At 40.3% G+C, this 144179-nt stretch overlaps 4 protein-coding genes and 1 pseudogene across 8 annotated transcripts; 1 reads left to right on the top strand and 4 right to left on the bottom strand.

Annotated features, from left to right (window-relative positions):
• Positions 1-22312: 22312 nt before the first annotated feature.
• Positions 22313-24358, bottom strand: NHLRC1 (NHL repeat containing E3 ubiquitin protein ligase 1). Its single transcript, XM_081143554.1, has one exon. It carries the CDS (start codon positions 24334-24336, stop codon positions 23167-23169), a length of 1170 nt encoding a protein of 389 aa, XP_080999680.1. The 5' UTR covers positions 24337-24358; the 3' UTR covers positions 22313-23166.
• A 7339-nt stretch (positions 24359-31697) lies between these two features.
• Positions 31698-53877, bottom strand: TPMT (thiopurine S-methyltransferase). Its single transcript, XM_081143892.1, has 9 exons — positions 53765-53877; positions 51909-52092; positions 50664-50756; positions 46195-46327; positions 43192-43244; positions 42685-42759; positions 38966-39051; positions 33062-33106; positions 31698-32416 (listed from the first exon to the last, which is right to left on the bottom strand). The coding sequence occupies exons 2-9, from the start codon at positions 52046-52048 to the stop codon at positions 32304-32306; spliced, it is 738 nt and encodes a 245-aa protein (XP_081000018.1). The 5' UTR covers positions 52049-52092; positions 53765-53877; the 3' UTR covers positions 31698-32303.
• On the bottom strand, positions 34638-35302 carry LOC308560381 (homeobox protein OTX2 pseudogene; annotated as a pseudogene). The gene has a single exon. The product of its transcript is annotated as a homeobox protein OTX2 pseudogene (transcript).
• Positions 53878-54262: 385 nt separating the features above from the next.
• On the top strand, positions 54263-111072 carry KDM1B (lysine demethylase 1B). Of its 4 annotated transcripts, none has more exons than XM_081144428.1 (22): positions 54263-54417; positions 54733-54776; positions 61192-61291; positions 62119-62246; positions 63374-63463; positions 64029-64140; positions 66478-66594; positions 76202-76240; positions 79446-79650; positions 81269-81453; positions 83923-84099; positions 84454-84528; positions 86797-86934; positions 87846-88017; positions 90512-90639; positions 91673-91804; positions 92713-92787; positions 96166-96282; positions 96971-97096; positions 97976-98098; positions 99682-99834; positions 109148-111072. In XM_081144428.1, the coding sequence occupies exons 3-22, from the start codon at positions 61205-61207 to the stop codon at positions 109229-109231; spliced, it is 2463 nt and encodes an 820-aa protein (XP_081000554.1). In that variant the 5' UTR covers positions 54263-54417; positions 54733-54776; positions 61192-61204; the 3' UTR covers positions 109232-111072. The 4 variants fall into 4 exon arrangements, with proteins under 4 accessions (XP_081000554.1, XP_081000557.1, XP_081000555.1 ...); XM_081144431.1 differs by having other exon boundaries at positions 54275-54417; positions 99682-99829; positions 109148-111065; XM_081144429.1 differs by having other exon boundaries at positions 54294-54417; positions 54733-54948.
• A 1218-nt stretch (positions 111073-112290) lies between these two features.
• Positions 112291-143903, bottom strand: DEK (DEK proto-oncogene). The gene is made up of 11 exons (XM_081144434.1): positions 143719-143903; positions 143227-143386; positions 139769-139870; positions 139416-139525; positions 136679-136773; positions 135195-135315; positions 130450-130638; positions 118199-118343; positions 117727-117875; positions 113854-113922; positions 112291-113393 (listed from the first exon to the last, which is right to left on the bottom strand). The coding sequence occupies exons 2-11, from the start codon at positions 143375-143377 to the stop codon at positions 113382-113384; spliced, it is 1143 nt and encodes a 380-aa protein (XP_081000560.1). The 5' UTR covers positions 143378-143386; positions 143719-143903; the 3' UTR covers positions 112291-113381.
• Positions 143904-144179: the final 276 nt, after the last annotated feature.

Raw genomic sequence — 144179 nt, 5'->3', positions numbered from 1 at the left:
ATTAATTATCTGTTGCTGCATAACAAATGACTCCAAACTTAGTAGCTTAAAGACTATAAACATTTGCCCTGGCAGGCGTGGCTCAATTGGTTGGGCGTTGTCCCATGCACCGAAAGGTTGCCAGTTCAATTCCCAGTCAGGACACATGCCAGGGTTTTGGGCTCGATCCCTGGTAGGAGGCATGCAGGAGGCAGCCGATTGATGTTTGGCTCCCACAACAATGTTCTTTCTCTCTCTCCCTCTCTCTTCCTCTCTCTCTAAAAATCAATAAAAATATGTTTTAAACAAACAAACAAATATATATATATGTATATATATATATATACATATATATATATATTTATTATCTCACATGGGTGCTGTTTAACTGATTGGTTATGACACAGGGTCTCTTATGAGTTAAATGTTGGTATGGATCATAGTCATCTGAAGGCTAGACTGGGGCTAGAGGGTGAACTTCTAAGATGGTTTCCTCACACTCCTGGCAAGTCAGTTCTAGTTTTGGCAGAAGGTCTTAGTTCCTCACCGCTTGGACCTCTTTATATGGTTGTTTCCCCCAGAGTGAGGGATCCAAGAGAAAAGATAAAGAAGAAGCCATAGCGTCTTTTATAACCTGGTCTTGAAAGGCACACACCATCGCTTAAATTGGTCACTGTCTTTATCAGATCAAGCTTTGTCATAACAAAATACCGTAGACTAGATGGCTTAAACAACAGAAATTTATTTCTCACAGCTTTGGATGCTGGAAAGTCCAAGATCAGGTGCCAGCATGGTCAGTTTCTGGCGAGAGCTCTCTCTCTGGATTGCAGATGGTTGCCTTCTCCCTCGTGGCAGAGAGAGTGTCGTCTCTTAGCAGAGAGACAGCAAGCTCTCTGTTATCTTCTCTTATAAGGGCATTAATCCCATCATGAGGGTCCCATCCACATGACTTCACCTAAACCTAATTACCTCCCACAGGCCCCTCTCCAGATGCCATCGCATTGAGTTAGGACTTCAGCATACGAATTGGGGGGAGATGCAATCAGTCCATAGAAGTCACATAAACCAAGCCTGATACAATATGGGAGGGGACTACATGGGAGTAAAAACATCGGGGGGTGGAGATCATTGGGGGATATCTGGAGGACTGGCTACCACACAGGCAACTCCTCCCCTCCAGCTGGCCCTGGTGGCTCCCAATTCAGCCTCTGGGCTTCCCCCTGCCCTGACCCCTGACCCCTGGCCCCAATCTCTAGTGGAGGCTCTCTGCCTTTTCAAGTGACCTCTTTGGGAGATTCATTACTGCAAGCTGTCTCCCTTCTACAGGATTACAGGTTTCTCCATATAGTCCCAGGGGAAAAAGCATCTTTGCCCTGTAGTGTTTAGAAGTGCAACTCATTCCCAGTGCAGTGCTCTCCTCCTGGTCCTGTCAGCATCAGTCAAACTCTTGCCTTTAGCTTTCTCAGCTGTGTTTTAGAAACCAGTCTCTGCAATCACTAACTCCAAAGAAAGTTGTCAAGTTCTTTGAGTATTCCTCTTGGACTCCCATTCTCACTTAGTCTAAGGTAAGTCTTCCAGTTTGGAGAGGATATTAGAAATTTGCTGTACACTGAAAATGTCTCCAAAATATCAGCAGGAAGAACTTATCGTGATGGGTGTGTGACCTGTAAAGGGCCTTATTTCTGGCTTAATTCTTTGCTGCTGCCATCTTTAAATTATTAATAATTTTTTAAATAGGAACCTCACATTTTCATTATTGACTGGACCCTGCAAATTATGTAGTCAATCCTGAACCCAACCTAAGACAGTGGTCTGGCACCTCCATTTTGGATTGGGGTACTTGATACCTGTGGTATTATTTCTGGCCTTTAGGGAAAAGTTCACTATTCTATTACAAATACATGATTGAGAATTCAGAGACTAACTGGGTTTTACTCTTTTGTAAGGAATTACATTTGATTTTGTTCTATGTGATTTTCACTGGTTATCACATTGCTTGGATTGTGATTATTTTTTGAAGTTCAAAAGAAAGCTTATTATTATTATTATTTTCAGAGAGAGGAAGGGAGAGGGAGAGAGAGATAGAAACATCAATGATGAGAGTCATTGATCTGCTGCATCCTGCACGCCCCCTACTGAGTATCAAGCCCAAAACCCGGGCATGTGCCCTGAAAGGGAACCGAACCGTGACCTCTTGGTTCATGGGTTGACTCTCAACCACTGCGCCATGCTGGCCGGGCAAGACAGCTTATTATATTTGTAATGTGCTATCATTAGTACTCCACCAGGCCTTTGTTTATTATTGCAATTCCACAGACTTTTTTTTATTCCACAGACTTTTATTTCCATGACTTCTTATCACTTTCCTCAGACTTTTCAATTAGTTCCTAAATGTGGGAATAGTCAGTTGACTCAGAGTTCTCTGTTTCTCATAATATTTGAATTAATATAGGCTCTAAATCCTCAAAAATCTGTTCTCATGAGGAAGTGATTAAAAGGAATATGGAGAATGTTCCCAAGGAGCTGGGTATGCTCTGAAAGACAAATTCTGTAGCTTAAAATTCAGAGGGGATCCTTCTCATTTGTTATTGATTGGCCACATCGTGACATTTCATACCTCAACTGGGCTGTGCTTTGAATTAAAGGGAATCTCCTCCATCAGGAAGCAAATACACCTATTCAAGAAATCTTTCTACTTTCCAGATATTGCATCAACATATAGCTTTACTCTTTTTCTCTCACCCTATAGTAATAAAAAGAAATAGTTTCAGCTTTTTCAACTAAAAATATCCTCCCAACAGAATGGCTAAATATCAAGAAATTAATGAATGCATGTGGAAAGTGGAATTTTAACTCTCTAAACTTGAAATGGAAAAGACAAGATTTCTGCATGGGAAGGAAGGTGGACCAGATGACCCTTAGATCCCTTTTAACTCAGAAATTCCAGTTTTTGTTCTAGGCAGTGAATCATTTTATTCACACTTGACCTTGTTGTGTAATGATGATTTATTGGCAAAGCATATGGGTAAGTACAAGAATAATAATTATCATTCATTGAGTGTTTAATATGTGCCAGTCTTCTGCCACAAGCATTCTCTCATTAATTTAAAGTGGATAGTAATGTATTCATGCTACATTTGAGGAAAGTCAGGCTCAGAAAGTTTAAATAACTTACCACTGGTGTCTAGACCCAACTGGCCATGCTCATATCCTCTAGGTTATATTACTTGCTTGTAGAAGAAGAAATAATTTTAATGGCTGAGGTATTACTTAAAAAGCCTGTTACAATAATCTTCCTACATCTTGATTTCTCAGGAGTCCAGTCTAGTTTCCATTGAATCTTAAGTTTCTACTAATTTTAGAGTTAATATTCTGGTCAGGAAAAGTACAAATAGCAACAGCCAAAAAAAAAAAAAAAATTTCTTTGGAAAAAATCTGCTGAAAAACAACATGCTGTTTTAGCCATATGGAAATGGTTGATGGAGGTCTCTGTGGTAGATACAGCTTCACTCTTTTGGTCTGAATACTATGTTATTTCTTCCCTCCTTGCCTTGGCTCATGCTCTCTCCTCTACTAGCCCCCTTTATCTGGTCACTCCTACTGACCCCTCTAAGCCTCTCTGTAGACATAATTTCTTCCAGGAAGCCAACCCTGCCCTTTCCCCACTGCCCAGTCCTGGGTTGAACCACTATGGTTAATCATTGCTCCACAGTGCTCCCCAACCTTATTGTCCATATCTATGAGTAGTAATCTGCTTCCCCCACTAGGTTGTAAGTTCCTTGGGTGCAGGTGTGATACCTTATTTATCTTTACCCTTTGCATGTAGTTGTAGCTTCTTACTAAACCTTTGTGGAATTGACTGTACAACTGGCTCACTTACCTGACAGAACACAAGACCTCCCAAGAACCTTGACCACCAGACCTTCGTGGGGAGGTGGAGTATGTAAGGGAAGAAGCGTTGACTTTACAAAGAGCTCAGAAAGTAGAACGCTTCCTGGTGAATGAAAACAGCAGCTGGTCCAAGACCAACTGTGATCTGAAAGGGAACATTTGGTATCAGGCCACACCCTTGGACTTGGCAAATTCTTCCTTATTTGAGGGCGTGTAGCTCCCCTTTGTCAGGTGTCACACCCTATAAAGGGGAGTTGTTTGCTTCTATTTTAAATGAGGAAAGAAGTAGATGCCCTGTGGGTGTCTTGAAAGGCCTTCATTACAGATATAATGGTATCTTGGAATAATAGGCTTAAATGAATACAGGGGCTGAAGGTAGATATGAGACAGCCCCTGGACTCTCATCAGTTCCTCATTGCTTGGGCTTTAGTGACAGTGCCGAAGTGGATAGATTCTGGGAGCTGACATAGCAATGGGCTTTCAGTTAGAACTGGATTCAAGTTCCAGTTCTTGGGGTTGTTAAACAAGTTGCTTAACCTGGCTCAGTCCCCCAATGAGCAATTCACTTGGCAGCTTATCTCCAGCAACCTACCTTTGAAGACTGCTTTCCAGTCCTCGGTGGTTTAAGAATAACCTGAGATCCTTGTAAAAAGGAAGCCTCCTGGTCCCCCCCCCCCCAGATATTCTTGTGCTCTGGGTCTGGGTTACTGCCCAGGAAGTTTCATTTTTTAACAGTTGTCCCAGGTAATTCAGTCAGTTCCCGAAACATGATTTGAAAACGCCAAGGTCTTTCTTTATCTTAGACTAAGACTACTTTCCTTTCATCAGCAACGGGCCAAGAAAAATATCTTTAAGCCAAAATATTTAATTGCATACTCTGACCTGGGAGATGTTTAGAAAAACAGACTCTAAACTGAGGAGGTGGTGGAGGTGGTGGTAGAGAATGGGGAAAGCTGGAGCTTTTCATCTGCCTGCAGAGCATACTCCTTGGGGAGTGGCGAAGGGAAAAAAATAGCAGGTGGCCTATATTGGAAGTGGGGATGCAGGAGCGCAAACTGATGGGGCTGGAGAGCTTCCAGTTTACACCAAGTCAGCACTTTGAAGTACAGATTTATTACCTTACTTTAAGGGCTCTAAATTCCCTCTCCATCAGACCCATTCAAATTTGAGCATCAGTACTCGTAAATACCCTAAGCCAAATATGAAACTTTGCAATTACCAATGGTTTGGGGTTGCCCAGTCCCTGCAGCTTCATTAGAAGGGAAATGTGAGAGGTGAGTGGCCATCTGCCTGACCTGCCTCTTGCAAAACCCCCACAAAGCCTTAGTCTGCCTCACCTTCCCAGGCCCTCTGCAGGGCATTTTGCCAAAGAACATCTGGCAGAGGCTCCCCCAAAATGCTGATTACTAGCTAGGTGTGGGCTATTCCTGAAACTCCTCTCCTAATTCTTATTTTCCACCCTTCCCTCTCTCTTTAAACATCATTGGAATTTGGAATTCATTGCTCTTTAAAGAAACGCAATATGTTGCCTTTAGGGTCCTCCTGCCCTATATAACACCCTTACTTCTGTTCTGCCACCACCCAGTCACTGGTATAGAAGGCAAGCTGTTTTCTCAGCTCTACATCTATTCAACAAATATTTTTTAAATGGTACATGCTCAGTGAAAGAAAAGAAGCCATTTCCTTCCACACATAATATGCACATAATATCAAATTTACTATCTTAACCATTTTTAAGTGTACAATTCAGAAGTATTAATTTATTCATTGTTGTGCAATCAATCTCCAGAACTCTTTTCATCTGTCGCCACTAAATAACAATTCCTCATTCCCTGCCCCCTCCAGCCCCTGACAACCAAACCCCATTCTACTTCTTGTCTATGGATCTGACTGCTCTCGGTACTTGATGGTCGAGTGGAATGGTACAGTATTTGTCTTTTTGTGTCTGTCCTATTTCACTTAGTATAATGTCCTCAAGGTTCATCCATGTTGTAGCATGTGTCAGGATTTCCTTTCTTGAGACTGAATGAATCAGCCCCGGCCAGTGTCACAGTGGTTAGAGCATCAGCCCGCACACCCAAAGGTCTCAGGTTCAATTCCTTGTCAAGGGCATGTACCTGGGTTGCAGGTTCCACCACCAGCCCTGGTTGGGGCTCAGGCAGGAGGCAACCAATCCATGTGTCTCTTTCACATCGATGTTTCTCCCTCTGTCTCCCCATCTCTCCCTTCTACTCTCTTTAGGAATCAAAGGAAAACATATTCTTGGGTGAGAATTAACAACAACAAAATTTTTTTAATTAATAAAAATTTTTTTAAAGACTGAATCATGTTCCATTGTATGTATACCACATTGTGTTTATCCGTGCATCTGTCAGTGGACACCGGAGTTGCTTCCACCTCTTGATTATTGTAAATAATGCTGCTGTGAACATCGGGGGACAAATACCTGCTTTCAGTCCTTTAAGGTATCTACCCAGAAGTGGAATTACTGAATCATATGGCATATTACTTCTAGTTTTTTGAGGAAGCTCCATACTGTTTTCCACAGTGACTGTGCTGTTTTGCATTCCAACCAGCAGTGTATAAGTGTTCCAATTTCTCCCCGTTCTGAAAACATTTCATTATTTTCTGATTTTTTTACTGTAGCCATCCTAATGGGTATGAGGTGGTTTTAATTTGCATTTTTCTAATTATTAGTGATGCTGAGCATCTTTCCTGTGTTTGTTGGCCATTTGTATATCTTCTTTGGAGAAATTCAACATTTTTTGGTTGCCTATCCAATAACCATTTTCCCTATCTCCTGGCTGACCTCTGATATCATTTCCCCTTGATGTGCTTTAAAGACAAGTCCTGATTAATCTAAGTCAGTGGTTCCTAATCCTGGCTGCACATCAGAGTTACTGGGGGTAGCTTTTAAAAATACCCATACCAGGCCCCCTCCTCCCCAGACCAATTAAAAATCAGAATGTGTAGAGGTGGTCCTAGGCATTGGTATTTTTGGAAGTCTCCTGCTTAACCCCAGATAGTCAAATGTGCTGCCATGAGCATGAATCACAGCTCATAACCAACCATGCTGGTCCCATTCCTCTGGCCAGTGATAGGGTCAGGAGTCATTGCATATCTTTGTTCTAGCCAATGTGCTATGATAGCTTCAAGGAAAGAGTTGTATTTTCCGTCAGATTTTCTCATTTCCATAGAATGAGACATGAGACAGAGTGGGAGGTAGGAAGAAATTATTTCTTTTCTTTCAATGAGTATGACTCTTAAAACAGGACAGTTCTCTTGCTACTGGGAGAAGCACTAGCCTGAGGATGCCAGAACAGGAAGATGTAACAGAACATGGTCACTGATGTTGTTGAGCTGACCTGACCACCTTGGAGCTAGCCTACTTCTGGAATTCTGATAATGAATGTCCTTCTCATTTAAGCTATGTTGGGTTGGGTTTTCTGTTTCTTGCAGCTAAAAGTATCCAAACATTACACTTGCTATGTGCTGGGGATTTCAGGAAGACAGAGGGCTATCCTTATGGAATATCTGTTATGATAGAAGAAAGGAACAGAGACATTGTCTTGAACAGACTTAAATCCTGGATCCTTACATTGAAAGTCTGAAGCTCAACTGTAGAAGGATTTTTAAGAATTTACTTGGAACCTGGGTAAGACAGGAAGCCAGGGAAGCTGTGCAGGCTGTGCAATCAAAAGCAAGACCCAAACTGGAGGCATTCTGAGCTTAAATGCTGTCTCTGCCTCAACTTGCCCTGTGGCTCAAGCCAAGTCCTTAAATCTGCATCAGTTATAGAGTTTGGATGCAACATGAAAAGGGAAAGAAGTTGTGTACTCATGAACATCCTGAGTCCAAATCACATAAGTCTTTAGAGATTACATTTAACACCCTGGTGTGATACCTGAACCCAAACAAGGACCTTATTTAAATTAATGGATTAATGGCCAGCCAAGTTGTACTTACTAGGTTACATGGTTCTCGGGTTTATAGCAGGAGTAACCTTCCTTAGCATCTTCTTTCCTGGATGTAGGTATTATCAGATCAGGCCTCCTTTCTGTTAGTTTCCTTCCATTTTTACCTGTGAAAGTGATGAGGCTGGGTAAGGGAGTACATGACATATTTTACTGGCTGGTCACAGTTTTCTGCCTATGTGCCAAATCCCAGGATACACCAAAATGTTAAAAAATGACAAATGATGGTGGGAATGCAGACTGGGTCAGCCACTATGGAAAACAGTATGGAGGTTCCTCAAAAAATTAAAAATGGAGCTGCCATTCGACCCAGTCATCCCACTTCTAGGAATATAGCCTAAGAATCCTGAAACACTAATCAGAAAGAATATATGCACCCCTATGTTCACAGCAGCACAGTTTACAATAGCTAAGACCTGGGAACAGCCCAAGTGCCCATCAGTAAATGAGTGGATAAAAACGTTGTGGGACATTCACACCATGGAATACTACGCAGCTGTAAAGAAGAAGGATCTCGTACCCTTTGGGACAGTATGGATGGACCTGGAGAAAATTATGCTAAGTGAACTAAGCCAGGCAGAGAAAGACAAACATCACATGATCTTACTTATATGCAGAATCTAAAGAACTTAATAAACTGATGAACAGAATAGATTCAGTGACATGGAAGCATGGATCAGACTGACGAATGTCAGAGGGATGGAGGAGGGCAGGTGGGTGGAGGGGGAGAGAATAACCAAAGAATTTATATGCAGATATGCACAACCCAGGGACACGGACAATGGTGAGGAGGGGGGATGGGGAGGGGGACGGGAGGGGTGGAACGGGTCATTGGGGAGAAAAAGGGACATCTGTAATATTTTAAACAAAAATACAAATAATAATAATTTTTAAAAATGACAAATCATTAGCTGCTAACGAACAGCACTATGTGACAAGAATCGGCCATAAGAAGTTTGGTTCAGTATAAAATAGTGAACGGAGCCTTGCAGGTTTGACTCACTGGTTAGAGCATCGGCCTGCGCACTGAAGGGTCCCAGGTTCAGTCCCGGCCAAGGGCACGTACCTCGGGTGCAGGCTTGCTATCCAGCCCTGGTCAGGGCTCATGCAGGAGGCAATCAATTGATGTGTCTCTCTCTCATCGATGTCTCTCTCTCTCCCCCGCCCTTCCAATCTCTCTGAAAAGTAATGGAAAAAATATCCTCGAGAATTAAAAAAAAAATAGTGAAAAGATATGTTACATGTCTCCAAGAAAGCCATTGAAGGGCAAAATACTAAAAGCATACTTACCATCAGCTTTCTTTGTAGATAGTGTCCAAATGTGCAACGAACATTGATGAGTGTAAAGTGTGTCCAGATCTCAACCTGTCCATTAATCACAACCGGCCTTTGAACTTGCTCGTTTGGCTTTGTGGTCTCTGTGGCCAAGGCAAAGGCCTGATTAGAATCCCTGAAACTCCTCAGATGAGAGATTTGCATAAAAGGCATCTCAGTTTCAGAATGAATGTGAAAGATGTTGTGGGGGAAAGTGTGAGAAGGAGAAAAGTCAGGGGTGTTCATGTAGTTGGATCAGCATTAATGTTGCTTCAAGCACGGTTTCACCTGCGGAGGAAGCCCAGTGATACTCCCAACTCTACCATCAGTCTGTGAAAATAAGGGGATTTTGAGTGTGAAAACTAAAAATGAAAATAAATCCTTCCCATGTGTAAAATGGATTCAAAAATAGGAATCTGAGGACACAACAAGGAAAATGTGGAAAACACGGAAGAACACTTTAGAAAGATAAAAGGCATTGCTATACTCAGTGACCATTGCTGCAAATCTTAATAGAGGAGGCTGATTCTCCCAGTCAAAAAACAAACGCCATCCTGGACAGACTCCGTCTAGGCCGGAGAGAAAAGGCACGTGCTGAGCTGGGAGGGCCTTGCTGGGAAGTTGGGCGAGGCTCCTGAAGCCTGGGTAGATCGCAGAGGTGTTCTGCTGCCTGGCTTGTGCCAGAAAGATGAGTAGATTCAACAGGAGGGGCTGTGGCTCTCGTGGCACATCTGGGCAAGTTCTCTAAGGCACCTACCTGTAAGTGTTGCTCTTCCCCAAAGCCCACGCTGGGGTGTGGGAATATTGAGAAACAACTAAGTCAAGGCTGATCCTGCCCTTCTGAGTGAGCCTGAGCTGGCCAGTCTTCCTTAAATCTGCCAGAGACATTGTCCCACCTTCTCTTTAAAAAAGAGACTGAGAAAGAGCACCACAGCGAGAAAAGCAACAACATATAGCAACTTGGAGAAATAGAAGGATGGGGAGGAGTAAGGGAATTGAAGGTAAAAATTTGAAAATGAAGGTCAGAATTTAAAAATGAAGACCCAAAGGACACCCAAGAAAAAGGCAGAACTAAATCATGGGGAAAAGTGGCTTGTGAAAATTCAGGCTTCTAATACAGCGTTCCCCAGAACACTAGACCTGGGGGGAAGTAAGTGTGGAAAACACTGTATCCTATATCTAACCACCATAGTTTGCAATTTATAACGCAAAATGTTCTGGCTTTCCCCAAACACTAGACCTGGAGTGAAATAAGTTATAAAAACATTGTATTCTATATCTAGCAATTTATAATGCAAAATAGCTCATTAATGGCTCTGAGAAATACTGCAATAAAGAAACCCATTTAACTCATAAATTTATTTAAATATAGAACCTCTTTTTCTCACATCACCACATTCTAGTAACATCCTGCAGGGCTGGAGTTCTACACATTTGCTATATGCTGCTATAGCATATTAAGTAAATGTAGCAGCCACAGTAAGTTGTTTACTTACAGGAAGAAGCATGATACAATGGGAAAACCAAACTAGGTATGAGTCAGGAGAGCTGACATCAGCTGCTGACTCTCTTCACTTTTGCATTTTTATGTAGAAAAAAAATGCTATGTGCAGCTTGTATTGCTGAAAATCCCCAAATCAGAGAGAATTCAAATGGCAGCAAGGTTTAGAATTCTGGTTTTTTTCCTCAGATTAATCACTTGTCCAACTTACTTAACCTCTCCAGGCTTCAATGTACTGTTATAAAGGAGTTAGACATCAAGATCTCTATGATCCACCCAGCCGGGTGTGGCTCAGCAGTTGAGCATCGACCTAGGATCCAGGAGACTGCGGTTCGATCCCCAGTCAGGGCACATGCCAGGGGTTGTGGGTTCAACTCCTTGTGGGAGGCAACCAATCGATATTTCTCTCTCACATCAATGTCTCTCCCTCTCTACCTCTCCCTTCCTCTCTCACTAAAAATCAATAAAAACATTTCTAAAAAAAATAAAGTCAAACAACTTATTAGCAGTTTGACGTCCCACTCAAAACTCAAGGGAACCAAAAGATTTTCTTCTACTATGAAACTCTGAGCACAGACTGAAAAAACAATTTTGTGCTGCCTTGACATAAGGTGTAAAGCAGAGTCCTTATAATGTGTGATGTTTTCTAGAAGTTTCTGCCTTGGATTCTCTTAAGGCTCCTTTAGGTGAAAGTCACAGACACCCAACTCAAACTTATTTCAGGACAACAGGGAATTTATCAGCTCAGATAAGTAGGACATCCAGGGTTGCATCCCGCCTCAAGGACAGAAAAACTGGGGGACCCACACAACATTAAATGGATGTTGTCTTCCCAGTGTTTCAGTTCTGCTTTCTTTTCTGTGGGCTCTGCTGTCAGGCAGGCCGTCTCCATGTGGGAACGAAGATATGGCTTCCCATATGTCTCAGCTTCATGGTCCTCACCTTCTTGCTTATAGAGATATTGCCTTATCTCCAAGTCATTCAAGCAAATCGGTGATAGCTAAGAATTATTGAGCATTTACCAGGTACGGGTCTAATGCACACGTGTAAACTTACTTAGGCCTCGCAACTGTAGAAAGTGGGTACTGCTGAAGTTCCATTCTACAGACAAGAAAACCAAGGCTCAGAGGGATCAAACAGTTTGCCTGCTTTCTGTACGTGTGGCCTTGGGCAAATGACTTAAGCTCTTTGTGCCTCAGCTTCCTCATCTGTAAAAATGCCAATTGCAACTATCTCCCAGGCTGCAGTGAGAACTGGATAAGAATATGTGAGAACTGAAGGATGGGACCCAACACAGAGCACTGCATTCAACGAGAAGCCAATAATTCTTCGTACCACTTCCACTTGCTGTTCTCTCATCCCTTTGTTGATTCACAAACTGGCTCCTGCACACAGAGGACAAGGAGGGACTGAAGACAGAGGCAAACCTCTCCAGATGGGTAGGTGGCAGGTTTAACAAGCAAGGGAACTTACATATGAGGCTTGCCTTGGGCAGTCCCAGGAGATATAATTATCCAAATCTGCCCACTAAAATCATAGGAGTTTACAGAGGGTGCCCCCCCCAATGTATACACGCTGTAATAGCTGATAGCTCAATTTTGAAAATGAAAGGTATTTTAATAACTACTGCCTTTATAATTATTCAAACTGTGTGTATACATTTTTTGGGACCCCCTATATCGAGGCCTTAACTGGGTTTAGTCACGTGTTAGTCCAGATGGTCTCAATGACACATTGCTCTCTCAAGGCTGCGTCCTTAAAAACAGCTCCCGCTGTGGGAACAATGGGCAGAATGTACATTCCAAGGACAGGGGAGGGAGGGAGGGGCCTTCGATTGTCCAGGTCCAGCTCACAGGTCAACCTGAGGCCATGTCCTCTTGATGACCTCCTCCAACACCCTTGCCTCTTTCCCTGGGATGGTGCAAAGAAATTCAACTTCATATATTCTACGGTCTCTAAGAGCATTAGATAAGATAGAAAGTGTCACAGCTACGGATAGAGGAAAGGGAGCCCAAAATAGCAGACCTAAGGCAAAGCTGGGACCTAAACGTTGAATCTATGTTGGGACAATGGAGCGGAGGGTAAGGGCAAGGGCAAGGGCAAGGCTGCCAATCTAGCCTAGATGGGAGTAACAAGGCCTATGTCTTGGGTGGCAGACCCCAGGCACCAGATAGGCAAACCTTTAACTGGAAGCCTCTTATACTGCTCCTGCTGGGCAGGAGCCAGCTTCAGAGTGTGCCAGCAGGAGAGCTGCAGGCAGGAGCCCATTCTCCCCAGAGGGAGATGCTAATGAGGTGATTTAGCTGGAAGAGGGAGTATAGAACCCAAGGGAAGGTCATATCCTGACAGGTAGCCTTTCATTGATGGTCATTACATGAAGAGATGCTGCTAAATATTACTTATGAATTATTTGGCAAGTTTCACAACAGAGACAAAATCTTATAGACAAAATCTTAATTTAATGCACATCCTGGCAAAAAAACAACAACAAAAAACCCCCACAAAACTTCTTAACTAAGCTGTAAAATATCCTGTGAAATCAACACATTATTGAGGGTAGTTTCCATTGAAACTAGAGAAGTTCTTCAGGATTTCCTGACCAAGTGATGGGTGCCGGAGTCAACACTATCCTAAGGCTCCACGTGTATTCTACATTGTTCTTTGAAATTAGCTAATGTTTCTGACCTCTTTAAACATTCACTTTCCAATAATTAAACAGAGCTACCAGGTGAAATCTTGCAATCTCTTTAACTTGAATATTGGGTCTCTCCTTGGTCCCTTGGTTAGTGTGCAGGAGCTATGCCACCTGAGTTGCTGAAGTTGGATAAGGGGAGAACTCAATTAACACCATCAGTGCCAAGGTGTCTAGCAAGGTATTTTTATTTTATTTTATTTGTTGATTTTTTGAGAGGGGAGAGAGAGAGAGAGAGAGATCAATTTGTTGTTTCACTTATTGATGCATCATTGGTTGATTCTTATATGTGCCCTGACTGGGGATCAAATCTGCAACCTTGACCTATGGGGACAACACTCTAACCAACTGAGCTACCTGGCCAAGGCCAAGGTCTTGATCCCTCAGTGCCTGTTGACAGGTACTAAGCATCAAGAGATCTCAGAGCACAGAAGACAGGAGGACACCTCCAAGGACACACCCCTGAATTAGGGAGGTATTCGATATATCAATTTTACTACTCCTCCCACAAAATTTGTGGTCACCGTGATGATGGAACAGAGGAGCACATGGGAGAAGATTATAAAATATTTCACTGTGGGAAGTATTTATTGTAACATCAATAAGCTTTATTCGAAAAGGGCAAATTTGACCTGGGCAGATACTAATAAATTTACTATGGTGGCCCAGTCGGTGTGGCTCAGTGGTTGAGCATCGACCTATGATCCAGGAGATAGAGATTCGATTCCCGGTCAGGGCACATGCCAGGGTTGGGTTGTGGGCTTGATCCCGAGCAGGGGGCGTGCAGGAGGCAGCCGATCAATGACTCTCTCTCATCATTAATGTTTCTATCTCTCTCTCCCTCTCCCTTCCTCTCTCTCTGAAATCAATAAATTTTTTTTTTTTTTTTAAATTGCTACGGTGGTGTTTAGCTAAATGTAAAAATATCAGTAAAATGCCCTTGAATATTCTGGAACACAGCTGTCATTTTGTCTTCCTTACATGGTCCCAGAGTCCTGACCAGATACAGCTGCAGAAAAATAGATAGTGATATTGGTAACACAAAAAATCAATGCAGGCTTAAATAAAACTCTTTACTTTTAGCTTGCTTTGGATGAAGCAACCAGTATTTATGACATGCATCAGTCTGGAAATCTAGGGTGACATCATCTCTTCCAATAATATGCCTTCTCTGTTGTGGCCATTTGGGGTTACCTCTCCCGCTTCGTAGTGCCTGGAGCAACCTGTGCAGAGCATTTACCATTCCGTATTGCCTCCTTCTGGTTGTCTTGCCCATCTCCACACCAGACCATCAGTGCCTTGAGAGCATCTTTATCTCCACTGCTTAGCAAACTGCTTAACATAGAGTGAGCACATAAGAAATGCTACTGGATAAGTGCTTGTCAAAAAAGCAAGGAAATATAAGTTATTTTTTAAATTGATAAACTTCCTTTTGCAGTACAGTAGAGTAAGTTCCAACTGGCCAATCTTTCTACAGAAAACAACTGTAAACTCTAGACACACACACACAGAAATCTCCTGGGCCACAAGATTCCCCTGTGAATTCTATCAAACATTTACGAAGAAATACCATCAATGTTACACAAATTATTTCAGAACATAAAGGAGGAAGGAACAATTTCCAACTCGCAACACAATCGTACTGCCCAAACCTGACAAAGACATTACCAAAAAACAGTAGTAAACTAGTAAATTTCCTACATGAACAAAATACATTTGAAGCCTGGCCCGCTGCTCAGTGGTTGAGCATCAACCTATGAACCAGGAGGTCATAGTTCAATTTCTGGTCAGGGCACATCCCGGTGTGGGCTCATCCCCAGTATGGGACATGCAGGAGGCAGCCGATCCATGATTATCTCTCATCATTAATGTTTCTATCTCTCTCTCCCCATCTCCCTTTCTCTCTCTGAAATCAATAAAAACATATTTAAAAAAAAATACATTTGGATATCCTCCTATACTTCACTCGTACAGAGAATGCTTCTAGCAAATTTAGCAAATTCATATCAAGCATTTCTTATTGACTTGGCAGAAAAGAAAAATAACTAATTTTAAGATTTGTTTTTCAGTGTTCATTGGGGGGACTGGAAATTAACTCCAAATGTAATGGAACTGGCCTCCTGTATCAACAGTTTCACAGTCAGTCCAGATATTTCAGTCAGTGGTTTGAAAATGAAAATAGACTGGTAAGAAAGGTCATTAGACTGAAGTCTATTTTGGGACACCTTGCTCATCAGAAAGCAGACTGGGCAGAGGGCAGAAAGGGCTGATGTGAAGAAACTGGAGCAGAAGGTTCCTCTGATTCTACCACATGTCACCGCCATGCAACTGACGACAAGGTGCCCCACGCGGCTCACAGCCCTGCTGCTGACCTTTGATTTCACGTATATATAGGAACTCTTTTCCCTTTGTATAGAAGCAGGGGCGAGTTGCCCTCATGATTGGTGGGGGAAAAATACTCTGAAAACATACATAAAACTGAACTTTCCTGGTTGTAATGCTAACTTTGGTATGATTGAGAAGACTAGGAGCTAAGTTAGACTCCACTTAAATTTCACGTTATAAAGTCTCAGTACAGTATTTTATCTCCATAAATAATGATACTTTCACTATGGAACTTGAGACTTCTGTTTCACCTCAGAAAAGCCTGTACCTTCACTTTTCCTTTTTAAAAAATTATTATTTTAATATATTTTTATTGATTTCAGAGAGAGAGAGGGAGAAACATCAGTGATGAGAGTCATTGATGGGCAGCCTCCTGCACACCCCACACTGGGGATGGAGCCCGCAACCCGGGCATGTGCCCTGACCAGGAATACGAACCTCCATCTCCTGGATCCTAGGTCGGTGCTCAACCGCTGAGCCACGCCGGCTGGGCTGTATCTCCACTTTTTCATGCTTCTCCTCTCACACAAATTGTACTGCTTCATCTTGGGCTCTGTTCACAGCTGGAGCCTGTCACGGGGCTGTGCTGAACGGGAGGGGGCTGGGGAACGTGGGGGGAGATGGAATATTCGGTGAATACCTCTCTCTGCCACTGAGCTTTTGCTTCTTAGATTTTGGAATCTCCATAATTGAACTTCGGCTGAAGGCCACTGAAATTTACTTTGCAGAAGAGCTACCAATGTATGTGGTCCATTCACTGTTTTACAAAATTTGTATCGATAAGTGATTTCTAGGAATACTAATTCCACAGTGATGAGTCCACTCAATTCAAAATGATAACAGTCATTTTCTCTAATTAAAGGTGATTAAATATCTTTATGCTTGTTTCTGTTTTTCAATTCTGCTATGAACGTATGTTTCTTCTACAATTCAGGGGGTTGTGGAGAATGACAAAGAAACAACCAAGGAAAGGGCACACGGCAGGAGAGAGGAATGGAGGAGAACACTGGGGCCTTGGCTTTGGAGCGTGTGGCCTCTCACAGGCAGGCGCCTGCCACTCCCCGCTTGGCTCCTGAAGTCTCTCCCTGCCTTCCTTGTGAAGCCCTCACAACACTGGACATCAGAGGGCAGAGCTGCAGAGCACGGTGAGCCAGGCAGCTAAAGAGTTACATTCTCTGATTTCTGAAAGTAAAGAGTACATTACTTTTTTTTTAACAAAAGCATTTGGTTTAAGGGTAATAACAGAACTTGACTCCCGTCGCTCAGAGCCCTCCTAAGACCTGGTCCCAGGGCTTGCTCCTGCCATGGAAACACCCCATAGCACGCCAAAGAAGGCACCATGTGTGGAGCGTCTGGTGCTCAGAAATTGATAGCATCAGTCTACGTTGTATGCAGAAGCTCTGAAACCTGGGCAGGGCAGCAACGCTTCTTCCCAGAGAACATCACCTAGTGCTGAGACAAATTGCTGTTGAGGGTAGATGTGGGGAAGATACCATCACACTGGGAGGGCTGGCACTTGTTTGTTCCCTGGAGCAGTGGGACCCAACCCTGCTGCACATGTTGTCTCCTGGGGGAGATTTTTTTTTTACCTGCTCTCTCTCAACCCAAAACACAGCTGGATTTGGTCACGTAATCTTCCACATCACTCCCTTTCTGTCTGTCTCAGCTTCTTCACCTGTAGAGTCACCCTAATAAAACCTGCCTGTCTAACTCAAATACTTATTTGAGGATCAAATAAATAAACAGCTCTGTGAAACAATTTTCAAGTATTGTGCAAATGTTAGTTATGTTTAAGTTCTTTAATCACACTCCCTTGCAACCAGAGGTTCCTTTGTATAACACGAACAGGTGCTACTAGAGTGCATTTGATGATCATGATATAGAATGAAGTGATCTGGCCCCTGCAGGGACAGAGCCTCATGACTTTGGATTCAGTAGGGCTTACTTATGTCTAAAGAGACTGGCCTCATGGTTATGGTCTAATCCGTCAATTTAAAACACTATGGTGTTCTCTTGGGCCAGCGTGCATACAAACCTTGACATTATTTGAGAAAGAAATAGTAAGACATCCCAGTAGATTCTGTGAAACAATTAAAGTTGACTTAGGAAAGTTGGGGCAAAAGGTCTATTTGTAAAGAACATGAGAACTTTACCAGTAAAAGATCTAGTACCAGCACACGTGTGCACATGTACGTGTGTGTGTGTGTATGTGTGTGTATCCCCCAGCCTTTGACCTTCAGATCCTTTCCCACTACAGGAGTCAGTGTGGAATATGGAAAAGTACAGTTTCTAGATCTGGTTCCACCCCTAACTACCTGTCAAACCTAAACTTGTCCTTTTACAACTCTGCAGGCCTCAGTTGTCATTTGAGTGCACGGTAATTAAAAATTTCGAAGTTTCCTTCCAGTCCTAAAATCTATGGCTTGAAGTGTAGTTTCATATTATCATTCTTCGTGGTCTGACAAAGACGTGACTCATGAAAACTCAGGCAACGCTCATACCTCAAGGTCCCATGTGCTTGGTGAATTGGAAATGTGGTGACTAAGAACATGAAGTTCTTCACCCAACCCTAACCCAGGCTACCACAAAGTCACCATAATGCTTTTGTGCTCTCTCCAAGTCACTCAGCAAGCCCACCACAAATTGTTTTCATTCTAGACCAGCTTCCCCAAACTACCCAGCTGCCAACAGCACTTCCCTTCTAGTGAAAGGCGTGCATCATCTAGAAAAAGTCTTTGGGAAAAACATAGAGTAACTCAGCAAATATTTCTGAATGCCTATGATGTGTCAGGCAGTGTTGTAGGCACTAGGGATATGGCTGTAAATAGCACAAACACCTTGGCCTTCATAGTGGTTATCTTTTCTCGGCCACAAAGCTGCTTCTCATTCGTGACTCTGGCTGGCTCACAGCTGCTCTGTGCCCCTCTAAAGGAGCATGCTTTCAGCATTCTAGTTATTAGAGGCTGACAAAAAACATGCATTTTAGGCTCTTCTTCAGACTTTTTAAACATACCCCAGCCCATCATAATCTTTCTTAAAACGTTGGCACCCCAAAGTTGGGCAAAACTTCACCCTAGTATTCTAAACGGAGCCTGGCCTTCCAGATCACAATGAAAGGATACTTTTAACTTTTACATTTACAGTCATCAGGGTGGAAGGACTGAATATATTTTGTTTAACAGCTCGATGGCTTGAATGATAACTCAGATATTTAGACCTTTGGTACCTGGGCCTCTGCTTAGATCCTGGTATCAGGCCCCACCAGGATGAGGGGTGAATGTGCTGATGGGAGTGTGCTGAATCTCTCAGAATGAGTTTCTTACTCATGGCATCAAAATCTACAGGTTTAAGTTTAATTTTCTCCAAACAAATCAACAACACTGTCGTTTTTGTTACGCTCTTTCTGTTGCAAAAAAACAAACTTGTACAGATTAGCTTCTCGGGGTGCATTTTCTCCTTCCAGTCTTACCTGGATCCTTCATAGTGGTTCCCCTTCCTCTGCCGCACAGCTTCTTCTCACTTGGTGACTTTGGCTTGCTCAGAGCTGCTCTGTGCCCTTCTGAGCCTGCTTTCAGCGCTCCCCCCAGGCTGCCATCTGCCTGATTTGCTCCATATTTCTCAATTCAGAATTTCAGGGACAAGAACCTACAGTCATGCTCCGCATAACATTTTGGTCACAGATGGACTGCATATATGCGGCGGTCCCATAAGATTATAAGGAAGCGAAAACATTCCTATCGCCTGGTGATGTCGTAACTGTCATACATCATAGCGCAACACATTTTTCACTTGTTTGTGTTGGTGCTGGTGTAAACAGACATACTGCACTGTCTGTCGTGTGAAAGTATCGCACGTACAATTCCAGTAGGGGGCCACACCATCTGGGTTTGTGTAAGTGCGCTCTGCGACGGTCACACCCCAACGGAACAGCCTACCAACGCCTTTCTTAGGATGGACATCCGTCAGTAGGTGGCACATGACTGTGATTCGATCTCTTTGCCCCTTTCTGGGGAAACCTGTTTATCCCAGGCCAATTCATAGGCCAGTCCTGGTCTAATTGATGTATTTGATGGGACATTGATTCGTAGGCTGTTACTTAGTTAGGTGGGCACTCCTATCCAATCAGCTGTTGCTGGAGGGGATCATGCAATAGAAAATATGTTGCTGAGGACAGGCTGGTCCGCAGGCCTGTGGGAGGGGCAGTTTTCCGCAGAAGCAGCTGTGGGCTCAGCAGACTCCGTGATTGTTTAGTGTGGTGGTTGTGGTGAGTGTTGGAAGCCTTCCTGTCATATTTTCTACATAGTCGTCAAGAAAATAGACCATCTCCTCGTTAGCCATGATAGACCACCACAGTGTATCACCATTAGTGAAGCACTAACCACCAATATACGTATCTTCTTTCTGTGGCAGGTGTAAAGATGATTTAATCCGTGATCATTAGTGGTTCTTGTTCATTTTTCTGCGATGCATGGAATATTCTGCTTGTTCCTCCAAAGGTGTATTATTCACTTTGGGTGGGGTCTGCATCCCATTTAATGAGGGGCCAGGAAAGGTCTAGATAAGGCCCCAGCAAAATGGTAATCCTTCGGTCCTGAGTGAGACTTGCTAGAGGGGAGATCTATGAATCTGAACCAAAGTCCTTAAAAAATGTTGAGGAAAGAAATTGAGAAAACCAAGTTCAGGTGGCAAATTCAGAGGGCAGAACAAGGGTGAAAAAAGGAGACAATCCAAGGATCGGGAACTGGGCAACACTGGAACAGATGGAAGGTGAAGTGAGGACTCCTGAGACGGGACAGCACTTGCTTTTATGGACGCAGCAGGTGGCACATGGTGAGTAGCGTTGGCCTAAGGCACGTGATTGAGGGAGACATTCAGGAAGAGGCTTTCTTCCACATTTACTGTTGGTCATAACTTTTTGTCTCCTGTCTCTGGGAGTCACTCCAACTCTCCTCCATCACCTTGGAACCTTTTACTTTCTGCTGCAATGATCTCTTCCTGCTATCTCAGGAGATGGTGAACAGCCAGCCAGCTTTGCATCTTCCCCAGGGAAACCCTGTCTGCCCCCCCCCCCATGCCATTCCTGGGAAGAGCTGCTATCTCTTAATGTTGCAAATCCTGCCTCGCCCACTCCCAAGGACGGTTGGCAGTTAACAAGGTCCCTCGTTGTCACCTCTCCGATTTGCTCTCACACCATCCCAGGGGCTCTGGTGGGGCAATCCCCAGGAATCGGGCAATACCTTGGCCACATACCTCCACTTGTGCTGCATGTTCACACCTTCCTTCCGAGTGCTGTCTGAAAAAGACATGAGCACAGCCCTAGAGCCAAAGATGATGGCACTGACGATTCCAAACTGGAGAAAGTCCCTTGAATTGGCTCAACGGACCCTGAGGCCATTAAAATGTCATTATTCCTAAGGAAAACTTTTAAAGGATCAATCAATCCACAGTGGCCCTACTTGCAAATGACCAAGTTTGAACCTATATCTCCACCTGAGACTTTTCTTGGTACACAGCGCAGAATAGCTGTGAAGTCACCACCTAAGGGTGACTTCTATGGGTGGGGTGAGCGTAGGGGAAGGGGGTTGTCCCCAGAATCCCTACTTGGAATGCACTGACAAAGGCGAGCCAGGGTGCTGGAAATCTTACTGTGAGTGTTACATAGTAAGAACACGGATGCGAAATGGGCTTTTTGGCTTTTTGGCAGGGGAAGCAAGCTCTCTCTTTTAGCTCCAAAGGACAAACTTATAATCTTTTGGAACATATTTTACTCATAATTTTGGGACTGTCTCTAGTGTGTACAGTATGTCTATTAAAACTCTTTGTATAACAGAATCCCATAGTTGGTAAAGCATCAGCTATTACCCAAAGCAAACACTTGCCTTTCAAAAACAGTATTTTCTCCCTGAGAAAAAATTTTTGCTGCTTCTCAGGTGCCAGTTATTTGGTACTATTCCAACAGCCCTAAACTCTGAGATGTTTACACTGGCTAAAAATGCACAACTTACAAAGAACTGGCCACTTCACCTGAAATTTCCATTCATTGAGTCAATCTCAACGTTAAGCAAGTGTTATCTTGGTCAAGGCTATATATACTTCAACTCATGAAGTGTTTCAGTGTTTACCAATGGATTAAACGCTGACTTAGGATCAAGGGAAGTATTTCTTGAGTAAACAGTGTTTGTAACACATGGGGCAAATTTTGTTGTTGTTAATTCTCACCTGAGGATATTTTTTCCATTGCTTTTCAGAGAGAGTGGGAGGAAGGGAGGGGGAGAGAGAGAGAGAGAAAGAGAGAGAGTGAAAGAGAAATATCGATGTAAGAGAGGCACATTGACTGGTTGCCTCACACACGAGCCCTGACTGGGAGGAGGGATCGAACCCAGAACCCAGGAACGTGCCCTTGATCAGGAGAATGGAACCCATGACCCTTCGGTGCGTGGCTGACACTCTAACCACTGAGCAGCACCAACCAGGGCATATGGGGCAAATTTAAATTGCACAGAGTAAAACGCCATCACAAAAGTGCTTCAGGTTACCACTGATTATAAAAAGGCAGGCAAAATCATTTTTACCACGAACTGATTGTGGTGACTTAATCTCTGTATTAACATAAATATGTAACAGGAATACGATCCAGCCCCCTAACGGTTGTGGAAATGTAGTGTGTTCTACAGTCGTTTAGAACATACAGCAACACAGGCCTTTCTCGGCCAACCAAACGTATTTCCTGAGTGCCTATACAGCAGGGGGCCTACAGGTACTAAAAATCACATTTACCTTCTGAATAAGCAGTTCTATTGCTTTTCTCAGTCAAGTAACTCAGGATCCACAGTGACTCCACACAGTGTGCCATCAGAGGAGTTGCAAGTTGAACTAACTGACACATACAAAACATTTTTCCTCTTGAACTCTCTGTAAAGTCTCCTAATTCTGTGCATCCAACAAAAATAAATGGCTACTTGTAAATAGTGTACATATAGCAACAACATGCATTCACATATTTCCCCCCCCCCACACATCTATTATCTTATTTAAGAGAAAGGGGCTTGGGAGTCAGAATTGAGTTCCAGTGGTGACTGTCACAGTAAGTAAGGGTGACTTTGGGTAAGTCACTTCAGCTCTCTGGGTCTCAGTTTTCTCCTATCGAAAATGGGATTAATAATAGAAATCACCTTATTGGGTAGTTGTTAAGGGTTAAATGAGCCAATATTCACAAATTTCTTAGCGCAGGGAGTACATACTCAATAAATGGTAGGTTTCATTACTATTCTTTAATAATTGCCTCAACCTTTGTAAGTCTGCCAGGCAGTTATAATGATCCCTGTTGCGCAGATGCAATGAAGTAATTTATCTGGGGCTAAAATAATTCACTCGTGCCAGCTTCAGGGCTTCTGATGCCAAGCCCCAGGCCTCTCTCATCCCCACGCCCATCATCCCCAGTCAACCTTATAGACTTTTACAGAATGGGCTGCGCTGTCCAGCACAAGAAGAGATTTCTCCTTGGTGAAGGTCAGCGCCACAGGGTGGGAGAGACCATGGGTGACGATGGGCTTCAGCACTGGAAACTCCTCAGGTTTTCCTAAGCACAGGACAGCCTGGCTGGAAGTATCGGCGACGATCACGTTCCCCTGGTGATCGAAGGTCACAGCAGAGGCGGTTATTTGGGAGGGGAAGGTGAGGCTCAGCCCAAAGCCGTCCACCTGGCCGAGCAGCTGCAGGCCGGCGCTGAGCACCGTCACCGTGGAGCTGCAGGGCCCGCGCCCCGGCGCCAGGGGGCGCTCGAGGACCGCGATGGCCCCGGTGAGCCGCGACACCGCCACCCCTCGGGGGCTCCGCAGGGGGGCCGGCGACCTTTCCGCTCCCCGCAGGACCCCTTCGGGAAAGTCCACTTCCAGGAGGTGCAGGGACCCTGCCTCCGCATCAGTCACCACGACCCTGTTCTGGGGGGTGGTGTCCACGCCCCACGGCAGGGAGAACTGGCCTCCAATGACGAGCTTGATCTGACCAAAAAAATCAAACACTTTGACGGAGCGGTCGCCGGCGTCGGTGACAACCACGTGGCAGTCGTTGGTCACGGTGACGTCCAGCGGGTACCGAATGTCCTGGGCAGCGTCGCCCTTCTCTCCAAACTGGTGAGCACAGCCGCCCCCGGAATCAAAGATCTTGACCCGCCTCTTGCCGTCGTGCACCACCACGACGCGCCCGGTCTTGGGGCACAGCGCCAGCCCGGTGGGGTTCACCAGGGTTCCCCAGCCGCCAAAGGCCAGGTAGCAGGTGGGGACGACACGGGGGGCGGCGGGGGCGGGCCGAAGAGGGGAGCCCAGGAGCTCCAGGAGGTGCAGCACCGGCAGGCAGTCGCTGGTGTCGCAGCCCCGGCAGGCTCGCCGGCAGAAGGGGCACTCGAGGGCCAGCGTCCGCGGGTGCGCCAGGGCGGCCACGCAGGCCAGGCAGACCACGTGGCCGCAGGGCAGGTTGCGCGGCCGCCGCTGCTGGCGGGGGCTGAACCTCTCGAAGCACACCTTGCACTCGAGCAGACTGGCCTCCGCCTCGCCCGCGAGCTCGCGCAGCGCCGGCCCGCTCCCCGGCGCCTCGGCGCCCATGGCGCAACCCCGCGCGCTCCCGCCCGGCCGCCGGCCTTCGGGGCTGGACACCGCCCCCGGCGCCGCCCGGGGTCACGGTCAAGGGGCGGGGCGCTGGTGCTGACGTCACCTCGGGGGGCGGCGAGGCGGAGACCTGCTGCCCCCTGGTGGGCGCGCGCGGCACTGCCTCCCGGACGCCTGACGGGGGACCTTGAAAGCTGTAGGCTGCGCGTGGTCACACCTGTCATCTTAACAACAGCCCTGCGTGACACATACAGAAGCATACCTGTTGCGAACACGAGGGTTCCTCCTCCCTATGAGTGGTCTGTAAGTGGCAAAGCGAGAACTAGAACAGCCTAGTCTTCCAACCCTGGTGTCCTGCAGTTTCCCATGGGCTGTGCTGGGTGCTAGGGACTGGGTGCTAGGGACTGGGTGCTAGGGACTGGGTGCTGGGGTTGGCCAGAAAACATGGTCTCATAGTCTATGATGCTTCCCATCAGACTGGAAAACACAGACACACGGGGAAAGTTAAACTTCAACGGGGTGAGGCAGGTGTGTGTCTTTATCACACTCCTAGTTAAAGTAGATGCTTAATGAATACATGGAAAATAAATTCATGTATGAGCCAAGGAATGTTATAGGACAATACAAGGAACCCGCTCGGTGAATGAGTGTCCGATGGGGGAACCATGGCTGGGAATGCTTTCCAGGGGAGTTGATATGAAATAAGTAAGCTGTTACTCTAATTGCTATAGAATTTACGCCATGCCCGCTTTCTGTTAAATGGTTCACATAGATTATCTTATTTAAACCTCATGACAATCCTATAAGAATATGTTATTTTCCTCACCCCTTTTCTACAAAAGAGTTCATAGTGGTTAAGCATCTTGATCAGGGTCACATGGCTTGAACTTGGCTGTGCTGGGATTTGAAGCCAGGCAGTTTGATGGCAGAGCCTACACACGTAACTAAGCCAGTGTTTTTCCAACTTGGTTGCATATGGTACGTACCTGGGTCTCATACGTAGGTTTAATTGGTCTGGGGTGCGGTCTGGGCAGCTGGAATTTTTAAAGCTCCCCAGATGATTATAATATACAGCCAAGTTTGACAGCCACTAACAACTGCACTACAACAATTCCTTGGTTAAATTCTTCCATCCTCAGTCAAGATCGAAAGCACCGAGAATCTACCCTATGTTAAAAATCTTCAAACAGGAGATAGCATAATCTCTCTCAGGAATCTCTCCTTTTCAGGAGTCCTCCCTACACGCCCCCCCCCCCATACCTTACGCAAACATTCTCTTTATAAAACCACATATCAGCTTACTTATCTTCATTTAGAGATCATTATCATGACCATTCACCCTCTTATTTTCTAGACTTCTGAGAAAACAGAGGACTATATCCTGTGTTAAAACTCCTGGAGGAGCTTTAATGTAAGACAAGAAAGAACATTTTTTTTTATGTTACATAATTCAAAGATTATCTGTGTATTGGGACATAAGAACCAATTTAATAATTTCAGCCTATAATGCATTTCCATTCCAAATAAATAGCCAACCAAAGTCAAATCAAATAGAAATTACTTTCTGAAGTAACCTTTAAGTCAAGAAATCCATTCAGGACACCAAAAAATGTAATAGTTTTAGAATGAATGTCTATGAGAAAATAGAATGAGAGCCACATATATAATATTAAATTTTCTGATACTCACATTTTAAAAAGTAAAAAGAAACTAGTGAAATTAATTTAATTTCATATTTTATTTAACCCTAAATATATAAAATATCATTTTTTAAAATCCTCACCTGAGGGTATTTTTTCCATTGCTTTTTCAGAGAAAGTGGAAGGGGGAGAGAGAGAGAGAAACATCAACATGAGACACATCCAAGGGTCGCCTCCCACACTCACCCAGACCGGGGCTGGGGATAGTGTCTGTAGCCGAGGTGTGCCCTTGGCAGAAATCAAACCCAGGACCCTTTAGTCTACAAGCCAATGCTCTAACCCCAGAACCAAACCGGCTATGGCTATAAAATATCATTTTGACATGAAATCACTATAAAAATTATTAATGAGATATTTTACACTCCCTCTTTTTTTTAGTACTGAGTAAAATTCAGTGTGTATTTTACACTCACAGCACATCCCAATTCAGACTAGCCACACATCAAGTGCTCAGTACCCACATGGGACTGGTGGCTTTGGCATAAACAGTGTAGAGCCAGACCAAGTCTGTGCTATGAAATGTTGCCTTCTCAAGATGCTTTCCAGATGGATTTCACTGATCCTTGACTTGCTTCTAACTTGTCTCTGCTCCAACATTGTTTTAGAATGTATCCAAAGACCCCAACTCCTTGCTGACTTTGGCTGAGCTTAGACCCTTCAATGACCTTGGCTAGCCTGTCAGGGGAGAGGAGCTGGAGGGCTAGCTCCCTGGCGCCCTCCCTGCTAATCCTACCCTCTTCATCTCGATCCTTTGCTGCCCATGGGGGGCAACCAGTAGCACTTCACCAAGAGGCAAGGTGAGAATGATCCCAGAAATCGCTCTACGGCTTGGCAGACTGCACAGCAGTTCTGGAAAGTGCTGTGGCACATGCACAGACACAATCCACCCTCATGGATTACCGCCAAGACTCTACGATAAATTTAAAACGTGGAAATATTTGGGGGCATCTGATTGAGAGTTAAGGTTTTCTCAATTACACAAAGCTTTCAGAACTAAAAACACATAGGTTCGAGTCTTTCTCATTTTAGGATCCCTACGTTCTCGCTCAGCATCCTCACCCATCACTTTCTTCACTGTTTGCCTCCTGTCCACGGAATGAAGCACAGATTCTGTTCCAGCATTCCTGCCACCCCAACCCAGCCCTCCCTACCTTTGCATTTTGTCCTATACGCACTTTACCAAATATATGGAGTCCAACTTCCCTTTTTATCCAATCTTAACGTTGTTCTTTACCCTCACCTCTTCTTTCTTCTGCTCCTGTCTCTGAGAGCTAACCTAAGCTCCGGGAGAGCAGGACCGGCGTCTGGTTTCGCTCGGTATCATATCCCCGGAGCCTAGCACGTGCCTGATGCACAAGTAGTTGCTAATAACGTTTTTTAAGTGGATGAATAAATGCTTAGAAGGATACTATTTATAGGTAGTAAACCCAAATGTTACGCCTTTTCTTTGATGATTCTCTAGGATTTATAAGCAGCATTGTTAGGAAAGTAGTATTTAGCCAAGAACAGTGCTGAGCGTTTTGCCTGTCAATGCTAACTGGCTTCTCAAAAACCTTACAGAGTATAATCCTCATCAAACATATACACACATTGATTATGAAAGAAATGCCCTGAGCCTAACTCTAACGTTTTGAGTTTTTGATGGTGAATCTTTCCGTGGCAGAGTCTCCATGGATTTCTTTAATTTCCTTTCAACACACCTCACGTAGAGGGTCCCGGCATAGCCTGCCCATCTCTCCCTGCTTCCACCTAGAATGAGCCCTGAGAGTTATGGGGGCGAAGGGCTTGAAGAATAGAACCTGTGGCGGGTGGTTGGACCTACGTGCAAAGTACCACGTGGCAGAGGAGGGAGAATGGAGACCTAGCTCAGGTGGTTACAGCAGAGAAGAAGGGGTGCAGGGGGGAGGCTAAGGAACCTGGGGAGGGAGCTAGTGCATAAGCAGGTGGGCTCCCTGTTCTGCAAATGTGGCAAGATATGCCATATACATGCAGTTTAGAAGGCATCCCCCCAAAAAATCCAATGACAGTGACCTCCCAGACTGTACCTGACAATGACAGGGGAGAGAAAAGGGGTGCAAGCCACATAGAATGGAATCATCTCGGTCAGGGAGGAGAGGCGCAACTTCTTGAAAGAGAAGGCGAGAGACAGCAGGGGCTTTAGCATGGGCTTCTGAGCCCACAGAGCAAAACCCCGCTATCTCTGCCAGCCTGAATCCTTCCTGGCTCGGTCAGTTTTGAGTTTCAGGCCAGCTTCAGGACACCTCCTCAACAGGCGACTCTGTAGCCTGTGTGTTTCTCTGGACTCCGACCTGAGCTTGGTGACATCCCTAGCTTTGCCCCTCTCCCCAGGCATCTTGTCGCCCAGTGTCCCCTCCCACCCTCTATCTAAATTTTGTAACTCACATCCATGTGCTTGGCTTCTCAGGGTGAGGGGCTTGGTGGAGAGGGGAATAGAGGTTCAGGCCTGAATACTTTGAGCGCCCACAGGAAAATGAGCTGGAGTGTCTGGTTGGAAAGGGGAACCAGGAGATTTTAATATTTCTCAAATTTGAAAAAAATTGAGTGTTGCTCAGGGCGCCATCCTTGGTCTTTTCCTCTCCTGGTCCCGCCTGCTCTCACTAAGCAATGCTGTCCTCACTTATTGCTGGGCTCATGGTCCACTGACAAACGGACAGCTGCCGTGTGTCCCCCCAGTGCAGCCTCACCACACTGCACAGTAATGACCGTGTTCAGTCTCTGCCACTAGAGTCTAAGAGGCTCAGAACAGGACTGTCTCGGTCAACAGCGAATCTTCATCCAGCACTTTCAAGAGTATGACTTGCATTTGCTGAATGACTCTCAGTAACGGGGAAGGTTAAATGATTATGGTACAGCCACAGGACAGAACATTAAACAGCTATCAAAAAATCTAGTGACATGAGAAAGGGCTGATGAAATACTAGAGAAGATAGTAAAAAACAGTACTGTATCCGTAACATGATCTCAACTTTGCAAAAACATACACGTCTGAGCAGAGAGAAAAGATAAGAAAACATCACTGGTTTAGCAGTAACTGTCTCTGGTGATAACACTTGGCTGCTTTTTTTTTTTTTTATAGACTTCTCTATACTTCCTAAAATTTCAGTGAAAACATTATTTTATTATTATTTAAATGTAAGCATGAATACCTTATGGTTAGTTTGATTCCTAAATACCTCCCCTCACTATCCTCTCTGCTGTTGGGAGTTGACACCAATATTGACACAAAGTTCTATTAATTCCTAGTGGTTAAGGATCACAGATTTTCAGACATATGTTTTCAGTTCATATGTTACAGCTACACATAATAAATAAGCCTGGGACATGGTTATTTGTCATGAACCAGCAGTGTGACTATGCCAGCCAGCGTATGTATATGGAATTCTACCCTATCCCCATCAACTTAGCCACTTCAATAAATCTGTAATATGATGCTTTATAAGAAACAAAGCATATCGGATAAGAAGTGATGGAAAGTTGGAGCTGGATTAAAGACAGTTTTGATTTTTTAAAAAGTGGTCAGTAGAAATCCATTTTTTTTAAAAAGATCTTTTGCCCTGGCTGGTGATTCTCAGAGGTTAGAGCATCAACCTGCGCACCGAAGGGTGGCGAGTTCAAATCCCCATCAAGAGCATGTACCTGGGTTGCAGATTCAATCCCTGCCTCCTGCAGGAGGCAACCAATCGATGTGTCTTTCTCACATTGATATCTCTCTCTCTCTCTCTCTCTCCCCTTTCCTCCCTTCCACTCTCTAAAGATCAATGGAAAAAATATCCTCAGGTGAGAATTAACAAAAAAAAGATCTTTAAAGAGTGTAAGAGTGTGTACCATGTATATATATATGTATATACACACACACACGTGTATATATATATGTCATAAGCACACATCTATGTCATGCCTTGTTATTAAAATAAGACAATGACAGGTATGCATTACAGTGTGAATGGGAAAAATCATTTGGACCAATTTCTCTGTGGGAGAGGTTCGCGTTGTCACTCCATTCTTCTGCCCAGGAATCCCCTTTCACCTGATAGAGTGTCTCACAAGGTGCCCGCTACCTTCTGTGGCCTCCACACCATTAACCCTTTAGAGAACCAATCTCCAGCTCATCAGGGGTGAGTGTTAAAGCTCTGGTTGTACTCCTTTGTAGTTTTCTTTCCACATTCACCCACATAGACTGTTACACACTTTCCTTGTTTCATTCCGTCCACCACGGCAAACTCTGAGAGTGTACATATGCCAGTGCCTTCATGCCTGCTGCTTAGGCAGGGCGAGGCATTTCATAAATCCGTGTGCCAGGGCCCAGAGGCTCGGGAATCTGTCATTTAAATTACAAAGCTGAATAAAAGGCATTTCTAGAAATTTCTGAAAATGATAGAATTGCTCTAAAAATAATTTATATGTAGTATATCGTCCATCTTGAGGCTTTTTAAAAGGTCAGTCTTCCTCCAATGAGGACACATGATGTGTAAAAGATCAACCACATAAGGATATCTCTTTTGTATTATTTAAGGATCTTGGGTGCAAGTTACAGAAACTAACTCTGGCCAGCAAAAAGAACAAAGGCCTCTCTCACAGGGACACAGGGTGTTCTCTCTCCAGAGCTGCTGGGCTCAGGATGAAATGGAAACCAGAAATACCCAGGCTCTCTCTAGTTCTTGCCTCTGCTGCTTCCTGCAGACAGCATTCTCTTTTTCTCAGGTCTTTAAGTCCAAAGTGGCTGCCTCACTGCTCCTGGGTTCACCTGTTAGTTCCACCCCTTCTAAGTGGCTAACTTGCTATTCTTGCCACAATTCTAAAAATCTCTGAAAAGCCTGGCTGGCGTGGCTCAGTGGTTGAGCATCGACCTAGGATCCAGGAGATCGAGGTTCCATTCCTGGTTCAGGGCACATGCCCGGGTTGCGGGCTCGATCCCCAGCAGGGGCGTGCAGGAGGCAGCTGATCAATGACTATCACTGCTGTTTCTATCTTTCTCTCCCTCTCCCTGGGGGAGAAAAAAAAAATCTCTGAAGAGAATCAGAATGACCCAGCTCAGGTCAGCTGTCCCTTCTTGGTCCATTCAAATGGTAACAAAGGTAGGGTCAGGTAGTCATGCCTTCTGGAAGGCCACACCGTGAACTGGGGACAAGTCTCAGAAAAGCAAGAACCATTATGAGCTAGGAGACCCGTGTAAGTGTATTAGAATAAAACCAGTGCCAGAGAGCATTGAGGGCAGAAGTTGGAGGTCAATAACTCTGAACCCTAAGGAAGTTTCCACAGTGTCCTGCTTATGACATATTTCTAAGGAGAGCATCTATAATTTTCATCAATATTCAAGGGGTCTATAAACTTGCCCCCTTTAACCCAGCACACACACACATACACAATTAAGTAACTTATTTCTTAATACTAAGCACATGCCATCTTAGTAATACGAACCAAACAACTTAAATCAACCAGGTATTAGGTAGTGAGGTTTGAGAGGACTGTTGATTTAACAAAAATTTGATTATTAATGAAACACTGAGAAATACTGAATCTAAAGTTTTATAATGAGTAGTTCTGAGTCGAGTCCTAAGTACACGGCAGTTCATAAGACTGTAATTTAAACACGATAAAATTAAAAGAAATAAAAAACTGCCAAACTCAGGAAAAAACTCATTTTAAAATTTTATTTTTACAATTTGGGAACAATATTTTGTTGCACATAAACTGATTTAATTAAAAATATATCTTGTGTCTGTTACATATATAATTATATAAGTAGAAAAATGTGAAAAAGAGTGGTAGGATGAGAATAATATGAAGGTTTATAGGGAAAGCTAATATTTTATATCATTTCTAATGCGACTTCCTTTTACCTTGAACCTTATTAAAGTATTACATTTCCCCAATGGTTCTAAATTTCATAAAGAATGACAATTTTTCTATGTCTACTATATTTAAGTTACACACATTGCATTTCTCTTTTAATTATAGAAGTAATACACGGTGATTGTAAAATAGTCTTGTAATTGCTAAGTAAAACACACAGGTATAATCTTTCACCCCACCCCCCAATCATACTCTCCTTTCCAAAAGCAGCTACTTTAACATTTTAGTGTATGTTGTTTTTTCTAAAAAGTTACATGAATTACTGTGATGTAATTTGCAAGCAATTTTTTTCAAAGTTCCATCCATTATATTTTCAATCCTTAGCGTAATTTTCAATTGCTCAAAAGCTCAAAAACTTCATGTTACTTGCTTTTTTTCTTTATGTCTCATTTACTTTTCTGTAAGTAGATATAACTTTTCAACGAGGCTGTCAATCCCCCAGCTTCTGTGTCGTTCTTCAAACGCATCCGCCTCCTCAAGACACTCAATCTTGCACGCGGACCCTGCAACAAGACTGGCGCAAGTTAGAACTTCACGAAGGACGCGCTCAGGGGTTCTTCTGAAAACACATCAAGTCATTTTAAAGAGTGTGCACTGAAGATTTTTCTCTCTTTTTTTAAATGAAAATGGGGAACTACTAAGGCAAATTTTCTGAACTTTGAATTGTTATCACTTATAACTCCTAAGAGCCAAAATAAAAACACCACCTCCCTAGACGAATTCAAATGTCAACAGAAGCACACCACTCAGCTAATAAGGCATATCACAGAGATGTGCCCCTTCTCTAGGACAAAGCAGTCTTCAGTAAAATGGTTTCTGACTTTCAAATTTTATACTTCAAAATAGTAATAGTTTGATAACAGCTCAAAACAGTAAACTGTTGGTTTTATTTAAAAAATTAGAGCACAAGCGCTCTTCCTCCCGGGAGCACGCCCACACCCCCGCCGGTGACTTTCCCTCCCCCCACCTCCAGGGCCTTACCAGGAGCTTCCTCCCTTCCAAGCACCAAGGCCCCTTCCTTTGCCTCTATAACTGGTTTCCTAAGCCCATTTCTTCTAGGAATTACTTTTTCAACCTCTGTGACTTACCAAATAAATGTTCTCTTGCAAAAAAAAAAAAAAAAGCTACAGCGCACATCTATGACTTACCAAACAACCTTTCAAGTTCCCCATCTGCAACATAAAATGGTGGGCCTAGGTAAAAGAGAGACACAGTGAGATCTAATTCTAAAGAAAAATAAATCCTCAGGGCCCTCTTCTCAGCTCATTTCCAATGGCCTAGGCACATCTATCCTTTGAGCATGGGACAGGTTCTTTTGCTGCTTCTTTCCTACCATCTCATCCCGAAGACTGGCTTACGGAGGGGAAGGTACGGTAGGTGCCCATCTCCAGCAGAGACGAGACGCCGAGCCAGCCATGGGACTTGGGGACGCTGAAATCAGAAAGGAGTTCATTAATGAATTCCCTTGGGGTTTCCTTCATACTCCGGGGCATTGATTCTCTACTGCTTCTGCACTCCCTCACATTCCACACACCCTCCCATGTGGCCATTAACTTTAAGGGAAACTTAGTTTTTGCCCCTCTCTTCTGGGCTCCACCCCCAGACAGAGCTTGCTGTTTTCTTCCCACAGGTCCCCCCCTTCTAAGCCTGCTGTTGAGGAATGAAACTGAAATCAGATTAGCAGAGCTGATGTCTGTCTCCATTAATTTCTATTTCCATCTGATTATCCCAGACTTCATTAGGAACAACAGGTCTCATCTTTTAATGAGTTTTGTTGTTTGTTTGTTTTTGTGTGCTAGAACCATTTTAATATAATTATACATATCTGCCAAATCCAGGAAGAAAAGGTTTATGCATATATAACTTTTCCAGTTAACATCTGCAAGCATAAACAACAATGATCTCAGTTTATAAACTCATCAGGGTCAGAGCAATTGACCAATGTCTCTTTACTGCTAGGTTTACCAACAGTAAATTACAGATGAATCAGTGTCCGTTTGTTTCTCTTCTCACTCTCCTTGTCCAGAGATATTTTGTTGTAAAGTTTCAGTGCAGCTCTCCTCCAGCCATAGGTAGTCTTTTTAGTTAAGTACTCAGTTCTGAATTTTGCTTATAATTATAACCTATTTAATCACAGAAGAACCCCATGCAGAGGTGGAGTTCAAGGTTGCATACAATAACAGGAGATAACAGTTTTGAAGTCTAGCACAAATTAAAAACCACAGATGTACCATTTATATAAGACGCACACTGACTGTCTCTTAAAGTAATATTGACTCCTTATGAACATTATTTTTTAAATAAAGTAGTGCATCTAGGACAATCAGTTGCACAATTCACACAGCCCTGAAAAGGTTTTCAGTGCCAACTAACAGTTGGTCATGAAATGTGAGTGAGCTTGAGACACTGAATTCCTAAGATTCAACCAAGGATTTGCTAAAACATTGGAACACCTCTGCTTAAGAAGGCTATGTCCTTCCCTTCTTTCCCTCACAATTTAGTTTTATTTTTGGTGGTCTTTGATTACACATGGATAGAATGCTTTTGATCACTTTGAGAATCAGGAAAACCAATGATCTAAAACTATGACAGGATCTTAGGTAGATTGCTTTGTTCATTTCAGGTTGCGGGTTGGTGGGCCCCTCTAAGGACCTTCATTTTTCCTTCTGTGCCTCCTGGAACATTGATCCAAAGATGAGTCTGAGTATCATCCCAGCTAACTCTTTTAACCAATGCCAGGCTAAAATTGGAATGTCCAGCCCAGTATATTTTGAAATCATCCACAAAAAGAGGTTCTACAGGTCTTCACAAAACCAGGAATTTCCTTGAGGATGTCTCATCTTTATAATCCAGTCAGCACTGAAGTTAAGCTTCCAGGAGGCAGTTTGGTCCTTATAATCCAAGCAATCAGTGGTTGAGTTAAAACCCAAGCTAGAAGCTCCATATCCCTGGGTGGAAAGAGAAGCTGGGGACAGATTGAGATGGCTGGTAACTGTGTTGGCACCCATAGGGCTGAGTGTGGCCCCTGGTCCAGGAAGCTGGTGACGCACAGGGGTCAAATAAGATCCACAGTCCATGCCCCCAAAGTGAGAATTTGAGACAGCATATCCTTGACTATAACCTGAAGCCTGAGTATAAGTCATGGGATAGGACCTCTGCATGCAGGAAGCGGAGGTGGACAAGGGATCTGACAGTGGGGAGCTGGAAGCTGAGCTCCCGGCAGACACAGGAGCACTGCTGCTGGAAACGGCCAGGACTGAGGTGCTAGAGGGGGTAGTGAATTGGCCACGTGTTCTACTTTCTGAACTCACTTCCCGAGCTGGAGATGTCTTCTTCTTGGCAGGACTCACTTTGTTTTGACCTCCATTCTGTTTTCTTTGTTCAAAATATTACAGATGTCCCTTTTTCTCCCCATTGACCCATTCCACCTGCCCCACTCCCCTCCCCAGTCCCTCACCACACCGTTGTCCATATCCTTGGGTTGTGGATATATGCATGTAAGTTCTGTGGTTAATTTCTCCCCCTCCACTCACCCATCCCCCACCATCCCTCTGAGATTCCTCAGTCTGATCCATGCTTCCATGTCACTGAATCATTTCTGTCTATCAGTTTATTAAGCTCTTTAGATTCTGCATATAAGTGAGATCATGTGATGTTTGTCTTTGTTTTTCTGGCTTATTTCACTTAGCATAATGTTCTCCAGGTCCATCCATACTGTCTCAAAGGGTACGAGATCCTTCTTCTTTACAGCTGCATACTATTTCATGGGGGTAAATGTCCCACAGCTTTTTTATCCACTCATCTACTACTGATGGGCACTTGGGCTGTTTCCAGATCTTAGCTATGGTAAATAGTGCTGCTATGAACATCGGGGTGCATATATTCTTTCTGATTGGTGTTTCAGGTTTCTTAGACTGAATTCCTAGAAGTGGGATCACTGGGTCAAAAGGCAGCTCCATTTTTAATTTTTTGAGGAACCGCCATACTGTTTTCCATAGTGGCTGCACCAGTCTGCATTCCCACCAGCAGTGTACCCAGGTTCCCCTTTCTCCACACCCTCGCCAGCACATGTCATTTGTTGATTTGTTGATGGCAGCCATTCTGACAGGTGTGAAATGATACCTCATTGTGGTTTTAATTTGCATCTCTCTGATGATTAGTGATGTTCAGCATTTTCTCATACGTCTCTTGGCCATCTGTATGTTCTCTTTGGAGAAGTGTCTATTCAGGTCCTTTGCCCATTTTTTAATTGGATTGTTTGTCTTCCTCTTGCTGAGTAGTATGAGCTCTTTGTACACTTTGGAAATTAGCCACTTATCACATGCATCCTTGGAAAATATGTTTTCCCAGACTGTAGGGTTCCTTTGTCTTTTAAGGCTGTTTTCTTTTGCTGTGCAGAAGCTTTTTAGTTTGATGTAGTCCCATGTTTATTTTTTCTTTTGTTTCTCTTGCCCTAGATGTATCAGTGAAAATTCCACTATGTGGGATGTCTGTGACTTTTTTGCCTATGTTTTCTTCCAGGATTTTTATGGTTTTGCAACTCACATTTAAGTCTTTTATCCATTTTGAGTTTATTTTTGTGTATGGTGAAAGTTGGTGGTCTAATTTCATTTTTTTTGCATGTAGCTGTCCAATTTTCCCAGCACCACTTATTGAAGAGACTGTCTTTACTTCATTGTATGCTCTTGCCTCCTTTGTCAAATATTAACTGACCATAATGGCTTGGGTCTATTTCTGGGGTCTCTGTTCTGTTCCATTGGTCTATATGGCTGGTGTTGTACCAATACCAAGCTGTTTTGATTACAATGGCTTTGTAGTACAGTTTGAAGTCCAGTAATGTGATCCCTCCCACTCTGTTCTTTTTTCTCCAGATGGCTGCAGCTATTCGGGGTCTTTTTTGGTTCCATACAAATTTTCAAAATGTTTGTTCTAGATCTGTGAAATATGCTATTGGTATTTTAATAGGAACTGCATTGAATTTATAAATTGCTTTGGGTAATACGGACATTTTAATTATATTAAGTCTTCCAATCCATGAGCATAGTATATTCTTCCACTTGTTTAAATCTTCCTCTATTTCTTTTTTCAGTGACACGTAGTTTTGGAGTACAGGTCTTTTACATCCTTGGTTAAGTTTATTCCTAGGTATCTTATTTTTTTAGTTGCAATGGTAAATGGTATTGTTTTTCAGTTTCTCTTTCTGAAAGTTCATTGTTGGTGTATAAGAATGCCACTGATTTCTGGATGTTGATTTTGTATCCAGCTACTTTGCCAAATTCATTTATCAAATCTAGTAATACTTTGATGGAGTCTTCAGGGTTTTCTATGTACAATATCATGTCATCTGCAAAATAATCAGTTTTACTTCCTCCTTTCCAATTTGGATACCTTTGATGTTTTCTTCCTGTCTGATGGCTGTGGCAAGGACTTCCAGTACTATGTTGAATAAGGGTGGTGAAAGTGGGCATCCTTGTCTTGTTCCTGTTTTTAAGGGAAATGGTTTTAGTTTTTGCCCATTGAGTATGACGTTGGCTGTAGGTCTGTCATATATGGCCTCTACTATGTTGAGGTATGATCCCTCTATTCCCACTTTGCTGAGAGTTTTTATCAGAAATGGGTTTTCCAGCGTATTCTTAATATCAGTTATATTATTATTCTTTTCTTCCTGATTCTTATGATATTTATCTTTTTCATGTTTTCACTAAGTTCCTCAACCTTACCATTAAGTGTCTTGTTGTTCTCATTAATTTCCTTGAGCATCTTTATAACCATTACTCTGAACTCTGTTTCTGATAACTTGCTTAACTCCATCTCATCAAGGTCTTTTTCTGGTGATTTTTCCCTTTCTTTAGTTTGGGAGTTGTTTCTTTGTCTCCCCATTTTGGTGGCTCTTAGTGTTTGTATCTATATATTAGATATATTTGCTGTCTCCCAGTCTTGTGAGGTGGGATTTTGTAGTGTATGTCTAGTGGAGCCCAGAGGTGTGTTCTCCTTATACTTCTGAGCTCTTTGCTCTAGATGTGCCCCTTTTGTGGGTGTCCCTTTTGTGGGTTCTTTGGGCTCTCCTGTTGTGATTGGCTCTAGATTGTTGTTGACCCATCTTTGGGAGGACTCTCTTCTCAGGTTCGCTAACTGTGTCAGCCCCAACCACGTCATGTGAGTTGTTGTACAGGTGCAGACTCTTATGATGTTTCTTCAGTGCTCCCTACTCGAAATATGTCTACTCAGATATATTTCTCTAGTTTTTCCAAGCTGGTTACGCAGTATATTTTAGAGGTAAATTGAGTCCGTGGCTGGCAGCAAGGGTGCTCTGCTTCTCACAGTGCTGCTATCTTCCCCCAAACACAGTACTTTTTAAAAAGCTCGATTAAAAAAATCAAAAAGGGAATTTTTAGAAATTAAAAGTCTACATATTTGGTTTTCAAATCTTCCTGAAAATGAAAGTTCAGCAATGACAACGGTTAAGCTTTAATGTTCAAAAAACATCAAAATAGGTCCAGAAAAAAAGAGCACTTTCACAAATTCAAAACAAAGATAGTTATAAAAGAATGCAATCAACAAATTAATAAAATTTCAGAAATTAAAAAAATTGCAATAGTTTAGAGATTTTCCTGCACATCTCCTACCTCCCCATTCCACTTTTCACCCTGTCCTTGTGAGGGTGTTTGTGTGTGTACTCATAGGCATCTGTCCAAATCATCCCCACCAGCACAGATGACACAGCTACACTCCATCCATAGCAAAGCAACCAAATCTCTCTTCCTCTTAATCATGAAATTTCTTTTATACTAGGACCATCCATTTCTCCCCCTCTTTCATAGTTTGAGCTAGGTAGGAATGAACAAAATGGGAATGGGATATGACAAAAATAGGTATCGAGTGGGAAGATAGAAATATGTTTATAGTTTCCATTAGTCAAAAATAGACTTATTTTCATGTATGTGTATAAGCAGTATACTTCCTATGGGATAAATTAGGAGAAAATTAATACCATTCATGTCATAGAATTAAATCAGGAAACGAGGCATTTTAGGAAAACAAAAAGACTTTACCTGCATGTTTAGTTGGATCATAAAATAAAACACTCAAGAGGTAGTAAAATCCTTTTCTCATTAGGGACAGCAATATATCTGCATAGCTAAAAAAACAAAAAACAAACAAAAAGCACACAAAGAAGCATGTGTTAAAACTCTCTACAAAGGCAAAGCCTGGAGAGGATGTGAAACTCATCGTTTACTTTCATTTACATTACAGCTTATTTCTCCTGACAACCTTGTGAAGCCAATTCTCATTCTAAAAGGCAAAAGGGTTCAACAAATTATGTCATCTGCCTAAACTGGGAAGTAATAAAGATGGGAGTCAAACCCAGCCGGCATGGTTCAGGGATTGAGCATCGACCTAGGATCTAGGAGATCATGGTTCAATTCCTGGTCAGGGCACATGCCTGGGTTGCAGGCTCGATCCCCAGTAGGGGGTGTGCAGGAGGCAGCCGATCAGTGACTCTCTCATCATTGATGTTTCTATATCTCTCTTCCTCTCCCTTCTTCTCTCTGAAATTAAAAAAAAAAAAAAACATATTAAAAAAAAAAAAAGATGGGAGTCAAAATGAAGCCTGCTTCCAGAGCTGCTCAGACCAGAAAACTTCACAAAAGAGATGAGCAGAGGCTCTTTCCAGCCTGATGCACCCAGAGGCCTGCCCACTTTGAACATTCTTCCCAAAGGGCCACCATGCTTCCCCGTGTTCTGAGGCAGTGACACCTCTTCCTGGACTGGTATCAAAATCACCTGGATGCTTGCTCAAAGAAACCATGTTTGACCTCCATCCCTGCAGACTGGTTCAGTAGGTTTACTGTGGCACATGGGATGCTGCTGTGTAACAAGTATCCTGGGTGACTGGGACATCTCCAGGGGTATATGTAAGAGATACAAAACATAATCTCTTCCCACTATTTATCTGGAGAGAGACAAGACTAACAGGCAAAAATTCAAGGTAGTATGAAATTTAAGTTCTGCAAGTAAGGCATAAACCATGAGTGTCATTGGAAAAGTTCTTTGTAGTAGGTGGCTTGGGGAGCAGGTGACACCACTTCCCAGCCATCTCTGATTGGTTCAGAGTAGATATCTGGAGCCAGGACTGGGCTTGGACCAGTCAGATTACTTCACTGGGAAATTGAATTAAGAGACCCAAGAAGGAGTTGCTAGTTGGCTGTGGTCATGGCACTGAAAGCTGGAGCTGTTGTGCTGTGCAGTGAGTGAAGCTGAGGAGGCTGAGGGTGGTGAACAAGTCAGATATGTGGGAACAGAAATGGAGCAAGCAGAGAAAGGTGTATGGTCAGGGTGGAAGGACAGAGGACACCCACACAGGAAGGTAGAGAGGCCATGAGAGACAGACAGAGATAGACAGACTGTCCAGCTCTGAGGCAGGAGCTTTGGCTCTTGGCACACTAAGGGCACAGTCTGCCCTTATAGTCAACTTTGGGACTTCCAGTTTGCTCCCCACTGCCTTGTGGATTTTAGTCATACAAACCAAAGTCCCCAGAGGGATTAACCTAAAAACAGATGAACATCTGTAGGGAGTGGAAACACCTACAAAGTTAGACATTTAGCAGAATTGTTTAGTATGTAAGCATGGTGTTTTATGGATAGAGAGAGGTCTCAGGTGAATCTTTGAGTGGATAAAGGACACTGATGTTACATAGGAAATGCCAAGCAAACCCTGGAAATGTGATGTGCATGTTTGGGAGAGAATAGAGCTGGAAATATAAAAATGATAAAGGCAAATACCATGCACGATTTGTCCAGTTATTTCCCCAACCTATGGCATAGAATATATTTAAAGCATAGTAGGAACTTAATATGTATCTGTTGAATAACTGAATGAAAGTAAGAGGAGAACTGAAGTGTCATCAAAGGGCAAGTATAAGAGAGAAAAGCAAAAGGCTAGGATGGTTCCTTTGGGAATGACGACTTAGGCATGTGAGGAAGGTGAGGATTTTAGAAAAGAAATAAAGGAGGAGTGGTGACAGAAAGAGAAGGGAAAACAGAAGCATGAATTATCACTGAAGAAAAATATATATCAAGAAGATGTGGCATGGCCTAATTTAAAAAGATTAGATTTGGCAATAAACCTTACTTAGGAAACAATTTAAAAAAATAAAAGTTTAATTTCTTTGATGTGAATTCTAACCTTTTCTGACTCCGTACAACTAAATAATTCAATATTTATGTACCAATTGAGTTGGAAAGTATGTACGGGTGGTCATATTTTACTCCGTATGCTTTCTCATATTTTAATTTTACTTTCTAATAAGGCTGGGTACATTAAGCATGGTCACCAAAAACATTAATTACAAAAGGTCTAATATGATAGCAGCTAATCTTTATACAGGGAGTTTGAAGCCAAACTCCCTGGTGTGAATCTTAGTTTTGTTACATACAAACTGTCTAACTTTGGACAAGTAACTTATTCTCTCTGATCTTAGTATCCTCATCTGTACAATGGGAATGTAACCATGATTTAACATTACCAATTTAGTGATCAAAGTTATGGATTCTGTGTTTTCCCATAGTATATAATCAACACTGTTTTCTTCCTTTTTTTAAAATATGTTTTTATTGATTTTTAGAGAGAGAAGCAGGGAAAGGGAGAAGGGATAGCAACATTGATGATGAGAGAAACATCAATTGGCTGCCTCCTGCACGCCGCCTACTGGGGATTGAACCCCTTACCTGGGCATGTGCCCTGACTGGGAATCAAACCAGGGACCTCTTGGTGCACAGGTTGATGCTCAGCCACTGAGCCACATCGGCTGGGCAACCCTATGTTTTCTTAAATGAATCCTGTGCTTTCATCTCTAGCCAAGCTCTCGTTACAGTTGAGCAGCCTGTTCCAGGAGTAAGGAATGCTGACGCAAGCTGTAAAATCGCAGGTGTCCACATTAAAACCACAGATAGCCAGTTGAAGCAATTTGAAAGATAACATCAGAATGGAGGGAGTGAGCCTTAGCAGGAGCTGCTTAACTCCTCTTCATCCCCCTCCCCTTATTCCCACTTCCTTTTCTCAAGAGAAACTACACATCTGCAACCCCCCTGAGAATTTTCCCCCTCCCAAACTCCCACCAACTCCCTATAAGAATTGCTGGCTTGACCAGAGATGTCAAGATGGCTTTTTGAGGACAAGAGTTCCCCCATCTTCCTGAGACACTGGCACTTGAATAAACCACTTTCTTCCTCACCAGCACCTGTCTCATGAGTTTGGCTTTCATAGCTGCAGGCAGCCAAACTTGGGTAGCGAACAGGTTCGGTTTCAGGACTAATGTGAACATATACCTCAGTGTTGTTTTGTGGATGAAATGTGTTGATCCACATAAAGTATTTAAAACAATGTCTGGCACATGGCAAATGCCTAACAAGTATCACCTGGTAAAGTTAGAGGAGGTGATGGTGGTATTAGAACTACTATAATTTTATAGAGGAGTAAACTGAGACTTACAGAAGGTGATCAAGGCAACTTTGATCAAGGCAACACAGCTTGGAAGTGACAGAGTCACAAGCCTTGTACCCAACATCCCTATGGCCAAACCCTATACCTTTTAGACAAATATGGTATTGGATTTAGGTCTTCTAATTCCAAATACAAAAACCTACTTCAAACCAGTAAAAGTCTAGCTAATTTTCTAGAATCTAGAAAAAGCAAAGCATACTAAATTAAGAAGGAAAGAAACAGGAAGAAAGAAAAGAAAAGCCAACAAAATTAAAGAAACCAAATTACCGTTTACGATCACCTGGGTTAATAGCAACAAATGCTCCTCTATCCCAAATCCTGTCAAATTTGCCGATATTTGCTCTATCAGAAAGAAAGAAAAAAAATATACAACATTTAATATAAGAAAAATCAAATGTTTAACAAGTCAAACAGTGTTCCCCCTGGTACATGCTGGTACTTCACCAGGTGTTACAGACTCAGGTGTGAAGGTGCCACCTGTCTTGTTTTCCCTTCCTTTTCCTTACACGTCTAGGATCATGATAATGTTTTCCATGGTTTGGAAGCTATCCAAGGACAAAAATATATGGGGGATAGGACGTGTTCAATGACTGCTGGCCTCGTTGATTTTTTGTCGGACATGTAGCCTATAATAAAAATAACTGCAGAACAGACTCAACTCAGTGCTTTGTGGGTGCTACTACAAGTGGATGGGAGAGAGGAAAGATCTAGCCCCCACCCTCAGCACTGCCAGCAAGTAATTTTTACAAGTGCAGATGTAGTATTCAGTCCTACCTGGGAAGATCAAAAAGGTTGCAACAGTACAATGAGACGTTCCCTGAAGAACTCTGTAATGAAAAGGTCAAGAAAAAAATTCTATTTACTAGGAGATACCTGAAAAGAGGGGCAAAGCAAAGGTGGTGGAGAGAGAATGCATAATTAAATATAAAGGATATAATTTTACTGCAAATAATTTTTTTACTGAAAATAAAATTTTACTGAAAATGTTTTTTAAAATGGCATTGTATTTTTTTTAAACCTGGTCTTTTGGATCAACTCAAGGAGGAAAACAACAGAGAGGTTAACCTCGTTAACTTATTAAATTTTAGCAATGCTTATTTTAGCAGAGTCCTGAGTTAGATTCTGCAAAAGTTAAGTACACAGGTTAATCAATACCAGGTAGGCTGATAGAGAAAGGTCAGGTGTGTTAAAAGTTACTCATGAAGAGTGCAGCTGGGCTGACTTCCCCTTTCTCTTTCATTAATTCGTCTAATGAGCATGAATTTTCTGAGCCCCTCATGGACAGGACTATCCCGGTTCTAGATAGTAATGTGAATTTGACAGAGTCTCTGACCACAGTGGGGACAGCCTGGTGGAGCAGAGAGACATAGGTACAAAGAAACACTGTGCTGCAGAATGGCCTGTACTGTTCTGGTTGTGTGCCCGGAACTATGGGAACAGAGGACAGAACAGGGAACTGCTTGAGGAAAGGCTGAACAAGAGGCAGCTTTGATGCATCTGCTAACATTACGGGGGGTGGGCTGGGGGTACAGTCCAGGGGGAGTACCATGACATGGAATCCATCATGTCCAGGGCATGTGAGAAGTCTGGGAGGTGGGGTGGAGGTAGGGGTGAAGGGCAAGTTAGCAAAGGTGCATCAGGGTGTGAAACTCTTGGATTTTATTCTGAAATGAGGCCCAACAGAGGTTTATAAATAGAGGCAGGAGGGTCTTTGAAGACCAGTTTGGAAGTACTCTGGGGGCAGCCCAGAGAGGTCTGGGCTGGGAGGCAGGGAGAACAGCCAGTGAATCTTAACAGTGGTTGCACATTGGGGAATTTTAAATAGTACTGATGCCAGCCCCACCCCTAGAGATTCTGATTTATTTGGACTGAGGTAAGACCTCAGACTGGGAACTTTAAAAGATCTACAGGTGATTTCAAATGTGCCACTAGGGCTCAGAACCATTGCTCCAAGAGGCATGCGGAAGCAGGACTAGCCTCTTTGGACTGAGTAATTTCCTGAGATTCTTAGATGATTGTAAAAGGGGTGGGAGGAAGCTATAAAATAAAGTACTAACGAGCCTCCTAATGTCCTGAGCAATTAATTTCAGTATTTAGAAAAGAGTACTTTGTGAAAGACTGAATGTTCCAACAATGGCCAGACTGTAAAAGAGCAGAGAACATAGACGCACAACCAGCCTGGGAAACCAAACCACAAGCTCAGTGATCAGTGATTCCCAGCCTCCAGAATTATTACCCCTCCTACTCAAGACCAACTAGAGAAAGCCAAATACACATGCCAAACCCATCACATAGTAAGCTCCCCTCTATTAGCCCACTCTGGCTTCCCCAGGCCAACAGCCTCCAATCAGGGCACCTGAAGCCTTTGTGTTTCACTATAAAGCTTTCCCACTCTCCTGCCCGACTCCGAGCCTCTCCCAAATGCAAGCGGCGACCCCCTCGGAATAGCTAGCCTCTGCTTGTTCACATTTGGGTGGTCTTTATTATCCCCACACTATCACCCCAAACTGATGAAGCAGTTCCACTGGGTCATTCTGGTCACAGGATCACAACTGCCAAATCTATTATTTCTGGCCCAAGTGCTGCCCTGGGCTTCAGAGACTTAAAACCATTTGCCAGCTACACCTTGGCCATTCTACAGGTCTCTTAAACTCAGCATCCCTGGAACAAAACTCATTTTCTCTGCTCTTCAACTTGCTTTATTCTCTGCCATTCACCCAGTCACCTAAACTGGAAATGTGAACTCATCACCCCCTTGATCTCTCAGTTGATCACTAAATTCTCCCGGTTTGGCATCCTAAATACTGCTTTAACCTACCTGTGTTCCTTTAAGCACCCCGATCACTCTCCCAGTTCAGGTCTTCAAGATCTCTTTCCTAGACCACTGTGCACAGCCTCCCATCTGGTTTCTTTGCCAGGAGGCTCCTTCCCTTCAAATTTTATTGCCCTTGACGCCACAAGGGTCTGTTGGCTCAAAAGGAAATCTGTCCGTGACACGTTTCCACTTAAAACCTTGCTGCACAGGCTGAAGATATCAGCTGCAGAAGGCATCTGAGACCATGGACGTGACTCCCTGCCTGTCCCAGCCCTATCAGTCCATGCTTCAGGAAGCTCCCCTAGGCTAGATTAGGTAACTTTCCTCTCTGTTCTTGTAATAGCCTGTGCCATTTACACTTAGCTCCGTGTATGACAAACAGCTTTCTCTGCGTTTCTCTTTTCCCTCCTAAGCTAAAGCATTCTTTAGGGCAGGGGCTCCATTATTTCTTCAATGTCTCATGCAGGGTGTGGCACAAGACAGCTTGTCAGGAATGTCTACTTGTAAATTTAAAAAATCATACAGGCCCTGGCCTGTGTGGCTTAGTTGATTGGAGTGTCATCCCATGCACTGAAAGGTTGCCAGTTCAGTTCCCAGTCAGGGCATATACTCGGGTTGTGGGTTCAATCCCTGGTCAGGGTGCATACGGGAGGCAATCAATCGATGTTTCTTTCTTGAATGAATGTTTCTCTCTCCCTTTCCCTTACTCTCTAAAATAAATAAAAATATGTATTTTTTTAAAATAATACAAACCCAAACCAAAAACATGAGATAGGCTTAGACCTCAGATTTTATATATATTTCTATATTTAGCTATCCATCTATCTTTTTATGCCCTAGCTCCTTACACTATATGATGTTTAGGTGAATCTTATATAGAACTGAATAGTATCCTTACTCACACTGAGGAAAATGTTTTTGTGGGGGTATGGAAATAATTATTTAACAAAAACAAAACAAACCTTGAATACTTTGGCTCCAGGAATTTCCATGATTGGTTCTTCTGAGTAAGAAAGATTCTGCTCTGTAAAAAATTCCCGTATCCCAAGTTCACTGATTTCCACACCGACTACAGTGTGTCCTCGATCTGCAAACCTGCATAAAACCACATATTTACACTTAAGTTTTTATTTCAAATATAGTACTAAATAAAAGGATATGCCCAATAAGCATATATTTTCCTTAACTTTAAGGGACTTACATGAATTCAGGTTCGTAGGGTTTCACAGAACATGTAGATCCACAGAAAGTGAATCTATATGTTCTCAAACTATGTTATATGGAATTCTGAAAAATTGATTTATATGACCTTTGGGAAAAATCTTAAATTTTGGAAAATTATACCTTAAAATGTTGATTTACTACAAATGGATTTGAATAGAAGAGTTTCTAATTTAAAAGCATCCTATGGATTAAAAATGCTTTGCAATTTCTCTAAATCAGCTCTGTCCATTACAACCTTCAGTGATGATGGAAGTGTCTATACCTATGCTGTCCGAACCAGCAGCCACTAACCACATTGGCTGTTGAGCACTTGAGATGTGGCTAGTGTGATTTAGTTTAAATTTAAATAGCCACATACAGCTAATAGCTATGGTACCAGAACATATGGCTCTAGAACACTAGCATTCATTTCTATAAAAATCTTATAATTTTCATTTACTTACAATATACACTATCCACAAATTTATTTAATTACTACATGCAAATAACTAGCATTTTCTTGGTAAGCTTTATAATTACAGACTTCACAGGCTTGGAATCTTGGACTCCAGAGAAAACATTATTAGTGGCACAAAATACCTAGGCATAGTAATGATTTCATGTCAAATTAAAGAAACACATACAGTCAGTTTTGCTATAATGCAACATATGCCTACCTAAAAATCACTGCACTGTGCAAAATCATGCAATAAAAATCACAAGGCTCATGGAGAAGATAAGGGTTTGGGCACAACATTAAAAACTTCGTCATAATGTAATATTTTTCAGCCATAAAAAAGAACAAAATGTAGCCATTTGTGACAACCTGGATGACCTTGAGGGCATTATGCTAATTGAAATAAGTCAGAAGAGAAAGACAAATACCATATGATCTCATTTATATGTGGAATCTAAAAAAAAACACAACCAAACAAATGCACTCGTAGATACAGAGAACAGATTGATGGTTGCCAGAGGCTGGGGTTAGGAGGTGGGCAAAACGGGTGGAGGGGGTCAAAAAGTAAAAACTTCTAGTTATAAAATAAATAAGTCATGGGGATGTAATGTACAGCATGGGGACTATTGGTAATAATACTGTATTGCATACAGGGTGGGGCAAAATTAGGTTTACAGTTGTTCCAATGGAAAATAATATAAATAATTAATAATAATAATACAAGAATAAACTGTTTTGTGTACTCACACCTGTAAACCTACTTTTGCCCCACACTGTATTTGAAAGTTGCTAAAAGAGTAGATCTTAAAAGTTATCATCACGAGAAAAAAAATTTTATATCTATATATTGACAGATGTTAACGAGACACTGTTGATCATTTTGCAGGACTTACAAATATCAAATCATTATGCTGTTCACCTGAAACTAACACAATGTATCCCAATTATACATCTACTTATTTACCTATCAGAGTTCCAGTGGGCTTTTATTGAGATAATTAACAAAAATCAAGATTTTATCAACCACTTTTCTGAACTTTATAAACTCAGCAGAGACGCTGGTCCATATGTACACACACATGACACATCCCGACAAAAACATAGCCCCACTGGAACATTTGCCAACTAACAGAAAGCCAGTTTTCCCCTTCCCCAAATGTTTTTAAAATTTCAGTCCCCACTGTTCATTTCTCAGTGGAACTGGTCCCTTGTGGCTAAGGACAATAAAATTCTACTCCATTTTTATTGAACAAAAATTTTTTTTTCAAGTTTTAGTTTTGTTTCAAAAAAGGGAACAGTGACTTTGTTTTCTCCAGGCAGCCTCCCCCACAACCATTGTTTAAACCAGAGTATTCTGTATCTTAATAACCCAACCCTACCGCCTCCTCTGCCCTGTATTGTCTATAGGAGAATTTAAATACACTTCCTGTGGGAACCTGTCAGCTGTGGATGGATGGTCAGGGTCCAGGTGTCAGGCTGGCTCCCTCTGACCTCATGAACTGTTATAACCTTTGAACCCTTAACTCTTTACCCCAAAGATGAGTTTTTAGATCTGGAGAGTAGATTTTCTTTGGGAGTTTAAAAAAAACTATCTTTAAGGATATATAGTAGAACTACAAGCTCACCAAAGTCCACTTAAATTCATCAAAAATAATTTTGTTTGACAAAGATACTTTGCCAGAAAAATTTTTAAGATGCATAGAATGCTGGAAAAAAAGTAGCAAATTAAAACAACATGGCTTGATTCCCAAGAATTTATTTCATCTTTTGGTTACTCATCTATAAGGTCAAGAGTGTGGCTAAAGTCAGTTTCTGATGAGGTTACATGCTTTCAAAGTATTTCTAAATCCTTACTGCAGACACCCTCCCTTTTGGGGCACAGTCACCTCCCTCCCAACCATATTAAAAAAAAAAAAATTAAACCAAGCGATCAGAATGAGATGTCTTGATTTCAACAATTTAAATTCAAGGCTTTGTGCTGAGTTGTCTGGTTCTAACCCAAGTATGATGGTATCAGACACAAAGCACATGGCCAAGGAAAGATGCTCCCATCTCATTCTGAAAACAAATATTGATAACCAGTTGCCTCTGCCAGGATTTTACCTTAACTTAAAAATAATGTTTATAAAAAAAGCTGTTACACATTTGCTATAACTTATCTCTGTGAATCAGGATTTTCTCAATAGTATATAATTAAACAAAATTTAGAAATAAACTGGGTAAACATACATAAGAAAAAGAAACTTTGTTAGTGTCACATTAAAAACAAAAACACAGGAACCTAACAGAAATGGTGGTACAGTTTTACACATGTTAAACGATTATATAATATACAAATACTACAACACGGCACTTTATCTTGAGAAAGACCAGGCATTTACTTGTAGAACTGGGCATTGGAAGGGCTACAGCTTCTAGTTATTGTGAAGTGATGGACAGAGGATTATTGGGAATCAAATTTAAAGTCCTAACTCGAGCTGTGGATGGGAGTGACTCACAGCACACAGGGTGAACTGGGAAAGGTTTGAGGTGTGTGCCTGTGTTAGTTTTGGCTATTCACACACAGCTTAGTTCCACTGGGCATAGTGATTGCCTTCACCTCATGCTTCTTGCAGACTAAGCAAATGCAAAATTCACGTCTCACTCAAATTATTCCCTCACATATCAATGGAGCTAAACAAAATTCACATTTTTAAGAGGCAGAGCAGAAGTGACTGTACCTATTACCTACATAAGACTACACATTTTCACCCGGCCAGGCGTGGCTCAGTGGTTGAGCATCAACCTAGGATCCAGGAGATAGGGGTTCGATTCCTGATCAGGGCACATGCCCGGGTTGCGAGGACGTGCAGGAGGCGGCTGATCAATGACGACTCTTTCATCATTGATGTTTTTATGTCTTCCTCTCCCTCCCTTCCTCTCTCTGAAATCAATAAAGATATATTAAGAAGAAAAAAAAAGACTAAACACTTTCAATGTGGTCAGAGCACAAACTGTTTATAGTTCTAAAGTAAACATATTAATAACTTGTTTTTCCTGTTTCCTAGGAAGTTTGTAAGTTAACATACAGGAAATATTTCTTTTTTTTGTTCATACATTTTTTGAAGTTACAAAATATAAACAAAAGAGTCTAAACCAGCTGCGTGAATTTTTATTTCCATTCAACATGCGGAAAAATGAAACATAGCCTATTATAGACTGGTATAGGCTGGATAATATTGGAATATATTGCCCTTAACAAAAAAACACAAAAAAAATGTCTTAAACATTTTAATACTTTTTGGGCCTCAGCTCAGAGTTTATTCATATCTGATATCTGTATAGAACTCAATCTATGAATTAGTTACATAAATAAAAAACCCTCTAGTATAATAACTTATATGCAATTACATATAATAGTTTAGTTCTGATATTTTTATTATAAATGACTTCAAACCCAAAATATTTAACAATCACATTTAATTGGCTGTTTCATCATACAATTTCCTAATCTTGTCTCAAAACCTCTGCTAGAGTTAGACTGTTAGTATCACTTATGACATGGCAATAAGACAATCTATTTATAGAGCTAATGTTTCTTTTGCAGGTAATTTCCAAAGTAATTTTTTTTTCTGGTTTAGTTATTTGAACCAGACTTGGTTAGGATCAAGTCTAACAATATAGTTTAAATGTTCTCAATTTCATGGCTATAGCAGCCATTTCACAAATGCTCTCAGCTACAAGTACTTTTCATCAAGATAAGAAAGTGTGTTAATGCTTATCTGCTCTTACCATTTCATCTCAACTGCTTTTCCACAAAGAGGGAAAAATACTCTCAGTCCACTCTCGCCTTTAAGGAAAGTATCCAAATGCTTCTTTAATAGCCTGGGGAGAAAAAAATAATTTTTTTTTAAAATTAGCCCATGCACAGAGGAAAGAACTACAATTGTATGATGTTAAGTATTCTTTCTGCATTATCTCACTATTCCCAACAACTTTACGGAGTAGGTACATTAGTTATTATAATCTCCAGCTGACACAAGAAGAAACAGGAAGGTTAAGTAACTTGCTCAATAATAACCAGTGAATGGTTAGTCTGACTCAAATCTGGGGCTTTTCTGATTAGTAATTAAAAATAAAAATTTATTTTCCTTAGTTGATATGTTTTGAAAATTATTAATCTCCCAAATGTACACATGTATGTGTTTATATCTGTGTGTGACATGTGGGGGAGCCTCTGGACGTACTGAGTTTCTCAACATCCATTTTATGATAAGCTCTCTAAATGTGTACTCAGGTCTCAGAAGGAACTCTGAAGACTTGTGGTTATTCTTATAGTTAATTCCTCTGTAGAGATGTGGCTCTTCTAAGGCCATACACATACAATGATTCTGGGATGATGCCCCAACTACCACCCAGTGCAAATGCAATAATAATATAATAATAAAAATAATATCCCCTGGGAGGGCAGAGTGGCTGCCTGGAACAAGGAATGTCTGACATGACCACTTTACTTGGCACTGGCCCATGATTTATTGTCATAGCTTCGAAGCCTATTACTGCTACTAATATGTGGCTCAACATCCTGGCTCACTTGCTAATTTCTTTCAACTTTTCTTCCACCATATAGATGATATTTTAACATCTGAACACATGTGATTGGAAAGCAAAGTCAGAACATCACTTTTCAGTATAAAGAGATGTAAGCATTAATGTCACTTGAGCATCTGCTGTATGTATAATTATGCACGTCCAATACATACATGCTACAAGGGCTTAAAAGAAGTTGTATTTCATAAGTCTAAGATGCCTTCAATTGTAAGTCACACCATTATTTATACTCCATGGGAAGACTGAACATTGCCAACTCACCTATGACACGCCACAGATGCGTTTTGATTTCAGAGACCCTAAAATGTGAAAAACTAAATGTACATCTAAAAATCAGTCAAATAATGTGTGCCTATATTATAATTTCTATTTCCAAAGTCAGTTTCTAATAGAGCATTTCTCTGTTATTTACTAAACATTTCTTACCGGTGTCCTTGTTCCTGATGAAATGTAATTTTGCGCTGCACCCACTTTTCTTGCCATTCTTCCAAGGTTAGTTGTCGGTTTTTCTGTACCTCAGTATCGGGGTACTCTTTAATATCAAGTGAAGTTCTTGTAACATCCATACTTTCGTAGATACCTTTGCCTCACAAGCAGATGTCTCTAATGCCTAAATAGAAAATATTTGTAACGTGCACATTTAAGAGCACTCCAATTCTATCGAGGAATGAAATAAAGACTAAGCAGACTTTTTTTTTTAATCCTCACCGGAGGATATTTTTTCCATTGCTCTTCAGAGAGAGTGGAAGAAAGAGGGAGAGAGAGAGGGAGCCATCGATGTAAGAGAGACACATCAACTGGTTGCCTCCCACAGGAGCCCCAACCGGGCCAGGATCTAGCCTGCAACAGAGGTACATGCTCTTGACTAGAATCGAACCAGAGACCCTTCAGTCCCCAAGTGCGGGCTAAAGCTTTAACCACTGAGACAACCAGCCACGGCAGACATAGCAGATTTTTTATTAAATATGTGGAGTACACATTGTTGTGACTCAGTAAATACTTTTCACAGCTAAGCCACATAGTATTCCATGATTACTTTTCCTTTGCTGTACAATTTTTTTATTCTGTAGTTAATAACTGTCCTGCTTTTTTATTTATAAAATTTCTATATAGTAGTTTGGATTATATTTGTATGCTATTATTGGTGGTTCTAATTTAATGATTTATTCATGAGAATAGCAAACAATGCATAAAAGTAGGTATTTCAGGAAAAGTTCCCTTTATTGCAAAATTTGGCTTTAAGAAGGCACATCCCTTGTCATTGGGAATATAAATTCACTTCTTAGCAAACATTTGTTAACAAATAACTTTTTCAAGGCTCTCAGAGTTTTTTGAGAGGTTAGGGGGAAGTACCTGATGATATTGGGTATAGAAAAGTAAATGAGAGCTGTTATTTTCTCATCTCTATGTTCAGCTGAAACTTTGGAAACTGGGCTTGAGACTTCATTAAGCAGTTCTCTACTTAAAACAAAAGGGAAGCATAATTTTATCATAGCAGCAGGGCAACCAGGAGTGTACAACTACCCCTCCCTCTCACACAAACTTGAAATATAAGTGAACACCACGAATATAACTTAATCACTTCTTAGATCTTCTAACAGCTTCCTAACTTGTCTATGTCCTTTGCTGGAGAAACAAAAAATTTTGTTCTAAAACGAGATAAAAGGGCAAATTATAAGAATCAAGCAAGGCAAGCTCCACTAGTATTTCTACCTATACAAGGAAATAGATATGCTAGTTTGGTCGCCAAAGTCCTCCGTGGGTGGACCCCCATCGTTTCAAAACAACATGTTTCTGCTTTATTTTTATTTTTAAATTTTGCTAAATTTAAGAATAACTTCCCTAAAGTGCACAAATTTTAAGAGTATGGCTCAGTGATTTTTTACATAGACATACATCTGTGTAACCACCATGGAGCAAGACAATAAGGCATCCCAGTCCCCTCCCCCTCCCCCAGACCCACGCCGCCCCTAGTGCATCACTCACTATTCTGGCAAGTACTTCTTTTTACAATCACTAATACACAACAGTGTTTTGGTTTCGCTTTCAATCATGGACTCACAGAAAGGTCATTCACTGCCTGACCTTGTTATTCCCAGATCCCACTCTGCTCCCCGAATCCTATTTCGGGATGCGGACGGCTGGACGGTCCACTCTTGCTTGTTAGGCTGCCCGATTCCAGAATCCTACCACAGGCTCACGCCTAGCAAATCATTCCATTTCTCTCTGGGCCACGCACCCTCTGCGGGCCACGCACCCTCTGCGGGCCACGGGGGACCTACCTCGCGAGCCGCCTGCAGCCTCACGGTCCAGCTCTGAACCGCCACGGGCGAGGAAGTCAAGGCCTCTGCGCCCCGCCTCCTCCCGCGCCCCGCCTCCTCCCGGGTCCCGCCTTAGTCTCCGCCCCCCGGCCCACCCCCTCGCCGACATCCAGACCCCGCCCCTGCCCCAGGTACCCCGCCTCAGCCCCCGCCCCGGACCCGCCCCCTCCCTAGACCTCCCACCTGAGTTCCCGTCCCCGATCCTACCCCCTGACGGGGGCCCAGACCCCGCCCCCGCCCCGGGTGCCCCGCCTCAGTCCCCGCCCCCGCCCCAGGTGCCCCGCCTAGGTCTCTGCCCCCGGGTCCCACACTCGGACGAGCGTCCAGACCCCGCCCCCTGCCCGGGCGCTCGGGCTGGCGCCGAGGCGGAAATGGCCAAGGCGGGGCGAACTTCGCGGAGAGGGAGAAGGCGGGGACCCTACTCCTCCCCGCTCCCGCCGGCTCCTCCCACCCCGGGTCACGCCGTCACAGGGGCGGAAGCGGCGGCGGCGGCGACGGCCGGGCGAGGGCTGCGGCTCGCGGCGCGCATCGTGCAGCCCTGTGCGCGCGGCGCGCGGCTCCGGAGAGGCGCCCGCGGCCCCGGGCGGCGCGCACCGTCTCGCACGCTCCCTGAGGTGAGGCGCACGCGGCTCCGGGGGCCACCGTAGTGGCTGCGGCGGATTTCGGGTGACAGTTCTGCACAAAGCAGCTTGGCCGGGGTGCAAACCCTCCTTCTCCCCCGGTGCAGCGCCCCTCGCCCGGGTGGGAGGTGGACGGATGCCCTAGGGGCTGGTACCTCCCTCTCCAGGTTGGAAGCGGGGTGCGGGGTAGGGATCCCTGTTTGAGGAAGAGGAATTCCCCGGCCGGGGTGTTGCGGCGACGGGGTTCCCTGATTCGTCGTCGTGTTGTGGGTCTCTCCTAACCTCCTACAATATTTTCTTTCTCTACAGCGCTGCCTTCTCCCCGCGACTGCGTGCACCTTTTCAGTGCTCAGGTGAGCCCGGGAGGCTGTTGCTTCTCCGACTTCGGAGAACAGACGAGAAAGCTTTTCGGAAAGCGAGGCGGCTGCAGCTGGCACAGGGAACGTTGGGGAACCCTCCCGGGGACTGTTAGAGCCCCGTCACCTGGGGAGTGTGTGCTGCGTGGGGGAAAACCCACAGTCCGGAGTAAGAACTCCCCCGTTTGTTTTTCTCAGCCGAGAGTGGGGCGGCGAGGAGCCCGCAGCCGTGCAGGTGTCGTGGTAACGTTCCAGCGCGGCCACCGCGCATTGAGGCACTGAAGGCATTGCCAGGTTGCTGGGGTAACTCCTCCGGGGCTGGGAACCCGGAGCAGGAGGCCCGATTACGGTAGTTGTTAGTCAACAGCCTGGCAGCTGGCAGGTGAAACAGGAAGGAAGGCCCAGCTGTAGAAAGTTGGGGTGCAGTGGTCTGGAACCTTGCCAGATAGAGGCCCAGCCTTCTCTTGGGCGAGGTGCGGGAGTCAATAGACCAGCCCATTTGGGGGCGATCCATCGCTCCACATTCACACGCAACTGACTTTTGCGGTTTGGTTGGTTTTTAAAAAATATCGATTAGAGTAGGAGAAAGGTGAGTGGAAGGGAAGGTTTCTTAAGAGGGACAGGGGCAAATGACCATCAACAATGAATAGTCTTTCAGGCAGGGAAAGTAATCAAAGCATTCAGGCCATTAGTTTGTCTTATTTTTAGAAATGCTGATGCCACTGTACATTTTTATTCCCACCTGGAGTCATGTTGATTCATATTTGTATGAATAATGTGTGTGTTTTTAAAAAGTCTTTAGAAAAAATTCTGGAAATCTACGAATTGATATATGCACTTATGTATTTACACCCCCCTCAAACCCCACTTTTTTTGGTCACGTTAAAAGAAACCAAAGTTATGAATCTAAAATTAGGGAGATATATGCTTATAAAATTATATTGAACATGAAACAAATTGATTATATTTAAAATTAGGTCTGTGTATTAATTTGAAGAACCAGGTGGGAAAGCACTTTCAGTTTACTAATTTGTTTTAATCACATTTTTGATCACTATTTCTGAGATTATAGTTATTTATTTATTATTTCTTTAATCCTCACCCAAAGATATGTTTTTATTGATTTTAAAGGGAGAGGAAGGTGGGGAGAGAGAGAGAAACATTGATGTGAGAGAGAAACATTTATCGGTTGTCTTCCCTCTGCAGGGCCCGAAGTGGGGATCAAACCCGAAACCTAGGTATGTACCCTGACTGGGAATCAAACCCACAGCCTTTTCGTGCATGGGATGATGCTCTAACCAACTGAGCCACCTGACCAGGGCTCAAATTATATTTAAAAGCACACAAATTCTAGTGTTTCCAACTTAAAAATCTTTCCTCCCTTTTAAGCCCCAAGAACCAGCAACAGTGAAAATACAGAAATTACAGCAATGTCAAAAAAGGATGAGAGTACATAACTGTTAATTGTATAATTAAAGGTGAAAGTGTACTACCCTAAAAAATCTAAAATCCTTTTTCCCCCAGAAAACACAGATTTAATAATGGCTTTTATAGCTAATGTATTCATTTCCTCTTAACCATTTCTTGATTTACATCATTCTTTACTGCAATTAAATACGTATTTTCTAGTATACAGTTGGACTTAAATGTTCAGTGAAATTTCTGGAAATTATGCTATTTTTTTGACAATGCTTGCATCCTAGGGTCAAATGTTACATGAACCTAGGCTGGTTATATTTATGTTCCTAAACCTCACGTTAGAGTCACATATTTTTGCGGCAGTACTTTTATGTATACTATACATTTACAAATATGTATTTACATATGCCTTATTTGTAGTTCATTTTGTGAATATGTCTTATATAAAGAGTTTTGTTAGATTGGACAACCCTTTGAAAATATAAATGTGATTCAGAAAGCCTTCTTTGAGTTTAACAATTATAGGTAGGCAGTAGTACTTTTAACATTATTAGTGTTTTATCCACCTGTATCCAGAGTGCCTTAGAACTAAATGACAACTTATTTAGTACTCAAAGAACTGTAATGTATTTCAGAATATGTATAGAGTTTATGTGTTCACAACTAACATAATGGTTTTGAGAAAGTGAAGAGTTAAAGGAAAATCATCCATAGCGTTGGTGTCAAGATTTCTCGAAGTTGATGTAGCTAGAAAACGGGAAGTTTTCACACATGATGTTAATAATCTATTTTAAATGCTCTTAGGAGCGTTAGTAGAACTCGCAGATAGGAAACAATAGGATTACAAGCCCCTCAGAGCTTTTCTTCAAGATTAAGGTTATATACAGGCATACCTCGCTTTACTGCACTTCACAGGTATTGCAATTTTTTTGCTGATTGAAATCAAGACCCCCGCCTGAAAAAAATTACGACTCGCTTTATAACTCACTTCATTACGGTGGTCTGGAACCAAACCCACAATATCTCCGAGGTGTTCCTATATGTGAAATTTGTATTTTCTGTTAATGCTTTTCCATTTTCAAATTCCTTATCTATAGGTATGTCCTATTTATTTGGCATGCTATTTTGTGTGAGTGTATGTGTGTGTAGTAAATACAGTGGATCGGAGAAGGAGATGTGTGATAATTGTAGAACCTACATATTATTGAGTACTTCTAAGCATTTTTTATTCCTTATCTAACTTAATTGGAAAATACTAATTTGATAATTCAGTCTCTCATGGTTACTATCTATGCATTATTTTTCTTCTAGACTTTTGGTTCTTAATATTTGTTTAACCATGATGTTGTTAGACTAGTTTGAGAACTTACAAGATTTTTCCAATAGAAGATACAGTAACTGCCCTGGCCAGGTAGCTCAGTTGGTTGGAGTGTAATTGTCCTGATAGGCCAAGGTTGTGGGTTTGATACCTGGTCTGGGCACATACAAGAAACAGCCAAGGAATGGGCAAATAAGTGGAACAACAAATCAATGTTTCTCTCTTTCTTTCTCTCCCTCCCTCTCCCCATCTCCCTCCTCCCCCCCTCCCTTTTTCTTTCTCAAATCAATAAATAAGTAAGCATTAAAAAAGAAAAAGATATAGTAACTAACCCATATTCCTGTATTTGGTGGTGATTAGATAGTGTGCCTGAGGTTTATTTGTTGCGTTTTACTGAAAAGGAATGAATGAGATTTTTTTAAAGTATAATAAAAGATCAAAATTCAGGAACTGCTAAGAAGACGTAGTAAACTGGAGAGAAACAGACAAAAACTAGGTCTTTTTACTCATTGAATGTTACAAACAGTGTAATTTGTGTGCTGGTCACTTCTGCGTTGTTTTTTTCAATTTTATATTTTAATTTTATTTATTTTATTTTTAACTTATCTTTATTGTTGAGAGTATTACAAATGTCCCCTTCCCCCCTCCCCCATTGATCCCCTCCCCCCTGCACCCCTCCCCCAGGCCTTCACCACACTATTTTCTGTGTCCATGGGCTATGCTGATATGCATGTAAATTCTTAGGTTAATCTCTCCCCACCCACCCTGTCTTCCCTCTGAGATTTGTTAATCTGTTCCATGCTTCTATGTCTCTGGATCTATTTTGTTTATCGGTTTATTTTGTTCAATAGATTCCACCTATGAGTAAGATCATGTGATACTTGTCTTTCTCTGACTGGCTTATTTCACTTAGCATAATACTCTCCAGGTCCCACCATGCTTAGGGTAAGGGATACCTTCTTTTTTTAAAGCTGCATAGTATTCCATAGTGTAAATGTCCAAGAAGATGCTTGGTATAATTTCAGTCTTCTTGAGCTGGTAGAGACCTGTTTTTTGTCCTAACTTGTGGTCTGTCTTTGAGAGGGTCCCATGTGCACTTGAGAATGCATATTCTGCAGCTTCGGAGTGGAATGTTCTATAAATGTCAGTTAAATCCATCTGATCTAGTATGTCGTTTAGAGTCACTGTTTCCTTATTGATTTTTTATCTGGAAGATCTATCCAGTGAAGTCAGTGAGGTGTAAAAGTTCCCTACTATGACTTTATTGCTGTTGATCTCTCTTTTAAAGCCCTCCAGAAGATTTTTTTTTCCCCAGCCCTTGTGTCTTTTGTTCTGAGGTGGGTCTCTAGTAGACAGCATGTATTTGGGTCTTGTTTTCTTATCCATTCAGCTACCCTATATCTTTTGATTGGGACATTTAATCCATTTATATTTAAGGTTATTATTGATAGGTACTTATCTATTGTCATTTTATTTCTTTTTGCCTATGTTTCTCTTTCTCTCTATTTCAGCTTCTTATTACAGCACTCCCTTTAACATTTCCTGCAATGCTGGTTTGGTGGCGATAAACTCCTTTAGCCTTTTTTTGTCTGGAAAGCTCTTTATTTCACCATCTATTTTGAATGATAGCCTTGCTGGATAGAGTAGTCTTGGTTTCAGATCCTTGCTTTTCATTACCTTGAATACTTCTTGCCATTCCCTTCTGGCCTGTAGAGCTTCTGATGAGAAATCAGCTGACAGCCTCGTGGGAGCTCCTTTGTAGGTAACAGATTACTTTTCTTTTGTTGCCTTTATTATTCTCTGTGTCTTGAATTTTTGGCATTTTAATTATGATGTGTCTGGGTTTAGGCCTCTTTGGGCTCTTGCTTGGGACTCTCTGTGCCTGCTGAACTTGTGTGACTCTTTTCTTGACCAGGTTAGGGAAGTTTTCTGCCATTATTTCTTCAAACAGGTTCTCTAACCCTTGCTTACTTTCGACCTCTTCTGGCACTCCTCTAATGGGAATATCTTTACATTTCACGTTGTCCCACAGCTCCCTTAAACTGTCCTGTTTTTTGATTCTGTGATTGAGTGATTTTTTTTCTACCCTGTCTTCTAATTCACTGAACCAGTCCTCAGCTTCCCCTAATCTGCTGTTTATTCCTTCCAATTTTTTTTTTATTCCTACTGTGTCATTCTTAATTTCATTCATAGTTTCTATATCTTTTTGCTTATGCTTTTGAGCATCCTTATGATCGGTATTCTGAACTCTATATCTGATAGATTGCTTAATGTCCATTTCATTTAGCTCTTCTTCTGGAGAATTCTCTTGTTCTTTCATTTGGGGCTTATTTTTTTGGCTCCATTTTAGCTGCCTGTTTGGATTTGTTTCTATGTATTAGGTAGATCTGCTAGGACTCCCAGTGTTTTGGATGGTCTCTGGTGCAGGCCAGTGTCAGATGCTATTTGTGAACTGGCCTTCAGTGCCTTGTTTGAAGCTTTTTGCACTCCACAGCTTGTGATTCCCTCTGCTGGGGCTGGGTGTGTTTGGACAGGACCAAGATGTGCACCAAGATCTGCTTTTCCAAGCCCTGGCTCCAGAAGCAAATCAGGCTAAGACTCAAAATACCCAGAAGCTAATTGTTATTCAGTCTCTTAATGAGCCTCAGGCTGTAGAAACTCCACAAAGTGGGTCGGCTGATTGTCATTCAGTCTTTTAATGGACCACAGGATGGCACAGTTGCTCCCTCCCCCCCCCCCCAAGCAAAAGCTGCTTGGAAGGTTAATGTCTGCCTGAGAAATGTCCTCTGCAGTGTAGGAGAATGACTCAGCCCAGGAATCCAGATGGCTGCCCTCTGAGCTCTATCCCCCAAGCCAGCACCTCTGGGTTCTCCTCACATAGCTCTAGTCCACTCTGCCCTCCCTCTGCTGGAACCCATGGTGAGTCGCTGCACATGAAATTTTGTGGGTTAGCCCTTTAAGAGGGTGCCTGCCTTACCAGTCATCTCTCCCTGGCAGACAGAAACCCTGCTGCTTTTCACAGCCAGATGTTATGTGGGCACCTTTCTCAATTCTGGGGCTCTTGGCTGAGAAGCCTAGCTTGGGGTTTAGACTCTGGACTTCTCAGCGGAAACCCCCACTGCTGAGATATCCCTACAGAACTTCAGCTGCTGCCTGTGGGAGCCCAGCCAGCCCTCTCGCACCTCCACACTTCCTACCAGTCTCTATGAAGTCTCCACTTTTCCTCCTTGGTTGTGAGGGTGCTCTCCAGTTAGTCTTCAGTTGCAGTTGATTATTCAGGATGGTTTTTCTATATTTTAGTTGTAAGTCTAGTTTGGTCCTGGGAGAGTGTCAGTGTAGCTTCCACTCAATCTGCTGCCATATTTCCTATCCTCAATTTTATATTTTTAAATCTACATCCTACTAATGGGTAACATTTAATGCATACTTATAATAGGCCAAGCCTGGTCCTTTATGTTATTTTACTTAATACTCACACCAGTGCTATAATAGACTCTTGCTATGCCCATTTTATTTATGAGAACATTGAGGTCTTAGAGATGCTAAGTAACTTGAAAGCAATATCTTCACACTCAGGCAGTCTTAACTGCAGAGAATATGTTATTACCTAGCACTACATAACAGTTCTGCTCTAAAATGTTATTTAATGGCTTAAAATATATTTTTTTTTTGCAGAGTATCTGATACAATGGCAACCCCCCGGGGGAGAACAAAGAAAAAAGCATCTTTTGATCACTCTCCAGATAGCCTTCCTTTGAGGAGTTCCGGTAGGCAGGTATTATTCATTTGTTCATTCTGTGTACCTGTTTGGAGCACACAGAATTGTTCTGCTTGGGACTGACGAATTAGAAATGTATATATATATATAATTCTAGTCCTCAAGGAAATTGGAGTCTAGTGGAGAAATTCACCCTGGAACAATTAGAGTACAGGGGGATTAAGAGACAGAATGTAAAAAAAAAGCATCCTGGCAGAGGGAACTGCAAAGATAACGATATAGGGTGTGAATCAACATTGGGTGTTCAGAGATTTGCAGCTGTGTGGTTGCCTCCAGGATGTGAGCTTGGGCCAGATCACGCTTGGCTTGCTGTCATTCATAGGAATGACGTCAGCTTATAGCTGGTTGGGTGCTGTTGATGGTTTACTTGCTGCCATCTCTTTTGTAGGGTACTTTTTTTTTTTCCCTAAAGAAAAATCTTGAATGATGTAATTCTTTTTCTATAATTTTTCTAGTTTGTTTTCTTAAATATGCAATACTAAGGTGATATAACTGCTCTAAGAAAAAAATATCCTAATTTGAGAGTAGCTTTTATTTTGATTGATACAGTTTTTTCCCAAAAAAGGCTCGTATGCATTTTAGTTCTCTACTTAGAGACCTGTTGTTAAAGTGCTGGTTCTATATTTCAGGCAAGTTAGTGAATTATTTGCACAAGATAGTCTCAAGGAAATCGCTATATTGTTAGCCCCTAACCTACTGCCAGGACGTTATTGGTCTTCATGTTTAGAACTCCTTACATGGAGGTCACTGTAGTAGTAAACCTTCCACCACATCCACCCTTGGCCATTCCAGCGAAATCTTAACCTCAGCTGGGTCTTTCTTAGGCAAAGAAGAAAGCAACGGAGATGACTGATGAGGATGAAGATGGTGGGTCAGAGAAGAAGTACAGGAAATGTGAAAAGGCAGGCTGTACAGCAACGTGTCCTGTGTGCTTTGCAAGCACTTCTGAAAGGTCTGTTTAGATGACATGTCTTGGCCTCACATGCCTGCCTGTGAGAGCATTCTTTGTTAGAACATCATCCTCAAAGATAGGTTTACTAAAGATAGTTATAGATACCGTAAGTCATCTAATAATAGAGACATTGCCCATAGGCTCTGTGCATACCACGCCCTCCTATACACTCCTCCTGTTAGACGTAGCCATATCAGCTCTGCACAGTGGCCGGTCAGTGTCCACCGGCTGTAGCTGTACTTCTTTGACGAGTTGAGGGTGGGATAGGGTCAGGGATGGGCACACAGCAGAGAGAACCATGGAGGTCCCTGTAGACCGGCAGGTGTTTACTTTCCCTAGGCTGCTATTCTCACTCGTATAACATACCTCTTCCAATAGACATAAACAGGTCACCTTGAGACTATGAGGCTAACTAAACTTGCCATTTTTATTGGGATGACACAAGCATGACCTTTTACTTCCAGAGAAAAATCTTCAATGAAGGCTTAAGATTCAGTAAAACCTGGAACACAAATCCCATTTTTTTAATCACGATGAGTGGTGGTGGTAGTATTCACCGTGGCATTAGATTTCATTTTTTTTACTACATTATTGGCTGTTTGACTGGTTATATTTGCCAGATTACTTGCACAAGGTTTTGATTCCAGCTGGACAGATTCATCCACCGTTCAGTATTGGGTCAGATGTTCTCACTAGAGACCACACTTCTCTCTTTCACCCATGTGCAGCTTGCAGCAAGCTCAGTGACGTACCTTGTTTCATGTCATAAAACCCTATTCTAGCTCCAGGGAGACTTGATAAAAAACTCTTAAGCCTCAAGTCCTCTGGTCTAAGTCCCTGTTTCCTCACATGTGTTATCACCTATAAATCATCCATTCCACTTCCTCTGTTGTTAGCTCCTGGATTCTAAGTGGATAGAATGCAACATGGGCTCATAGGAGGTGCTTGATACATCTCTTTTTTTTTAAGTGAAGTGGGTTGGGGAGGGAAGGGGGAAATCTATTTTTGTGAAACAGAGGGAAGACTTTATTGTTGTTATTTTTGGTAAAATAAAGGAGGCAAACTGGAAAAAAAGTGAGAAGAAATGTTATTTATTACCAAAGCGGCATGTTTCTGCTATTTTTCAGATGTGCCAAGAATGGCTACACCTCCCGATGGTATCACCTCTCCTGTGGGGAGCATTTCTGTAATGAATGCTTTGACCATTACTACAGAAGGTCTGTTCTCTCATCATTGGAGGTTTCTGTAGTGGAGGGGGCATGGGGGGGGCAGTGGAGGGGGTCAGATGGTTAAGGCTGAGCCCGCAGGCTTATTGAATTAGTCCACTGTTGTAGCCATGCCTGTGTCGACTACAGTGTGCCAGACCTTTATGCTGTGTTTGCATGTGTGCGTGCTTATATGTGTGCACACTCAAGGTTCAAAAAATATCTGCTTCAATGAGACAGTTATTGCCTTTAGTCTGCAAATTCTGAAAACTTGAGGAGCTGTTTTACTATTCTGTGACAGTGCGTAGGGGGACAAATGCCAAGATTTGGGGGAAGGTGCTGACTACTAGAGGGAGCTTGGACAGACAGGTAGCAGCTGCTGCTTCCTAATAGTTTTAGCTATTAAAACTGATAGGAATGTACTGTTCCTGACAGCCTGTTTTATGGGTACCATATAACTTACCCCTTTTTAGAATATGGCTTGTTAAGTCCTTTACATAAGACTTTTTAACCTACCTCCTGTTTTGGAAACCCAATTAACTTACAGCTTGATATATTTATTTTTATTATTTTTCAGCCATAAAGATGGATATGACAAATATACTACATGGAAAAAAATATGGACTAGCAATGGAAAAACTGAACCTAGTCCCAAAGCTTTCATGGCAGACCAGCAACTCCCTTACTGGGTAAAAGGATAACACTTTATTGTTCTGCAAGGCACTTTTGCACCTAAAGCAAGAAGAATGGATGAAAATACTGATTTTTAGGAATTTTTTTTTATTACATTTATTGCTCTATGTCTGTTAAAGCAAGTCACATTTTTTAATTTTTGTAGGAAACGTCCATATAGTAAAAAGAAGAAACTAAAGACTTACCACCAGCTGATAACCATTGCTAAGCTTACATATCTCTCTCATCTTTTCTTCTGTTAATTATTTAAGTATATCTTTAAACACAACTTCATGCTTTATATACAAATCCTAATAAGGTTTAATATTATACTTTGAATATAATTTTTGTTAACTTTTAGCTTTTTTATTAATTCAGCTTTATATTATTTTTCCATTTAGCCATTCTTTGAAAATAAATTGTAGTGTTGCATCTATGAGATAAATATCCCATCATTTAATAAATTATTTGCTAAATTTTTTAATATCATAGTTAGATTCGAGCTTCTCTTGCACACTTAAAAATTTTTTTTAATTGAAGTGAAACTCACATAATGTAAAATTAACTATTTTAAAGTATACCATTCGGTGGCATTTAGTACATTGACAGTGTTGTGCAGCCACCACCTCTGTCTAATTTCAAAGCATTGTCATCATTCACAAAGTAAACCTGTGCCCATTAAGCAGTCACCTCTCATTTTTCCCTCCCCCTACTCCCTGGCAACCATTCATTTGATTTCTGTCTTTATGGGTTTACCTATTTTTGATGTTTTATATAAAGGAATCATGTAGCATGTGACTTTTCATGTCTGGCTTCTTTCACTTAGCATAATGTTTTTGAGATTTATCCATGTCATAGCATATATTAGTTCTTTGTCCCTTTTTATGGGTGAATAATGTTCCATTGTATGGATTTGCCAGTAATTTATCCATTCATCTGTTCATGGACAGTTGGGTCGCTTCCACCTTTCAGTTATCGCAAAAAGTGCTGCTATGAACGTTTGTGTACAAATATTTATTTGAACACCTATTTTTAATACGTATCTAGGAATAAAACTGTTGGGTCACATTCTGTGTTTAACTTTCTGAGGGACTACCAGACTATTTTCCTTACCAACTGCTGCAACATCTGTCATTCCTGCCTTCAATGTATAAGGGTTTAAATTTCTCCACATCCTCACCAATTCACGCACAACCCCCCCCCCTTTTTTTTTGTTCTAAGTATCCTAGTGGGTGTGAAGTGGTGTCTCATTGTGGTTTTGATTTGCATTTCCCTAATGACTAATGTGTCTTTTCATGTGCTTGTTGGCCATTTGTATATCTTCTTTGGAGATATACCTGTTCAAATCTTTGCCCAGTTTAAATTGAGTTGTTTGTCTTTTGTTGTTGAGTTGTAAGAGTTCTTTATTCTGGATACCAAACCTTTATCAGATATTAGATTTGCACATATTTTCTTCTGTAGGTTGTCTTTTCACTTTCTTGATAGTGTCCATTCATGCACATAAGCTTTTAATTTTGAAGTGCAATTTGTCTATTGTTTCTTTTGTTGCATGTGCTTTTAGTGTAATATCTAAGAATCCATTTCCAAGTCTGAGGTCATGAAGATTGACTTCCTCTGTTTTTTCCTCTAAGAGTTCTATCATTTTAGCTCTTACATTACAGTGTTTGATCTACTTTGAGTTAATTTTTGGATATGTGTGAAGTAGGGCTCCAACTTCATTCTTTTGCATATGGATATCTGCACTCTTTTTTAAAAAATAAACTTTATTTTGGAATAATTTTAAATTTACAGAAGAGTTGCAAGAATAATAGAGTCTCATATATATTTCACCCAGTTTCTCCTAATGTTATCATCTAACACACTGTGATTGTCAAACTAAGAAATTAACATTGATACAGTACTAATTACTGTATCAATTACAAACTTTTACAAACTAGTACTATTACAAACTTTTTTTGGATTTCATCAGTTTTTCATTAGTGTCTTTTTCCTGTTCCAGGATCCTATCCAGGATACTACATTGCAATTAGTGCATAGTTTATGACTAACTGTAACTAAATTAACTCTGATTATTTTCTTAAGTTAGAGCTGGAAAACCTTTCTGACAACAGTGGTTGTCAGATCCTGTTTGCACTTTATTGGTGCCTGAGCTCGTATTGAATTAGAAATTACCTTAGTGAGGTACAAGCGGATTATACGGGTGGTGGTCATTGCAAGGGAGAGAAAAAGTACTTAGAAGTGCTGAAGGGTTGGTCAAATCATGTGGCAAAGATGGCAAAGTGAGTGGTGGAGGAGAGAAATCCAGGCTCAAGATTAGCCAACTGATTGACCTTGATATGTTATTTTCCATTTAGGTTCAGTGTACAAAACCTGAGTGTAGAAAATGGAGGCAACTCACCAAGGAAATCCAGCTTACTCCACAGATAGCAAAGACTTACCACTGTGGTATGAAACCAAACACTGCTGCTAAGGTATGATCTCTGTTAGTTTTCTTTTTGAATTATTTGCTAGGTTAATTTAGTTATCAGTGAACAGTAATGGTATGTATTTCTCATTTATTGTATTGATCACTGTATCAGGATTATATTGGTCCACATACATATAACAGAACCCCAACTACAGTGGATTAATCAACGGAGGATTTTTTTTGTTGTTAAAACTTTTTTTTAATGTATCTATTGATTTCAGTGAAAGGGAGGGAGAGGGAAAGAGAGAGCTGAAACATCAGTGATGAGAGAGTTGTCATTGGTCAGCTACCTCCTGCATGCCCCAGACTGGGGGTCGAGCCCACAACCTGGGCATGTGCTCTGACCAGGAATCAAACCCCAATCTCCTGGGTCTTAGGTCCATGCTCAACCGCTGAGCCATGCCCGGCTGGGCTGGAGGATTTTCCTGATTTTATTTTTCTCATTATGAGCAGTTTGGAAATAGGCTGCCCAGGGTTGGTGTTGTTGCCCAAGGAAGCCTCCTTGTAGTTTCTAGTTCTGCTGCAAGATGGTTCCTACACCATCAGCCACCCCATGCAAATTCTGAGCAGTAAAAATGGGAGTCGAAGGGCAAGAGGAATGTGCCAGCTGAGTCTCTCCCTCTTTTACTGGGAAAACAGGAACTTTCCTGGAAGTTCCAACAGTAGATTTCTATTTATATCTCATTGGCTAAAACAAGATCATGCAGCTACTCTGACCAACAGTATAGACAAAGGAAGAAAATATTTTATAATTGAGCATATTGTAATACCAAACAAAACCAGTATCCTTTTACTAAAGAAAAAGGGATGACTGGATATGTTTGGGCAATTAGGAATCTGCCACTGTTGGTATGATGTGCCTTTTTTGATATTAGTTACTTAGTGTTTAAAATATGTAATTGCTTTAATGTGTTAAAGCATTAATCTACACAAATGTCCCCGGTTCCTTCAGTACATTAAAACATGTTAGGAATCATCTTAATCTCCAGAGTAAAATACTTTTAAAAAAACTGAGATGTAATACCCATGTTATTAAATTTAGAATTTCAAAGTATACAGTTCCATGGTTTGTGGTATATTCACAAAGATATACAGTCATCACTGGCAAAATATTTTCTTAGTTCAAATATTTCCCATAAAAGAATGAACAAAAAGTTTATGAAGTTTATAAGCAAGTTTTTTAAAACCTGGGATTTAAGATATAAATATTATTAAAGCAACTCATAATTATTGTAAACATTTGGAAGATTTTGCTTAGTGAAATGGTGAGAAATGGAGGGTATGGACATTTAGAAATTATATTTTTTGTTGTTTTAAATTTTATGTTAAGTATTACATGAATATAATCTTGGGGTTTAAAAAAAGTAAATTGAATATATGTATGTATGTATAAATATATACCCACATAAAATATACAAATAAAAAATTATAGTCCTCCGTAACCATTTCCTCCTTTCCACCCTAATAGGTAACCACTGTTAACAATTTATCCTACTAGAACAGCAATTTTTAACCAGTGTGCTGCAAGAAATTTTAAAACATGCAATACCTGACTACTTAGTCAGGGGCAATGACCTCTTTTCCCTTAGATTGTCAAAAAAAAAATGACAACAGCCAACACAACAATAGCCATCTGGAGTGAATGAATAAAAATTATACCAAATTTTTTTTCAGATTGGCAAAAATATATTTTTTGGTGTGCTGCAGAATTTTAGTAATTAGATTATATGTGCTCTGAGATGAAAAAGGTTGAAAATCACTGTACTAGAACTTTTTTAATGCATTTGAATACATTTCTGATTGACACATCTTTTAAGGCTCTTGATACAAATACCTAAACTAGTCCAAGATTTAAAGACTTAATAGTACAGAGAGGTCATTTTATCAAAACCTTATCTGCAATGAGTGGTAGTATTTTTAATAGATATAAACTTGCATCTTTTTTTTTTTATTGAGGTGTAATATATACATAGATTTTAAATGCAATTTATTGAGTTTTGGAAAATGTATACATTGTGTAACCAATACCCAAATAAGATATACATTTCTACTACCCTAAATATTCTAATTATTTCCTTCCCTACCACTAGAGGCAACCACTTTTATGAACAGAGTTTTGCCTGCTCTTGAATTTCATAAAAGTGGAATCAGCCAATATATACTATTTTGTGTTTGGTTTCTTTTACTGATATAATTGTTTTTGAGATTCATTCATGTTGTTGCATGGTTCAGTAGTTTTTCCCCTTTTTTGGGGGGAGGGGGTAATCCTCACTCAAGGATATTTTTTCCACTGATTTTTAGAGAGAGTAGAAGGGGCGGGGAGAGAGAAAGGGAGATAACGATGTGAGAGAGACACATTGATTGGTTGCCACTTTAATGGTGTGTAGGCCAACACTCTACTACTGAGCCACACAAGCCAGGGCAATTTTTCCTTTTTATTGCTGAGTAGTATTCCATTATATGGATATACCACAATTTGTCTAACCATTTTCCTTTTGAAGGGCATTTGTGATATTTTGAATTTTTTATTATTATTATGAATAAAACTGTAGTGAACATTCTATGCAAGTGTTTTTGTGGACCTGTGGTTTCATTTCTTAAGGGTAAATACATAGGAAGGGAATTGCTGAGTCAGATGGTAAATTTATATTTCAGAAACTGCCAAATAGCTTTCCACAACTGTAGCATATTGCAACATTTGGCGATGGTACTCTTTCTTTAAATTTTAGCTATTCTAGTGGGCATGTACTGGTATGTCACTATGGTTTTAATTTTCATTTCCCTGATGAGTAGTGATGTTGAGTATCATTTCATATGCTGATTGGCCATTCATACCTTGTCTTTGGAGAAATATCTATCCAAATCTTTTTTAAAAATTCAGTTTGTCTTGTAGGAGTTCCTGTGTAATCTGGACATGAGATATGATCTTGAATATTTTTCCTGATCTTTGTCTTACCCTTTCCCTCCCTCCCTCCCTCCCTCCCTCTCTCCCTTCCTTCCTTCCTTCCTTCTTTTCTGTTAATCTTAACCTGAGGATATTTTTTCCATTGATTTTTTGAGAGAGTAGAAGGTGGAGGGAGAGGGAGAGAGAGAGAAACATCAATATGAGAGAGACAACGATTGGTTGCCTCCTGCACACGCTCCCACCAGGGTCAGAGACCTAACCTGCAACCCATGTACTTGGCTCTTCACTGAGAATCCAACAGGCAATCTTTTGATGTAAGGGCCGGTGCTCTAACCACTGAGCCACACCGACCAGGGCCCTTTCATTTTCTAAATGTCTTTTGATGAGCAGTTTTTAATTTTGAAACCTAGTTTATTCATTTTTTCAATGCTTAGAACTTTTTGTATCTTTTCTGAGAAATTATTGACTACTTCTCAATTTACATAGATAGGCTCATATGTTTTCTTCGAGGAGCTTTATACTTTTAGCTTTTACATTAAGGTCACTAATCTATCTCATGTTAATTCTTGGTTTTGATGTGAGGTATAGGCCAAGATTCATTTTTTTTTATATAAATATTTAGTTGTCCAGTACCATTTGTTAAAAAGACTGTTTTTCCCCCGTTGAGTTATCTTGACTTCTTTATCAAAAATCAGCTGGCCATACATGTTGGTCTATTTCTGGACTCTCTTCCATTGATCTCTTTGCTTGTTCTTATCCTGATACTCTGCTGGCTTGATTATTAAGTCTTTGTAATGAGTCTTAAAATCAGGTAGTGCAAATTTCTGTATGTTTTTGTTTTTCAAGATTATTTTGGCTATTATTTAGGTCCTTTATGTTACCATATAAGTTTTATTATCAGCTTGTCAATATCTCCAAAAAAGCCTCTGGGATTTTTTTGTAATGCATTGAATCTATAGATAATTTTAAGAAGAATTGATATCCTTACATTTTTCTGTATTTTAATCCATGGGTCAGCAAACTATGAGTCAAGTCTTGTCCCCTGCCTATTTTTTTATTTTATTTTTTTAAATATGTCTTTGTTGATTTCAGAGAGAGGGGGAGAGAGAGAGAGAGAGAGAGAGAGAAAGAAACATCAATGATGAGAGAGTCATTGATTGGCTGCCTCCTGCACCCCCCCAACTGGGGATGGAGCCCACAACCTGGGCATGTGCCCTGACCGGGAATCAAACAGCAATGTCCTGGATCCTAGGCTGATGCTCAACCGCTGAGCCACGCCCAGCTGGGCCCCCCACCTATTTTTTAAAATAGTTTTATAGGAACACAGCCATGCTCACTCATTATGTATTGTCTATGATTGCTTTCATCCTATAGTGGCAGAGTGGTTGTGACAGAGACCGTATCATCCTAATATTTACTATCTGGTCCTTTATAGAAAACGTTTCCAACCCCTTTTCTGACCCATGAGCATGGGATTTCTCTCCATCTTTTCAGGGTCTTTAATTTTTCCCAACAATGCTTTCTAATTTTCACTGAGGATGTCTTTTGTTAAATAGATTTCTAGATATTTTGGGGTGTTTTTTTTCTGTGATTGTAAGTAGAATTTATTTTTAACTTCATTTTCAAGTTGTTAGTTGCAATGATACAGAAATACAGTTTTTTTACATGTTGATATTATACCCAGAGGCTTTGTTAAATTATTAAACTTATTAAATTTCATAGATTTGTAGATTCCTCCGGGTTTTCTATAGTTGTAACAACTGTGAATAAAGACTGTTTTGCTCTTTAAAAAAACTCAGGCTTTTTGCTCTTTCTTTCTCTTGCCTTTTTACATTGGTCAGGACCACCAGTGCCGTGTTGAATAGAAGTTGGAGAGCAGACATCCTTGCCTTGTTCCTGACATAGGAGGAATATATTCAGTATTTTATCATTATGTATAATGCTGGCTGTAGCTTTTCGCAAATGCCTTTTATCATATTGAAGGAGTTCCTTTGTATTCCTAGCTTGCTGAGAACTTTTTATTATGAATGGATGTTGGATTTTGTCAGATACTTTCAATACATCTTTTATGAAGATTAGGTGGTTTTTCTCCTTTAATCTTTGAATGTGGTGAATTGAATTTCACTGACTGAAATGTTGAAACTACTGTGCATTCCTTGAAAAAAATCTGATTTGATCTTTTTTTAAAAAAATAAGTATCTGTATTGATTTCAGAGAGAGGAAGGGAGAGGGAGAGAGAGAGGGATAGAAACATCAACGATGAGAGAGGCATTGATCAGCTACGTCTTACACGGCCCCTGCTGGGAATTGAGCCCGAAATCCGGGCATGTGCCCTGACTGGGAATCAAACCGCAATCTCCTGGATCCTAGGCCGATGCTCAGCCATTGAGCCATGCCCAGCGGGGCTGATTTGTTCCTAATGTATTATTCTTTTAATGAATTGTTGGATTCAGGTTAATATTTTGTTAAGGATTTTTGCATCTGTGTTCATGATGGATACTCTGTCATTTTCTTTCCGTGTAATCTCCGGGGGTACTGCTGTCTGGGTTATGTTGGCTCCATAGAATGAATTCAAAAGCATATCCTTCTCTGTTTTGTTTGGGTCATGTTGATGTTATTTCTTCTTTAGCATTTGGTATAATTCACTAGTGAAGTCATTTGGGCCAGTTTTCTTTGTGAGAAGTCTTAAAATTACAAATTCAGGTTCTTTAACAGATACATGGCAATTTATATGGTTTTATTCTACCAGTTTTAGAGCGTGTTTTTTGTTTTTCCAGAAATTTACCAATTTCATCAACCTGTCAAATTTGTTAAAGTTGTTTGCACTGTCCCCTTATTCTCTTTTTAATGTCAGTGAGCTCTCTGGTGATATCCTTGTTTTTATTTTTGATGTTGGTAATTTGGGAGTGAAGGGTAGAAAGCACAGATTTAAGCCTGGGACCAGGGTCCTAGAATTAACGAGTCTTATTTTAAAACCTTTCAGTTTAGCTCTTAATTGATTCTTGAACTCAGTCTTCAGAGTAGAAGGCCTCTCTGAGGGATAGAAGAGAAAACAATGGGAAAGGCTGACACTGAGAGGGCGGGTAATTCATTTTCCAGGCTGACTGCACTGATGGGAATTGGGGTTTGAGGAATGAAGGTACATGAGCTTGTGTGGCAGAGGGGAAGCTATCCGAAACAGTGTCATGGCTGCACTGAATTGAACTAGCTCCTGTGCCCCAGATTACTTTTTAAGTCAAAAGTAGACTCAGTGGCATTTCATTATAATATTTAAAGGAGAGTTCAGCCAAGAGCAGTAAAAAATAGCAAACTATTTTAATAGATATTAGCCTTTGGGCCATTTTCATTCAACCTATTTCTGCGAAGTTTCTAAACAATTGTTCTAAACCATTAAAAAATATTTTGGATGATTTGCTTACTAATGTATGTTACTAAATACTAGGTCTGATTTTACATTAAAAGTTTATATTAAAATTTCGTATGGTGCTTTGACTAGCTTTAGTTTAACTATCATTTGGAATTATACATAACCCCTCCTGTCTCCTACCTGCCCACAATGGCATGTACAACTTTGACTTCATCTCTACTAACTGTTCAAATTATTCATGTGCCTTTTTTTGTTTATTTTATTTTTATTTGGGTGGTAATTTGTTCTTTTCAATTTTTTCAGTTTAAGTAGTTTTTGAAAAGTATAAGGTTTTCTTTAGAATGAGTTTGTTTTTAGACAAATGATATATGTTCATTATGGAAAAATCCAAATAATATAGGCAAGAACAAAGATGATAAAAAACTTCATACAGTCATCATCATGAAATAACAACCATCATTAAATGAGATTTATTCAAGAGTATTTCTGCATGTATTTCAAGGAAAAGGGCTGGCTGATAAATAACTTCATATTAAGAAATAGTACTATACATGTTGGTTTTATCAGTACATCACAATTTAAAATCAGAAAAAGAAGCCAAAGTAAAATAAGAAATTGTTGAACATAGGATAATTATTTCTTCATCTCCAGAAATGGTAGTTTCTAAAAACTCCCTAAAAGATTATGAAAATACATCATGAGAATGGTACGAGGTTGGAATCACTTTTTTTTAATTGCGTGTTTCAGTTTTAGATAGTAATTGACACCCTGCTATGAATGTGGAAAAGTAAATTATGTCACACTTTAGCCCATCTCCCCTTTTCCTCTCCCCCAATTTTTGTTAGTGTTTTGTTTTTTAGTTTAGTGCACTCTCTTGGAGTAAATGTAGCATTTATTTTCTATAACCATTGTCCCTCCATTGCTTACTCTTGCTCCTATATTTACATGGGCTTAATACTCCCCCCAATTTCTCTTACCACAGTTCCTTCTACCCCAAGTTCTTTATTTTGATTCATCACGTGGTTGAATGTATTTTAACATCAAGAACTTTTTTCCAGGAGGACTGAGAAGTGTCAGATTTCTTAAGCTTTTGAAAACTTAATTGCCTTTCTCTCCTTCCAACCGTCTTAAAGTTGAAGGCTTCAAGGTCTTCTTAAATTCCACCTTCTAATAGTGTATCATATGTTTTAAACTTCTTCCCCCTCCCCCTGCCCCCGAATCCTCCCTTGAGACGCCACTGCTCCAGTCTGTTACTGTCTGTAGCCTGAAGTTTTGAAATATTTATTTAAATGGTGTTTATTGATCCACAGTCCCTTTGGTTTTCAGCTTGGTATTCTGTCAAGGACAAAGTCTGGAAAGGTTTATTAGTAAAACAACATTGAAAAGAGTGGTGGCAAATTACCCACACTGTTTTGGAGCTTGTTTTGTCATTTAATACATTTTATAGATGCTTTCATCTCAGGACCTGAAGACCTCTTTCTCTTTACAACTGTATAATAATCTACTGAGTGGATGTATCATGATGAATTGAGCATGACTGAGAGCTTTACGTGACTTTTAAACATTTTTCATTAGGGACAGTGCTGTAGTGAATAACTATATCTTTGCCATTTTTCAGTATATTTGTAGGATCAAATCATAGACATAAAATTTCTTTGTCAAAGAGAACATACCATTGTTTTTATATGAAACAATTCTTAGACACGAAAGAAGGTTTATAATTTGTGTGTAAGGAATAAAGAATTCATGCAAACCCACGCGTATCCAGTTTTAGAAACGGCTTTACCAAGGCCTCTCACTCCCTGCATGCCCCTCAGTACTTCCCTTCCTCCTCCTCCCCTGCAAGGACAAACAGTATTCCGAATTTTATATTTATTATTCCTCTGCTTTTTCTTACAGAGTTAATACATACTTAGAGACCCTAAACAACACATAAAGTTTTGCCTATTTTTGTTCTGGTTATAAATTGTATCATATTGTTCATATTCTGCAGCTTGCTCTTTTCACTCAACAGGAGGTTTTTCACATGCATCGATGTTGATGCCTAGAGTTCTGAGCCAGTAATTTCCCCTGCTGGGTGGTATTGCATTGTGTGAATGTACCACGATGTATCTGTTGTCCTGTTCATGGGCATGATGGTTGTTTCTACTTTGGGCTATTACACAGAGTGCTCCTGTGAGCATTTGTGCACGCCTCTCCTAATACACACGTGTAAGAGTTTCTCAGGAGCATATTCTGAGGGCCAGATTTGCTGGGCTCTATAGTATGCCAATCTTCAGTTTATTTAGGTAACTTTTTAATTGAAATATACAAACAGGAAATGCACAAATCAGAATGCATATAGCTTAATACATTTTCAGGAAGTCCCTATTTAGTCAGCTTCCAGTAAAGAAATGGAACACTTACCAGCCCCTCAGAACCCCCCAGCACCCCCTTTCATTCACAGCCTCCATCCCTTGCTCCCCACTTACTATTCGGACTTACAAAACTACAGATGTCCTGCTTGCTTTTGAACTTTATGTGAATGGAATCATACAGTATGTTTTCTTTGGGGTCTGGCTGCTTCTCTCACTGTTGTCTTTGTGAGGTGCATCTGCATTGTAGTGTGTGGTTATTGTTTGTTCATTTTCATTGCTATGAAGTGGCTATTGTTTGACTAGGATACAATTTATTTATCCACTCTGCTCTTGATGGACTTCTGTGTTATGTTTAGCCTTTTTCTATTACAAACAACCCTCTTTTGAACATTTTTCTACTTCTGTTGGTGCACATGCCCGAGGGCCTGTCTAGAAAATACAACAAAGGTTAGATTGCTGGGCGTGTAGTATGTACATCTTCAGTTATACAAGGTAATGACAAATTACGGTTCACTTAAAAGTTTTGTACAGTTGCTTTCCAGAGTTGTTATTCCTTTATTTTTTATTAAAAAAATATGTTTTTATTGATTTCAGAGAGAGGAAGGAGAAGGGGAGAGAGAGAGAAACATCAGTGATGAGAGTCATCATTCATTGGCTGCCTCCTGCACACCCCCAGCTGGGGACCAAGCCGGCAACCCGGGGATGTGCCCTGACCAGGAATCGAATCTCGATCTCCTGGATCCGAGGTCTGTCTTCAACCTCTGAGCCACGTCCGGCCAGGCAGAGTCATTATTCCTTTAGCTTTCTACCTGGGACGTCCCTGTGAGAGCAGCTATCCTCCCTGTACCTTCACTCACACAGGGTTTTATCGCACTGTTTTTCTTTGCCAGTCTTATACGTGAAAAGCGATATCTTGAAGGTAAATTGATACTGAAGACTATTTTATAAGTGAAGCTAAGTAACACTTGATTTTCCTTTGCAGCCCGAGATCCCAGATCATTGTTCCCTCCCAGAAGACCTGGTGAGTATTTCTGCATGTTCCAGACTGGAGTTTGTTGCACCTGCGATGATACGTGCTATATGTAAATGACAGTGACAGTTTTGCAAGTTTCTCTCCCTGGTTGCTGATCTGAGCCTTTTAAATCTAACATAATAATGATACGATGAAAATGCTAGCAATAGTGGTATTATAGGTGATCCTCCCCATATTAAGATAAAGTTATATTGCTTTACATTAAAAGGAAATAAAAAGGAAGAAATAGCTACCTTGCTTTGCTGTAAGGATCAGGCTTGTTATACTTGTTTTTTATGGGTGACTCTATGACCTTATCTCCGCTTGAATCCTTCCAAGAAAGGAACAAGAGGCCCAGAGTTTGATGGTCTTGGCCCAGATTCAGCTGTGAGAGTGTTCCTGTGTATTCTAACCTTGCTGTAACTGCTTTGTCCTGTCCCTGCCATGGAAGGGAAAGCAGCATCTCCAGCTGGCGAAGCCTCGCACATGTCATTTGTCTTATGAAGCTTTGTTTGCTACCCGAGCTACAGAGTCCATGGGTCACATAATCAGATCCAGTGGCTGTTCCAGAAAATGACTTTCTAAAACTCTTGAGTTTCTAAAATTCTGAGATTCTGAGTTTTTCTGCATTTCTGTGATTCAGGATTGTTAATTTGCAGTTTTTCTAAATTTCTGAATCTCAGGGATTGGTTGATGTTTAGGCAAAGGGAGAATTAACATCTAGAAAATACATTTTAAAACCATTCTGTTATATAGAGGGGGGTGTGAGACACATACATACACACATTTTTAATAATTAGTTGTACCCTAAAACATTTCCATGGTAAACTAGTGGCCCAAATAATATCTGGATTAGGGTAGACAGGATGAGATTAGAAAGAAAGGAAAAAGTAAACACCGTTACAATACCTTATGAAACTTTCCCCTAACATTAGAGTATTTTGCATGCAAAAGAATTTGAGCTGTAGGACAGAGGCTATATTCTTGGGATATATGAACTTTTCAAACTTTGGGAGAGTCTCTGGGTGTTCATCTGCCACTTACTTTTGTGTTTCAATAAGGAGGGGTCAGGAGCAGGCTTCTAGCCATATCACCTACTTACCCTTTTTCTGTTTCTATGGATTCTAGGGTCACTTTTAAAGCACTTTTTAAATTTTGAGTACCCACATTAGTTTCCTAGGGCTGCTGTAACAAATTACCACAAACTGGGTGGCTTAAAACAACAGAAGTTTATTGTCTTATAACTCCAGAGGCTGAATGTCTGAAATCAAGGTGTTAGCAGGGCTGTGCTCCCTCTGAAGGCTCTAGGGGAGGGTCCTCCCGGCTTCTTCCAGCTTCTGGTGTTGCCAGCAATTCTTGACATTCCTTGGCTTATAGATGCATCACTCCAATTTCTGCCTCTGTCATCATTTGACCCTCTCCCTGTGTGTCTCCTGTCTCTCTGTCTCTTCTCCTCTTATAAGGATGCTTGTCATAGGGAATTTAAGGCTCATTCTACTCCAGTATGACAAAGTCTACAAAGACCGTGTTTCTGAAAAAAGTCATATTCTGAGGTTTGGGGGGAATACTATTTAACCCAGTATAATGGATATTTCATTAAATTAATAGACTGACTATATCAAGTACAATTTCTTCATCAGTGTGTGTATTCATGGTGACAGTGGAGTTTTTGATGGCATGTGGGCAAAATTATAGCCAGGTGTCCAGGAATGGTGAGTGTGTTGAGAGAACACACTTGGAATAGCAAAATCAAATGCTAGTTTATTACTCCCTGTTTGAGTTTCTAGTGTTCCAGTGCAGAGGCGGGTTAGAGCACCCTCAGGTGGACTTCTACAGGGAGGAAAGACTGGGGGGGGGGGTAATATGATGGCAGGGGCTCTCTCTTGAGTCCTGATTTAATTTATCATCACAGCTGCAAGACCCAGGAAGTAGGAGAGAATGGAAGAGCTTGGATTTATGTTTTTTAAGGCACCCACATTCTGCCCTCTCTGTGGTTTGTTTGGAGTGTCAGGATGTGAACCCTCAGTTTACTTTCTCCTTGGGGCTCTACTCGGAAGGGGGCCCATAGAGGCAGCCCTGGTGTGTTGGGGAAGGGACTGAAGCTTCCCTTCTTTTTGGTATAGCACAACTGGTCAAGGGTAGCCAAACCTAAAACTAGCCTGGAGAACAAAAATTGCACACTGAAATACTTTTGGGGCAAGGCACTCAAAATGAATGTGTGAAGCAGTGGGGAGTGATTTATAGGGAGCATTGGGGCTTGTAGTAAACTGAAAATTGCTAGTCCCAGATTTGGACTCTGTGAAATTTGAAGGGCAAACAAAATGCATCTCCAAACTGGATTAACCCTGTAGACCTTGAGCTCACGGACCCGCTTGATGGCAAGTGGCATTTGCTGGGAGCCTAGAGAACTAACATCAGAGGGGCCCTGAGCTCAAGGTTTCTCCTGTATCTGATTCTTTGAATTCTTGGAGCATGCATTCAGGATCACTTTTAGAAAAGGCTGTCTAACATAGGGTTTGTGGAGTGTTGCTTTCGAAGCCAACCACATTTTCTTTTTATTGCAAGGGTTAGTCATTGTGGGTATGCTTTGATCCAGTGATTCCATATGTTAAATCAACTCTGGAATGTACCACATATTTTAAGACCAAAAATAGCTTTTTCTTGTTCAGTTCTACATTTAGCATCTATTTTGGTGGTTGTACTTTTCCCTCTGAAAATATTTTAGTAGCCTCTGGCAAAAAGCAGTAACGCTTGGCTACAACTTAGGAGAATTACTTTTTTCTGCCCAGTTTTTCAATTTCAATTATCTTTGGATCCTAAGTAAAAAGAGGGGATGGATTATAAATGATAACTGGTAGAAAGGAAGTTGTCATGTCACACTTAAACCTAGGCTTGCAGTATAGTCGATGGATGCAGCTTTAAGACTGACCTGGAGTTGGTGGGTTTCCCGAGGAGGGGGCAGGGAGAGAGGAGGAGGCTGTTGCTGTGTATCTGAAACAACTCTGTCTTGGAAACATGCTCTCCAGGTATCTCCGGTCACTTTTGTTTTTAAATCTGAGTGTCTGAACTCTGGTGTAGGATTGCTGAGTGGGAGAAGGCATAGAGGAAGGGTTAAGAAAGAATACTGTGAAGACAATCATCTGTCCTTGGCTGAATCTGCACGTACATTTCCTGTCTGCCATTGTCCCTCTTGGTCTTGCTCTGCCCATTTCAGAGAGTGTCGGAAGTTTCCAACCATTGGTGGTACTCCATGCTCATTCTACCTCCTTTGCTGAAAGACAGCGTGGCAGCACCCCTGCTCTCTGCCTACTACCCCGACTGCGTTGGCATGAGCCCCTCCTGCACCAGCACAAACCGCGCAGCCAGCGAAGCCAGCCCCGGGAAGCTGGAGCACCCCAAGGCGGTCCCCACTGTGCTGGGTGAGAGCTGGTCCTGGCACTCCCTGCTTCCCCCTCCCCCTTGGTCCCTGGGAATGTGTGGGTGAGCAGAATGGAAAAGACTTCATGTTTTCCAAGTGTGGTATAAAGCACTTCATTATATCACAGGCTTGATTATACTTTGGATGTCATATCATTTGTGTATATTGTGCAGTTAACTTTTCCCTCCGTAATTGGAAAGCCTCTAACCCTTGTCCAAGAATCGTGTCTATAGAGTTTAATGAGCATTTATTTGAAAGCTGGATAAGTTGATGACAATGCAAACTCATACTGGAAGAAACATTTGATTTACATGAGCAGCCCTTCTTTTTACTCTGAGTCTTTCTATTTCGAATGATGCTGTTGAGAATCTCAGCAAAAGGATCCATTCTTGAAAAAATTGAATACTTCAGGTCAGGGTGGGCATGCTTTTGATCATGTCTTTAAAATCCCACACCAGAATTCTTTGTGTACAAACAAGAACTCTAGATCTTCTGCCTAAACACTAACAAACTTTTTTTTTCTTACTTTAATTTTATTTTTCAATTAGAAACTTCATTTTTGATGATGCAAATAGATTTTGACATTGTGGCCCTACCTTAAGGTTTTTAACTCATAACACTGGGTCCTGTAAAAATGCAGCTGTGGTTGAAATCAAAGCAGAAGTGAACATTCCCAGCGTTAGTTTAAGTGGAATGAAACAGGCACTCAAATTAGTGGGTTTGTACATTTATGAAGGACAATTTGGCAGTGTGAATAAAAAACCTTAAAGTCAATGCCCTTTGACCCTGTGAATTTATCCTAAATTTTCAAAGTAAATTATAAAGTAAGTCCAAAGATTTATGTCCAAAGATTCATTTGTGTGGCGTTGCTTATAATAGTGAATAACTGGGTGAAGTTTAAGTGCCCAGCATTAGTGGGATGATTAAATGATAAGAAAATATGGTATGTCCATTGAAGTCCTATTTAATGACATGGAAAAATGTTCTTGATGTCATAAAAAAAAAAAAAAAGGTTAGAAAATATTAGAAAGTAGCATTTTTCTGGCTTTGTAAAAGCAAATTCCTATAATATTAAAATTCTTTATTCATAGAAACAGCACTTGTAGTCTATAGACCCCCCCACTCAAGGATTATCAGGAGTTAGTAATTGCTATTTATTTCTGTGAACCTATTCATTTTATAATCAGAAAAATTCCAATAAAAGTTATTTTCAAGATGTATTTCCATGGGGAGTTGGTTTCAGTAGGTACAGAGTTTGAGCCTTGCAAGTTGAAAAAGTTCTGGAGATCTGTTGTACAACAATATAAATATAATTAACACTACTAAACTGTACACTTAAACATGGTTGCGATGGTAAATTTTATGGTACCTGTTGGTTTATTACCACAACTACAACTTTTAAAAACTTGTCCATACCACGGAAATTAAATTTGTGAAGAATGGGAAAAATAAGTGTCTAATTCGCACATAATGTTATCTAACTGGAGGGAGGAAGCAGAAATGCTTTAGGACAGACTGGAGCTCGTCTTGGCCATCCTCGTTGGTTTGATTTTGCCCTTTAATTCACCCGTATTTGGAAGCGACAGCTTGGAGGATTTGCCTGTTTGTGTTTCTGTCAGTTCCAGGCATGAACCGGTACTTCCAGCCCTTCTACCAGCCCAACGAGTGCGGCAAAGCCCTGTGCGTGAGGCCAGACGTGATGGAGCTGGACGAGCTCTACGAGTTCCCAGAGTACTCCCGAGACCCCACCATGTACCTGGCATTGAGGAACCTCATCCTGGCCCTGTGGTACACTAACTGCAAAGTAAGTGGGGGGCATATTAGCTTTCAGCACGTGGACAGAGACTTCCCTTGAAGGAGAGGAGCTGCTTTACCTGTGGACGGAACCTTTCGACAAGGGTTTCTCCACCTCAGCAGCATCGACATTTTGGGGGGATAGTCTTTGCGTGAGGGGCTGTCCTGTGCATGGTAGTATGTTCAGCCGCATCCTTGGCTTCTGCGCCCTAGGTGCGAGAGCACCCCCCAGATGTGACAACCAAAAGTGTCTCCAGCTATTGCCCAGTGGGGCAAAGTCTCTCCTTCCTGAGAACCACCACTTTAGACCACGTATCATCAGATTTCTTGACTCTCTAGTGAGTGAGTATAAGGTGAAAAGTTTGGTTCAAACAGTTCCAATGACTATGCCAAAAGAAAAGGTGACACACTGAAGCCCACTGAGGGCAGGGTTCATATCCACCTCATTATTCAAGTGACCTTTGCTCTCTGTTGGACAATAAATGTTAGGGGCCTTATACATGCAGTGCCAGCCTTGAAAGGGATGGAGATAAATTTGGGCATGAGGTGTGAGAACACAAGCTTTTATTTTTATTTTTTTAATATATCTTTATTGATTTCAGAGAGAGGAGAGGGAGAGAGAGAGATAGAAACATCAATGATGAGAAAGTCATTGATTGAGCCCACAAGCCAGGCATGTGCCCTGACCGGGAATCGAACCCCGATCGCCTGGATCCTAGGTCAACGCTCAACTGCTGAGCCACGCCCGGCCGGGAGAGAACACAAGCTTTTTATAAAAAAAAAAGCAAAAAAACCCCGCACAGAAACTTTTTCTGACCCTAGTATTTTTCTCATTTATTAATTTCTTCTGCAATTAATCAAGCGACTGACTGCTCAATGCATAAAATTTTCAAAGCCACCAAGAAGGACATTCCAGTTCCACCCTGGTATTTCACTGGATTAGACTCCAGTATGAGGTGACCTGATTAAGTGATGGCTGTTAATGCCATTTATACAAATTATATCCAGGTGAGTAGGCTGGGCAACATAGAATTAATTATTCATTTCCTCCCCAATGGGCTTGAGGTAGGTGCTCAGTAAACATTTGTGGTCAGAATTTCCTGTGAGCAACTATAAAGATACACTTTTCAGAAATAGCCTTGGATTAATTTTTAACATTTTTAAAATTTGACTTTAACTTATACAGGAGAAGAATCTTACAGAAAAAAATTGTGAACTTTTCAGTCTCGATCAAAAAGAGTATGTTTTGTGTGTATTTCATACTCCAGTGGTAAAACACAAATGTTTGCTATAGAAGAATCAAAGACTTTGAAATGATTGTTTTTAAATTTCATAAATACACAGTTTATCTTCTGAAGCAATGAAGGTCAATTTTGTGCGTGTTCTTTTTTGACTACTTCAAGTGTATCTTCCTGTGTTTGTTCAGGTTCTGGTGAAGCTGGGGGTTGGTGACAGGTAAAGGAGAGGCTGGGGATAGGGACTCCCCTACTCCCACCTCCAGTGCCTATTTTAACTTCACACCAGGCCAAGGCCACATTACTCTGGAATCTTTGAAATGAACCAAGGCCTTGCCAAAGCTGGATCGAGCAGAGGTCCCCCCTCATCTTATCAGTGATAAGAATCCAACTTTTCCTGCTGCCAGTACACGGAGCAGCCTGGGTTTCTACAGTGGCCTTTGTTGCATGGTTTATTGAGTCAGGAATATATCTGTGATGTGGTCTGCCCCCATACTCCCAATAGCACTCGTTCTCAGGGAGGGAAGCTTAAGTGATAAGATACAAATTGTATCTACCTTTTGTCCGTTCACCAGGCAAGCCTCCCTTTCATCTTACTGTATCTTAGTTATAAAGGATGGAATGGAATGACCCTTAGAGTTTCTTTTTATTGTGATAAAATACACAGAACATACAATTCACCATTTAAACTATTCTAAAATGTATAACTCAGTGTCATTAAGTACATACACAATGTTGTTTAGTCATCACCGCTATCTGGTTCCAGAAATTTTTCGTTACCCCAAGAGGAAACCCCACAGTCCTCAAGCAGTAACTCTCCATTCCTCCCTTTCCCCCAGGAGCCACCAGTCTACTTTCTGTCTCTATAGATTTACCTGGACATTTCATATAAATGGAATCATACAGCATGTGCCTTCTCTAATGAGCGTCTTCACCGAGCATGATGTTTTCAAGGTTCATGCATGTTGTAGCATGCATCATTGCCTTTCATGGCTAAATGATATTCTGTATGTGGATAGACCACATTTGTTTATCTGTTAGGCTGTTAATGAACATCTTTTTTGGCTCTTTGAACAGTGCTGCTTTAAACATTTTATTTGAACATCTCTTTTCAGTTCCTGCAGGTATGTACCTAGGAGTGGAATTACTGGGTCATGTGGTAATTCTGTGTTTAACTTTTTGAGGAACCAAGAGTTGCTTTTTGTTTGTTTGCCTTAACAGTTTGGTTTTATTTCCAAACACAGGAAGCTCTTACTCCTCATAAATGTATTCCTCACATCATTGTCCGGGGTCTCGTGCGCATTCGATGTGTTCAGGAAGTGGAGAGGATACTTTATTTTATGACGAGAAAAGGTCTCATCAACACAGGCGTCCTCAGCGTCGGCACCGACCAGCATCTTCTTCCTAAAGATTACCACAGTGTAGGTGACTAGCTCTAGCAATAACACTACCATGATACAGGCCAGTACATTGCTGTTAATAATACTAGCAAAAGTCACAATATCACCATAAAAGTTATAAAGCAAGACTTGTTAGAGTATGTATTTCTCTAGAGAGGATACTATCAAGCACTGTTTCCTGGACTGTAGAGAAGAGGGAGGGATTACTTAAGAAAAGTACTACAGAATTTCTTTAGAAAAATAACTTTCTGCCATGGACATCAAAAAAATGTAAATGAACCAACATTGTTTGGTAGTTAGTACCTTCCAGAACAACTAAAACAGCACATTGTTTTCATTGCTCTAATTGGACTTTTTTTTTTCCCCCCCCTGAAGAAATCAGTCATCATTATCGGGGCTGGTCCAGCAGGATTAGCAGCTGCTAGGCAACTGCATAACTTTGGAATTAAGGTAAGATTTTTGGCTCATGGAGGTGGAAACAGATGGTTAACTGCTCCTCTGTCCAAATTTTCTAAGACTTAGAAACCAGTTCCTGATTTTCACAAAGTGCTGAATACATGCTATCTTTATATCTTTACAGTCAATTCTAGAAAAGATAGAAAATTTGAAATTGGTTCAATAAAAGAAAAGTAGAGGAAGATGGAAATTCCCACAGCTTTGGAGAGAGATTTAGAGTAATGAGTAACTCAGAAGATATTTTTAAGTTGGTATCAAAGCAGAAATTCCTGACAAGTTGTTACTGACATAATATAGGGGTCATTGGGGAAAATCCTTTATTTCTGCAATAGTTTGAGACAACAGATAGCAGCTTGGAAGTTTCTTTTATAAAAGTTTCTGAAATATACCCAGTTACATTATTTTATGTAAATTAAAGAAACCCTTTGAATATTACTCTGAGAGACAAAATCTTTGGTTTTGGAAGCAAGATTGGATTAGTTAAGCCATGGTTGAGACAGAATTACATGAATTCTAAAGTACTATACATATTTGAGGTTGCCTGCTTTCCCAAGGTAGGATTTTTTTTTTTTTTTTATCTGGTATACTACTTTATTACAGTTGTTCAAAATTAGCCAAAATAGACACTATTACAAAAAACCATTTGTGCAGTTCAGTATCTAATTTGTGTTAGATTCATTCAGATTAACCTTAGATTTCTGTGACTTCCCAAATCTGACACATTTCTCCTTTTTAAAAACTTATTTTGGTGTGAGGAGGGCCTGGGGGTGGGGTGGAGGGGATCAGTGGGGTTAAAAAGGGGACATCTGTAAAATAAAAATTAAATTAAATTAAAAAAGAAAAACAAAACAAAACTTATTTTGCAAGGATTTTGGTTTTCACTTAAACCAAACATGAAAATTAATTTGGTAAAATTGAATTAGTCTCTGCTCATCTCTATCTGGCTAAAAGAAATGATGTTCTTTTTTCCACAACATCATCTTCTCTGCTGGAGGTTCCAGGGATGAGAAAAGTTTTCAATAGCTGTGCCTGAGAGAGGTTTTCCTCTTGATTGAATGGAGGACTTAAGTCTTGAATTACATTATATTGCTGACAAAGCAGAAGAATCTGAGCGAGATTTGTAGGAAGTATGTTTGCATTTGCAAATATTTCCTTAGTGGTATTAAGCTGTGAGGTGTTTTGATTGATTGTTTATTTCAGTGTTAGATATCAGGGCCAAGGTTTCTTGTTTGCTTTTTGCTTGGGAAACCCACAGATTATGGGACAGGGGAAGTTTGTTACTGTTCAGAGAGTCTTTAATGTTCAGCCTTTCTCTCACACTAAAAGGAAACTAGAAACGGACGATTCTGTGTTAATCTGAAGTCAGAGAAGGAGGGTGGGGAGGGCAGGACCACCAGCTGTAGCCTTTCTAGTTGGAGGAAATGAGGAACGTAGGTCTGAGGAGGAAGAATATTCAGAGGATCCCTATTACTCGCCCCTTTCTCTCAGCAGGTGCTCCCCATGGAGAGCGCCCATCCCTCTCATGATTAGAAAATAGATTCCTCTGAGTCACCTGAGAGTGGGTAGGTAACTCAGGGAACCTTGAGCAATTTGAAGAAGAGCTTCTAAGGACCCAGAGACGAATGACTGGCCTTGAACTGAATAGTACTCACATTTTCAGTTTCTGCAACCTGGGGGAGTATAGTGTATGTACCACTTTGAGTCACAGGGCTGTCCACCGGAGAGCAGCTCCTCTGCCACCACAATGAGAAATTTGAAGGAGTTAAAATAGACTGGGTGTGGGACCAACCTGCTTTAGGTCAAGTCCATGAGGTGACATGATTTTTTAAAAAAAAATTAAGGCCTATTTGCAATGTTAAAGGACTTGTGCTACATACATGGATATTTCATAGGACAAAATCTCCTCTTGAACCTAGTTTTTGATAGTGCTTTTTCATTTATGGAATACTATTTAGTAAAAGCTTTCCAAGTGCATTTCATGCACTAGTTCATCAGATCTTATCATTCTGGAATTTGAGAGGGAACAGTGTGAGGATTTCACCAGCAGGCGGACCACTCACTCATTCCTTATTAGAATCTGGGTTGTTTCACTGTCACTTGGGCTTCTGTCCACACGGCTTTCTTTTCAAAGTCACTTCTCTAGTAATGTAATAAAAACATTAACCAAATAGGGAACTTATTCAACTGTATTATTCTACATTTAGAATAGTGCATTTGATATGACTCTTCTGTCTTGCATAGCTTGCCCACTTGTCTTTTTAGGTGACTGTGCTGGAAGCCAAAGACAGAATTGGAGGCCGAGTGTGGGATGATAAATCTTTTAAAGGCGTTACCGTGGGAAGAGGAGCCCAGATCGTCAATGGCTGTATTAACAACCCAATAGCGCTCATGTGTGAACAAGTGGGTTTCTTTCTTTAAGATTTGTATTATAGATAAGGAAAAGAAAAAATTATCAGTTTCCTTCTGTGTAGTATTATTAATATGCTCCTAAATAATAGGTGACAACTCCAGAATGATTTCTTGCCCCCTCATCTTCTCTAAAAAGTAAATAAAGACAGAGTTATGCCTCTCGGAGAAGGTAGTACTAAAAGACTTACAATACTTTTTTCTATTTCTAAGAACTTTAGTTTGTATTTGTGTGTTATTTTTAGGCCACTGGATTAGCTCATAATTTTAGGGTTGTCAGATTAAGCAAATAATAGTACAGAATGCCCAGTTACATTCAGATAAATAACAAGTAATTTTTTTAGTATAAGTACATCCCAGCTATTACACAGGATATTTTCCATACAGTATTTGAGACATACTTACACTAAAAAAAAAATTATTCGTTGTTGGACTGGACGTTCTATCTCTTATCGGTCAATCCTGCATAGTTCTTTTGAAGACCTGGTTTTCCCTAAAATATTTATCAACAGTAAATTCAGTTTCGACCTCTGTGAGTGTTTGTGTGTTTGTGTACTCGTTTACGTGAGAGTCCATAGAGGACATAGGACATCGGAGCAAGGAGAGGCGGTGCACAGCTGTAGCATCTGTGGCATTAATGAATATTGGCCAACAAGACTGGGGACTACATGGCGTAGAAACTGTCGCTGTCACCCTCACGCTCACATAAAACAAGGGCACGTAGATCTCATGCTGTTTTTTCACTGCCTTCCTGGGCTGCCATTTTCTGTGAAGCATACTGAGCTTTATTTTTGAGAGGTACTAGACCGTTTTCTCCATGAGAGCTCTGTCTGATTTCACCTTAGAACCTGTGCCTATTTTTCCCAGGGAGAAATGTTCACCTTCTTATTTTTATTATTTTGAAGCTTGGCATCAGCATGCATAAATTTGGAGAAAGATGTGACTTAATTCAGGAAGGTGGAAGAATCACTGACCCCACTATTGACAAGCGCATGGATTTCCATTTTAACGCTCTCCTGGACGTTGTCTCTGAGTGGAGAAAGGATAAAGCTCAGCTCCAGGATGTCCCCTTGGGAGGTATGGGGAGAGCGGGGTTCCCGTTGTTCCTCTGAGTCGCATTCTAACCGAAGCTCCATCAGCAGAGGGAGCAGAGCTTCCTCAGGGACCTTTAGCTGCCTGTGTGTGGACACACACACACCTTACTTTACACAATAGCTGGTGTTTAAAAAATTATGCTGTTTGCTTTTCAATTTCCCAGAGAAGCTTCCTTTTGAGTAAAGTGCGTTAAGCCCTATGTAAATAAAACAGTCACCACATGATGTCGTTTCTATATAGTATCTGTAGGCCAGGATTTCTTTTTGGGGGGGCAGGGCAGTAGGTTAAGATTTTTCAGTATATTTTGTTTAAGAATGCAAAAACATGTACTTTAATAATTTACTTCAAATTCTTTAGGCTTTGGTCCTAAATGGACAATATTAACCACAGTTCTTTAGAAAACTTGACTGTGTATCATGACTCATTTCCATGGAGGTGCCAGCTGAGATTTTACTGTATTGCTCCTTAAATTGATATTTATTTAACCTGCAATTTTATGACCTGAATGGATTCACTTGTCATTCATGGAAGCATGTTGGAGTTTCTTAAAGTACGAACATTTGAACTCAATATTGAAGATATTAATTTGCTTCAACTAAATGTTTCTTTGTGAGGGTTCTTAGTTCCTCATCCTGGTGTAGACTCCATCTCTGTTTGGGGTAAACTGCTCAGTAGCAGGGACTGTCTGTCTCCTGTTGTTTATCTGCCCTCCCCAACCCCTACCTCCTGAGACTGACCCACACTGTGATGACCCTTAGTAAGTGTTAGACAAACCATAACAGAACATTTTCAGAAATTTACTAAGGTCAACAGGGATCATTCAGTTATATGCCATACTGTCCAGAACAAGTGGTGAGTTGTTGAATTTTCTGGAATTGGGGATGGTTATTAGGCTCACTTTCAGGGTGTTCTCAGAATTTGGTAACTGTTCTTCACATGTGTGTTAGTCACTGGGTGGCATTTTCTTTATATTTCTTGCAATGTCACCAAGTAAAAATGTAATAATATTGCTTTGTCTTGACCTTACTTTAAATAAGGGAGGGCCAGCAGCACTTACTGTGTAAGTAGTTGTTTCATCTTATTATTTTTTGAAAAGCTTTACTAATAATGCACACATCTCTATGTAAGGTTAGCTATATCCTGCCTAATATAAATACCAAGAAACTAGAGTTAATTTCACACAGCATATGTACTAAAGCTTTTAAATAGCATTTACATAAAAATCACATTTAGACTTTCCTCAGTCTGTTTATACTTAATTTTATGTACTGTTCCAGCAATCTTGGTTCTTGACGAACCGCTACAAAACCCAAAGGAAAAGAGAAACAACAGGAGGCAGGAATGGGATTGCTACAAGAAGGTTCTGAAAGTGATAAAAATATAAAAAATAAAATAATAATTTAAAAAACCCGAACAAACAAATGAAAGCACCCAGTGGTCTAGGGCCAACAGCCTGGCACAAATCCAGAGGTGCTGTGATTCTTCCTGTTACAGTCTAGTGGAAGATAGCCAGTTCTTTTGCTAGTTAAGCAAGTTCACTGTGCTGTATGGAAGCTTTGGGTCCACAGTGTATGCACTAGATGGTCATCTTCCTCTGGAAGCTTACAAAGATGTGACCTAGACTAAGATTCTTATAATTCATCCCTTGTGAGCCTCCCCCCACACCCCAAGAAAGGAGTCTTAGATGGTTATTGGAATGGTATCACAGTGCTGTGTATATGTAGTTGAAAGTTCCAGTTGAGTGGGATAGATAAGTGCTGAGGCTGATAACAAACTCGACTTCTGAGGCATGTTGAGTCTGGGTGCCGCTGGCCTGGGAGTGGGCATGGCCTGGGGCAGACCTGCTATGGGGCATGGCCTTTACCAGGAAGAGATTCTGCAGCGGAGCCTGGGAGTGGGCAGGTGGTGTTGCCATGTTTGGAAAGGCTAAAACTGTGCTGGCACGGTCTGGCTGTGGGTTTGGGATTTATTACACAGGCAATGGAGAACCAGTAATTAAAGGTGCCGAGGCAGAGAGCTGACGTGCAGGCCGTCTGTAATGGAATGTTCTTGCTGGGGAGAGAATATAGCCAACAGTCAGTGTATCACAGATCCTCCTGTTGTGGGGAGATGTTATAAAAACTTGACTTGAAGGCAATGTGACCAGAAGGGCGTGGGAATCCTCTCTGCATGTCTGTCTTCACATGCGCAGGGGTGCTTTTCTGTTTCTTGAGCAAAAGAAGAAACAGCTTCTCAACTAAGCAGAAATGAAACATGGTGAAGATATAGAACCTACATAGTTTTGTTTCCAGTTAAGATAAGCTTTTACTTCCTGAGAGAAACCAACCTTATCAAGATACCCTTCCCCCTGAGTTGTCTTGGGAAAGGACTTCAGAAGTTGGGGGTTTTGCGGGTTAGAGGAGGTTGAGAGCAAAGATAAAGAATCAGAGAATACTGCTAAAGCTGTTTTTTCTGCTTTGGTCCATTCCCATTACAGAAAAGATAGAGGAGATCTACAAAGCTTTCATTAAGGAATCTGGTATCCACTTCAGTGACCTGGAAGAGCAGGTGCTTCAGTTCCACCTTAGCAACCTGGAATATGCCTGTGGCAGCAACCTCCATCAGGTGCGACTGGGTTTCCTGCAACGTGCTTTGAAAATGCTTGTTTTTGTATATGTGTGTATTTTATATAATCTCAATATCAAACTTGGGCTGGTTTGGGTAAACAGGAAACAATGGTTTTGCTGCCACAATAAATTTAAAAAACAAAGTTTGAAAACCATGATTTCAGAGCATACTAACCCCACAGTGGTTTTGAAAATATATATATTTTTAAAAAGCAAGAGAAACCCTTTTTCCAATAATGCCAGTGAAGAAGCTCTATGTGTAAACCTAATACAGGAGGGCCTCTGGGCTGAATCAGGGAGGGGCCCAGAGCCCTGTACATTCACCCTCCCCTCCCATGCCCTTTAGGGAGGCCCTGGAGCATTTCTGTGGAGCCCTGCATGGTCTGAAAACATTGCTCTCAAGAGGCCAAAAGAGTGTATCCTTGCAGTTATGGTCTGTTTACCTTGCTAAAATAAATTTAAACTTGCCTAACTTATTTAACCAACTGTGACTTGGCTACTTAAATATTCTGTATTTTGAATAGAGGCTCCACAGATAGCTCCTGACTGAATTGTCATCCTCTTTGGGACCTCTCCATGTTCATTGGAATAGCACTGTTTTCCAAAATCATGCTGTGTTTCAGCCTCTATAGAGTTTCCACATTCAAGACCAACAGTTGGCATATTTTTATATGGGGGTGATCAAATGCAGTTTTACTCTCATAGAATTCTCCTTTTCCAGGGCTGTTGATCTGTAACACGGCTTTTGTTTTTATTAAAGAGTAGTACCCACACCCAAATCATATCTACCTTTTGTTCTAAAGTAAGCTTTCCTGTGTGTTGTGGAGCAGTGTCCGTCCCCAACAGCAGGACCCGCCAGGGTTGGTCTTTGTGTCCCCTCTTTCCATCATGCTTTGCCCTGTTCATGGCAGTCCTGCCCTCCTGCCTCAGGTGACTTTCCCTCCTGGGGGTCCTTTCTTGTCCCTTAGGTGCAGCCTCAAGAAGAGGTGGGAATACCTCTTCTCTTCCCAACCTCTTCTGTTGTTTCCCAGGTGTCGGCTCGCTCCTGGGACCACAACGAATTCTTTGCCCAATTTGCTGGTGACCACACTCTCCTCACTCCCGGCTACTCTGTCATCATTGAAAAACTGGCTGAAGGACTAGACATTCGGCTCAAGTCTCCAGTGAGTATGACAGTGGTGGGAGGCTCCGGTTTGGCCTTGTGTTTAGAGGATTTGAAGTTTGGGGCATGTGGATGACACAGGAGACGGGTACTTACTGTCAGCCTGTGCCTCCGAGTATTTTTATGATACGGTCCCAGCATCACTCATGTCAATTAGCTGCTGCTGTTAGGAAACAGCAGTGACACAGATGCATTTTCATTGATTATAGAGTGTTCGAGTTGCTTACAACATTCCTGGCCCAAAGCAATTATTTTCACTTTAAAATTTTCCCTTCCAATCTTTGTCCCTGTGCATTTGTATTGTACATTGTTATAATCATAAAGGCAATTATTTATATTACACTTCACACTGTATTATAAAGGTCTGCCATATTTCAACATAGTATTTATAAACTTTAATGGCTGAATGATAGTTTCCTGAAATAGGCTATAACTGTTGTTTTGATCCCTGAATGCCAGCAAATGATTTTCCATAGCCTTGGAGATGTAAACTCACGTACTAGGAGGACTGGAAAGGGTCCTGGATCATATCATTCCATCATGTTTTTTGTTTTATTTTTGTTCAAAATATTACAGATGTCCCTTTTTCTCCCCACTGACCCATTCCACCCCATCCCCCCCTTTCCCCACGCCCTCTCCACACCATTGTCTGTGTGCTTGGGTTGTGCATATATGCATATAAATTCTTTGGTTAATCTCTCCTCCACCACCCACCCACCCTCCTCCATCCCCTGAGATTCATTAGTCTGATCCATGCTTCCATGTCATTGAATCATTTCTGTTCATCAGTTTATTAAGTTCTTTAGATTCCACATATAAGTGGAATCTCTTCGCAGCATGATTTTGATGTTTGTCTTTCTCTGCCTGGTTTATTTCTGTCATGTTTTTTATCATTTTTTTCTTGAGCAGGTACAGAGTGTTGATTATTCTGGAGATGAAGTACAAGTTACCACGACAGATGGGACAGGGTATACAGCACAAAAGGTAAGTACTAGAATTTCTCTAGATGTTTCAGGGGCCTGACAGTAAGGGAAAAGAGTCTTTTCCACCAAGAAGTTGGCCTTTGGCAATCTGCCTTGAGCCTTGTTTGGTTTCTGAAGAGTTACGCATGCCACTTAATTGTGTGGCAGATGTGCAAATCCGATGGAACTCATCTAACACTCCATAGATTCATGGCAGATGGAATTCTGAAGTTTCTTAAAGTGGGTTCTATGGTACATTATTCCTGAGAATTGAACAGGAAAATAAATTCTTTGGCCACATAAGTTTGGAAAGTATTGTATACTACACTCTAGTTTTAGGGTTAAATAGGAACATATTAAAGGCTCTGAGAAGTCCTGCATTCAAAAAACCCTATTTTACTTTAATTCAGTGTTTTCCAGACTCACAGGATTTTGTTGCTGTTGTTGTTTTTTTGTTTTACCCTGGGACCATCTTTCAAATCGAGAAAGCTCTGAGTTTTCATTTTGAAACTACAGAAGTACTTTTGTTTTATTTGAAATTTTTGTAAACCGCTTTAGTAAGTGGGCTGTGAAAGGTGTTGTAACGTAACAATATATGAGATCACATTGAAATTTCTATAGTGTTGGAGAACAAAGGTGCTTCCTTGGGGTAGAGGAGGACAAATAAACCCCGTAAGTTTATTTAAATTTAGTTATGTCTAAAATGATTACCAAGAAGTATAATTGACGAATGATCACTAGTTCCTAGACTAGCTATATTTTATACTTTTCAGTTATCTGAAAGTATTTCACAGTCCTTGATATTCATACGGAAATAAAGGATTGCATAGCAAATGGAAAGACAAGGTATAGCGTATGAGTCCTCCAGAGGATGGGTCCTCATATTCCTGCCTTTAACTAACTAGCTGGGTAGTTAGTAGTGGTATTGTTGACTTGCCGTGAATAGTGTAGTTAGTAGCAGTACTGTAGACTTGCCATTAATAGTGTAGTTTGATTCCGGTAAAGGGCATGTACGTCGGCTGCAGGCTCCATCCCCAGCCCTGGTTGGGGTGCATGCAGGAGGCAACCAATCATTGTGTCTCTTTCACATCGATGTTTCTTTCTCTCTGTCTCTTCACCTCCCTTCCTTTATCTCTAAAAAAAATCAATGGAAAAAATATCCTCGGGTGAAGATTAACAAAAAAAAGAAAGAAAGAAAAAAAAAGGCTGCAAAACCTCACCCCCCAGGGATTCTGACTGAATTGGTCTGGTCGCGTTTGTAATGGTCCCTCAGTGATTACGTGCAGACCAAGTGGAGAGCCACTGGACAGCAGTGTCCTTACCTATGAGTCCTGAGAGAGAACCAGGCTAATCTCTCAAGTTCTTCCTTGAGTGAACGGGACCCTCAACTGCTTCTGCTGTAGAAGAATCCAACACCCTGACCATTAGGTTTGTCAGCAGATGCAGCAGAAGTGAAGTAAAAGCCAGACTGTATCTTCCAAATCATGCAAGTGCATGTAGTAAAAAATTTTTTAATTCCTCTTCTTAAAATTGCAAGTCATCCAATGGCTCAGCCTCTGGTATTTCGTAACTTGGCCTTTTGACATCCAGGATAACATGTTAGTTAGACTCACACTGCTGGGGTCACCCTCTGCTGAGGTCACCTCTGCTGACCCTGACCAGGCACATTTCCTTTTCTTTCTTTGCGTTCTGCTTCTCTAGGGATGTTAGGGCATAGCTTCAGCCTGCATTTCAAAGCCTGCTCTGAATGTTGAAAGCAAATATTTTTATTTTATGCTTGTCAGCACACATCACACGGTTTGAATTGGAAGTTTCCCCAGTTTGTAAGTGAAAGATTTGCAACTCAACAGAATGCAGCAATAAACATTTGACAAAGTGTAACCCAATCTAGGCTGCCTCCACTGAGATCTAGCTCTAGTTCTTTACCAGGGTATGTTTAATCTTGTATCTCTTGGTTTACCTAACTTTCTGTGCTTTTAAAGGTTTTTTTGTTAAGAAAACCTCTAGATCTTATATTCTTGTATCTTTTTTACATATCCAAAAGAGTAATTGTGTTTTTTGGGGGATTTTTTGGTTACATGGTAGCTATTTTCTATAACCAGATTGAGGATAGAGTACTTGTTTTTTTACTTTCAAACTTTTCTAATTTTCTTGTGGTAAAAAACAGCAACAAAATCCCAGGAAGAACTCTGAACTTCCTGTGATCTTGGAGTTTGGGATTCAAGCCAAATACACTAAATCTTTGATGAAGGCCCTGGTAGATATAGTACTTGGCATTCAGCTTCATTCCACTCCCATCTCCCTGTTATCTTGCACTGTGGATGGTGGAAAGTAAACACACCACACACACTTTCCCAGACTCCTTTGCAGCTGAGGCTCTAAATAAGACATGGTTTGGTCACTCAGGTACACCTGCATGATTTGGAAGGTATAGTCTGGCTTTTACTTCACTTCTGCTGCATCTGCTGACAAACCTAATGGTCAGGGTGTTGGGTTCTTCTATAGCAGAGGCAGTTGAGGGTTCCGTTCACTCATTAACTACAAAGGAGTCAAGAAAGAGGCTGGGCATGAGGAACCCACTTTGCTAGTGCATGTTGTTCTATAAGGGGCGTGATTCTGGTAGCAGTAGTAATGGCTCCTGATTGTGCGACGGTAAGATGGTTCTGGAGCCAGAGATTTCCTGGTTGTGTGGAGAGGCAGCAAGTTTCTTTGATGGCCTGGTTTTGTGATGTGACTTGTGAGTCATTCTTGAAGGGTGTGTTAGCATCTGTCACTTCATGTGTTAACTAAATGAATCTCTAAGCCATTTGAGACCCTACAATAAATTGCTTCCTTCTTTAAGAAAATTTCATGTGGTTTTACATGTTTATAATAATCCCTAGTGTTTGTGATGTGCTTTACCATTTATGGAGTGCATTGATGTGTATTGTAAGGGTGTTTGTTTTAAGCATTACCCTAATCCTTTGAGGTTAGTAGGTGTGGTGGTATATTACCTTGGCCACACATTAGAACATGTCAGAAATGATACACAGGTCTAGTTCTCCTCACTCCATATTTACCCACATCTCTTCCTACAAGCACTGCTTTTCAGGATTGGGATCAGTTGACACTTCTTAACCTGGGGTTGTTGTAAGTCATCAAGACCTTTCTGCAAGTTCCTCCACGTGGATGCACTTCTGCTCAGCCAGGCACCCTCCTGCACTGAGCAGCCTGCGCAGCTGCACAAGGCAGCCCTTGTTCTTACAAGTCTAACAACACGGGATGTGGACTGTCTCATGACTGGCAGTGGAGAGGAATGTTCTGTAGGCAGTGAATTTTCCTGGAAATGCACCCACCGAGTTGTAGTGGTATGAGGTCCACTTGCCGTTTGTGTGTTTAACTGTTAAATTATTTCCCACAGGTGTTAGTCACTGTTCCACTGGCCTTGCTGCAGAAAGGTGCCATTCAGTTTAACCCACCACTGTCAGACAAGAAGATGAAGGCCATCAACAGCTTAGGGGCAGGCATCATTGAAAAGGTGACTGGATTACTTAAGCCCCAGAAGATTAATGTCAGATAGATTACAGAGGTTAATGTCAGATGACAGGTGTTCCTTTGCTCCTGATATTATGAAGTAGTGGGTAATTTTTTAATCCCAGTAAAATTTGAAGCTTTCCTTTTCATTTGAATAGTTTCTGCAGAATACAGAAGGATATTATGAAAACATAAGGAGAGCTGGCTGAGGTCTGTGAATTTTAACTTCAGGAGGCTCAGTCTTGTTATTCAAAATTTGAACTTGGTATCTAAATAAATAATTCTTTTTTTTCTTTTTTTTCCTGCCTTCCATGTCTACCCTCCATTCATTGGCTCCAGTGAGGAAACTGTTTTACTTTCTCTGCCTTTAAAATCTCTTCCAGCAGAATCTGCCAGTGCTGCAGCAGATATTGGCAGGCCTGTGAGGGGTCACAGTTGACCTTACAGACATAAGCTTCAAGACCATGTCTCAGGAGTTTTAGATTAGCCTAGAGGTTGTCCGTGGGAATACGGGAGAGGGACATAAATGGCCAGATGCTCACAGGGAGAAGAAAGGAAGTGGGAGAATGGAAGGAAGTAGTGAGGTTTTTGTGAATGTAGTTTTAGTTAAGAGCTGTAGGTTGCTTCTTAGAGATTGCTGTCCTTTTGATTGAAAACACTCTTAACCATCTTTCTCTTGGCTCGCTTTCCAGATTGCCTTGCAATTTCCTTATCGATTTTGGGACAGTAAAGTTCAAGGGGCGGACTTTTTCGGGCACGTTCCTCCTAGTGCTAGCAAGCGAGGGCTTTTTGCTGTGTTCTATGACATGGACCCCCAGGTAAAGTCACTGGAGAAATGTGGTTTGAATTCCCATATCAACAGGTTATAATTTGCTGTGGTAATTATTTACATGTCAAGCTCAAAAACTAATGGGCATTGTGGACACTCTGGATATGTTTATATTCTGGGAGGATACTTGGACTGGGACATCTTCCTATAGGATAGGAGCCCCAATGTCTACCATGTTTCCTCAAAATACTAATGTTGCTCCGTGAGAAATGAATTAGTCTCATGTGGAAACTGGTATTTCAGGCTGGTAGGGGACTTCCTCTTAGGGAGCATGGACATGGCACAGGAATGCGTGGTACTTGAAGACTACTCTCCAGAGTCCTCCAGTGGTGCTGTGAAGGGTGGGATATGATTGGCCCAGGTGAGGGAGGGCCTTGGTGTCAGTGGATGTGATTGGTGGGGAAGGAAGAGGGGATGGCATACCCTTGACTTGAAAGGCATGGTAGTGCTGATGTCATGCAAAAGAATACCAGTTGTTTCTTTTTTGTCTCCATTCCAAGAAACAACGTAAAAGGTTGCCGAGGGCAAAATTTCTTTACCATTTGAGAAAGTTCTTTCCATTATTTTTTCCCTAGACTTCCCTACTCAGTCTTGGTCCACTTCTTCTAAAACAAGTTCTTACAAGGGAGAAACCAAGAGAACTCTGAAGTTGATATTTACACGACTTCCTGAGCTTTTTCAGCAGGGAACAGTAAAAAAAATGTATAGATGAATAATAAGTGTTTGTGAGGAAAATGGACTGGTGATTGAAAGGATAGGGTGATTGAAATTTAATTTGTGAGAGTGACCTCATCTCTTTGGAACTGTATTTAGAGACTTTTCTACCAAAGCAAAAGGTATAAACTGCTTTTCCCTTTCGTGTGTCCAGAAGAAACACAGCGTGCTGATGTCGGTGATTGCTGGGGAGGCGGTGGCCTCCCTGAGGAACCTGGATGACAAGCAGGTGCTGCAGCAGTGCCTGGCCACGCTCCGGGAGCTGTTCAAGGAGCAGGTCAGAGACCCCCTCTGAGAGGAGAGAGACATGCCTGCTCTTAGTGTGCTCTTCAGAGTGGGGTGGAGCCCGGGGCAGGCCGTCATTACCGAGGGTGAAGGGAGTCAAAGCAGTGGGCCACAATATTCTTTCTTCCAATATCCAGCTGTCCGCCTGAGTTCCAGCATTAGTGTGCTAGGACTGCCATAACAATACCACAGCCTGGGTGGCTTAAACAATGGAAATTTATTTTCTCACCATTCTGGAAGGTAGAAGTACAAGATCAAGGTGTCGTCAGGTTTGGTTTCTTTGAGGCCTCTCTCCTTTGCTTACAGAAGGCTGCCTTCTTGCTGTGACCTCACGTGGCCACCCCTCTGTGTTGTCTGTGTCCTAATCTCTTCTTATAAGGACACCAGCCATACTGGAGTAAGGCCTACACTAACAACCCCATTTTACCTTCATTACCTCATTAAAGGCCCATTCTCAAATACAGTCACATTTTAAAATAGTGGGGGTTAGGGCTTCGGCATATGGATTTTAGGGGAACACAAAGGTAGCCCATAACAATACCCCATCCCTCCTCTTACACCATTGTCTTCCTTCCCTTTTCCCTTACATCATGCACACCCCCTTTTTTTCCTAAGGATGTGAAAGGCTCAGAATTTCCCATTGAGTCTGTATTTACCCCAACTCTGGCAGACTTTGGAGACAACTTTCCTTTTAAAGGGACATTGTCCTGAATTTTCTTGTACCCCACATGTGCAGCTAGTCTCTTTTCTGTCTTTTCTCCAAGGAGCTCAAGGTACTTTTTATTTACCAATTTACTAAATCTCACAGTCTCTGGAGATTTACAGGCTGGTATGGCTTATAACTCTTTCAAATAAAGGAACAGAAGTTGAAAGAAGTGAAATGACTCAAAAGTTACATAAATTAGGGAAAGAGAGGCATCCAGGGATGTTGCTTATTTTGCATGATGAGATTATATCTCACATTAGTCCCTAGCTTTGGGTTTTTGTCCAAAAAAATTTGTTTTCAAATTCGTTATTCAGAAGTGAGGACATAGTTTCTATAGAAATATTTTTTCATGGTGGTACTTGTCAGAGGCCAGGCTACAAAATTATTTGAAACTTAGTGAGTGTGAGACACACCCTTGGACAGCTGTTCTGTGGAGGGGCCTGTTGAAAATTTCACCTTGAGGTTCTAGAACTCCAGCCTTCCCTTTCCTTCTCTGGCCCAGAGACCCCTTTCCCTCCACCTCTCCAGCAATAGGCCAGGCAGTGGGAAAGGGAATGCCCACACTCTTAGCCAGTGGTGATGGTCCCAGATAGGTGGGGGAATGTGTGCCTGGCAGAAGAATAAAGTGTAAAGTGAGGAGACTCGTATAGGAGGAGGTTGCAGAGCTGGGGCAGGAGGTAAAGAATAGTGCATAGATTCGAGGCAGTCATAAGGGGGTCAGAAGAGCATACCGAGAATGGCTGTTCCAGAATGCTACAAGAAGGAACTTGATTTCTAACGGGAGGGAGGACTATATATGTATGCTTGGGGTTGCATCCTGTGTAAGTCCCTTCTTGATCCTGTTTTATGATTGCTTCAAATCGGCACAGGAAGTCCCAGATCCCACAAAGTATTTTGTTACTCGGTGGAGCACAGACCCCTGGATCCAGATGGCATACAGTTTTGTGAAGACAGGTGGGAGCGGTGAGGCCTACGACATCATTGCTGAAGAAATCCAAGGAACCATCTTCTTTGCTGGTGAGGTGTGTATCATGATCCTGAACCCAATTGCTTTTCTTTTGATTACTTTCTTTTAATTAAAGTGATATATGTCCAGAGTTTAAAAACAGTGTCAAATACTGTCAAGTCTTATGATGACACACAGCAGATGTCCTCTCACCATCTTCCTCAAACTCCCAGAGCAACCATTTTTGACTCTTTCTGCTGATTCTTCTGGAATTTACTTCATGTTTTAAAATATTTATATTGTCTTCTGATTTAACAAGTTAGACATATCTACTGACCTTCTATCAGGTTAAAGCTTTAGCCCACTTAGTCTCTTCGCAACATTGTTATTTCACAGTGAAGTTAGTGTTAGTGTTTATGTGATGTGGCTAGATAAGTGTTACTTACTGCCAGGCCAAGGTCTTCATTGATTGTCTTCTTACACAGCTTTCTGTTTTGACAGTCATAATGACCCCCTTTTTCATTGGTCAGTCCTTTTTTTTTTTTTTTTTACTTCAAATACTTTTTATTTTTCAGTTGTAATTGACATACAATATTATATCAGTTTCAGGTGTACAACCCAGTGATTAGACATTACATAACTTACTAAATGATCATCCTGATAAATCTCGTACCCATCTGATACCATACATAGGTTTTAGAATATTATTGACTATGTTCCGTATGGTGTAGTTTACAGCCCTTGACTATTCTGTAACTACCAATTTGTACTTCTTAATCCCGTCACCTTTTTCACCCATCCCCCCAACCTCCTCCCATCTGGCAACTGTCAAAATGTTCTCTGTATCTATGAGTCTATTGCTGTTCTGCTTTGTTTATTTTGTTCTTTAGATTCAGTTGTGGATAGATACGTATTTATTGCCATTTTATTATTCATATTTTATTCTTTTTTTTCCTTGCTCTTAAAGAAGATCCTGTAACGTTTCATGCAATACTGGTTTCTAAATGACAGTTTTGCTGGGTAGAGTAATCTTGGTTATAGGTCCTTGCTTTTCATCACTTTGACTATTTCTTGCTACTCCCTTCTGGCCTGCAAGGTTTCTGTTGAGAAATCAGTTGAAAGTTCTATGCAAGCTCCCTTGTAGGTAACTAACTGCTTTTCCCTTGCTGCTTTTAAGATTCTTGTTGTCTTTAACCTTTTGCACTTTAATTCTTTTTTTTTTTTTTTTTTTAAATATATCTTTATTGATTTCAAAGAGAGGAAAGGAGAGGGGGAGAGAGAGATAGAAACATCAATGATGAGAGAGTCATTGATCGGCTAGCCCGCAACCCGGGTATGTGCCCTGACTGGGAATCAAACCCCGATCGCCTGGATCCCAGGTCAGTGCTCAACCGCTGAGCCACGCCTGGCTGGGCTGCACTTTAATTCTGATGTGTCTTGGTGTGGGCCTCTCTGCGTTCATCTTGTTTGGGATTCTCTGTACTGCTTGGCCCTATATGTCTATTACCTTCACCAGATTAGGGAAATTTTTTACCATTTTTTTCACATAGGTTTTCAATTCCTTTCTCTCTCTTCTCCTTCTGGCACCCCCTGATGTGAATGTTGGTACACTTGAAGTTGTCCCAGAAGCTCCTTATGCTATCCTTACTTTATTGGATTCTTTTTTCTTTTTGCTGTTTGGATTGTTTTCTGCTTCCTTATATTCCAAATTGCTGATTTGATTCTCTGCTTCATCTACTCTACTGTTGATTTCCTGTAATTTATTTTTTATTTTAGGTAGTGTATTTTTCATTTCTGACTGGTTCTTTTTTATGTTTTCTATCTCTGTTATTATGTTTTTCTTCTCTTTGTTGAAGTTCTCACTAAGTTCATCTACTCTTCCCCTAAGTTCATAGAGCATCCTTATAACCAGTGTTTTGAACACTGCATCTAGTAGATTGCTTGTCTTCATTTTGTTTAGTTTTTTTTCTCCAGTTTTATTCTGCTCTAACATTTGGGACCTGTTTCTTTGTCTCCTCATTTTGGCAGCCTCCCTGTGTTAGTTTCTATGTACTCAGTAGAGCTGCTACGTCTCCTGGGGTTGGTATAGTGGTTTTACGTAGTAGGTGTCCTGTAGGGTCCAGTGGTACAGGCTCCCTGATCACCTGAGTTGGGCACTCCAGGTGAGCATGCCCCTGCCCCACGCCATATGGGCTGTGTACACCCTCCTATTCTAGTTGAGCCTTGATTGCTGTTTGTCATATCAATGGGAGAAATTTATCCCCAAGCTGATTGGCTGCAAGGACTGGCTGTGACCACCATGGAGGATTGGCTGTGCAGGGGCCCACCCCATGGAGCAGGACTTACTTCAACAGGACTCCTGTGCCTGCTGAGTGAACCCCTTGAGTGTGTCCCTTGTGGAGGTGGTTGGGTGGTGCTTCAGCATGGTGTGAAGCTATCCACCAGGTGCGGTGGCTCTGGGACCTCCCTAGAGGTGCAAGCCTAGGTCGGCCACCACCTGTGATATGCCTGGGGTTACCTGGCATAAGATACAAAATGATCTGCAGATGGCTGCTACTTGTGCTGGGCCTGGAGGTGCCCAGGTGAGGTCAAGCTGCAAACCAAGGCTGGCTGTCACTAGTGCTGGGCCTGGGGCCACTTAGCAAGAGTTACTGGGCATGCCAAGGCCAGATTATGCTTGTTTGAGAAATTTTAGGAAAGTCTGAAGTATAAGCCAAGACAGGCAGTTTGTATGGAAAAGCTACTGGGAACTGCTTGGGTGGGCCTGCAAGTTGAGTAGGTTGGGGGTCTCAGGGAATCCTCAGGGTGGGGTGAAAAGTGTGAGCTAGGTTGATGGAGACTCAGATATGGTACCAGCTCTGTGTGGAGAGGGCTCAGAAAAGGAACAGTGGCTTTTGCCAGCACTCTGTCTGGGAGAAAGTTGCTCCCCCAGCTCTTGCCTTGATGCCAGACAATTCAGTTCCTCCCTGTATGTCTCTGGTGCTTTTCAAGCTGTTGCCCTAGTGCTGGAGCTCCAAGGGAATGAGTCCAAATAAATCCATGCACTGGCCCTTTAAGAGGAACTGCCTGGGACTTCAGCAGCCCTCTTTCTCATTAACCACAGTCCCCACTGGTTTTTACAGCCAGATGTTTTGGGGACTTCTCTTCCTGGTACAGGAATCCTGGGATTCCAGGGGTGGTTTGGTTTGGAGTTGAGACCCCCTCGCTCCTCAGGAGGGACCTCCAAAGCCAAGATATCCCTTCTGATTTTTAGCCACCTCTCGTGGGTGTGGGACCAACCCCGTTTGTGTCTCTGCCCCTCTTACCAGTCTCAATGTGGCTTCTTCTTTATATCATTAGTTGTAGGGTTTCTGTTCAGCTAGATTTCAGGCAGTTCTTAATGATGGCTGTTGTGTAATGTAGTTGCAATTTTGATGTGGTCATGGGAGGATTTGGGTGCTGCATTTACCTATGCCGCTATCTTGACTAGACGACCCTAATCCTAGTTTAATTCTTTTTGTACCTCCCCTTAAACCTCCCCACCTTTCAGTCTCTCTAAACCACAGCTGAATCTCTATGAGCAGCAAGTTAGTGCATTTTTTGAAACACCCCCTTCCTGGTGTCCTCTTCCCTCTGCTCCCATCTATACTGGTTGATCTCTAGGACTCCTGCAGAGCTGTTCTCCTGGGAACATCTTCTCCTTAGCACTTTCCAGGGTTGGGGGTTTTAATTTTCTAGATCCCTCTCTTCTTTTTTTATATTTATTTTTTAAATTGTGATAAACTACACATAACAAAATTTACCATCTTAACTATTTAAGTGTATAGTTAAGTGACATTAAACATATTCACATTGTTGTTCAACCCTCACCACCATCCGTCTACAGGCATTTTTCATCCTGCAAAACTGAAATCTGTTCCCATTAAACAACCCTCTCCCACCCCACCTGACCCCAGCTCCTGGCAGCTACCATTTTCTGTCTCTATGAATTGTTCTGGGTACATCATTATATATGTGGAATCACACAGTATTTGTCCTTTTGTGACTGGCTTATTTCACTTAGCATAATGTCCTCAAGGTTCATTTGTTGTGGCATGTGTCAGAATGTCCTTCCTTTTTAGGACTAAATAATATTTCATTTTATCTGTATATCACATTTTGTTTTCCCATTAATCTGTCTTGGACACTTGAGTTGCTTCCACCTTTTGGCTCTTGTGAACAATGTGCCATGAACATGGGTGTACAAACATCTCTTCAAGAATCTTTCAATTCTTTCAGATGTTTACCCAGAAGAGGCATTGCTGGATCATATACTAATTCTATCTTTAAGTTTTTGAGGAACCACTACAGTTTTCCACAGCAACTCGTTGGCCTTTCTTCTTTCTTGGTTTACTTCTGTTGAGAAATGTTTTGCTGTTTTGATTGCTAATACTTTCTGTGCCTTTTTTGGATTTCTTGTATGTAGAAACTTCATGTCCTTCAGCCCTAGATTTTATTTCTGATTATCTTCTTCATTTTTTCCCTTATTTCTGATCTTCTATTACATATATTGGAAATCTTATGTGTTTCTTTATTTGTTATTGTTCATATCTTTTCATTCTACTTTTGTGGTAGGGATATTTATCATCCAGCCTTTAAAATTTTGGCTTTTACTTTATAAGCACTTTATTTTCAGATTATTCCTTTTTGGTAACTTCCACTTCTTGCATTGTAACTTGTTCTTTGCATGACTCCTCAGAGTTCCTATTTGTCTCCTTTATGTCCTGGTGCCTCCCACATATCCAAATAGCCATTCCTTCACTGTCTGCTCAGAGTTGAGTGAGGCATTTTTATTTTTAACATTTATTTTGAGTCATTTTTTAAAAAAAGGATTTTTTAATGATTTTTAGAGAGAGAGGAAATAACATTGAAGTGAAAGCGAAACATCCATCAGCTGCCTCCTGCATGCCCCCTGCTGGGGATTGGGGCCACAACCTGAACATGTGCCCTGACCAAGAATTGAACCAGTGACCTTTTGGTGCACAGGATGACACCCAACCAACTGAGCCTCACTGATGAAGGCTTTGAGCCATTTTTATAAAGCCAGTTGAAAGCTCTAGCAAGCCCATCAACTAGTGGTTGAATCCCTAAATCAGTTATCTATAGCTCTTTTCTGTGGGAACAGGTAATTTTTCTCACTTGCAAGGTGAAAGCTCAGCTCCTAGCATTCTGGGAGCCAGAAGCCTGTTAGTTATGAAGACTTTACTTAATCCCATTTTGTTTGGCACCTTACCCCTGCCTTCTTCCTCAAACCCCCTGGGGATGGGGGGTATAGCAGGTGGGAGTGGGAAACCTGGGGAGGAACCCGAATGCTCTTCATGCCCAACCTCTGCTTCCACAGTTCCTGATGCCCTCACAGGGGCTGAGATTTTTTAAGGATTCTTTGGGGTGAATTGGCTTGCTTTTGTTATCACCCCACCCTGCCCTACTCCCCAAAGTTGGCAAAGTAAAGTGAATTCTCAGCACTCTTTCATCTGCTTTCATACTTTGTATGTTACAGTTTGGAATTGCCAAGGTCTCCTAGCTTTATCTAAAATAGAGTTAGTGTTTTTATTTTTTTTCTTCATGATTTTTTTTTTGTTTGGGTGATTATTTACTTATTTATTTTTCATTTTATCTTTATTGTTGAAAGTATTACAGATATCCCTTTTTCCCCCACTGATCCCTTCCACTCCGAATTTGCCCCACTCCCAGGCCTCCATCACACTATTACCTGTGTCCATGGGTTATGCATATATGCATATAATATCTTTGATTAATCTCTCCCCACCCCCTCCCCCACACCCACCTTCCCACTCAGATTCATCAGTCTGTTCCATGCTTCTATGTCTCTGGATCTGTTTTGTTCCTCAGTCTGTTTTGTTTATTACATTCCACATATGAGTGAGATCATGTAAAACTGAATCGGGAAGAATCAGAAAACGTGAATAAGCCAATAACAACTGATGAAATCAAAGCAGTAATAAAAAAAAACTCCCAGCAAACAAAAGCGCTGGTCTGGATGGCTTCACAGGGGAGCTTTCTAATTCTTTAAGTTATAGGGTTAGATAATTTACTAAAAATTCTTCTTGCTTTCGGAGGTAGGCCTGTAGTGCTATGACTTTTCTCTTAGGACTGCTTTCACTGTGTCCCATAGATGTTGGGTTGTTGTGCGTTTATTTTCATGTTTCCAGGAAGCTTTTGATTTCTTTCTTGATCTTACTGGTAACCCATTCGTTGTTTAATAACATGCTGTTTAGCCTCCATGTGTTTGAATGTTTCTGTTTTTCTGTAGTTGATTTCTGATTTCATGCCCTTGTGATTGAGATGCTTGATACAACTTCAGTCTTCTTGAACTTGTAGAGACTTGTTTTACATTTAAGGTGATTATTGATACTTATCTATTGCCATTTTAATTTTTCATGCCTATATTTCTCTATTTCTACTTCTAATTATAGCAGTTCCTTTAACATTTTCTGCAATGTTGGTTTGGTGGTGATAAACTCCCTTAACCTTTTTTTGTCTGGGAAGCTCTTTATTTCATCATCTATCTTGAATGATAGTCTTGCTGGATAGAGTAGTCTCGGTTTCAGATCCTTGTTTTGCATCACTGTGAGTACTTCATGCCATTCCCTTCTGGCCTGTAGAGTTTCTGATGAGAAGTCAGCTGGCAACCTTATGGGAGCTACTTTGAAAGTAACAGATTGCTTTTCTCTAGCTGCCTTTAAGATTCTATGTCTTGAATTCATGGCATTTTAATTATGATGTGTCTGGGCGTGGGCCTCTCTGGATACTTGCTTGGGACTCTCTGTGCCTCCTCAACTTGAGTGATTTTTTTCCTTCACCAGGTTAGGAAATTTTTCTGCCATTATTTCTTCAAAGAAATTCTCTATCCCTTGCTTACTTTCGACCTCCTCTGGCATTCCTATAATGTGAATGTTGTTACGTTTCATGTTGTCCACAGCTTCCTTAAACTGTCCTCCTGTTTTTTAATTGTTTTTTCTTTTTGGATCTCTGATTGATTTTTTTTCTACCGTCTTCTAATTAGCTGATCCAATCCTCAACTTCCTCTCATCTGCTGTTTATTTCTTCCATTGTATTGTCTATTTCTGCTATGTCATTCTTAATTTCCTTCATAGTTTCTATATCTTTTTCATGCTGTTGAGCATCCTTACAATCAGTATTCTGAACTCTGTGTCTAATAGATTGCTTGTCCATTTCATTTAGCTCTTTTTCTGGAGACTTCTCTTGTTCTTTCATTTGTGGCTTGTTTTTTGATCTCCCCATTTTGGCTGTCTGTTTGGGTTTGTTTCTATGTATTAGGTAGATCTGCCAGGACTCTCAGTCTTTTTGGAGGGTCTCTGGTGCAGGCCAATGTCAGACACAGTTTGTGACTGGCCCTGAGTACCCTGTTTGGGGCTATCAACAACCCTGGGCTTGAGATCCCCTCTGTTGGGGCTGGGTGCATTTGAACAGTAGCAAGATGCACACCAAAGTCTGCTTTTCCAAGGCTCGGGTCCAGAAGCAGATCAGGCAAAAACTCAAAAGTGCTTTGAGGTCTGCCTATGACTTCAGGCTGATCAATCTGATTCTCTTAATGAGCCTCAGACTGTAGAAGCTTCACAGGGTGGGGTGGCTGATTGTTATCAGTCTCTTAAGGAGCCTCAAGCTGTAGAAACTCCTCTGGGCAGGGCAAGAGGTTTTCCAGCAGGGTGGGGCAATTGCTTTCCCCTCAGACAAAAGCTACTGAGAAGATAAATGTTTGCCTGAGAAAGATGTCCTCTACAATTTGGGGGAATGACTTGCCACAGGAGTCCAGAGGGGTGCCCTCTGAGCTCTATCTCCAGGGCCCACAACCCTAAATTCTCCTCACACAGTTCCAGTATACTCTGCCCTCCCTCTGCTGGAGCCCAGGGTGAGTGGCTGCACAAGAAACTGTGTGCATTGGCTCTTTAAGAGGGTGCCTGCATTTCCAGCCGTCTCTCCCTGGCAGACAGAAACCCTGCTGCTTTTCACAGCCAGATGTTATGTGGGCACCCTTCTCAGTTCTAGTGCTCTTGTCTGGGAAGCCCAGCCTGGGGTTTAGGCCCCAGAGTCCTCAGTGGGAGCCCCCCACAGCTGAGATATCCCTTCATACCTTCAGCTGCTGCCCTTGGGAGCCCAGCCAGCCCTCTAATGCCTCTGCCCTTCCAGTCTCTGTGAGGGTCTCCACTTTTCCTCCTTGGTTATGAGGGTGCTCTCCAGCTCATCTTCAGTTGCAATTGATTATTCAGGATGGTTTTTCTATATTTTAGTTGTAATTCCAGTTTGGTCCTGGGAGAGTGTCAGTGTAGCTTCCACTCATTCCACCCCCATCTTTAATCTTAAATCTCTTCATGATTTTTAAATCATCAGAGAAGAGCATCATTTGAAAACCAGCAATCTTTGATTACTCCTTGGCCTGTGAGGAGCCCACTTTGTAGGAACAGAGTGTAATGGCTGCAGGCCTGACAACAACTGTCTGCTGCTTCCAAGAGATGGCTCTTAGGCTAGTGTCCCCTCGATTGTGAGCAGGGTATAGAACCTTTTTTGCTTTCCTTTGCTGCTTTGATAGTTGTTACCTTCTTATAAAACCCATTTCTTTGCAGTCTCTATCACTGTCATTCTCTCCTCCTGCTAGTAATTGTATTCCTACTGACCTGTCCTTCCATTTATTGAAGTTTTTGTCACCTCCAGGTTCCATGTCACATCCCTTCCACCCAGCCATCAATTTAGGCAACATGGAACTTCATCTGTTTCTTTTCCCCGTTTTCTGTGACTGGCTCACTCCATTTCTGCTACTCTTTCCCATAGCCCTTCCCAAGAGTACTTCCCTGTTCTGGGTTTACTTACTGTTCCCACTACAAGCTCCTTGAAGGTGAGCTTATCCCATGGACAGCTCTCCCATTGACAGCTCTCAGCCTTTTGACTTTTCCCTTCCTGAACTAGTCTGTGCTTTGAGTACCTCAGCTCCATCCATTTGTCCACCCATCTAGCAAAACACCGTCGGGTGAAGCGTGATTCACTTTGTGCTTGTTTCACTTATCCCTGACTTAACAGATTACTTGTCTGATGAGAGGCACTATGTCTTACTCACCTTACTTAATTCCAGTACTTGGCATATATAAGTATCTTATTGAATGCCAGAGTACTTCACAGGAGTGCTAAATATTTTGTAGAATGAAGCATTTGGCAAAGCATGAAAGGTAACCAGAAAGGCCAAGTGCTGTGATGGGTAAGTGCTGTTAGCATGAGCACACAGGAGTGGCACTAGTCTTTTATTTTAGGGGGATCAGAGGAAGCATAAGCTTGTATTACCTTTGTCATCTGAATTCCTTATACATGACCTCAAATTATGCAATTATTTTTTACAGGCAACAAACAGACATTTTCCACAAACTGTTACAGGGGCATATTTGAGTGGTGTTCGAGAAGCAAGCAAGATTGCAGCATTTTAAATAGATTTTGTCTGGACCCAGCTTTCTTCTGTATACCCCAGTGGGAAAGTTTGAAACACATTAACCTCACTTTCATAAAATCAAACAACAAAACCGTCTCTGGATAACAAAATTGAAATGTTTCTAAAGTGGTTTGATAATGTAAATCCATGTCACCACTCAAAAGCATTAGCCCTAAGATCCAATTTATAAGCACTTCTATTTAACTGCATTTTCCACAAGTCTAGTACTAAATCTTCTGGATTTCAGAATAAAGTAGAATATAACCTTAAATTAAGACCTTGGATGTGATTCTTCCATGGTTGCAGGTTCCCTTAAATTTGACTTTTTGTTTAGCTGATCAATTTTCACACATTGAGAAACCAAGCCAATCAAGCAGAAATCACTGAACAGGTAGAGCCATGTATTTTTCTTCTATGACAATTTATCGCCATCTTTGCCAATGAGCCTTAAGATTTTTGTATAGCTCCAATATTGAGCTTTTACTTAAAATTTAGGTCGAAATCTTTCCTTTTTGGATATAGCACAAAAACTCTTCAGTCAAAAGTAAATGAAGCTTCTAGATTATTTTATACTATACCTCCCATTGGGTTTTCAAAGAAAATTTAAATTCAGGTACCTTTTGTGATAAAACATTTTAGATTTGTGTACTCATTGGCAAAAGAGCAAAATTTTCAATTCTTAAACAGTGCAGGTTTTTATCACTGAAAATGGGGTAAAGAGAGTGTGGTCTTCACACTTTAGACATAGACTATAGGGCTATTTTTCTTTGAGCCATGTTTGGGCAGATGGCACACTTTAGCCTTAATTTTGGCAACTACTAGCAAAAATATCTTGGTAGAATAACTTAATAAAAGCCTCTTCACAACTGCCTTTTTTACAGAATTGTGTTTTCAGTATTCCATAGGCCGGTCCACTGGAAAACTGCAGAAAAATGTGATATCCTGATAAATATTACATATTTTATAAGCCATATTGTAAAAGCCTGAGAACATGGCAAATACTTTTTCCTTTTTTCACTCATGACCAAAAAATGTCATTTAAAATAGGCATTGGCTTCAGAGTCTTAAGGATGCTTATCTTGCCAAGAAGTTTCAGTTTACAGGTAAAAACATGGATAACTTAAGTTCTTTTGTTTTAGTCTTTGGACAGGTTTTTCAGTTATATTGGTCTGCTTTAAAGAAGGACTCAAAAACAAGGGCAGCACAAAATGACTTTAAAGCCACTTTTCAAAATATTAGGTGTTTTTAAAATTTAAGTCAGTTTATAAATGAAAAGTGTCATATGCAAAGAATGTATTGTGAAGTTAGACACACCTCCCTCCCCATCCAAGTATGATACAAATGAAAGAAAAAGAGTATGTTAGTTTCAGTGTTAACACAGGGAAATACTGATTCTTAGGTTATATGATGAGACTTGTTGGTACTAATTGGGGAATGTTCTGCTTTAAAGTGTTATATATTAAAATGTTTAAAGAATAGCATGTGTTAAGCGATAAATACAAAATATTTTACGTTTGAAATGGTTCACAGTAAATTATTACTTTAGTCTCTGGGCACTTAAACTTGTGCTATAAACAAAGGAAAACCCTACTTAATAAAGTATGGTGAATGTGTATTTTTTTAAAAAGCCTCATTTCTTGTCTCAAGGGTCTACATCTGACATTTTGTTCTGTAAGGAACCATGGTACTTTTCCTTTAAATTCTTGCATTACTTGGAATATGTTTTTCATTGTTCTGAAGATTTTGTAATTGAATAGCTGTGAATGTACATGTTTTAACTGCAGATTGTGAACAGCTTGTGTAAAACTTAATAAAAACTAGACTTGTTTTTCAAATACACTCTGCATTGTAGTGATGAAAACATACTTGTTAAATGGTTACGTCTTCATCATAAACTTTCACACTGGCCAACTCAATCCCTTCACCTCCAAACTCTCTTTAGACCGGTTAGGTCAGGGGTGGGAACCTTTTTTCTGCCAAGGGCCATTTGAATATTTGTAACATCATCTGTGGGCCAAACAAAATTATCAGCTTAAAAATTAGCCTGCTAATTTGGTCAAACATTTAATTAACGCACCCCTAATGTGATGGCAGGAACTGCTTCTCTTTGGTGAGGCCTTGGCAGGGCCAGATCAGATGATTTCAAGGCCATATAAGGCCCATGGGCTGGACGTCCCCCACCCATTTTACGTCATAGGCATTACTCTGTATCCCCTTTCAATTAAATGGTCGTAAAGTAAGCAACTGTTACCTTGATCCACTTTTGTAAATCACTTCTAGTTTCCCAGGCGATTTCTTTGTAGTGTACTTAAAGTGAAAGTGGTCAGTTATCGCTGAAGAACACTATATGGCTATAATTTAAGTGATAAATGCAAAATATTTTACGTTTGAAATGGTTCATAGTAAATTATTACTTTAGTCTCTGGACGTTTAAACTTGTGCTATGAACAAAGGAAAAACCTACATAATAAAGTACAATAAGTGTATATTTTAAAAAGAATCCTCATTATTTGTCTCTAGTGTCTATCTCAAGAGCTAAATCCATTAAAAAACCCATGTTCTGAAATTCTCATATAGAGGGGAAATGCTATAAAAACCTCTAAGACAAGACATCAAATGCGAGAGACAAAAGCATTGTTTATTACTTTTATTGACAAAGTTTATAGGAACAAATTAACTATTTAAAATCAAAGGCCAATTCGTAGGTCTCAGTTTATTCCATTCATTTGTATTATTTTTCTAATGTCTTAACAACTTTATCAAGAAACAAGTCAAAACTGTGAAAATACCTGTTAACAATCAACATATTTTTACATATTTCTGTTCTATGATGCAAAGATATTTTAAACACTCAACTGGTTTATCAAAGGCCTAATTTTCTCATAAGCAGCATGTTTTAAAATTAAGATTATTTAATAAACTGATTAACACAGTCAATTTAAAAGACAAATTAGTTTTATTCAGGGGTGGTCTATATGTTGAATCAACTAGAATCCTGATTAGCCAAAATTTAAAACCCAACCGCTCTAATTCCACAGATACATTAAATTTCTTTAATGTTAAAAACAAGTCATCATTTTTGAGAAATACTTCTCAGAGACACTCACTACTGCCTACACATTATCTTCTGGCATTACACCTGGTACTTTTTGTCGTCATTGTAAAGGTCCAGGTTTCCTGTAAATACCAGCATTTTATATGGGCCAATGCAGTTAATGTTCTTGTACTTAATCCTACTCTTTCCTAAATTTTTGAAGTTCTGATGTGTTGATTTTGGTTTATCTTTAATATAAAATGTGTCTATAGACAACAGTTGCAGAATTGACACTAAAAGCTACAAATTGATGATACTTTCAAAGCAAAGCAGAGAACTATGTTTTTGTCCTTCATTGTTCTCTTTACTGAATTCTGACTTTCACTGCTCTGTGTGATACCATCTGGCTGAACACTGACATTTCAGTTTATAACTGTAAAGATAACTACCTATATGGGTTTTAAAACTGATCCGCACAAAAGAAATTTTAAAAAAAACTTTATATACAAGTTTGTTTTTGAAAATACAAAAATAACATCTGTCACTTTTGTCATGCTGACAAATTGACCTATCTATACATGCAGAAGAAAAGTTCCAATTTAGTCACCTGGACACCTGAAGCTTGTAGTCTTAATATGATGAACACACTGCCACTGAGTTGTCACACTGACAGGTGTGCTGTATTCAAAATATCCCATATACTAAATACTGCATTGGTCTCTGCATGTATAAATGCCAGTTATAATAGTTTCTGCCCTACTCGATTAAAAGTATGCTGTAAGCTAATATTAACTGCACTAAAACCTACAACAGTTCAAGAATCTATGACCTTATACAAAGAAATCCAAAATGTACAAAATACAACTATAAAAGCAAGGAACAATTAATGCCATGCAAAATTTTAAACTAAAAACTGCATAGAAATGCAATTTAAAATGGCAAAGTCAAATTTACATAACACCCAAGATAAAAAAAAAAAGAAAAAGTCAGCAGTAAATTCTACCAACATAATGCTTGCAAGGATTTAGAAAAGGAAATACATTCTTTTTGCTGGTATAATGGTATAAATCAGATCTTCAAATCCATGGAACGAGTCATCTGTCTCTCCTTTATCTCAAGAAATTAGCTGTAATGAAAAGAGAAACATTATTTTCCCATACCCAACATACAGTATTAGGTACATATAAGTCATAAAACCTTATTTCATTTTTAAACTTTCTTTTACTATTGTGACCTTGGGAAATCAACTGGAATCAATATAAACTAATAGCTACTGCTGATTTTCTTCTGCCTTTGACTGGTGGACAGATACATGTACTCAAGTTGTGTGAGTGCCTCTGAGATGCCCAGTAGACGGGAAGCCTGAATCTCTTCCTCATCTGAGGTCAGGTTTTGTCACTAATGTGCAGGGCTTTATTTTTAAGCTCTAAAATGGGAATAAAAATATTTTTCTCCATTTTGAGGAAATTTGAGGATCAAACGTGATATTTAGTCATGTAGTTTGAAAAATATGCATTATCTGATAAACATTTCTTTTCTCGCATATGTCCAAAATGCTCAGAGTTAGAAACAGTGGATATATTTACCTCTTTAACAGTTGTTTTTATGAAACCTTTTCTTTCAGTTAAGTCATAAGCAGGATAATTTTCATATACCTGTAGTGAAAAGGGAAAGCTATGTTAAAAATAGATTTTGAAAATGCAATAATGCTCTATCTTTGGATAAAAAAGAAATGTATATATAAATAGCTGCATGTATGTTCTACCAGTACTCTGGTTCACTATAGAAAAGTCCATTGCAAATAAGTAGTTTTAATATTGTATATAGAGCAGAAAATAAACTAGCATGCAAACATTGTTTTAAACTGGGAGTATCAGCTGAACTAACAAATGTGGGTGAGGAAAACATCTAGATACATCTGAACTAAGTGGACTGAATTCTTTATATTGGCAGGTTATCTGTTGGGTATTTTTTAGAGAGATTCTTATTTTCTTCTGTTATATCATCCAACTACTTATAATTCAACTTGAATTCTATGCACTTCACTCTTCACTCATTGTTCAACTCCTTCCTCAAAGTTAAATCACTCAGACCCAGCTGGTGTCAGGAGTCCTCTACTCCTAAAATCTTACTCTAAATTTCCCTCTCTTTTATCAACTTGATACCTGCTGCTTGACTTCACAATGACTTCTAGTCCTGACTCCATATGCACCCCGCCAGCTTCATTCCTGTGGTATAGTTCAAGGTTAGCACATTTTTCTCTAACGGACCAGATTAGTAAATGGTTTCCGCTTTTCCAGCAACACATTTTCTATCACAGCAACTATGTCATTGTGGGGTGAAAGCTGCCAAAGACAATACTTAAATGAATGGGTGTGGCTGGGTTACAGTACAAAAACAGTAAGATGGAATCGGCCCATAAGCTATAGCTTGCCAATCCCTACAAGTATAGTTAATCATTTAACATTACACTAATTGTTTGTCTCTTGTTCATTCTCCACAAAACTCCAAACCTGAATTGGTCTAACTACCAACTTTTCTATGGCTAGGCCCAGAGGAAAGACAACTGTGGGAAAATGTAACAACTCTGAAAAAGACTGATCCCATTTTAAGTCCATGGTAATATCGGAGCCTCCCCAGCAATCCCAAGTATTTCTAATCAGGTCCTTTCATTCCTGTCAACGGCAATTTCATCCACTTACTCAAGTGTCCCATGTTCCTGTTCTCAGCCAAGAAGCTATTATGATGAATTTTTCAACTTTCTGACATAACTCTCTCCTTCCAGTTTATCTGTGTCTAGATTCATCAACTCCCCATTTCCTTTACCTCTGGCACAGCCGTCCCTCTTCTCCTGAATCTTCAGCTTCATACCCAACACTGTCCTGAGCCTAACACATGCTTGCACTTTCTCTCCCTGACTTTAATACTTTACCAACTTGCATCCATCTCCCCCATCTAACTACTATTTCCCTCCTAAGGCAAGCTGCTTCAAACATCAGCTTTATTTCACTCACTTTCCTCACTATTCATTTACCACCCATTTAAACTGCTCTTATGTGAACAATTATTCCCTAATTGCCCAGTCCAAAACACCCAAGTCCTTTTCACCTGACTTTTCCAAATTGTCCCTTTTTAAAATTACAGAAATGTACTCACAAAACCATTCAAAGGGAAAGAACTAGTTTCCCTCTACTCTGCCCTCACCCCTCTCAGAGATCGGTGATCAGTTCACTGTGTGTTCTTCCAGACCTTCCTTAAAAAATGAGTCTATACACAAATGTACCAATGGCAATATAGTTTTTCTGTATTTACATAAATGGGGTAATATTCCATGTTTTAAAATTTTGACAATGCCTGAAAAGTTTTTCCATGTTCTTTGCAGCTGCTACATAGTATTCCAAAAATATGGGTGTGGTAACCTGTTTAACCATTTCCCTATTGAAGGCCTCTTAGGTGGTTTCTGACTTTTCACTATTAGACATGCATTACTGCACTCATTTTGTGCAGATGTGACTAAGTCTTTAGGATAGAGACCTAGAAATGGAATTGCTAGGTTAAAAGGTATTTGCAATTTAAATTTTAAGATATTATCTAACTGTGCTCCAAAGCTGTTATATCTTAAAGCATAAGAGAATGTTTTTCTATATCCTGTCAGCCATGAAAACTGTTATTCTTCATAAATACTTTGTCATGCTAGTAATGACAAATATTCCCTTTTAATTTCTATCTTCCTCATTAGCGTAGGGAAGGTTAAGCAGGTTCTCATTTGTTTAAAGGCCATGTTTATTTTTTTCTGTGAAGTAACTGCCTTTCCATAGCCACTGCCCCGTGTAAGCTGATTTCTTTTAACTGGCACTACTACACGCCCTCGAATTGTTTCCTCTTGGCTTTCATAGCACCACTTCTCTGGCCTTCCCTCTACTACTGACTCTACAATTTCTTATATTCTGTAGAAATTACATCTCAACTCTCTGATGTTAATGGTCTCCAGGACTGTCCTTTGCTTTTCTCACCCTTTATCATCCTCTGTGGGCCATCCTATCTATATTTCTGGTTTTAACTCCCAGCAATATCCTAGTCTAGGTTTCTCTCTTAGCTTGGAGAATTACAATGTTCAGAATTTCTCCCACTTTGATGTTCCAAGCACCCCATCTCAAAATGCCTAGAACACCTTTTCCTCAAAAAGTATGCCTTTTGTTCTATTCCCTATTATGATTAATGCACTCAAGTTCTTATCACTTTTGATCAGGCTCTCTTGATTTCTGACTTAGATTATGGTAACCCTGTAACTCTATGACATGAACTGGGTTTCTTGTCTTTTCATCTCATTCTTCACCAGTCTGTCCTTGATGTGTCTAGGGTGACTTAAAAAATAAAAACCTGACTGGGTCATGCCCCTGCCAAACAGCTCTCAATAACCTACCCAAATTCCCAATTCCCTATTCATTTCAGGAAGAAAACCAAACTAACATGGCATATTTAGGAACTGAAAAACTCCAGTATTCACTAACCTCTTTGAAGACTTCCAACTCTAGTCTTCAGCCAAATTAAGCTAATTACTATTCCTCACAGTCATTATTTGTCATATTTTGTGAATGTGTCAATGCTTTTCAATTGTATGGAGCAGCTAATGCTCTAAGATCTCTTTCAAGGTGCTTTTTTCCAGATTTCCACAACCCCCTCCCCCTCCCACCCCAAAGTTGGATGGTGCTGTAGCATCCTTCTGCACTCTTCCAACACAGCCCTCACACACTGTACTCTAATTACTAAAACAGTTGTCTTTCAATTCCACTGGACTATAAGCCCCTAAAGTGAAGTAACAGCTTTTCCAGCTCTATCTCCAACATCTATCCCAGGGCGTAATATGTAGTAGAGACTCAGTGAGTGCTGAATGAATAAAAAATGATAAATGTCTTTAAAAAATATAGAATATTTCACCTTCTATACATTTCAAATTTTAATTTCATTTTACTTAAGAAACTAGATTTTAAAAATCTCCCAATATTGAGGTAGGGTATGGACTCATATTCAAGACTACATCATTTTAACTTCATAGAAGTCTGAGCTGTACCTAATCTATAACAACTCACTTATCATAGTGACACTGAAAATGAGGTGGTCCATGAGATTTTGCTTTGTAAAACTAGCATAATCTGACAATGCATCAATAAAGTTCCCAGATCAGGAAAAGATAGTTTCCTATGCAGTTTGGAATGTAGCACTTTATTCACTGTATATATTCTACTGTTATTTATGAAATAACTCCAAAGAGCAGAGGCTTTGACTTACTTTAATGTGGTTATCCTAGCACCTGTAACAGACTGCTTGGCATGCAGTAATTCAGTAAGTATGTGTTCAATGAGTGAACGAATGCATGTAAGAATCTGGCTTCAAACTGAGGGATGGGTGAAATAATTTTTCAAATGAAAGCAAAATGATCTAAGGATCTGTCCAATTACCTTTTTGCAAATCTGCTTCATTGTAACTTCCTCCAAGTTAGCACTGGCCAATAATTTCTTTACTGTTTCCTTTAACTCTTCATCTGTAGGAGGTTTCTTCAATTTTTTAATTAAAGGTTCATCATCTGAACTATCCTCAGATTCACTTTCTAAAAGTAAGATTTTATTACATGTGAATAAAATTTTTTCTTACTAGTAAATTAGCATTCAAGATAGAGTGGGAAAAATTCTATAAGCAGTCATCAGATTCTCAAGGGGTATTAAAAAATTATAAATCATCACTCTATAGTTACCTATAAAACATACTTTGAAAATGTCAATTTTGAAAAATTATAAACTATAAAAAACTGGTGTACAACTTCCCCCCCCAATGTTCTTCTCAGTTTACCTATTTTCTAAACACTTAAAAACTATGTTACAGCATATATGTTATATCTTTAAAGGTGCTGAAAATGTATAATTTCAAACATACCTTTTTTGGAACTGTTTTGATTCTTCTTGGTGGTGCTGCTATCTGCCTTTTTCACATTAGCATTCTTAGCATTCTTTATAGATTTTTTACTTTTAGGAGTGGCTTTCTGTTTAGGTTTTTCTCTTTTAGCTGTCTTTTTTGGTGGCTGTTAGAAAGCAAAGTACATACATTGATGAGATTAACTGCTATCTCTCTCTCTCTCTCTATTCCTCTTTACCCCTCAACATTAGAGAAAGTTAATGTATTCAATATCACCAATAAAAAAGTATTACTAATTATCATTTTTTGAGATGACTAATATACTCAATAAATTTAATTTTATGCCAACACGAGTCATGTGAAGTCATGAATCAAACACTAAAAATAATACATGCCCACATTTATTCCACGCTATTAGAATGAAAACTTTATATGCATTACCTCACCTGATCTTGAAAAACTCTAATACAGGTACTATTAATATGCCGTTATTTACTGTCAGTCTCTCCCAATTTGTATGTAAGGTTCCATAAGGACAAGGATTTTTTTGACCATCATGCTCATTGATGTATTCCTCACTCCTAAAATAGTGCATGGTGCACAGTAGTTGCTCAATAACTATTTATGAATATATGAGAAAACTAAACCTTAGAGAGGTTATTTTTGTCCACAGCCACATAAACTAATAAAGTAAGATTCAAATAGATCTGACTCTAGAACCTGTTTTCTTAAATACTAACTCATAGTTGATAAGACAAAAACAAAGAATATACATATGGATAGATTAAAACGACAATATTGTCTCAACCAGGGTCTATGAAATTGGAAAACAAAAATTCTTCATTTAATGAACATTTCCAAAAGTAAAAGTATTCTATATAAGCAAATATCCCAAGATAACTTAAAATATGATCTTTATATACCAAAAATACTGCAAATGACTTTTGATAGTATGTTCCTCCAAATGTTTTACACTCAATTTCTGATCATCATAATTCAATCTTTTTAAGGACAGAGCCATTGTGTTCAATTTATCCTTAAGAAAAATTCAAGTGTACAGGCCAATCTGTTGCAAAAATTAAGTGGGCTCAGGCAATTTCTAAGTGCAGTTCACTGGATTTCAGTGTTTGTCTTCTCTTGCTCCACTACCATTACCGTACAGATTTACTTACATAAGCATAATATGACCCTGAATTACCTCAATAATACTGTCAAGCTGGGAACTGGCTAACCCATCTAGTTTACTACTAAAAAAAAATGCACATCAGAGGTGTCAAGGGGCTGACATGCTTTTGAAAGTAAAGTATATGAGCTTTACTATGGATTTTTGCCATTTAGAGGCCATTTTTAGTTATTTCCTAATTCCGAGAGGTGTTTCAGAGAGTGAGGGTTGCTGGAAAGGCATCAATGGTTCAGTACAGATTTCTGTGATTAACTTAAACTGATTTTTTTTTTTTTTTTAAATATATCTTTATTGACTTCAGAGAGAGGAAAGGAGAGGTAGGGAGAGAGATAGAAACATCAATGATGAGAGAGTCAATGATCGAGCCCACCACCTGGTCATGTGCCCTGACCGGGAATCGAACCCCGATCGCCTGGATCCTAGGTTGGCACTCAACCGCTGAGCCACGCCCGGCCGGGCAACTTAAACTGTTTTAAGTTTATTAAGCATCTACCTAATTCATAAGAACCACACTAGGGTCTGAAAGGGAATATTAAAAATTCATAAATTCTGTTGATGCACTCAATACATAGAATAAAATCATCACTATTAAATACCACTCTTTAGTCAAAGGGTAATAAAATCTGGACCTGTAAGACATTCAAATATTTTACAAGAAACTAAGTTATTAAAGAAAAGGTTGGAGAGGGTGAGCAAGGCGTAACGATGTTATAAACATTATTATTTTATCCTCAAATTAGATAATTAGAATCAGATAATTAAAATATTTCCAGAGCCTTTTAAGGCCAGAGTATAAGGTTGTCATTAAAATTTTAAAAGGCACACACAATATGGTACCATTTTAAATAAAACTTGCAAGCTGGGATTAGTAATAGTTTGAAATTTGCTGTGATAAAGGATAATCAAGCCATCCCCCAAAAATGTTACTGTGGTACAAACACACAATTAAAACTGTTTTCTATATTTTTTATTATTTTTTAATCCTCACCCGAGGATATTTTTTCCATTGCTTTTCAAAGAGAGGGAAAGAGGGTGGAGAGGGAGAGAAACACTGATGCGAGAGAGACATATCGATTAGCTGCCTCCCACAAGTACCCCATGTGGGGCTGAGGATTGAGCCTGCAACCAAGGGACGTGCCCTTGATGGGAATCAAACCCGAGACTCTTCAGTCTGAGGGCCAAAGCTTTAACCGTTGAGCCAAATCAGCTAGGACTGCCTCTTTCTATATTTAGCAACACCATATAGAAGGAATAGTGTCCTACAATTTTTTAAAAGGACTATTAGTCTATAACTTATTAACAAAAAAGATTGCAAAAATACTGTTACAAGCACTATAGAGATACAGAATAATAGGTAAGAGTGTATGGGCTCTGGAGGCAAGCTTCCTAGTTTCAAATTCTAGCCCCAGCACATTTCTAGGCCCTGATTTCCTATGGTTTTATGGACAGTAAATGAAATACATGAAAGTACTTTTAATGGTGTCCAGCACATAGAAAACACTTAACATTAGTTATTATTACTATTGTAAGTGCTTCCTTTTGTAAAGAAATTATTTCATTACACAAGTGTAATTTCCTTCAATAACTTGAAGTTTATGTTTTCCCTAAAAGCAAGGCAGATATATATATAATAGATACATAAAATAAAAAGCAGTTAGATAGACTCAATGACACGTGTTAACTAACCAGGATACATCATGTTTACTTCATTGTATTCTGATAGATAAGACTGGACCCACCCATACAAAATTTTAGTTATACTGAATTTCACTTATCTGCAGTAACCAATTACAAATTATTCTGTGACAAATTAAAGGTTCGAATTCAGTCAAGTATCTTAGACAGATAAATGTTGGCATGGGAAAAAGCAAAAGCTACAGAGTAAACTGTAGATACATATGCATACTTAAAGGTTTCATCTCAAGCAGAGAGGCAATCAACTAACTGACTAACACATCTTGTGCTTTGGTCTTGCAGAGGTATTAAAAAACCACACCAGCTGCCCTGAACATAAGTTATTAGGTATAGGAGGTATAGGTAATCATAGAGAATTTTTGGCAGATAAGGAAAACATGGGTAATCTGAAATTTGGGAGGTAATGGAAAGAGGCCCTGGGAGAGCTGAGAAGGAAAGTCAAACCATGCCTACTTAAAATTCACATGAACTTCCAAATCTTTACTACTTTCATTTCTCTTCCTCTACTTAGGAAAATTTCACTCATGGTTCCAAATCCAACTTAACAATCTATCACCTCCTCTAAATCTTTCATAATACCACCAATTTGATCAATCCATAGTCCCATAGGGCCTGGCCTATTCATACTACTGTATGGAAGGCCTGTGAAGCAGTGAATAAGAACACAGGTTTTAGAGCCAAACTTCCTGATTCAAGCTCTGACTCTACCACTGACTAATTCTGCATTCTCAAGCAAATCACCATTCCCTGTGCCTGCTTCCTCATCTGTAAATGAAGGTAATACTAAACTAGGCAAAATTTAACACCCTTTTTCACATTTTTCTATCTCTGATATTGGGGTACATTTTATAATTTACATTAAAATGATGCCTTATAGGCATTGTAGATTTGATGAACTATGGCCACAACTGTAGAATTTTTGTGTGGATCAAATACATAAATATACATAAGGCAACAGAGAAAATTAACATTTAATATATGCATTTTTATTAATCTGTAGTTATTTACATAGTTTTCCCACACAAGTTTCTTAAGGACAGATCTGACAATATCCTTCAGAACAGACACCTGCCTGCCTATTTAGTCCTATGCATCCCCAGCAACTACAAGAGTGTTTGGCATAAAGTAGCCACTTAAATATTTCTTGTCATGTTTGTTCTGTATCATTTGCAGGATCTGGTTTACTCTGAACATAGGATGTGGTTAAAAATATAATTAAAAGGTACCCTGGCCAGTGTGATCAATGGTTAGAGCGTTGGCCCAAGCACCCAAGGGTCGTGGGTTCAATTCCCGGTAAAGGACACGTACCCTAGGTTGCAGGTTTGATCCCCAGGCCCAGTCAGGGCATGTGCGGAAGGCAACCAATCTATGTCTCTCTCTCACATTGATGTTTCTCTCTCTCTCTTCACCCCCTCATCCCCCCTTCACCCTCTCTAAAAATCAATGGAAAAAATATCCTCAGGTGAGGATTAACAATATATATAATTAAAAGGAAAAAAATGCATTTGTATAGCACTACTTTCACATCCACTATTTTATAAGCTTAAAAAAATCCAAAGATAAAACAAATTTGTTTCTCATTATAAGTGATGCCATTGCCTTATAGCTAGTAAAAATCAAGACCTTTAATTAAGTTCAGTGTGCCTCCTACCATATTAGTTGCTTATAGAAAGGACTAACCTACCTATATATTTCTTTAAGCTAGAGTTGAAACTACTAAACTAAATGATAGGAATAAGCCAGTGATACCATAATTTTTTATTTTTTTTTGCTAATCCTTACCTGAGGATTTTTTTCCCATTGATTTTTTGAGAATGGAAGGGAGGGGGAGAGACAGAGAGAAACATTGATGAGAGAGACACCCCATCAATTGGTGGCCTCCCGCACACGCCCTGACCAGGGCTGGGGATCAAGCCGTTAGCCGGAATCAAACCCAGGACCCTTCAGTCCATGGGCTGATGCTCTAACCACTGAGCAAACCCGGCTAGGGCACCTATTGATTATATTGTTAAACTTAACTCTTTTCCCATTACACACAAATGCTACTAATGATGAGAAAGAATAAAAATTGTTGGAAGAGAATACAGAATGGCAACAAAGAAAAACCAAATTCTGTATTAGGGCTGCCTTTGAGTTTATCCCCAAACTCTGTATGGGCCCTAGGTCCTTTCTTTAAAAATAAATTGTTGCCCTGGCCGGTTTGGCCCAGTAGTCAGAGTGTTGGCCCTCAGACTGAAGGGTCTCGGGTTCAATTCCCGCCAATGGCATGTACCTGAGTTTCAGGCTCCATCCTGGCCCTGGTTGGGACTGTGCAGGAGGCAACCAATCAACGTGTCTCTTTGGCATCGATGTGTCCTCCCCCCCGCCCCGAAAATCAATGGAAAAAACCCTCAGGTGAAGATTAAAAAAAAATTGCTTTTAAAGCTAAATGGGTGTGATCCAACTTTGTAGCGTTCTCCAAATACCTTCCTTTCGCTGCGCCTGCCTCTCCTGCTTACCCTTCAAGGTTCAGATCCAGCTGTTACCACCTGTGAAGTCCCCCTATTTGGAGCTCCGCTCCCGTGCCCCTAGAAAGAGGCAGAGACTCCCTGTCTCCTGAGCTTGCACATTACCTTGCCCACAGCTCTTGTTTGGCTGTTATAATCTTCTACTGTACTCTCTCAATCTGTGACTTCCTCCCTCCTACCAACTAAGCTGAACTGTGTAAGGGTAGAGACCTTGTCTTGTTTCTTGAACTCCAGAGCAAAGCTTAAAACTGGCACTTAGTAGTTGCTATGTAATTATTTTGAAAATTGAGATGGGAAAAGATCTGTGGTAACCACACAACCTTTAAAAACATATTCCAACCCCGAGGTTCTGTTTCATTAGATCACTCTGCTTGCTAAGATAAACATGTTTTTCTATTAAAAGCAATTAGCCAAACTTGATTTTTAATATCACTGCCTTCTGGCACAAACTTACCTATATTGAGTGTATATTTAAGAGGAGGAAAAAACACTATTAGATCAAATCATCATGGGTAGGGCCTTGCAACCTATATATTTTAAAAAGCCCCACAGCTGACTCCTAGCTATAAACCATATAAGATGAGAGATAAACTTATGGTCTAGAACTATCGCCAAGCCTATTCTAGAAATTAACAGATATTAAAATTTTAGGCTTTCCTGGCTACATATGGTCATTATTGCATGTTTTTCATTTGTTTTTTTACCAATATTTTAAAAGTGGAAAACCATTCTCAGCTTGCAGACTGTGTAAAAATAGGCTACAAGATGAATCTGGTGTACAGGTCACTGTTTACCAACTCTTGGTGGTCTAGTTTATGAATTATTGGAGATACATAAGCAAAAGGCAGGAACCAGATAAGACAATTAACAGGATAATTTCTCAGGTTAGAAAGTTTATGTCAATAACTTTTAGTTTTAAGCTGTAGATTTATATAACTTTCTTAAAGCTATTGCTTAAAGACAAATTTGGATCAAAATCACTAATTCTATATAGAGAATTCTGAAGACAAAAGTACATGACTTACAAGCTCTGGAAAGAGTAATACATGGAACACATTTCTAAAAATCATTATATATTTATTATACCCTCAAAGTACAAAACTGAGGGCCCTCTCATGGAGTTAAGGCTAAATGAGATGCAAGACCTGAAGTACAAGACTCAATAGTTTCTCCTTGTATGTACCAAATAAATGCTTAATGAACAAGTGGTACTTCTCTGCAGAGAAACTGCCAACTCCTGGAAAGCAGAGGCCATGTCCCTCTTTTCCCCTACATAGCAAAGTGCTCAGGTAGAATAAGACAACTGCTTTGAATGAATGAGAATGAGGAATCTATCCCTTAAGGTTTTATTATTCACACAACAATGCCCAACCTCATGGGTTCTCTTAGTCTGCCTCAACATACACTACTCTAGCTTCACCTCACTGCTTTACTTCTGGAAACAGCACCTAACCACAAGCCTTTGTCAAAGATAGCCTGTACTTTCCTGCTCCCCATCTTTGTTCACATGTCCAACTCTCCTTTCTATTCCCAAGGTGAACTTCAGCTGGTACTTTCTCCATTTCTCCCCAAAGCTTTTCCTCATTAACAGAGATTTTCAGAGATTTTGGCTAAAAAGTATCTTCTATAATGCCAACAGTACTTAGCATATTCCCAAAACTTGGGTCTTTTAGCACAATGTATGGGGAAAAATTAGGTAACACGTTTAAAACAAAAAGAAGAGAAGTCTAGTTTCCAAGTTGTCACGGATTTATTTTTAAGATTCGGGCTTGCTATTTTTGAATATGCTGTGAGTGGTTCAATCAGAACCATCTAGTACTGTAGGTATTTTTGATGTGCTAAAGGAAAACAGGTTAAGAATTGACAGCTGCCATTAATTTTAGATAGTACTGTAATCTAAATTTTTAAAAGATTAATAAATAATATAATTTTTAAAAAATTTGAAGGTGTTTTCCATGTTTCTGATAACCATGAAGGTATAAAATCAGAGGAATGACAACAGTACTTTTTGAAGGAAGGCAAAAAAAAAAAATCTTGGGAGAGAAGGCTTACCTATCTTTTATAGGCAGCAGGGCTCTTTGAAGGAGGGTCTCCAAAAAAGACGCCTGTCACAGAGCCAGAATCCTGTCCTCACAGCAGAAAGGTTGTACTGGGTGAACAGATGAACAAAATAAAAATTAGCTTAAGATACACTATTCTTATAACAGCTTGGCTAAGAAAACTCAAATGCCAAGTGTAAAGAATGTGCAAGTCTTGTTAAACTTCACAGAAGATTATAAAGACAAGTTTAAGTCTAGATAGATTTTACTATGGTGATTATTCAACTTTGCCTTCCAACAAAAGGTTTAATAGTTCAAAGGTTCAATAGTTTGAATTTCCTCTGATCAAATTATGAGATGGGGGAATTCTTGTTTTTAATTTATTTATTTAACCCTCACCCAAGAACAAGGTCAGAGAGAAGGAAGAAACATTAATTGGTTGCCTTCCGTACATGCCCCGACCAAGGACTCAACGTGCAACCCAGGTATGTGCCCTGCCTGGGAACTGAACCGGCAACCTTTTGGTGCATAGAATGATGCTCAACCAACAGAGCCACTCTGGCCAGGCAATTCTTGTTTTTTAGAACATAATTAAGGACTAACAAAACTTTCACATTCACCCTCCCACCACTAGCAAATAATTTTTCCAATGGTCCACTCAACATCCCCCTTTTTATTTGCCTTCCTCCTATACAGGCAGGAAAGCTAATACTTCTATCTCACAGCTTTCCTTACAGCTAGAGGTGGCCACATATCCAAGTCCTGGCCAATGGGATATACATGGAGATCTCTGGTAAAAGGCATCCCTTCAGGGAGCAGGGGCAAAATCACTAGAAGAAAGCTCTTTGCTCTTTTCTATCTGAAACAGGGAAACAATGCTAAAAGGTAAAACCACCATCTTATAATCACAAGGTTAAATGCCACATAAAAAGATGATGGCTCAGGAACAGAAATGGTACCCAAATTCTTGATACCTTTTTCTTGAATGCTATGCTGGCCCAGAACTGCTTGTCTGTGGAATTCTTGCAGTGAAAGAAAAAGGAACTTCTGTTTTGGACATTAGTGAGGTTTTTAAGTATTTATAGCTGAAGACATTCCTCATTCATATTAGACACATTCTCAATACTCAAAGTAAAAATCCAGTTTTATACTTTTTCTAAAGATAAGAGTGTTAGAAAAACATTAGGAAACAAAAACTACAGAATTGATAAAATGAAAGAATTAAATTATGCTTTTAAGGGTCTAAAATATTTATTACATTCATTTCCTCCAACTTGGGAAGCACTGCTTCTCCCTTTTGTCTGTACTCTCCAATAATTGCTCTGTGCCTAAAGTCTAATATCTGTGAATGGCCTGCCTGAATATGATTTAATCTTACTGGTTCATGTTAGCAGAATTCCCCTAAAGATGCTAATTCAATAGGGGAATCAGTTTGTTTTTTAGAGTAAGTTTATAGGAAAAAAACTAAACCTGTCATTTTTCTATTCTTTCATTTTAAAGAAACTTCATCTACCACTTTCTTCCTGGTTCCAAAGTGCTCTCCCGCAAATGTCCAAGAGCTGAGATAAAATTTAAAACAGCTTTTATAAAACAGTTACTACCCAAGTAATTCTCAGAAAGAGCTCCTTCTTATTTGAGTTAATTCTAAAGAAAAAGCGAATTAGAAACTGTTGTGAACCACTCACTGCATATCATAGAGACAAAGGCACAAGTATAGAGAACTTCGAAGAAAATGTCTTAGCAATTACTAGCTGATATGCTAATGCGACATATTTTCTTAAAGACTTTTAAAAAAACAAGAAAAGCCCTGGCCAGTGTGGCTCAGTTGGTTCAGCATCATCCCATGCACCAAAAAGTTGGTTTGATTCCTGGTCAGGGCACATGCCTGGGTTTTGGGCTTGATCCCTGGTAGGGAGCATGCAGGAGGCAGCCAATCCATGTTCCGCTGTCACATCGATGTTTCTCTCTCCCTCCCTCTCTCTACAGAAATCAATTTTTAAAATCTTAAAAAATAAATAAAAACATATCCTTGGGTGAGGATTAAAAAACAGATTAATCTTCATAGTTATTTACTCTAAGAATCTAAAATAGAACATGAGACCAATCTTAGTAGAGAGAAGTCTTTTATTTACAAAAGAAAAACTCATTCCAGGAAATAAACAGAATAAATAATATTAACTTAGTAATTTTCTATGAAAAAAATCTGCAAAAAATTCCATCTGCAGGCAATCTACCATTTTCCCAATCAACCTGCAACTCTTCTTTATGACCTCTTAGAAAAGAGGTCCTTTCATGGTAATGACCAAAAATACCTCCATTTATGAAGTCCCTAACAAGGCTGCCACTTAACCAAGTCATCAAAAAATAAAGAAAATCAGTTTTCACAGAAATACGGTTCCTCCTGCTAGCACTTACCTTCCAAAGGCAATCAGAGCTTTTCACAAAAATGGAATCAGCAGTAAAGTTTTTGAAGTCTTTAGAGTGATAAAGAATACCTATGCTTATTGGAGGGAGATTTATCCCAATCATTTATCCCAATCATTTCTCAGTCCAGATTTCACTGGCACTATATTTTATGAAGTCTGCTTGTATCAGCCCAAGCAGAAAAACTGAAGCAGAAAATAAAGCATAATGATAGAGCTCTTATATTCTGTAATTTTATATACTTAATGTCTGTAAGAACATTTTTCAGTTTGCCTTTTTCTTCCATGTATTTTCATCATTTGACATAGGTTTCTAGCAAAAGGTCCTCGTTTATGGCACTGTAGAAAGAAAGGCTTTGTTTATAGTGGGAGAGTTTCACTTGTGATCATTATCCAGTAACAAATATGGTTATAAATCAGGGTCACCTATACTAACAGACTTCAACTAATTCTACTTAGAACAGTGAAACAATCATCTGGAAAGCAAATAAGAAAATGAATAACCTTTCTAAATCCAATCTTCCTGCACTTTAATGACAGGAAAATTGGATTTAGAAATCCTACATGTGATAAAAGTTCGGCTTAATATTAAAAGTAATACCAGTAGCTAATACTTAGATACTACTTGTGCCAAGCACTGCTATAAGTGCTTTACGAAAAATCACTTAATACAACCCTTTGAGGCTGCTACTATTATTATCCCCATTTTACAGAAGGGAATCTGATGCTACAGAGTTTAAGTAACTTGCCCAAAGTCATATAGTAGTACAGCTGGGATCTGAACCCAGGTCATTTCTAAAGCTCATAATCATATTGCCTCTATGAAAAAATCAGATGTTTATAATCTATGACCACTTTTTATGCTTTTACTTTGCCTTTAAAAAGGTTTTAGGGGAAGCACAGTGAATATACACAGGAGATAACCAAAAATTTGTTGAATGAGGAATACTATTACTGCAAAATTGCCAATATTGCATATTCACATGTTTAACATAAACAAACATGTTTTTCCCCAAATCTTCCTAAAATCTATTCCATAAAAACCTTAGTGCTCAATATATGCATAGCCCATAGACAGACACTAGTACGAGGAAGGCCTGGGAAGGGGGCAGGAGCCGGATGGAGAGGGTCAAAGGGGGAAAAAAGAGGGACATCTGTAATACTTTCAACAATAAAGATAAATTAAAAACAAAAACAAAAAAACCCTTAATGCTCAGATTACTCATCTTCTTTTACACCAAAAATACAGTAACATGTTTATAAAACACCTGCTAGCTTTGTAGTAGTCTTTCAATTACGAAGCATTTCAAACTCAGCTTTACTGAAGTCTTTATAAAATTTGACATTAAAATAAGCATGGATTTTAAATGCCTAAAGGCAAATATATACAAAATACACACATATAAAATCAGAGTTCACAATATCTTATTCCCTCTAATCTAGAAGTTATCAACTGGAGGTGATTTTGCCCGCCAGGAGACACTTGGCAATGTCTGGAGACATTTTTGGTTTTCACAACTGTACGTTGGGGAGGTGTGCTACTGGCATCTAGTGGGCAAACATTCTACAATGCATAAGACAATCCTCCACAATGAAGAATCATTTTGGCCCAAAATGTCAAGCAACATTAATCAAGTCCTAAATAAGACCAAGTACATTACCCAACTTATAGACCAAGTTCTGACCAGAAAAGGGGGCCACCAAAACAAAATATAAAGCCTACCAAGACTATTAACAATAATAGAAAATCATTCCCTTGTACCCATTCACCATCTACTTGATTGAAGATACACAAAAAGGGTAAAGTTAACCCTTTAAATGGCCCAGCAGCTCTTCCCTTTTTGAAGTTTCACTTTGAAAACTAAAAATATTTAACATTTTACAAAGATTTGCAAATAAAGGAAAATGGCAGGCATTCCTAAATGACACAAAACTTGCCCTCCAATCAAACTTCAAATGCTGTTATTCTCATTAACTAATCCTCAACGAGTTGAGGAAAAAATGGTGGTCCTTAAACTCCTTGCTTTTTGCGTAAAATAGAATAAAATGATTCAAGAGCATCATAATATATTAATATACTATGAAAAAAATTCTCAAAACTCTGCTCCTTTGTGTTCTGTTCAGGATATGCACCCCTCCTCCCATCCATTCCCTTCCCATTTGACCTACTCTAGCCAAGGCCTGGCTCAAGTTCAGTCCACACCAACCTCACTCTTCTCCACCTTGTACACCTGGCATGGCAACAGCACTAAAAGCTTGTTAAGGGAAAGAAAGGGTCTATACTTCACTACGTGTCTTCAGAATTAAAACCAACCAATATGGAACTGACAGTTCCTACAATCTGCTTTCTAGCTATACCTGTTAAACAGCAGGAATATTTAACTCTCCTCAGGAAAAGAAATGAGAAACCCCCACACATCTTTACCTCCTCTTCACTTTCTTTGTCTTCATCCTCTGAAGACTCTTCCTTGTTTTTCTTTTCATCTTCATCACTGCTAGACTCATCTGACAGAATTTCAGGACATTTGGTTCGCTTTGCTTTCCTTGCCATTCCAGAACTGTTCCGTTCCTTTTTGTTGCCTTTGCTGGAAGTTTTTTTAGATTTTGGCAATGGCTGCATAAAATAAAACAAACACCAATGAGGTCCTGTATTTCCAAGTCAATCAACTATTTCTGACACCTACTTCTCAACTCAATTCTTCCTGTTCCTGTCTCAAGATATTGTATTTCCAAGTTCAGCAGTTTTCGAGAATGCATCTTTAATTTGTCAAATTAATCTTTTTTTGTCTAAATTACCAATACTTTCATTTGTATTCTAAACACCTAGGCAAGAGACTCTTCACAAATGTTTAAGTATGCATTCTATGGTCTGACATGGGACTAGAAGCCCAAGTACACACTGTGTTAAGCTCAGTTGTTTACACTTTATTAAGGCAATATTTTTAATTAGACTTATAATTTATTTCATTCTTATAAACATTAACTACTGTCAGAGAAGGTTCCTGTTTTAGGGGCCCCTCCAATCAAAGGACTAGGAAGAATCATCCATAAAATAAATGAAATCTCACCTTACACATCCTGAATTTATGAACTATACAGTTTATATTCGTATTACCTCTGGGCTCTACTTTCAATGCCAGGATTATATTCTCACTGATCACTGTAAATATGAAGTACTAAGTATGCTAATTATGAAACTAATTAAGAAGCACAAAATAAGTGCATTGCTCTTAAAACACACATTTTTAAAAAGCAGAGTAGAGCATGTGAAGAAAATGATTATATTAACCAACAAATTTAACTTTTAAATGCTTTCTTAGGGGAGAACTTGCTAACTTCTAAAACTGAAAATCTTAAAATTACCCTGCATAAAGGATCTGAAAAGATATACACAAAGGAGTTAAAATTACTTATTTCTGAAATTATGGGTATTTTGTTTTTATTTTTGCCTATTACTTTCTGTAATAAACAAAAACATTAAGAAACATTCCACAATTGTATAAATGTTAGTGATAACTTTAGGCAGTATTTTTTATGAAACTAGCAGAACCACAGGTCCCTTCTCTCCTGGGAACCTCCAGTCTTAAGAGTCACTCACCTGAACAAAAATTAGGAAAAAGTGGCTGCTTATGTTATGTACTGTTCTCACGCAATCTACAATGTACGGAATAGCCTCTAATTTGCCCAAACAACCTACCTTTTAAAAAGCAGACTGGGAAACAGCCAATCTAGTCACTCCAGAAATTTTAAGTTAGTGAACCAAAGATATTTGTCAGAGGGGTTCTCTACTAGAAACTTCCGTGAATGAATACAGATATCTTGTTATGTGAACTATTACCATTACCAGGAAACAAATCCATTTAGATAAATTCTTTGATATCACTGTTTGGAGAAAAGATAACTGTCTAAACTCTCACAACTCACTATATGAAATGCAGGACTCAAATATATTAGAAAAATATGACAACCCTCACTTTCCTAGCTCAGGGATCAGATGCAGGTAGTGTGAATATAATAAGGAATTAGTAATATGAGGACTGGAATGGTCAGTACTGAATAAATCTATACAGGAAAATAAAAGCTGTTAAATCACTCAAGTAACCAATCAAGAAAATGCAACTTCCAAAAATAAATAAGATTTAATTTTAAAAATAATAATAAATAAATGCTTTAGAACTTTCCTATATTGGTTGTAAAATTAGTGGAATCTATTAATCAGAATCCAGTGTCAATAGCACCATCCCTTTTTGTAAACAAAATCTGAATGAACAAATAATCAAGGTAGAAATATGAAAAGAACAATATTACTACAGAGGAGATAAAATTAGTACTAATGAATTTATTGTGTTTTCCTTAAATGAGGAAGTGTATGGTAGCGTAGAATACAACTTAAGATACCATTAGGTTAAGCAGTAATCAGAAACAAGTATGAAAAAATGGATCTGTGAGTAAGTTTCCTAAGGTAGGGTAAAACAGCGCTTTTCAAAAGTGCAGATCTTGGATACTGGGGTTTCCTGAGAACTTTTCAGAAGCCTACAGGTCAAAACTATTTTCACATCAAGACACTTATTAGCTCTTTCATTGTGCTGACATTTGTATGACTATGCAAAAGCAAAGGTGGGTAAAACTGCTGGCACCTTAGTACTTACTAATAATCAGGCAGGGGCAGCAAACTGTGCTAGTTGTCATTATATTCCTCACAACCACACACTAGCAGAGAGGGAAAGGCGTTTCACTTAAAAGTCTTTGATGAAGCAGTAAATATTAATTGTATTAACTCTAAACTTTTGAGTACTTGTCTTTAGAATATCTGCTTAACAATGTGGGAGGTACAACAGAGTACTCTGGCTACAAACTGAAGTTCACTGGTTATCTCAAGGAAATACACTTGCACTACTGAGCTGTGACCTAAGCTAGCTACTTTTTTCATGGAATACCATTTTTTTAAAAAAGAATAATTGAAAAACGATGCCTTTTTGGACTTACGTATTTAATGGACATATTCTCAAAAATGAAGAACGTGTCCCTGTCAGTTCAAGGAAAATAACCAACTATTGCCAATGATAAATTTCAAAATTCAAGTGAAAATTCGAATTTTGGAAAATGTCTACTACCATGAAATTGATACCTAAAGATTTTTCTGATGAGATGGTGGTTGTACTAAATAATGCAACTTATTGACAGTGTTTAATGAAATGTGCCAACATTTGGAAGATATGTGTAATTCAGGGAACCAGTATTTCTCAAATAGTAAATGCATATTACAAAATTATGCATAGTAAAAGTCTATGATATCATTAACCATGATTAACATATCAGGTACCACATTACAACTAACCTTGAACAAACTACCACTGTGAAGTTTTGATGTTGTATAAAAGGAGAATATCCACAATTTTTTAAAAAGATTTAAAAAATACTCCTTTTTCTAACTACATACCTTTGTGAGGCTGTTTTCTTCATATACTTCAAGCAAAACAATACATTGCAATAAATTGAAATGCAGAAGCAAATGAAAATATAGCTGTCTTTTCTTAAATCAGACATGAACAGATTTGCAAAGACATAAAATACCTTCATCTTGCTAAAGTTTTTAAAGCAGTTATTTTTCATACAAAATATTACTTTTGTTACTATGTAGTGGGCTGTTATTTTAGAATTTTTGTCTTAATTAAGAATACAGAAAATATCAAAATAACCCATGTAAACAAAAGCTTTTGGGGTCCTCATTAATTTTTAAGACCAACACATTTGAAAATCACTGAGGAAAAAGATGAATATAAAGACTCATAACTTAGGCAACTTAATAATTACTTCTGGGGAAAATGTTCAACTTGTCATGAAATTCTATAGTAGAGGTATAGCCGTAAGTATAGAAAGGAAAAAGATAATCTCTCATCTTTAAATAAGCCAATTTGAAACATCAAAAAAACACAAAAAGAACATCAACCCAGCCAGGTGTGGCTCAGTGGTTGAGCATCAACCTAGGATCCAGAAGACTGCAGTTTGATTCCTCTCTGAAAACAATGAAGATATATTTAAAAGAAAAAAAATCATTATACCCCTTGGGTTTGTAGCTGTATGATGCAAATATTTACCTGTCTTTGCCCAGATAATGATAAATAGGACCAAGGGTGGACAAAAACAAAATCCAGAGTTATTTTCTGGTTTCTAATCTTTATGCTCTCTACCCTTGCTTATGGTATTCCCCTGAACCCATAGGCAGGCCCTCTAGGATGACTTCACAATTTCTTTCCTCTCAAAATGAGGAATATGAAAACATTTGCTGACAAGTTTAAACAAACTGAAAATACAAGGTCATGTAAGTAACACTTCAATAGACATTTTAAGTCAATGACATTATCTGTTACTATTAAACAATCAGGGCAAACCTAATCTAGATTTTAAGAAGAGTACAATAAACTATAAGGCTCTTTTAAATCTCTGTCCAGCTCCTAGTCTCTGCAGAGGATTCTCAAAACCAAATTCAAGAAACTTATTAAGAGTCAGCTTTATGTCACCTTTACATAACTTTATTCTAGTATCTAGAAAACACCCAGTTCTAATACACCTCTATCTTTTCTTTCCTGACCGGATTACAGGTTGCATACCAGCCCAACACCTCATCCTCAACTCAACCTGTTTCTGTTCTTCCAGTGCCTTCTGGATATAACTCCAGATACTTAGTTTGTATTGCTGTCCCATCTGACATTAATGTAGTTAATAATGATTTTTCTTGATCTTAAGGGAGAACATAGCCATATGCCTTCTATGTCATTTCTATCATGACACTGTTGTAGATAGGTCAAAGAAAGGCATATTCTTTGAATGTAGACAATATTACTGAATGTTGACAGCAATGCTAACTAAATTGTTCTGTAAAAAAGACAAAGTGCCCTGGCTGGGTGGCTCACTTAGTTGGAGTGTAGTCCCACACACCAAAGGTTGCTGGTTTGATCCAACTGGGGTGAGTACGGAAAGCAACTGACTGACGTTTCTCTCACATCGATGTTTCTCTCTCTCCCATCGATGTTTCTCTCTCTCCCCTTTCCTCTCTCTGAAATCAGTAAAAACATATCCTCGGGAGAGAATTAAAAAAAAAAAAAGATAAAGTAATAAGAGGCTATAAATAATTGGTTTGTTAGTAAAATAATACAAATCGGTCCTCACTTTGCCAGAAGGCTTTGGATGCATTAAGAAATTCAAGATCCTCTTCACCAGTTCGCTATTTACACCTGATCTCTCCAAATCAAGAACCTCACAGATGCTTTTTAACATGGCATTTCTAAATCTGAAAAAGAAAATTAAAAAAACCAAGATGATTATGTAGGAAAGTTTATAAACATTCTCTACAATATCAATGCAATAGCTAACCAAACAGGCTACAAACATTTAAAAAGTAGCCAATGTTTCTCTGAATCTTAGAAGTACTCCTAATAATCTTTGATTAGTGTACATATACAACCAGATTAAAGTATTAAAAATTGAAAACACCACTTACCAATTAAATTCTAAAGGTAGTAAAACAATACCTAAATTAATTCACTAGAAAATAATGTAAAAAGTTTCCAATACTATAAAATTCATGGACTTCATCATTCTTCTGGCTGCTGATTGTGCCTAAATATTACATTTTCCCCTCAGCATTCCTACCATGTTTCAATGAAGGGATAATAATCTTTATTATTTAGAGTTCTTTGTTTTTTAAATGCCAAATGGAAGAATTTTATGGTTTAATCAACACAAATACAATGTATACACAATACGTCTTCATTTTTTTCCTTGCACAGCCTGGCATTAGAATTGGCGACTCTGATGGCCAGCTGGGCTGTTCTTCCCACAATGCTGTGAGCAATCTCAGTACAGTGAGATCTGTTGCACATCAGCAGCACTTCAAGCTCCCTGATGTTGTGGACCAGAAACTTCCGAAAGCTACTGTGCAGCATGTGCTTTCTTTTCTTGTTGCTCCTATACCAATGCTGGGCATTGAGATCTGGCCCTTGAATCTTATGAGCACCTTACTGTCAAAGCCTCTGGATTTCTGCCAGTACTGCCTAATTTTGACATATAGGTCTGACTGGTGCCAGGTGAACTTCTTTTTGACAATCTTGGGTTTCATGAGGGGTCTGAGGGCAGCCATGGTGCCAAGCAGGAGATGGCTGCCACCTCCATAGGCAGCACCAAAGAGGAGGATTAGAGTTCTTAAACTACAGAGAATTTAATAAACAAAAACTCTAATATATCATTTTGCTTGCATTATGATGAAGGGCATTGTTTCCATCAAATTGATTATCTTCAAAATAGCTAAATGGTACCTATAAATGGAGGAACAGAGTGGCACACAGGAGAGGGAGGAAGTTTTCACTATATATTCCCTTTAGACCTTATGAAATTTGGACTGTGAATGATTTGCTTGTGTATACTGTTCTTCTAACAAATAAAAATGTCTTTGCATTTTCAATACTTTTGATAGCCACTATTTACTGGAAAGTAATGAAGATCTCAAGTTAATATTTATGAAAACAAATGAGGTCTTGGCATTTAAAGCAAAGAATGAGCAGTCTACTGATAACGTATGGGTGGTCACACTAAATGTTTAAAAATAAAATTTAAAGCACATTGACCAAAACATGGTATTTATAAAAATAACTTACTTTTTCAACATTTCTTCCTTCTTTTTATATTGGGTACTTCCTTTTTCAAATGGAAAGCCACTGAACTGACCCACATTCTTCTTTAATGAGGACACCTGAAAATGTTTCTCTTATGATTAATGCTACTTATTACCCAGTAATGTACACAGAAAAAAATTCAAAGCCAACATCTTTATTTTCACATCTGTCTCCAAGCTATACTGGTTTATGCAATATTTCTTATTCACAATTGAAAACTATTTTTATTGCTAAAGTATTATTTCATATATATCTCTTTTTCTAATTTATTTTTATTATTGACAGTATTACAGATGTCTCCCATTTTCCCGCCTTTGCCGTCACCCCAGGCCTTCACCACACTATGCATATATGAATATAAGTTCTTTGGTTAATCTCTTCCTGCCCCCACCCCCTTCCTGAGATCTGTCCATCTGCTCCATGCATCCAAATCTCTGGACAGTTTATTTTGTTCATTTGATTCCACAAATAAGTGAGATCATGTGGTATTTGTCTTTCTCTGACTGGCTTATTTCAATTACCATAATAATCACCAGGTCCATTATAAACGACTTACCATCTTAATTTTTTGAAAATGACAATTTGAATGAATTTTCGTCTGAGAATTTTTATTGATAATCATAAAACCAAAACTAAATGTTATGTGACAGTACCAGAGGATGTAGAAAGTTACTACTTAAAAAGACATCCTTTCCACACTGGCCAGTGTGGCTACTTGGTAGAGGGAACCAATCAATGTGTCTCTCACATCAATGTTTCTTCCCCTCTCCCTGCCTCTCCCTCACCCCCACCCCCACATGCTCTAAAAAAAAAAAAAAAAATCAATGGAAAAAATATCCTTGGGTAAGGATAAAAAAAAAAAAAAAGGACAGCCTTCCCCTTAATAATACAAGGTACACATAATATTTATTTTCCAAATCAGAAAAGTCAGGGATTTTGTTCTTTGAAAAGTAAAAAACAGAGCACCTCCAAAAGTTAATACCACTTAACAATAATGGAACTTGTGTAAATTAGATTGCTGTGAGGATCAAATGAGGTAACACACATGAAAATAAATTATACCATGCTTCAGACATTCTAACCTAACAATGTCAAACTTTACTTTCGGCCATGTACAATCCCAAAGCAGTTTCCTCAATTACATGGAATACTGAAGCTGTGTGTACAGTACAGTACAGTAGCCCCTGATCCATGGATACTGCAGTCTGAAAGTATAATTCCAGAAATAAACAATTCTTAAGTTTTGTGTGCTATTCTAAGTAGCTTGATGAAATCTCAAATCATCCCACTGGGATGTGAATCATCCCTTTGTCCAGCAAATCCAAGTCCAAAACTGGATGCCTAAAACAACTTAGTAATGAACCCTATATATTTTTTCTACATATACATACCTATCATAAAGTTTAGTATATAAATTAGGCAAAGTAAGAAATGAACAATAACCAATAATAATGTAGAACAATCACAACAATATACTGTGCTAAAAGTTATAGGAATGTCTGCGGGGTTCATTATGAAGTAAAATAAGGGTTACTTAAACAAAAGCACTGCAATACTGAGAGTCAATCTGATAACCAGCCAAGACCCACTACTAAGTGACTAACGGGCAGGTAGGATATATAGCATGGATAAGCTGGACGGATTCACATCTAAGGTGGGACAGTGTAAGATTTCATCATGCTACTCAGAACAGTGTGCAATTTAATGCTTATGAATTTATTTCTGGAATTTTCCATTTAATGTTTTTGGACCACACCTGACCACAGGTAACTAAAACTGAAAAGGAAAACCTCGGATAAGAGGGAACTACTGTACATGCTCCCTGCCCAGTAGTCACTTAATAGCTGGCTCAGATGGATAGTTGTGGTATCTCAGTGCTTGCGTTCAAGTAACCCTTATTTAATGACCCCAAAACACAAAAGGAGTGATGTTGGCAATTCAGCTATACCAAAGAGAAGCTGTAAAGTGCTTCTAATAAGTGAAAAGGTGAGTACTATATAGTACAATAAGATATTTTGAGAGAGACCACATTCACATAACTTTTATTATAGTATATTACTATAATTGTTCTATTTCATTACTGCTTATGGTTACTCTCTTACTGTGCTTAATTTAGAAATTAAACTTTATCATAGGTATGTACATATAGAAAAAACAGTATGCATAGGTCCAGTACTATCCTCAGTTTCAGGCATTCACTGGGGGTCTTGGAATGTATCCCATGCAGATAAGAGGTGACTACTATAAAGCAATTCAGTAAATGAAACACTGGTTTATTTTAACAACTCTATTGACAAAGAATTACCACCTAATTTATCAGGTTATTGACAAAGAATTACCACCTAATTTATCAGGTATTTGCTCAAAATGATATACAATTATACTGTATTTATTCTGAATGATTAAAAAAAAAATCCAAAAGATAACTTCTTATACAATTCAAAATCACTAAAGTCATCAAAATTTGACATTTCAGTATGGCATAAAAACTTCAGTAGAAAGAGCCTTGGATATTGCAATCCTAATTGCTAATATCCAGCTATGTATCCTGTGATAAGTCATTTAAAAAGTATGTATCTCAGTTTGTTCACTTATATGGTATGGAAACTGAACTAGTTGATCGTTAAAAGTCCTTTCTAGGACTACAATTATGCTTCTATTGTGATACATTTTAATACATAAATATGCTACTACGTTAAAGGTATAAATATTGTCTTACTGTGCCTGGTCTGTTGTAAAGTAGTTTATGTAGATTTCTAAGTTCATCTGTTTTCTTCTTACTCAGAAAGAAATGTATCCTTTCAATTTCACACAGTTTCTGCCCCTTTCCTAGAAAAAAATAAACCATAATTAAAGTTAAATATCAATATGGGTTAATATACTTGCAAATTTAATGAAAATTACTTTTACAGCATAATTTATATAACTTTTGCTTTAATACTGCAAACTAAATAAAATAACACCAATAATATACTACTACTGAGTAAACACTGAAAACCAAGCACTGCTAATCATCATTTTTGTATATTTAGGCATTTTACCACAAAATGAAAGAACACAAAATAAACTTACCTTGTGCTATTGTAAATGGCTCTCTTTGTAAAGAAGAGACTTGCATTGTCAACCTTTCTACTTTTTTCTTTTCCCTCTTGCCTTCCACGATGAGACTCTTTTCTAGAAATTAATTTAATACTTCTTAAATAACAAAAAGCTTAAAAGATATGTTAACTTTATTGTATAAATATACAGAAAATAATCACAGCAACTTAATACCATACTCTTCTCCTTAGCAGGATTTTGAGAAGAAAATAACATAACAGAGATGAAAATACTTGATCAGTTAATAGCAACACCAAATTTGTTTTAGAGTAACATTCTACTTACCTGGCAACCTCATAGGGGATCCAACTTAAAAAAAAATTAGAAAGCAAACAAAAAAATTTTTTTTTAAAGACTGTCGCCAATACCACTTAGTGGACACAGCCACAATGCTGGTGTTTTATTTTTATTTTTTAAATCCTCACCCAAGGATACTTTTTCCATTGCTTTTCAGAGAGTAGAAGGGAGAGAGAGAGAGAAACATCGATGTGAGACACATCAACTGGTTGCCTCCAGTATGCACCCCAACTGGGGCAGGGGATTGAGCCTGCAACCAAGGTACGTGCCCTTGGCTGGAATCAAACCCAGGACCCTGCAGTCCTCAGGCTGATGCTCTAACCACTGAGCCAAAACGGCTAGAGTGAAAGCAAATAAACTTTTATCCAACTACAATTATTCCTATGAAAGTCCAGTCACTTTGTGAAAAATCACCAAGGTCCTCATTTAGCCTTTTCTTTAATTAGACAGAATTCTATTAATCGAAATTCAGTTTACTGTACCTCAGAAAACAGTTAGTTTAGAATAAGATTATAAGAACTTCAAAAGATACACAGAGAAAAGCAACAATTTAGTAGGCTGGCAAAAAAGAAAACAAAGACCCTTAAGTAAGGCAAAGCAGCCTGGAGCTACTATGGATAGGGTAAAATTCTAAAGGTTACATTTACTGCAATCAACTGGGAGGGCATTACTTTGTAGTTTAATAAACGATGTTCAGCCCGGCTGGGCATGGCTCAGCAGTTGAGCGTCGACCTAGGTAGGATCCAGGCCATTGGGGTTCAATTCCCGGTCAGGGAACATGCCCGGGTTGCGGGCTCGGTCCCCAGTTGGGGGCATGCAGGAGGCAGCCGATCAGCGACTCTCTCATCATCGATGTTTCTATCTCTCTCTATCCCTCTCCTTTCCTCTCTCTGAAATCAATAGATATATTTAGAAAATAAAAGAAAATAAATGATGTTCATAATTATGATCATAAATCATTCCAGAAATGTTAAATTCTATTTAGTCCAGACTGCTTTTTTTTTTTTAAAGCTTGACAATACAGAACATATGCTTTAAAATTTAAAACACTAAGCCTGCTTTTCTAAAACTACTTACCTACTGACAGAGATAAAGTCAGATGAATAAAAGGACCCCATACTATATTGTTGGAGAGCCTTCCAATTATTTGACTGAATGATTGTTTTGTGCAAAGCTGCATTAGTTAAGGGAGGGCTGAGTAGATGATTAAGACATTGACCTCTTTTAGAAGATCACGTTTACCTGGGGGTGGGGGAGTTATGAGACACAAATATCATACTCCAAAGTAGATGATAACAGAACGCTTTTAATAAAGATGCAGAGTTCTGAAAGTTGAGGAAAGAGTAATTATCTTTGGATTAGGGATCCAATAAGGATCAAAACACTGGTGCTGGCTTTGAAGGACAGGTAAGATTTGGATGTAAGCATTTGCACAGAAAGGATTAGGAGAAAGGGATTCCAGCAGGCAAATTCTGGCAATGGTGTATAGAAGAGAAAGCACTCAAAGAGCAACCCATTATCACTCCACTTCCTTGAGTTAGATTACCATCTATAAGCTAATAATTTTTCTGGTATATTTCCAGTACAGTTTTTTCCCCGAGTTTCAACTAAGGGGCTTCCACTGGACAGCTCCACTTCATGTCCTAGATGCATCTAACTGAATGCATCCAAAACAGAAGTCATAATCATCTCCAAACCCATTCAACTTCATGAATTCTATTTTTCAGAAAAGGGTAATATTATCCACCCAGCTGCCAAAGACAGAAATCCAGGAGTCATCTTTACTTGGCATCCCCCCAACCCCTGCCAAGAAAACCACTGCCAAGTTAAGTCAATTCTATCCCTTATTTGACAGACTTTACTGCCTTGCTTCTTTTATGCCTCAGTAGTAGACTTAAATTTTCAGAGCTAAGTAGGATAAAAGCGTTTGGAATTTTAGTTGTTTCATTAACACCTAAAATGAGGGGAAAATAATAAATTATCTCTGTGGCATCCAAACCCTATCTTTTAAAAAGACTAAAAAAAACAAACAAAACTGGAGGAAAAAATGATAAAGTCTTGGAGTAGTAGATAGTACAGCCAATTTTGTTATCGTACTATGAATAATTTTTAAAATAACATTTTTTTCCTAAGCATTTTTGTACTTAAATGTGAAAATGCTCCCTTCTTAGAGCACCTACCACTTTAAACAAACAAAAAGGGAGACCATTCGGTGTAATCTCAACCCAGAGTGCATTTATAAAAGGCTGACCAACTGACTGACTGATTTTGGCTTAAAAGAAATTAACAATTAAATCTGCTTTAAAACTTCAGGTCTTCCCAAATGTGGCTGAGTTGTAGCATATACTAAGTAAACCTAGATTGGGCTAATATCAGAGAATGTTAAGATCTCTAATATGGATTTTTAAACTTAGGATGCTGGAACACTTCCAAGAGGCACTGCCTCGCCTACTTTGGGTAAACTGATGCAGAATTCCTTAACTTCCTAAGGTTCTTCTCTTTCAAGCCTCCAGCCAAATGGTTAACAATGCTCTCCCTCAACACCAAAACCCAGACAGCACTGAGCTCCTGTTTAAGTTTCTTTCACAGCTCACTGCTTTCGTATTTACTTTCTCAAGCAGCAGTAGCTTTCACCGGTGTTTCCCGGTGAAAGTAAACCCCCCCGGGCTTTTGAAAAGCACCTCTGCTTTTAGTTCAGAAAATAAATTAAAACATCTCCAGGACTAACATGAGTAACTCAGTGTGTCATTTCATGAAAGGCCTTAGAATAACCTCAGAAGGCCCAGGATGAGCATTTAAATGATCAAATGATTAAAATAAAACTTAGCCTTATTAACTTCCAAGACTGAGTCTTAAAAACAGATCTGAAACTTCCTGTCCAACAATGAAATGTTATGAAAGCACGCCGATGGCGAGAAGTCAACTGCGCTCCAAAATACCGAACGCTAACAAGTAGATCCTAAAAAAAAACCCTGGAATTCACAAAGTTAATTCTCTGCTACTTACTGCTCCACTCAAAAACAGATACATTTTGCACTCTCGCTGAAAACCAGTCCGATTTAGTGCCTCTAGGCGCAAAAAGAGCACGAAAGCTGCCTTCCCTAGAACCCATCCCTGAGGGACAGGCTTCCCACCTTTTTCTTCCTCCTCGTCGTCGTCTTCCTCCTCGTCCTCGTCCTCCTCCTCCTCACTCTCCTCCCTCGGGCCGGGCATCTCGGGCTCCTTCTCGGACGCGGGATGGTCGGGGGTTCCCTCTCCCTCCGCAGCAGGGCCGGAGGCGGACATGCTGTCGACCTGCGGGCGGGAGGGCGCCGGACGCCTCAGTCTCCTCGCCCCCGGCGGGAAGGACCGGGCGGCCCCCAGCAACTCCCGACCCTCCACGGCCGACCTCAAACTTGCCTCCTCCGGGAGCGGGGACAGCGATGCTCCCTCCCCCGGGACTTCCCTCCCGCTCCGCCCGAGGTCCGGGAATCCCGGAGGCGGGAGCCCGCGGGGCCGAGCCGCCCCTCCCACCCCCGGCCGCGCCGCGTCCCCTCCCCCGCCCCAGGCCGCCGTCCAAAAGGCCGCGGCGGAGCGGGCGGGCCCCACGGCGCCCTCGCGGCCCCCTGCCCCCGACGCAGCCTCACCGAAGGTCCCGGCCGCCGCGGGCCTGGCGCGCGTGGGCACGAGGAGGCTCCGGGAGGTGCCGGCGGGCGCGAAAGAGAGGGCGCGCGGGACGCGGTCTAGCGTGACGCTCCCTCCGAGCTCTCCGCTCCCCAGAATCAACAAGATTTTCAAAATGGCGGTTCGGGCAAGAAAGCGGGAATGCGGCGGCCAATCAGGGCCGCGAGCTGGGAGTTGGCGCGCGCGGGTGGGGAGGCGGGGCTGGCCGGGCGCCCCCGCGGGAAACCCGGGGGGCGGGGCGGGGCGGGGCGGTGACGACTGGTCCAGCCGCGCGGGGACGCGCCGCGCGCCTTCGGCCCGCACGGGGGGTGCTGCGTGTGTGCGTGTGGCGGGCCGGCCGCGTCCGGGAGGCGCTGGGCCGGAGGACGCTGGGGGCCCTGCGGCGGCATTGTCTCCGAGGCTCGTTCGGGGAGAAAAGGCGGCG

This window comes from Miniopterus schreibersii (assembly GCF_964146895.1).
Source record: "Miniopterus schreibersii genome assembly, chromosome: 8".
NCBI classification, from domain to species: Eukaryota; Metazoa; Chordata; class Mammalia; order Chiroptera; family Miniopteridae; genus Miniopterus; species Miniopterus schreibersii.
Note: the sequence above shows the minus strand (reverse complement) of the source record. Positions and strands in the feature narration are given on the sequence as shown.

Coding starts and splice junctions, on each gene's coding strand:
- NHLRC1 (XM_081143554.1), bottom strand. CDS start 24,336: ATGGGCGCCGAGGCGCCGGGGAGCGGGCCGGCGCTGCGCGAGCTCGCG.
- TPMT (XM_081143892.1), bottom strand. CDS start 52,048: ATGGATGTTACAAGAACTTCACTTGATATTAAAGAGTACCCCGATACT. Junction 39,052..42,684: donor AACCCAGGTGATCGTAAACG/GTAATTTGGTTT, acceptor TTGTTTTTTTAG/CTATGCAGATATATTGCTGT. Junction 32,417..33,061: donor GGAACTTGAAAGGTTGTTTG/GTAAGTCATAGA, acceptor GTCTTGTTGCAG/GGTCCGCGTGCAAGATTGAG.
- KDM1B (XM_081144431.1), top strand. CDS start 61,205: ATGGCAACCCCCCGGGGGAGAACAAAGAAAAAAGCATCTTTTGATCAC. Junction 90,640..91,672: donor GTGGCAGCAACCTCCATCAG/GTGCGACTGGGT, acceptor GTTGTTTCCCAG/GTGTCGGCTCGCTCCTGGGA. Junction 98,099..99,681: donor GGGAGCTGTTCAAGGAGCAG/GTCAGAGACCCC, acceptor AAATCGGCACAG/GAAGTCCCAGATCCCACAAA.
- DEK (XM_081144434.1), bottom strand. CDS start 143,377: ATGTCCGCCTCCGGCCCTGCTGCGGAGGGAGAGGGAACCCCCGACCAT. Junction 139,871..143,226: donor CGACGAGGAGGAAGAAAAAG/GTGGGAAGCCTG, acceptor ATTAATTTCTAG/AAAAGAGTCTCATCGTGGAA. Junction 113,923..117,726: donor TGAAGCAGATTTGCAAAAAG/GTAATTGGACAG, acceptor TTTTCACTACAG/GTATATGAAAATTATCCTGC.